The sequence below is a fragment of the Nycticebus coucang genome, chromosome X (assembly GCF_027406575.1).
Source record: "Nycticebus coucang isolate mNycCou1 chromosome X, mNycCou1.pri, whole genome shotgun sequence".
Lineage (NCBI taxonomy): Eukaryota > Metazoa > Chordata > Mammalia > Primates > Lorisidae > Nycticebus > Nycticebus coucang.
In genome coordinates this window covers 182,730,496-182,852,391 of record NC_069804.1, presented here as the reverse complement: position 1 = coordinate 182,852,391, position 121,896 = coordinate 182,730,496, and the positions used below count along the sequence as shown (strand labels likewise).

General features: G+C 42.9%; 2 protein-coding genes across 3 annotated transcripts; one reads left to right on the top strand and one right to left on the bottom strand.

Annotated features, from left to right (window-relative positions):
* Positions 1-19,754: 19,754 nt before the first annotated feature.
* GABRE (gamma-aminobutyric acid type A receptor subunit epsilon) lies at positions 19,755-39,290 on the top strand. 2 transcript variants are annotated; one of them, XM_053580186.1, is made up of 10 exons: positions 19,755-19,854; positions 24,374-24,555; positions 24,984-25,051; positions 30,102-30,322; positions 31,078-31,160; positions 32,460-32,597; positions 36,579-36,731; positions 36,865-37,064; positions 37,323-37,509; positions 38,295-39,290. In XM_053580186.1, exons 1-10 carry the CDS (start codon positions 19,799-19,801, stop codon positions 38,321-38,323), a joined length of 1,317 nt encoding a protein of 438 aa, XP_053436161.1. In that variant the 5' UTR covers positions 19,755-19,798; the 3' UTR covers positions 38,324-39,290. The 2 variants fall into 2 exon arrangements, with proteins under 2 accessions (XP_053436161.1, XP_053436160.1); XM_053580185.1 differs by having other exon boundaries at positions 37,323-39,290.
* Positions 39,291-83,930: 44,640 nt separating this feature from the next.
* On the bottom strand, positions 83,931-85,028 carry LOC128577107 (melanoma-associated antigen 8-like). The gene has a single exon (XM_053579122.1). The coding sequence runs from the start codon at positions 85,026-85,028 to the stop codon at positions 83,931-83,933; it is 1,098 nt and encodes a 365-aa protein (XP_053435097.1).
* Between the last annotated feature and the right edge of the window lie 36,868 nt (positions 85,029-121,896).

Here is a 121,896-nt window from a genome sequence, read left to right as displayed (position 1 = left end):
TTGCCTACAGCTGGGAGGATATTCAAGCTGCAGTATTAATCATTAAAAAAAAATAGTCTGATTGATTGCTAACCAAACCGTTTATCAGGTCACAGTCGTAGGTGAAACTAATTCAGAAACTATTCAGAACTATTCTGTTTCCCTCTCTGGAAATTTGTATCCCTGTTGCTGAGTCACCTGCATGATCTTTGTTACTATATGCCGTTAGAATGTTGTAGTTGGTGAGAGATTCCAGCCTTTGGACTTTGCTGAGCTCCTGCTGGGGGGTGGTCAAAGACAAACAAAAAAATGTACTCTGTCTTTCAAACACAGTGCCAGCTCACACTTCCCACATATGCAGGTTCAACGCAATGGGGCTGGGGCGGGGGCAGGGGAGACAGGGTGGTGAGAGGTACTTGGCATTGCGCTTTCATGGTTCTTTTGTAGAAGAGGGATGGATAGCAATTTGGGCTCAGAGGCTTAGTGGCATGCAGCCAAATCCAGTCTCATGTGTGCCCCTTAATACAGGTCTTGTTTACAGGTTGTTCATGGTCTTTGCTTAGCAACTCTTCTAAGCTTTCCAGGCAGCAAAAGGAAAATTCTCGTGCCAAATCCATAGACGTAAGTAATTTACATGAAGTGAGAATTTCTGTATGTGTCTGGGCTATGCCAGTAATTATACAGCAGGTAGTCAACATTAATTCTTATCCCAACTCAACCACTGATTTACTAGGTGACCTTGGGCAAGTTCCTTGCCCTCTCTGGGAATTAATGTCCCTATCACTACATCAATGAGTTTGGATTCTGAGCCCTTTATGTCAGCGGTGGAGTTCTAGAATTTCCCCCAGTGAGCTAGTAAGTCAGGAGAAGTCTGACCTGACCTTCAGAGGCAGTTTTCTAAAAATATCAAATAACCCTCATAAGTTGACCTCATTTCCCCCTGAGAAAACTATTTTCTTTTCTACCTCCTTAAACATTCTTGAAATAAAGCGTGGTTTTCTTGGAAAAATATAAAGTGACTGAAGAATTTGGAAATAGCCTTTACCCCTGGGCCTTCCTAGTACTGAAGAGTTCTTTCCATATGAGTGAATGAGTGTGCTCTCTCTATTTCAAAGCCTGAGCCAATCTCAACATAGACCGTGGAGAATACAAAGTCTTTAGCAACCTAGTGGGACTCTAGAGAGCCTGATGCCTTTTAAATAGCTTTGAGTTTTTCAGTGAGTGCCATAATCTCAGAGCCAGGCCTGAATCCTTCATTCATGCTGCTGGTCTCCCTCCCTGGGGTCCTCCTATAGGATGGACTTCTCTTGAAGGACAATTGACAATTATTGGAATGACAGGAAGTGCCACATGTAGGAACTTTCTTCTGAGTGCAGCCAGGTAGCAAGGTGGTAACTGTAAACCTTGGGGCAAATGGTGGCTTCTTCCTTGAGCTTGGCTGAGTGCAAGCTACCAAATTCCCTATTTTCAGTTGAAGAGGGAGTCCACAAAAATGAAGACACCCTACCACTTGTATTAGTTATGGCAAACCTAAGCTATTGAAAAGATAATAATAATAGAGGAGATTAACATATATAATTTGCATATGAATAATATATTAATATATTATATATAATATATATGTAGATGTCTCTTTCACGTGAATGCTCTAGCTCTGGATCATGAGGCCATTCTGGAACCCAGTTCCTTTCCCCACAAATCACTGTTACTCCATTCCTTCTATCCCTTAGGATATGTCATCTTCTACACAATTAAAACCAGTGACTAAACAAGAGGGTTTCAGCTAGCAAGGCTAGGAAAGAGAATGTCCACTCTATTAAGGCTCTGGCTGAACAGAAGCCCACATCACTTCTGTTCATAATTTATTGGCAAGAATGTAGTCATATGTTCACACCTAACTGCAGAAAGTGCTAGAAAATGTAGTCAACATGAGCATCTGTGCATTCTCTTATAATTCTATTATAATGGAATAAATGGGAAGTAGGTTTGGTAGGCAATTAACAATGTTTATTACAATTCACCTCTCTGTCCACCCTTCTTTGCACAGTCTTCACAATGAAATGACCCACAGCTGCCTTCAAGTACTGCAGATAACCATTCTCCGAAATCTCCAGGAGGCACAATATTAGAGAATACATCTTTTGTAGGGCCTGATTTAGAGCTTAAAGAATTAAGAAATTTGTCAGACCACAGTTGTGGTGTGTGTGTGTGTGTGGTAGTAATAGTAGCTCGGATAAGATAATTTACATATCATACATTCATCCACTTAAAGTTTACAATTCAATGTATTTTTAATCCTTCTTTTTTTTTTTGTGGTTTTTGGCCACCTCTGGCATATGGGACCAGTTTGAACCCGCCACCTCTGGCATATGGGACCAGCGCCCTACTCCTTGAGCCACAGGCGCCACCCCAATTCAATGTATTTTCGTATGTTCAAGAAATTGTGCAATCATCACCACAATCAATTTCAGAACACTTTTATCACCTCCAAAAGAACCTCTATAACCTTTAAATATCACCCACCCCCATCCCTCCATTCCCTCCAGTCCCTGGCAACCTCTATCTTCATTTTGTCTCTATAAATTTGCTTATTCTGTACATTTCATATCAATGGAATCATGCCATATGTGACATTTCATGACTGTTTTCTTCTGCTTAACATAATGTTGTCAAGGTTCATCTATGTGGCAGCAGAGATCAGCACCTCATTGCTCTTTATGGCTATGAAGTATCTATAGGGCTCCCTGCATGTATTTGTCCATTTGTCAGTTGGAAATTTGTGTGGTTGTGGTTTCTTTAGCCATAAATTTGTCTCAGAAATGTTTAAATATGTTCATGGATTGGAAAACTCAATTTTTTAATGATGCCAACTCTCCCAACTTAATTTATATATTAAACACAATTCCCAAACAAATATCCAGCAGGTTTGAGTGTGTGTGTAAATTGACAAGATTATTCTAACATTTATATGGTAATGTAAAGGTCTACAAATGTTCAACCAAGGCAAATTTGAAGATGAAAAAACTCAGAGGACTAAAACTACCAGGTAAATCTATAATAACTCAGACCACTGCAACAGAATAGAGAGAACAGAAAGAAACCCACAGAAATACTGTCATTCAATTTATAATAAAAGTGCCACTGCAATGCTAGATCAATTTGCTATCCATCTAGGAAAAAAAAGAGAATCAGCATCTATGTAACACTATACACATAAATCAATTCTAGAGGGATTATACAACTAAATGTAAGAGATAAAATGCTAAATCTCTCAGAACGCAATATAGGAACACATCTTCATAGCACTGAGATGTGAAAAAAATCTTTAAAAGGCTATAAGCTTATAGAATGGGAGAAGATATTTACAATATATTCAACAAAGGATCCTACACAGAATATATAAAGAACTCTTAAAAAACAATAAAAATGTAAAAAACCAAAGAGAAAAGGGACTTAACAACCAAAAAGATACACAAATGGCAAAAAAAATTGAAACCACAGTTCCACATCCACCCTAGTGACTAAAATGAAAAAGGCTGATTATAAGAAGCTTTGGTTAGTTTCAATTTAATAGTGAGTACACGTGGTATTTGTTTTTCCATTCTTGCAATACTTAAAGGTCATTAGAAATCATGAAGCGGGGGAAGGGGAAGGGTAAAAAACTTACCTATCAGGTACAATGAATACTATTCTGGTGATGTGCATGCTAAAAGCCCCAGCTTAAGCACTATATAAACTATCCATGTAACAAAATAATTTGTATCCCTTAATATTTTGAAATAAAAAATTTAAAAACAAAAATGAAGCATTGATGGGGATGGGGAGCAAAGGGAACTCTCATCCATTGCTGGCAGGAATGTGAATTGGTGCAGCCATTTTGGAAAACTGTCTGTATCTACTAAAGCTGACTATGTGTATACCCTTTGACCCAGAAATTCTAGTTCTTAGAGTATAACCAAAATAAATATATGCATGAATTAATATTGACAAGAATTTATATAGCAGATTTATTCATAATAACTCCCTACATTGGAAACATTTCACATGTTCAATAGAAATGGAATGAAATTTAAAAAATTTCATAAGTCAAGTGTGCTGGAAATGTAGTATAAGATGGAATATTATATGACAATAAGAAAAGAAGTAACTACTGATTTATGCAACAAGGAAGAACCTCAATAGATATTCTGGTTAGTAATAAAAACCAGACACAAGAGAATACAAACTTTACATATTCAACTTATATAAAAATCAAAACAGACAAACTATTCAATGTTGATAGACATTGCTGTAACATGGTTATTTGCTTGGAATGTGTAATTACTGGAAGGAAGCACATGTGTGCCCTGGAGAACTGCGTGAACTCCGATTTTTGAGATTGGTGTTGATTACAAGAATATGTTCATTGAACTACACTCTGAGGTGATGTTCACTTTTCTTTGTGTGTGTACACATCGTGCATGTGTGTGTTTCTTCAATAAAAGTTAATTTAAAAATGACACTTGTTAGTAATCCCAGAGGAGTGGGAGAGGAGTAAGTGGGGGTGTGACTGAATCTCAATTCACCATGAGTTGGTGATTGTTGAAGTTAGGCTAAAAAATGGGTACATGGGAGTTCATCATACTATTCTCTTCACTTTTTACCCAGATGAAAATTTCGGTAACAAATTTTTTTCAAGCACAAAATTTGGAAGGCTTTTGGTACATTTGTTCCAGGTCTGTTGAGGTTCTAGTCATAGATACAGCTCTTCCCTTTGCTTGGTTCATGATTCTCTGCACCATTTACTGGTGGTTCCCTGAGCTAAACTGAAACAGTAGGTTTAGGCATTAAGGCAGCCCTCACTCAAGTCTAATCTTTGCCACAGTCTCATCAATTTCCGATTGGCTGAACAGTTCTATTGGAACTTTGAGAATGACAGTCTTCTCTCTAGCCATTTACAATTACTTAAGTAGTGGCTTTTTCCTAACCTGAGGACCCCATGCATTTGGACTGTCTCTGTTCCCTTCTATCTCAGATTACAGGTGGGGAAAATTCTTGTCAGAGATTATCTGTTTGTGATGCTCTCCCAAAGCCATCAAGAGGCAGCCAATACCAACCTTCTGACTGTTTCCAATCACTACTGAGAGGTATGGTCTCAGTAGGCATTAGACTAAATTCAAAGTTCCTTAATGTGACAGTTCTTCCATGTTTTGTCATGACACGAAAAGAGTTACCAGCTTTCAAGCCTGTAATATCAATATCTTTATCCTCACCTCCTACTTTCTGGGATTGGGTTGCAATAGCACCCTACTTTGATTTACAATTGTATTTCAGTTCTGGTACAGGTAAGCTATTATAACAGAAATTCACCAGTATGATGACTGAGATAAGAAAGTGGTTTACACCTTTCTCACTTGGCATTCCTGATGTGAATGGTTGGCAAGTGGTGGTTCCTCCCCTTTGAAGTCATTTGGAAACCCAGGTTCCTTCCAAGTTGTTACTTGGAAATCCATTAGGACATTGACATCATCTACCTAATTAAATGTGGGTTGCCACCTTAAAAGGATTCCCACTGATGGGAAGAGAGAAGAGAACAAGGAGAGAACACACTGCGGTCTTAAGATCCCAGCCAGGAAGTGGCATGGATTACTTCTGTTTATGTTTTATCACCGATCAGGTAGTCGTATGGCAGCTTCTACCTGTAGGAGATTCCTGGAAATGTGGTCTAGCTGGGCACCCACGTGCCAGCTATTTTATTTTATCGAAGGAAAGGAAATTGGAAACAGACTAGGAGACAACATAAATATATTTTCCTCCAGTTCTGGAGATTAGATGTCCCAGATCAAGGTGTGGGCAGGGTTGGTTTCTCCTGATGACTTTCTCCTTGACTTGCGGATGGCTGTTTTCTCTCTGGGTCTTCATGTGGCTTCCATCTTTGTATGTCTGTGTCTTTATCTCCTCTTACAAGGACACCAGCTACAGTGGTTTAGAGCTCATTCCAATGACCTCATTTTAGCATGATTACTTTTGTAAAAGTACTGGGGGTGAGGACTTCAACATATGAATGGGACATGGTGACACAATTCAGTCCCTAACACCACTCGTCTGCTCTAAACTTCATTAGTCCGGGTGTGGCGGCTTGCACCTGTAATTCAAGCACTTTGAGAGGCCATGGTGAAAGGATGACTTGAGAGCAGACCTTGGAGTTTGCAGGGAGCCCTCTAGCCTGGGTGACAGAGTGAGACCCTGTCTCAAAAAAAAAAAAAAAATCTCTTTAATGGCTCCACATTTAATTTAGAGTGAAAACAAACATCTTTCCAATGGCTCTGAAGACATTTCAGCATCTGGTCCTTGTCACCCCTCTGATCTCATCTGTTCCCTTTGCCTGCTCTACTTAGCCACACTGGCCCCATTGCTATTTCTCTGACACAGAAGCATGCACTCACTCACCTCAGGGCCTGTGTATTTCTTTTCCTTTTCTCTAGAATGTTCTCTCCTCACATAGCCATGTGACTCATTTCCTTCATTGAATCTGAGCATCCTGTAAATAATGACCTACGTGATATCACTGCCACTTCATTTCTCTTCCTAGTATTTTTCATCTTCAAATATATCGTGTTGTGGATTTATTTTCGAAAGTGTCTCCTCCCACAAAATGAAAGCCTTGTGAAGTCAGGGACCTTTCCTGCTTTGCTTCTTTCTGCATCCCCAGGCTCTGGAAGAGTCCCTGACATGTGGGACATGTTCAGACAATATTTGCTGAAAGAATGAATAAGCTGTGCTTAATGAGAACACAACTGAGAGGGAAAGAGAGAGAGAGACAAAAAAAAGGGAAAGCTCTCAGAGCAACTGAAATCTTGGTCACGAGCTCAAGCTGCAGGGCACATGCACTTTTGCCACAGGGGGCCCCTCGGGATTTGACTCTGAACCCACAAACTAGTTTGCCTGAAACGCATGTATCTAAATTCCTATCTCATAGCAAATGAGAAACAGCAAGGAGAAGTGGACTCATGCAAGAAGCAGGCTCGCTGACGATCATGAGAAGTGGCAGTTGACAGACTGACAGTAAAGAAAGAGAAGAAACCGTGCAAAGGGAGAGCCATGACTCAAAAAGCACATCCATCTGCGGCCATTTCCTGTAGGAGTAAAGTGGCTACATCTAAGTAGCAACAGAGATAGCTACTGTGGTGGCAAAGAACAGGAATTGAAGTTCACAACAAGAACCCAGTCATTAGGAAGAGCTTATACATGTCTGATGTCCGGTCTGGGAGATGTGCTTCTTTCCTAATGTGGTTTAAATAACACTTTTCAAAAGTCCTGATGCTAAAAGTGGTGAACTTTATTTCTTTCAGTATTGTCTTGCAGAACCCTCACTCCTCACGCTGGAAAATGTGGGATGAGAAGTATGATGGTTCTCAGTGCATTTCTTTTCTTTTTTTAATTAATTTTTTTTATTAAGTCATTTATACATAGATCATAAATACATTTATGCCATTATGGGATTCAATGTGTTGATTATTCGTACAAATTGGAGTGCTTACATCCTACTAATCAACATAGCCTTCACCTCATTTACCCAATGACAGCATTAAGACATTTGTGTTCTACACCTGATAGATCCAACTCGTACTTGCAATGTGCTCCATAGATGTGGTCCCCCTACTAACCCTCCCTCTATCCACCCACCCCCCTCCCCTGCCCTCTCCTTCCCCTTTCTTTTGCTCTCCTCCTCCTTCTGAGGACCTGAAAAGGAGGCCTTTCCTTTCCCTGAGGGCAGGAATCAGTGCTTCCATTATCTTCCTGAGAATCCTTGACAGTTCACAAGTTGGCTGACACTCACCTTTTAGGTTTTCCTCACTGCCTGTCCAGGAGAACCGCCTAGATTACTGCCCTCCGGCCTACAAAGCCCTCCTTTCTAATGTGTCCTGTGAACTTTCACTAAGTTTTATTTGCCAATCAGGCAAACACAGCCATTCCTCCATGACCTACTAAGCAAGAAAGCAGGCCTGAGATGAATACATATGGCTGAATTCATACCTCCCTGTAGCACTCCCAGGCTATTAAAGTCCAGAGCCTGAAGGCCAGCCAGCGTCCCTCTGCACAGAGTACAAGACCCATGCAGGGAGTCCTGGAGTAGGTCCAGTGAGTGACCAATCAAGGATGCAGCCGGGGTTGAGAAGCACGAGGCACAATTTACAAAGCCACGGTCTAAAGTACATGCCAGGAGTGAGTGACTCCATTAGGAGTTCAGGGAGGAGGGGGCTGGAGTAGGAATGAGGGAGAGCAGGGAAAGGCAAAGATGCAGCATCGTTGGGGTCAGGAGCCTGGCACGGTCCGGGGACCAAGGGCAAATGGAATAGCAGTTGGGTCCCATCAATCAGAATTCTGCAGCCCACCTACAGGCAGCCCTCATGGACATCAGTGAAAGCCCCACCATTCTGTCTTCTGCCTAACCCTCTTCCTGTGCTCTTTAAGCTTTCTGAGGGACCTTAGCAATTTTCATGACTTCTACCATAAGCTGCTTCACTGTCTGAAGAGCAGTGGGGGAACATGTGGCATTCTGCGTTAGGGGATCTGTATTCTAGTCCCAGTGTGCTCACTTCCTGACTGTGTAATCTCAAGCACATATAATTTCTCTGAGACTCAGTTACCTCAGCTGGAAAGTGGGAAAAATGATGTGTGCCTGACAGAGCTGGGATAAGGGTTAAATAAAATCATGACGATGGAGATGCTTTGGAAAATACATAGTGCTTTGCAGTACTATTCCTGATATTCAGAGTCAGTCTCTGATCTAGATTTTCATCCCACGTCCCAGCCTGATGTATTCAATTGCCTCCTAGAAATTTCCATGTGCACTCAGAGCAAACACCTCCCAAAGCCCTACTTCTCTCCCATGGAGCCCATGCCAGTGAGGAGCTCAGTGGGCCCAGCCTGAAACCTGAAGGTCCTCACTGGCTAAACTGTCCCTCGTGGGCTCAACGACTGCCAGATTGAGAATAAGAACTGACAGCTTTCCATTCTTTCACTCCTTCCCCTCTTCTCTAACCTAGGCCAGAATCCATCTCCCCAAATCCAGACTTAACATCACAGCCCGATTAACCTTTCAAAGACACAACTGACCCACCTCCTCTCCTTTAATCTTTGAGGGGACCCTGTACACCTGGAGAAGCAACCTATTCCATCTCCACTTCCCACCCTCTCCCTCTACGTGTCTAATGTTCTCAGCACTCCTGAAGAGAAGCACGACCAGACCATGTCTTCTCTTTTCCAGCCCCTTTTCCATTTGGTACACTATAAACCTTATCATGGAATTGGATTCTATTTGGTGTTATGGGACAACGCCCCCCCACATTTGACATAAATGGCGCCCTGCAATTGCTTTCTGCAATTTCCAGTGATTTTTTTCAGCACGGCCTCACATGGAAAGCAGTCACTGACACTGGCCTACCTACAATCCTAAGGGAGCTCAGGCAGAGAACAGAGCTGTGAGTTTGTTGACAGATGACTTTAGGTCTACTTCTTATTCTAGTTCAAGTTCTGCCACTAAAGAAGAGACCCAAGTCCATTGTGATGTCTGTGAGGTCCTGAATGACATGTTCAGCTGCTGAATTAAGCAACCCAGCAGCCCACATACCTCTAGACTTCCTGTTATTAAATGATTTTTGTTGTCTGACTCAGTCTGAGTAAGAGTTTTCATTATTTGCAGATAAAAGCACTGTAAATGATCCAACACAATAGCTGACTTGAGAAATAACACAGCCCAAGTATGCAAGGGAACTATCATCTTTCCCACATTAAACAAACAAGCAAAAATAGAAAACAAGGGTCAGAAAGGGAAAGTGATTTTGCTAAGAACACACAGAAAATTCTGTGGCTAATTGTGTTGATTATAATAATACTAAAATCCCCAACTTCAGTGTAAAAGGTTTATTTATTTTTTTGGATAAATCATTAGAGTATTTTATTATTTTTTTGGATAAATCATCAGAGTATTTTATTATTGCACTTGATATAACCAAATTAGTCATTCTGAACCTTAAAACATCTTAAAAGGCTCACAAAAAAAAAAAAAAAAAAACTAAAAATTGCCATCACTTTTGTTTTTGATGAGGTTGGAGTGAAGTTAGAAAGGGTAATATTTCACTGAAAGAAGGTTTACATGTAGCAAAAACACTGTACCCCCTTAATATTTTAAAATTTAAAGAAAGGAAAAAGAAGCCTGGATTTAAATAATAATAAATAATACAAGAGAAAACTACGCTAACTCTTTGTATCCTAGATCATCAGGTAAGTAAGCTCTGCTTCCTTCTAATTTTGCTGTTAAGCTGATGTGCGCTGGGAAACCAAATTTCCATGGGATAATTAGACTGAGTGTGAACAGGCTCTGAGTGAAGTCCTGAGAACTTTCCCATGAAGAAGTGCCAGAGCCTGGCGGTGCCTGTGGTTCAGTGAGTAGGGCGCCGGCCCCATATACTAAGGGTGGTGGGTTCAAACCCGGCCCCAGCCAAACTGCAACAAAAAAGTAGCCGGGCATTGTGACAGGCGCCTGTAGTCCCAGCTACTCAGGAGGCTGAGGCAAGAAAATTGCCTAAGCCCAAGAGCTGGAGATTGCTGTGAGCTGTGACACCACAGCACTCTACCATGGGCAATAAAGTGAGATTCTGTCTCAAAAAAAAAAAAGAAAAGAAGTGGCAGAGCCTTCCTGTTTGAATTAGAGACATTCAGATAATTGTGATGTTTCTATATACGTAGCTAATCTTTAGACCATATAATATCAAAGGTATTAAGATAATGTGTCACCTACTTGTTTTTCTTGTGAAAATGAATACTTAATGTCAAAGGGTGAATATCCAAGCAGAGGGAGCTCAAACCTTGCCTGCCAAAGTGCACAGAGCACATGAGTGGCAGGGACAGGCTCTCTCATTTCACATTGAAATGTTTTCTCCTGCACAACTTAGAGTTGAAATGTGAGGACAATTGATTGGCTCCTCTATCTGTTCTCAGAAAATTCTTCACTTACTGTAACAAAAGACTTCTTAGCTGTAGAGCTTGTCTAAGTGACACAGGCTGCCCTGTGGAGGTCATGCACTCCCCATACCTGGTTCAAACCAAGTTTGATGGCTCACTTGTGAGGGATACTCTAAAGGGGCCTCCAATTTCAGGAAAAAGTTAGGGCTCACTTTATCAACTCCTTTATAGTTCAAACCCTGGTTCTTCTTAAAGCCCATCCTACTAGGCTCTTAGAGAAAGAAAGATATTCTCTGTTGTTCCTGTGAAAGGTGCTCATGGAAACAAAAGGTGTCAAACTAATCTCACCCACCATGGAGCCTTTTCTAGTTCACACAAGAACACCCGCCCTGATAATTCCTTCCGGAGCTGAGATCTAACTAGTGATGGTGCAGCAAGGAAGAGAGAACACCTGCTCTTTGTAAAGACCTTTCTGCACTGAAACTACAGCCTTCCATAGAGACATCACCTCCCAGTCTTTTGGAACAAATCCCTTTTGTAGGACAGACTGCTACCCACTGCAGATTTCATGGCAGAGCTTCCGTACAAGGAGCCTCTCAGAGCACTTGACCAACTCAACAGTGGGAGTGACCAACTCATCACTCCCAGTTGTAACAACTGATCAGCAGGAATTATGAACTCAACAATTAATTTTCCACAGCTTTGGGAGAAGCAATGTCTTCCAGTAAGTAGGCTACATTTGACCAGGACACGAGGGGAAAATTACTCCTGAGAATGTGAGCAAGAGAGTCCCTCTTTTCCTCTTTAATCTATGACAATGTGAGGACCTGTGGCTGGAGAAAGAGGGCAAGAAAAACACAACCTCTTCCATGGAGCCGCCTAGTTTCATATTTACTGGGAAACCTGTCTGCTCAGTCAGTGTTGAAATATCTCTTTGCTCTCTTGAGACCTTTTGGGAAAATGTTCCTTGGGATTGGGGTAAAGAAATACTGCTTTGCAAGGTTATTCAAGCTCCAGATCCCTGTCCCCTGAACTTCAGGATCAAGAAAATAGGCAAGCCAGTAAACCATGCAGACTGTTTGGTGCAAAGTCCTGCAGCTCCGGAGGATGAGTCATCTGCTTTTACCACCACTTGAAATAAACGATAATGGCTTGGCAGCCTCTCGTATATTAATAGCCTTGTCATTTTACCTTCCTCCCGCTCCCTGTCTTCCACACTGGAATAAGAGATGGCGAAGGGGTTTCGAAGCTGATTTTCCTGAGGTTCTGAGCTGTGCAGAGAACCCAAGAGGGACCCAAAATGTCCCCTGCAGTCAGGCCAGATTGTCAGTCTCCCCAGTCATCCTCCCGTAGATTCCTCACTACATTGCCGATGTTACCTTCTTCGTGGCATTCCATACTGGAAATCATCAGGTTTACCTTCTCCTCTGTGCATTACCTGTTTCACCACATGACAAATGCAAACTTCCTGAAGGCAGAGACTGGGTCTGGTTGGTCCCACATGCCCAGAACCCAGCACGGCACCTGTGAGAAAGGAGGGCGGATGGCAAAGCGTGAGAATACACAAAGGGGATGGACGGTAAGATCTGTTCTCATAACCAGGGACTTCCGGCCTTGGCTACAAACATGAGGGTCTCAGCCCCACCCCTGCTTAATCTCAGACTTCATCATTAAAGCCTCAGGGATGAAGAGGAACAAAGCCCTGGAGTCTGTCACTTAGCCATCAAACAGGAGAGATCTGTTGCGCGCTCTCTGAGGGAACCATTTCTGCTCATTCCTTTACTCCCCCCTGAGTGGTGAGACAGGGTATAGGAAATACAGAAATGACCTCTCTCCTTTCCCTGTGACATGTGGGACCCTTGCACTGCCACCTGCCTTCAAAAAGGGTGGTCATGTTCAATTTGAGGCGGGGGTGGGGGTGAGGTGGCATTTATGGACGCCCATTTGGCTACAGATCCAACTAGAGCGTCTGTTGCCTTCATTTGGAGATGTGTCCATCTGACTCCCGCATTTTATTTTTAAACTAGCCTGAACTTGAAGGGGAAGGGACAGGGATGCCGTCAATCATCTCCCTCAAACCACAGCAAGCCGGCCGACCACTGCCCCTCTGTGCTTCTGCAGCTTCGGCCCCAGCACTCCTCCATCCCTCCACATCTTCAAAACCTCCCTGTGCTGCGCTGCCGGGAGGAGCTGCCTGGAGGATGTGACTATTCTGCAGGCTGGGCAGCCGTGCACTCAATCATTAACCGGTCATTACCTTGCAATTAGGCCCCAGCACTCCAAGTCCCTCAGAGTCTGGAGGTAGGGTTGTCACCCTCCAAACCACTACTTCTCACTCAATGACAGCTCCGCCCTCCCCTGGAGCACAAAGGTTTCACTCTGCACTCAGGCACCCTGGGCAGGCACACATGCTGTTACTGTCCCCAACAACTGCCCGAGCCGCTGCAGTCCTCTCCCACAGCACTCGTTCTCCAAGGAGTTCTCCACACTTCTTGTGTCCAATTCCTAGTCTTTTTTGTGCCCACTTAAAGTAGTCTTCAGCCTCCCCACCCTTTCCCCCACCCTCACGGGTGTGCACACACACTACTTATACATTTCTCTTGGCAGAGACAGCGATGCCTTACACACTGGTAACCACAACGGTCAATTCTTAGTTTTATCCCTCTGGACCCCCCAGCAGCATGAGAGTTGGCCCCCACCCCCTTCCTACCTTGCAGAATGCCTCAGTTTCTCGATTGTCCTACATCACTGGTCATGTTTCTCGGTCTCTTGCCTGGGTTCCTTCGCTTCTACCCCGTCTCTGACAGCTGGAACCTCTCAGGGCTCCGTGCTTGTTTCTCTTCTCCAGCTGTGCTCATTCCTATGGTCATCTCTTCCAGTCCCAAAGGTTTAAACGCCATCTCTGTACTGATGATTATCAAATTTACTTCTCCCGCCTACACTGTTCTCCCACCCAAACTTCAGACTCATAAACAAACACACCTAAACTTGTGAGTCTAATAGACACCTCAATTCAACATGTCTAAAACTGAACTTCTGACCTGTCTATCAACAAAACAAAACAAACCTCGTTCGATCCATAGCCTTTCCCATCTCAGCTGGCAGCAGTTCTACCCTTCCAGAGTCATCTCTTACTTTTCCGTTTCTTTGACATTTTATATATAATCTGTAAGGAAATCTTATCTTCAAGGTATCACCAGAGTCTGAGCACTACTCACTATTTCTACTGCTACCATCTTGTTTCAAGCCATTATCATCTATTTTCTGGTTTGCTATGATTGCCACCTAATTAGCCTCTGTGTTTTTATCTTTGCCATTATCAATTTCTTCTAAAGTTCTAAAGGCAGTGATCCTTCAAGAAAAGGTCATTCAAATGATGCCACTCCCCTGCTCATAATGATGCCACTCCCCTGCTCATAACCCTCCCCCAGGCTCCCATTCTCAATCAGAGTAAACAGCCCCACCCCGATATCCTCTGACTTCATCTCCTCCTCCTTCCTCCTTCCCTATTCTGCTCCCGTGACAGTGGCCTTCCTGTTGTGCCTGGGACAGGGCAGGCATGCTGTGACTTCAGTAACTTTCATTTATTTTTCCTTCTTACTGGAATGCTTTCCCCCAGACATCACGTTCTCGGTGACGCTCTCCCTAAGCATCTTATTTGAAATTGTCATGCACCCCAGCACTGCCAATCTACTCACTCTACCTGCTTGGTTTTCTCCAAACCAAACTTTATAAATACTCTGTAATTCACCTATTCTATGTATATGTTTTTTATGGTCTGTCTCCTCCCTCTGGAAGGTATGCTTCATAAGGGGAAGGATTTTGATTTGCTTTTCTCGTTGCTATTATCTTTAGTACCTAGGCCAGTACCTGACACATAGTAATAAATGTTAGTTGAACGAATGAATGAGTCTGCCTATTTCTTCTCCTCTTCTTCTCTCCCTCCCTCCCTCCTTCTCTCCCCCAAGGAAGAGGTGTTCATGCCCCACTAGTAAGCCACTTCTCTCCACCGGACTCTGACCACACCGAGGACCTCACGAAGAGGGGAGGAAATTGCACAGACCATGTAAAGCATTTAGCATTAGTACTCAACCAAACTTACCTGCCATTGTCACTGTCACTGTTATTAGCTAATAATTCCATATTTCCTCCCCTCCATATTCTATAGTTTCACCCTTTCCATTCAACTGGCTTCTTCTTTTCAGCATATCATGTGCTTCTGTCTCATTCATCTTTAACACAAACGTCAAAGTGTTTCAAATATTTGCTTCACTCTAGCTGTCTCTATTCTCCTCCAGGTGAGGAATTGTCTACACTCGCTGATTTCACATCCTCCTCACCCAGTCACACCTCACAGCACACCCTTTCCAGACCTCATCATTCTCACCTGCTGACCAGAAGCATTCGCCACCATCCTTAGCTCCTGCTTGACTCTTTCCCTTCCTCTTCACGGCCCTGGGGACTCAGAGAAGAAACAGACACGGCCATCCCGTGAGGCCTCTCTCCATGTTTGCTCTCCCTGTTTTCCAGTCACTTCTCAAATACTCTGTGCACTGTCACATTCTGTGTCCTCTTGCCTCCCATCTCACACACCCCTAAACTCTGTGTGCTCCTGCCCCTGTCCCAGGCTTACCAATGACTTTTCTGTTGATTAAACCACTGGGTACCTTCCAGTCCTGGTCTTATTGTCACACGGGTAAAACCACCAGCCTACTAGAAATGCACTCTCTTCTGTTGGCTTCTGCGACACCCCTCTCAGGACTCTAGCTTCAGATGCCTTCTCTCTCCATGGGTGATGGCATCCAATTCAGTGGAATTCAAAACCACTGAGGGGCTAGGGACCCTCGGTCTCTATTGTCAGCCAGGCTTCTCTTTTCCCTGGTAGACTAGGCACCAGCAGCCTGGGGTGATCACTAGGTGGTCCAATTTTCTGAGGTCTGGAATCCTGTTTTGTCCACAGCATTTCAACCTCCCTGGGATATGAGTCCTTTGATCTTCAGTGTATGTCTGGGGCTAGGGTCTTGCTACTTCACCAGACACTTCAGAGATAGCAGGTGTGTTTGCACTGCTGTTATTCAGTTATTAGCTAATAACAGTGACAGTGACAATGGCAGGTAAGTTTGGTTGAGTACTAATGCTAAATGCTTTACATGGTCTGTGCAATAAAATTGCCACAAATGCCACGTGAGGTGAAAAGTGTTATAATTCTCATTTTACACATGAGTAATAACGCGGTCTCAGGGGTTTTAGGTAACTTGCTCATAGCCATTTAGCTAGTAGCTAGTGGAGGATCTGAAATTCAAATCCTGCCCTGTCTGCAGTGCAGCACAGAGGCAGTCACTACCCATTGCTGCCTCTGTTTTACTGTCCATCTCTCTGTTCTAAAGCCTGACTGTCCCCTACCATTTCAGCACCTGGTTTAGCCCCACAGACAGTTCTTTCTCCAGCTTGACTCCGCTGGTGTTTCTGGCATCTCTGTCTTGCTGTAAGCCCAGATACCTACGCTAAGAGTCTTGCAAGACTTGACATGCTTCCCTTGACCCAATAAGAAAAATATGCTGTACACACACTGCAGTTTGTGCATAGCTGGGGCAGGAACACACAGAATTTATGACAAGCAGATCTGATATTATCCCTAAACGACACAGATAGCAGGACACACGGTGGTTTGATGTTGGTTATTAAATACGATCATTCACAACTGACAAGGGGGTTGCTTACTGCTATTCTGATCAGTGGGTAGTTTGGTTTAGTTATGAAAATACAGCTCCTCTAACATTTTGTTTATATCCAGCTTGAATATCAAGTTGAAGAGAAGCATATCTGAAGTACAAACAGCTACAGAGAGGGGAGTTACCTAATGCAAGACTGGAAAGTGAAATGTAAAATGCAACGAACATGGCTGTAACTGAGAGCTCTTCCTCCTCCTCCTCCTGCCTTCCATATTTCTGTTCTGCCACCCTGGTCACTGGGAAGACCCTGTGAGCCTTCTCCAGCAACCCTGCCTTCTCTGCCTCTTCCCCAACTCCTTCTGTCAATTCCACCTCCCTGATGTTGTTGTTGCTCCCTCCTGTGGCTCCCCTTCTGGCCATCCCTGTGGCTCACCTCTTGTTCAGATCCACACTCCTTTCATGGGAGAAAATAGGCTCCAGCTCCCTTCCTACAAACATTTCTGCCTGCCCCCAGCAGCAAGATTTTCCTGAAGCACTGTTCTGACATGCCACGTCCCTCATTGCCCACAGGATAAAGTGCAGTCTCTTGGTCACCATTCAAGATTCAACACTAGCCTGTCCAGTCTCCCACCCAGCTTCAAATCCAACGATCTCTCTTTACACGAGTGCCTCTGGCAAACTCTTCCTTGTTCTCTGTCAAGTACTACACATTTCTGGTTTTAACACCCTGGCAGGCTTTCAGCTGGGACTGCTCAGCTGTGTACCTCTGCCACCTGTAAGCTCCTCGTCTTGCTGTGAGAGTCTCAGGACCACACAAACATCTTCCTGGGAAGTCTGGGCCCTCAGGACTTTCTACCTAGTATTAGTTATTTCCAAGACAAGTTCCCACTCCTCTCTTGAAAAACATATGTGAAGTCCAAGACTGTGTCCTTGCTTATATTCACTCATTACCAAGTCCAGGACTTGGTGCAGACAAGTACACGGCAAATACTTCGAGAAATACAAAACGGTAGTATGGAGTAGTTGCCACAAGTCCTTGAAGCTGTCCTATGGATGAGGTTCATAAGGGAGATGGCAAAGTCTGATTAATCTGAACCTGGAAGAGGAAGTTGCCTGGGATTCTCTGGTGAGGAAGCTTTAACCACTTGCTTCTTTTGGGTGCCCAGGATTCAGCCACTCTTTGAGCAATTGTAATTAATGCCTACTGGTCATTTGACCCAGGGGAATACAGGTAAATCAGACAAACCCTAAGCTCCAGTGTCAGTGGAGGAAGAGACATGCATATGGGACACTTCAAATCCAAGTCTGGCTACAGGAAGTACAGATCTGTGCTTGTCGCAACAGTATGGTGCTGGACTGAATGGCAGGTGGATGGACCACCCACTTCCTCTTCCTCATGGGATCAGGAAGGCTCTATGCTGGCCTGTTTCCTGCTCTGCAGCATGTCTTCCTAGGGGGAAGACCAGCTACATAATTTGCAGGGTCCAGGGGAAAAGAAAAATTCAGGGCCACTTGTTGAAAAATTATTAAGAATGTCAAGAGGATGACAGCAAAGCCTTACAGCATGGAGACCTTCTTTGTGTGTGTGTGTGTGTGGGGGGGGCTACTGTGCAATTGCATAGGTTACATGCCCATGATGCTGGCCCTGATAGGTGCCAGGGAGGTCTGAGTGTGTCTTGCAGTCTTTTTTCCCCTCTTGCACCAGAGTATGAAGGAAGTTCCAGGTTCCAGTGGGCCCAGTGGTACTATAACAGCTGCACATAGCCCAGTGACAAATATGTGTTGAGTGCACACTATATGACTGTGGGTCCACTTCTAATTTTCAGAGATACAGTAGAGAAACACACACACACATTTTTGTGTGTTTGTCACTGAACTTATTTCAGTGTATTTCAGCTGATTTCACTGTAAACAAACTCACAAAGAAATGCCGAAGAAAATCATCTGTTAGTGAACAGTGTTGTGAAGATGACAAAGCAGAGTGTTGTGTTTGGGGGTGGGGTGGTGGAGAGGAGCTGTCCTGCAAGCTGGGGTGCTCAAGGCCCTTTCCAGAACAACAGGTGAGGATGCTGGAGTATTTAGTATCAGCTTGTTATGCAAACCTCTGCAATTCCTTCCCTGTGCAAGTGAAGCTAGAAGGTCCAGGCAAGGAAGATGAAGCCCAAGTATGTCTGAGACTCTTGACTTGTCCATCCCGTCCCCGCCCCCAAGAATAAGGCATTGCCCCTCACCTCTCCGTGCCTTCTAACTTCTTGTGCTATCACCTGGAGCCAAGTCTGCAGGAAGATTTGGCCACTCTGTCTCAGAGAGGCGGCTTCCAAGGCCTCCTCCATTCCAGTTTGCCTCTCTCACATCCAGCGCCCCCACGCTGAAACAGTCACGTTGAGGCAGCGCCTGGGGTGGGGGTGGGGGCGAGTTCAGAGAAGGTCCCCGGAATGCCTCTGCCTGGTCCTCTGTTGCCGGGTGCTTCCCTGCCCCCCCCCCCGTACTGAGGAAACTGGCCTATGGGGTAGCTCAGATCAGAGCTTGCTGGAAAGACCCCCAAGTCTCTCTTCTTCCGTGTGCCAAGGAAGGTGCTGCATTATCCAGCTTCCTTCGCACGCAAAGAAATATGCTCTGAAGGCCAGGAGGGTATGGAGTGAGGGCGTGGAAAACCCCAGAGGTTGCTAGGGGAGGCCAGGAGAAGTGGGGGAGTGATGGAGTGCAACAGGTGGTGGGGAGGAAGCCAAGACTGGAGAGTATAGTTGGTGCTCACGGCGCTCAGGCGGGCTGGAGGAAGGGGGTCGTGGCGGAGGCAAAAGCCCACTCAGCCCGCGTCTTGGCCCGGCAGGGCTCAGCCTGCGGCCGCCCTCCCAACCACAGCCGCGGGCCTCTGGTTCCCCCGCCCGGGCCGGCGCAAGCCGGCTCGCCTCCGTCCTCCTCCCCAGCAGCCCCCCCCACTAGCTGTCTGGCAGCGCTGCAGTGGTGGCGGCAGGGGGCGGGGGGCCTTGGCGACCGGGCTCCGTCCCCTCCCCCGCTCTCGCCGCAGCGCCATCACGTCGTCGGAGATTTCCATCGGGGCTGGGGGCGGGCCCGGGGGGAGCGCGGGGCGGGGCGAGTGGGAGGAGTGAAAGTTGCGCCCAACAAAACCCTCTGCGCCCGCCGAGCGCCAGACAGTGTGCGCGGCCTCCGCACAGGTGGTCGCGCCACTCTCCACGGAAATGTTGTCCAAAGTTGGCGTGCCCCTCCTGGCAGTGCTCGTGGTCCTCCAGTTGAGGTGAGTCTCCCTCCGGTGGCCCAGGAGCCCTCCGCGCCCAGCTCCCTCCGCCCGGGAGCAGGGCCGGCTCCCAGGACCCCCGCAGCCCGCGTTCCTCGAGCCCCGCGCCCCGCGCTCCGCGCCCGCCTTGCCCCGGGGCCTCGCGCGGGCTAGCGGGGTCCCGCTTCCCTCGACGCGCGGCTAGCCTCCTTCCGGCTCCCTCCGGGACGGATGCCCCGGGCCCCTAGGATAGGAGTCCCAAAAGGAAAGCGGGATGCCTGTCCCCTCGCCACTCGCACCCCGGACTGCCGCTCTCCAAAGCACTGCGGCGGCCGGGCGAGCACCCCCACCTCTCAAGGAGTCTTGTGCAGGGATAGGGGAGCGGCCGGGCAGCCTCGCACTGCTGGGGACCTGGGGACTTTGGGAAGGAAGAGCGCGGGCCGGGGAGCTTAACTGTGCCGAAAATGTTTGCGTGTTGCCTCTCTCTTGCTCACATTTTTTTTTTAGAGTGACTACTGAGTACCAGGCACTGTGCCAGACAACTCTGACTTTACTTGCTTCCGTGCCGCCACTCCTCTTGGTGCCAGTCCCAGGCGCATGCTTTGGTTTAGTCTAAGGGTCCCAACCCCTGCTGTCCCCCGCTCCCTGCCGCCGCCAGCCCCTCTTCAACCCTCATCCCTGGACACCCTGCTTGTGAGCCAGGGGCCAGGAATGTTATTCTCTGTGGTCTGTGGTTTGGGTTTGGGTCGTAGATTTCAATCCACTCTTCCCTTTTCAGGTTTTCCTTGGACAGCCAGTTTCCCTTACACCCTCTCCTGGTCTTGGGACTTTGCTAAAAAGCTTGTCCTTGTATTGGTGGTTTTTTAGGGTGGGAAAGGACTGCTTCATTTTTTTGAGACGGTTCCTGCCGCATGTGAACTGTCACAAGTTCCTAAGCTTCCTGATCTGTCGAGCTTTCTCAAAGTCTCCATGACGCTGGGCTTTGTGTCTTGTTATGGGTTTTGGAAAGAGGGGGGATGGCTTCTTCCCCACCACGGATTGCATTAGTTCTTTTTGGGGAGGAGCTGTGTGAATCCCTGCTGGCTCACTGGTGCCCTAGGGTGGGGCTAACCTCAGCAGGGGCTTGGTTAATGTCTCAGAATGCGTGTTAGGAATTTCCAGTCATCCACATCCCTCCAGATGGGATTTGGACTAGTCCAGAAAACTGACATGGTGACTAGCAAGGGCGGGGGTGGGGGGCTGGGGGATGACAGCAGTGGGGGGGGATCAGAGAAGAAAACAGCAGGGAAGAGGGATGGTGGACATGGAAACTACCCTTCTAGCTAGGAGGGAGGACTGCAGTAACTGATGTTCAGACACTGTCAACGTAGCAACCTGTGGTGTCAGGAAGGAGCTGGGGAGGTGACAACTGAGTGTGCTGAGCCACACTGAGCCAAGAGACCTCTCTCTGGTCCAGGCTCAACCTCTGATCAGTTCAGTGACTTTGGGCACAGCCCTTCTTCTATCTGGGCCTCAGTTTCTCCATCTACAAAATGAAAAAGAGAGCTGATGATTTAGGAAAAAATCCAGCTTCCCTCCTCATGTTTCCTCCTCTCCTCCACTCTCCCCACCACCCTGCCAATTAGCTGGTGGGGAGGGGTAGTGCAAAGATTCAGTGTCATCCTGGACCTGCAAGCTGGAGGGACGTGGGTGCCTGAAAAGCCCCCATGAAAAATCCCACTAGTCGAATATATGAGTGTTTTGCAAGTTTTTTTCTTTCTAGCCCTGAAAGCAATCTTAATGGCTGGCTGGGGAAAGGTATGCATTGTCAGCAGCTCCTTAACCCCAGGGATCCCAGGATGAGGTTTTTTGTTTGTTTGGTTGGTTGGTCAGTTGGTTTTGTTTGTGTATTTAACTGACATGAACTGGTTTTAGGATTAAAGCCATCCTCTGATAACATTTTCATTGCAGACTTAATCTAGGGGCAGGAGGGCTTTGGTGGTCCCAGTGCTTTCAGGTTTGTTTGTCTCTGCTTTTAACCCTGGGGGTGATTCTTGTTGTTAAAGGGTTCAGACATCTGGGAGGGGCTGCTACAGGCTTTTGGGTGGTCCTGGGTGGCAATGACCAGCCTCCTACTGACTGCCAGTTCAGATTGTACCATATTCTCAGCCACGTCACTCAGTTTGCAGGGTCTCAGGCCTGTTTCCCTTCCTCCCTCCCAGAGCATCTGGCCCTTTTTAGAGGGCTGGGGGATTAGCCTCTACATATCCAGGAGACATGAAAAGCCTCAGGGAAAGAGGACATCTCCTGAATATGACATTTCAAAGTGGAAACTGCTTTGCTGAAGCCCAGTTCTTCCCTAGCCCACAATGGGAATTAGCCACTTCAGACATGAGAAATGGCATAGACCTGGCGCATCTGTATGCCAGTTAAGCAATTCTAAGAGCTTGAAATACTGCAGAGAAATTGCATTTTACTGCCCAAGTTGGCAACCCCTTGGTCTGCAGTACACAGGCCATGCCCACCTCTCCTGCCCTGTTTGCCCTTTATTTTTGGAAGTGAATTGCCTAATGGCTTTAAAATATCATTTTGGAAGTGCAATATACAAATGCAAAAGCACAAAAATCATGAGTGAATAGCTCAGTGGAACTTCACAAGTAACCATGCACATGGAACCAGCACCTAGACTGAGAAACAGTGTCATCAAGCACCCCGCCAGTGTGCGCGCGTGCGCGCGCGCACACACACACACACACCCCGCACACACACACACACACACACACACGCCTCCCCAAATGAAGCCACTCTTCTGGATTCCAACATCACAGATCAATTTGAGCTGATGGCTTTTTTAAAAGCTTTTAATTATAATTTTTTGAAGATATATGAAAGTAAATAGTACAGTAAGCCTCTACATACCCATCACCAGCATCAATATTTATGAGCTCCTGGTCGCTCTTTGTTTCCCACTTACATGGTTTGAAGTATATTTCAGACATCATCTCATTTCATATGTAATTATTTCACTTCATGTTTCTAGTCATTAAAGTCTTCAAAAGCATAAGAAAATATCATTATTACAACAAAAATTTAAGACTGATTTATTCATGCCTCAACTATTCAGTCAGTATTCAAATCTGCCCTATTGTGTCATAAATGTTTTTTTTCTGTTTTCTTTAACTGTTTATACTTTTTTGCCAATCCATATGATATATGATAGTATTTATTTAACTCATTTTTGCTTTTAGGACTCCTGTAAAATGCTGAATAACAGTGTGAAGGGTTGACATCTTTAATGTGTTACAGATTTTAGGTTGAAAGAGTCCATATTTTGCCCTTTTTATGCTAGACTGTTTTTTTTAATTTTGTTATTTTTAATTATTATGGATACATAATATATATATTTATCGTAATGATCAAATCAGGTTAATTGGGGTACCTGTCATCTCAAGCATTTATCATTTCTTTGTGTTAACAGCATTACAATTCCACTCTTCTTATCCTGATATATACAATAAACTACTGCTAACTATAGTTACCATATTGTGCTACCGAATACTAGACTTTGTTCTTTTTATCTAGCTGTGTTTTTGTTCCATGATGGTTAACAATGGCTGGGAAGGGTAGTGGGGAAGCAGGGATTAATTAAAAAGAGTCGGTTAATAGCTTGTATTTTAAAATCAAGATCTAAATAAAATCCAGATATTAGCAGATGGGGCATTTTTATTTTATAAAATACCTTTTATTGAATTGGAACATATATACAGAAAAGTGCTCAAATCATAATGGTACAGCTGATGAGTTGCCAGTAAATGATCATGGTGGTATAAAGAAAGTCAAATCAAGGACTAAATCATGAGCAGCCAAGGTAGCCAGCAGTATCCTGACTGCTAACACCATAGGTGAGTTTCATATACTGAATTTCATATACTGACTCCTAAAATATTTGCTTAATTTAATCACTCTTATTATTTTATCATTCTTCATGGCTATGGCTCTCAGGGTGAATTCCTCAATGTTCTTTAGCCTCCTTTCTGTACTCCCTACACCAATGCAATGAGCATTACAAAACCAACAAAACTGCAACATATCTCTGCGATTTTCTGGGAGCAGCCACTCTGGCATTTTCAAGCATTACCAGGCAGACCTGGAACTCAGCCTGCCCATTACTCCCAGGTGGTGCTGGTCTGGCTGACTAGAGGCCAAGGCCAGTAAAAGTGGCTAATGGGTCAGCACTCACACACAATGATTTCTTACTTCATTTTATGTTGAAAATCCTTTTAAAATCTAGGTCTCAGTTTTGTTGTTGATTTTTGTTTAAATTAAGAGTTATTACAAAAGAGGAATAGCATAGATATTCCCGGCAAAGCAGCAAGATTTAAAAGAAATTAATGAGTATAATCTGTTACTGTCTCATAATTTGCTGTTACGAAGTCCCAGCCGCTATTTAAGTAAGCTTTGCGTTGCAAACTTCTTTTGATTTCCTTCTGTCCCAAGCGGCACCAGCTGAGGCCCCTACAGAGTGGAGTGAAGAGCATCAATTTTCCTTTGTATGTTCCAGGGTTGAGGGACCTCAGATTCCATCAGATAAAGAAGCTTCTGGCCATGAGGATGTGGTCTATGGCCCTGAGCCTCAGCCTCGTAAAAGTGAGCTCCTTGAAGCTGGCAAACTGCCTGAAGCTTCTCGCATCCTGAACACTATCCTGAGTAACTATGACCACAAACTGCGCCCTGGCATTGGGGGTGAGTAGCAGAATAAAGTTTTTCCCCTGATGGAGGGTAGGGAGGTTGCAAATGGGCCTGGGGAGTAGGTGAGGGTGCCATGCACATGGACAGGAGCATCCATCTGCTGCTCAGATAAGAGATATTAACTCCAGTTTCAGCAATGCCATTGATCTTGGTCAAGACTTTTCCCTTCTCTCATCCTCAGTACTTCCAACTACAAACTGAGATGACAGGACTAGACAGTTGATCTTCTGGGTGTATGTCCGACTCTTACTGGTCTGTTAGTTGGATCTTGCCATGAAGGAACAAATAAAGAAGAAGGACTGGAAACTGAAACTGTGTGGTCCGACCCTCACGGGTCTCCCCTTTTCTCCCCTCAGATTATTCCTTCCCTTCCCATGCCCCTGTTTGTTGCTTACCCTCTGCTGCTTCCACTTCCTTTACAGAGAAGCCCACTGTGGTCACTGTTGAGATCTCTGTCAACAGCCTTGGTCCTCTGTCCATCATGGACATGGTGAGTACTAAGCTTTGATTACAGCATATTCTGGCCCAGGCCCTGGCTAATGGGGCCTTCCACATACTTGTACTTTCTGCTCTGTGTTGTAGTAATGACTTAAGAGTTTTGTTTGGTCCTTTTTTTTTTTTTTTTCCTTTTCTGGAATGAGGGATAGATTGTAACTACCACTGACTTACTTGAGAATGAGAGTGAAAAAGGTAAGTCCTTTGCTGCCTGAAGAGGATCTTCAGAATTGTGACTATATCTTGTAGTCTTCCATTCAAAATAAAAATAATAAAGCAACTTATACACCACAATGGAATGACTCTTTTCTTCTGATAATTATTTGTGTGGTCTTAAGTCTATAGGTACCAGCTCTTGCTCTAAGGCTGTTTCTCTAATTTTGCCCTAGTTTCTTCTCTGCTTTTCCACTGGTATCATCCTAGTGTCAGTGTGGTCTCCATTTAGTCTTCACCATCTCCTACCTTGAATATGCAGAGATCTCTGCCTACCCCCATCGACCTACTAAGCTGCCTCCCCAGTCATGTACCTCCTGTGAGCCTGCCCCTGCCTCCCCACACTGCATGCAATTCACCCCCACACTCTAGTACTCAAGGCCCTCCATGGCTATATTCCTTTTAAGCCTTTTAGAGTATAGGTCTTCCCACACCACCTTGTCCTCTGACCATTCAAGCTATTTCCTGTTGGGGATGCCATTGCTCCACTTTCCTACTTGTCAGCTACATTGTCCTTCAGAGTCTGTCTCTAAGGACATCTCATTTATGGCATCTTCTCCAATGTCCACAACTGTTAGTTGCTCCCTTCTTTTTCTCTCTTCACCTGTTCTTCCCTACCTCATTTCATTGCAATTATCTGTTCTGTGTCTGCCTTGCTCTCTCTATCCACTATGGGCTCCTTGATGTCCAGGACTCACTATGTGTTAGCTGAGCAAATGAATGATGAAAGATGCTCTGCAATAGTTAGTTGTGTCTAAAGAGCCCAACAATGAGGAAGATTGTGTCAGCCAACTTCCGTCACAGTCACACACTTGATTTGGCCCAGGGCAGACACACTTTTAGGATATACCTTGGTATTTAACAAGCACCATGTGATTGGGTGAGTTTAGAGCCTTATCTCTGAGATGGGCTTTGCAAATAGACACTCAAAGGTAAGTAAACCTTCATGGAAGACCAAGGTGTTTACATAGGCTGAGTCAAAGAGTGAGATTTCCCCCTCTGATGCTTTGTTGGACTACAGAGTTCTTGAGGCTTAGTGTACTTATGCATTGCTAGGTAAAGGATTACCTGCAAAACTTGGTGTCTTAAAAACAAGAAAGAATTATTATCTCACAGCTTGCATGGGTCAAGAAGCCAGATGTGGCTTAGCTGGATTCTGTTTCAGGGTCTTTCATTAAGCAGGAATCAAGGTGTCAGTTGAGAATAGAGTCTCATCTGAAGGCTCAACTGAGGGAGGATCTACTGCTAAATCAATCACATGATTGGCAAGAATTGTTTTCTCTCGGGCTATGATCTAGAGGCCTCCCTCCGTCCTTGCCAAGGGTACCTCTCCACAGAATAATTCAACACTGTGGCAGCTGGCTTCCCTCAGATTGAGCAAGAATGTGAGAAAAGGTGCTCTAGGTGGAAGCCACACACTTTTTGTAATCTAGTTTGAAGAGTGACATCCCACTGCTTCTGTGACATTAACCTTTATTAGAAGCAAGTCTAGCCCACAGTCAGGTAGAAAGGAATGCAGAAGGGTACAAACACCAGGAGTTGTAGATCACTGGGGCCATCTCAGAGTCTGCCTCCGGTACATGGCCGTGATGTTCTCCAGTTAGAGCAGGTGAACGCCTGCAACTCCTAGAATAGCTTGCTAGGAACTAACAAGGAGGATGGAACCACGAGGGCAGACAGATAACTTAGAGTTTTTGTCTATGTTTTAAAATTGGGGTGCTTTTTTGGCCTTTTTCCTTGATGTCAGATTTGCTTTTTGCTGCTATCAATGTGCTTACCCTAATAAGAATATAGTCTCCTTTTTGACGTATAATTTACCTTTTTAAAGTGAGTGTTAATTTAGCAATCAGTTTTGTTAAAATTGTTTATAAAAGTAAGAAACGGTAGGTTCTACATGAAAGCCAAAGGTAGGGGTCTTGTGGTCCCACCACTGTGGTTATTATTTTCTCTTAAGAGGAAATGGACCTTTCAGGTCATTGGTGGGGGGTGGAGAAGGGGACTTAGGACTGTTTTCTAGTTGGGCAGAGAACCTCCAGCAGCAATCTCTGCCCCTCCCTGTCAGTGTGCCCACAGCTGAATGTAGCGCTTAGTCCACAGTGACCTGGCTCCCAGAACCTTGCACACTTATTTTTTTCCTCCTTTGGATGGACTTTAAGACACTGCCAACCAGGTTAGGAAGTAGCAAGTCTAAATTCCAGCAAGCTCCTTCCTTCCTAACCTGTTACCTGCCACCCAATTGACAGTGGTTAAATTTCCTTTGGCTGAGTGGGGACAATATACACATTGACACATATTGACAAATGGAGCAAATGGCTGTAAGTTACTTTGCCCTGTTTTCTAGATGAGACAGCATGCTGTAAAACTAAACAGTAGTGGGAAATTTGTGACTACGATCTTGCTATTTTGTAGGGTATAATTTGGGGAAACCAATCTCTGTCATTTGCAAGAGGCCTTGTGGTAGCAGGCAGGCTACTGCTCCTAGCAGCTGAATGGCTGCTCTCCTCCTGCCGTACCTGTAATGCTGCCAGCGTTGGCCTCGCCTAACAAGCTGAGGATACAGTCTCATAACCCAGCAGTCACCAAACCTACATGGAACACAGAACTGGTTCTGAAAACAGCCAATAACTTTATGTTTTTTGGCCACTAAGGTGGTGCTTTAGCCTGGGCCAAGTGCCTTTTGAAAACCCCAAACCCTCACATGTGCTATGAAATTTCCCTGAGAAGTATCGGCATCTGCATGGTTCCAAGTAGTTGTTGGAAGCTGTGGGAGGTCCTTGTTCTTTGGTGCTTGGTGGGGAGGAGGCAAGACTTCAGACCATACTTGTCCCCTGGGATTCTTATGAAACCTAGGTGGGTGCCATTTGAGTCCCCATATTATGTTTGAGGCAACTGAGCCTTTAGCAAGGGTGTGTCCCAGTATTGGTCAAATAGGAGTTTCAGAGCCCTTCAGTCAATGAGATGTATAGAGCATAGCCCTTGAGCCCATGGCCTGGGGATTTGAAGCAGACACTGCTGCAGATCTCCTGGCTGCACTTTGGAGCACCCAGTCAGGGCTTCAGAGGCGATGGACAGCCTGGGAATGACTGCCCGGTGCAGCGTCAATAGTGGGCAACACTCTTTCTAGCTGCAGCAATTATCATAGGCAATTCTAATTAAGCTGATTCCCAAACTGAATTTCTCGAGATTTGAACAAGCTAAAAGATGTACATCCCAAAATCCTTTGTCAAAGGAAAAATTGAACGGGGAAAATTGAACCATTAGTTATCAGTTGATGTGTAGTGTACTCACCATGGGTATCTTGTCAAATAGAAATTAAATGCTCATTTGAAACACTTTATAACATCGAGCGTGGTCACAGCGTGGGTGTGGAGAGGAGGGCTTCCCACTGGCTGCCAGCTTGGGAATGAGAGAGGCTCTATCGGCCGCTTGGAAACATTTTGAAGGCCATTTGTGAACGCAGGTGGAGCGGAGCAGGGTGGGGTCAGAAGCTCCCTGTGAATGGTAGCCAGGCTCTGCCAGCTCTTTTCTGTCTGCTTCTTGGGCCCATTCCCAGGCACATTCTCAGTATTTCCTTCCCTGGCTGGCTGACAGCAATTTGGTAGCTCCTTCCACCACCTTTTGTCCTGGGCAGCTAAGGCAAGCAGGGATTTTCTTGATCTCTTCCCAGAGGGCTCTACTGGCCTCCAGGACTGTAGGTTTCCAGATGGTATCATTACTTGGTGCAGGATAACTCAGAGTAAAGATGTAGCTAAGATTCTGCAGGGAAAATTGATATCCAGAGGGATTGTTGGTGCAAGTGAAGGCCATCCCAGGGCAAAGCCATGGTCATGCTGAACAGCAGAGCCAGGATGCTGCCATTGACTGCTTTTGTGATTTTGGACAGCCTCCTTTCTGTAAGCCTCAGTTTCCCAACCTCTAGAATAAGGGAGGTTGAGCCAACCTTCACAGTTTTGTCCTGGCCTACTTCTGGTACTTGCTGTTCAAGCTGCTTGCAGTTCTCTTGCAGTCTGTTTGCTTTTCCTTTCAGTGCCAGTGGTGCAAATTTCTAGCTTCTTCCTATGAAATAGCATTCTTGATGTTTAACAGCTTATGAAATACACGGTATCTGGAGACCAAATACCATGGATATATCTATGCACATGCACACATACATTCAGAGGTTATGGCACTTGTTTGAAAGGAAAAACAAAACAAAGCCAAGAAATGATTCTCCTTGTTTAAAAAACATGAAACTCAATAGACATTTCTCTTGTGACTCCAAACACTTCATATGGAATTCTGGAGAATGAAGGATTGAGATTAATTAATATGTTGGATCCCCAAATAAAAGCAAAAATATGTGTGCTTATAGATTTTTAACATGATTTTGAGCTAGGGTGTTCGATTTACTATGGAAATGTGGAGGCTGGAGGGTATTGACCTGGCTGGAGTAGCACAGTACCTGGCATGGAACAATGAAGTGGTGAGCCTAACCCATGGAATGAAGCCACCACTGACTGTGTTTCCAGATTAAATGTGTTGTGCCAGACTGTTGTCTATTTGGGAATGCTGCTTTCTTTTGGGAACACCTGGACATACAAAAATCCTATAGCCAAGCTCATGCTGCTTTCCTCTGTACAAACCTGACTGGATTCCAAAGGGTGCATTCACTTGATAGTCCTGTCGCAGATTGGCATGCAGGGTCTTAGCCCACGGTCGAAGAAGGGTCTCAGTGCCAAACTGGGCATAAGGGCAGTATTTACAAGTTATTTCAAGTTCCCCATTTAACAAAGACAATGACAGGTAAACATGCAAGTTTATCCGAATGTGTGCTTTTCTATCCTTCATACTAGGAGTACACCATCGACATCATCTTCTACCAGACCTGGTATGATGAACGCCTCCGTTACAATGATACCTTCGAGACCCTCGTTCTGAATGGCAATATGGTGAGCCAGCTGTGGATCCCAGACACCTTTTTTCGGAATTCTAAGAAGACCCAAGAGCATGAGATCACCATGCCCAACCAGATGGTTCGCATCCATAAGGATGGCAAGGTGTTGTATACAATTAGGTATGTCACACCTCTGGTGTCTCACGTCCTGACACTCTCTCTCCCCTTCTGGGATTTTAGCCAAAGACTCATGGGCACAAGTAGCATCTGAATGATACTTCTCAGGGCCGGTCCTGCTTTCCTAGACTGTGAAAACTCCTCATGTGAAGATACAGACACTGAGGCCTCAAATTTTTTTTAAATAAATAAATATATGTATGTGCATTACTTAAAACTACACACTAAGTTTGTGGCAGAGCTGGGACTGGTACCCAATTTCTGGGCTCCCAGTTCAGGGATCCCCCAACTAGGATGTACCAGTATGACTGCACTGCCTGGACAGTTCCACCCAAAGCGGGTAGTGGATGTAAAGACACACTTCCATGGTGTTGGTGGTGTAATTGTCCAGACAGAGCAGCGACATAGTGGTTGGAAATGTACCTAAGACCAGGCTGGATACTTTGAATGCCTGGCGGGGAAGGCCGTGTGTTAGTGGTGATGTGTGGACAGGTGGAAAGTGGGAGTGTTGGCAGGTTCTGGACGTTGGGGTGGGCAGGAAACAAAAGCCGATCTAAGTTGGTCCGTGTACTTCTCTGATGGTAGAGCCCAGAGTAGCCAGATATTTCCAAGCTATTTTTCCTCTCTTTTTTTCTCTCCTTTGAGCTTTTTGTCTTAAATCTGTTGTTGCCATTCATTGGCAGTGGTCCCCAGGCCAAAATTGGGTGGATGCATAAGTGCTCAGGGCCAGCTTAATGAGGTTCCTTTCTCCCTTCCAGGATGACCATTGATGCTGGATGCTCCCTCCACATGCTCAGATTTCCAATGGACTCTCACTCTTGCCCTCTGTCTTTCTCTAGCTGTGAGTACCTTCCTAGGTTTCTGGGGCACCAGCAGCATGCTCGGGCCCTTCTTTTTCTCATCTTTACCCTTTACATTGTTCTGCCTCCCCTTTTCTCCGAAGATGCTGCCAAGGTTGGGCAGGGCTTCCAACCTCCACCTTCATCTCATTTCTTGCCAACAGTACTATGTTGCTCATCCTGGGCCTCATGTTGGCTTCCTGCCTCTGCCTCCACCACCTCAAGTGAGTCACTCACCTCTTCCATCCCAAACCTGTCTGCTCCTTTCCATCTCCACTGGCACTACCTTGCTTTAGACCTTTGTCATCTGCCATTGGGTCTTTTGCGACATCTTCACTTTGAAACTGAACATATCTAAACTACATTCATTGTCTCCTCTAAAAGTTTGACCCCCCAAAAAATGTGTTGTTTCTGTGTTCCCATGTGTCTTATTGAAGGGCACCATCACTCGCCCAGTTGTCCAGGCCAAGAATTTTGATGCTTCCCTCTCCCTCACCTCCTACATCTAATCAGTCAACACATCCTGTTGGTGTTTCCTCCCAAATCTCTATTGATGTCTGTGTCTGCTTTCTGACTGTGACAGCTTTGGCTCCTGTCTTTATTCATTTTATTATGCCTAGATTACTGCACTGGCCTCCTTGCCAACATGCTGTCCTCATAGAAGGACCAGAATGACCTAGCTGAAACATCATCTAGACCAGGTCACTTCCTAGTTTCAAATCCTTCCTTAATGCCCATGAGTCAATTCTAAATTCCTTAGAATGACCCTTGAGGCCATTCATGAACTGATCCCTGCCCCCTACTCCCGCCTCACTGAACTTTTGGCATTTCACCTTTCTGTGCTGCCTTCACCCCTAATCCAGCCTCATCCATATGGAGAATATTTACTTGACTTTCAAGACTTAATAGGAGCATCATCTGCTTTATGAAGTCTTTTCTCAGTGTGTCCCCAAGTGATCTTTCCATACTTTATTTCCTTACTGTTCCATGGGCAGATGTTTTTCAGAGCAACTCCAAAAGTCGCAATTGTTTACTCACTGTTGTACTCAATGAAGTGTGAATACTTGAGGACAGGGTTCATGCCATATCCACCTCTGTATTTCCATCCCAGGGCTCAATACTGAGCAATGCTCAGTAAATGCACTTATTCCATGGACTTCAACAATGAGGTAAGAGAAGTAAGGTCCCATAGCTCACCAAGCCAAAGCCAGGACTCCAAGGCATTGCTGACTCCATGCTTGCGGAGACCTCAGTTGAGCTTCCCAGTCTCATGTGATCCTCCTTCCCACCTTGCTTTGCAGTTTCCTATCCCGAGACTGAGATGATCTACAAGTGGGAAAATTTCAAGCTTGAGATCAATGAGAAGAACTCCTGGAAGCTCTTCCAATTTGATTTTAAAGGAGTGAGCAACAAAACTGAGATTATCTCAACTCCATCTGGTAAGTGTGCCATAGGAGCCAGGGCTAGGCAGAGGCCCCTGAGGGTCGTAGGAATGAGTGGAGGTGGCCATCCTTACAAATGCTGTGCAGTCATCCCATGGAAGTATTGTAGAACATGTCTCCTGTCTTATTAATGCTAAGCACTTACAACTGTTTGCAGAGGAAACTGAGACTTTGTAACTATGTCTCAGTCTCATCTGCAAAGAAGTAAGTGCTTTGCTAAGTCCCCTGGGAGGTTAGGTAAGTAGATAAAGTTTTGTTGCTGTTAGAATGTGCAACTAGCTTTGTCATGCAGACCCTTCAGTTTCAAGGTCTTTGTTACAACACTGAACTACTTGGATGACTTTTGGAATGGAGCTTGTGCCAATTCTCCATACCCAGAGCCAGTCCAAGCTGGTTGAATGGGAAGCAAAGTCTGTCCTAATGGGAGGTGGAGGCTAGAGTTCTGATGTCATCCAGGTGAAAGCTGGATGGTCTAGATGAAGTTATACTGGGTGCATCAATGTTTATCTTAAAGGGACAACTCTAAAAGGCACAGATTCCGGTAAAAGGCTTCATGGTGGATTCAGGGTAGCCTTGATGACCATTGGTTTTTTGACCTTGTCTCTAACAAAGATGAAAAGGGAGGGTCCTGGGTCTCTTAAACTTCATCTCCCAATAAGATGTGAGCATCTTTGCTTGTGTTCCTAGGTGATCTGAATGAGGAGCCAAGGGATATCCCTGAGGTAGCTCCCTCTTCACATGTACTGACCAAGTTCAGAGCAGTGGAAGCACTGCCCTCATCGTTTCCAGAATATGGATGGAGCCAGTCACACCCAACCAGCCATTTGCCCTGGGAGGCATCTTGCTTTGTTTCCCTGTGGATAGACAGAAAATCTGCTTTTGCTTCCAGTGTTGGGTAGATCACTGGGTGAGGGGACAGTTCATGGTTCTCTGGCTGGCACTTTGCTTGCACAGTCCCAGGCAGGGACAGAGGGCTGGGCTGCTTTACAAATGCTTTCCTTTTTCCTGGGAGCACCGGGTAAGCAGTTTTACTACCTTGACTTGGAGCCTTGCTCTTCTGCCAACTAACCATGGGCCTACCTCTTGGCTTTCTGTACTGCAGTTTTCCCCAGATAGGTAGGGACCCATCATCAAAAGTGGCAGAGGAGATAAGGCCCAGGGGCTTTCAAGTCACTAGTGGTTCCGTTTAGTAGATGGTTGTGCATTGTTTCAAAATGGTGCCCTAGTGACTACAAAGCCTCAGAGCCAGTATCATCACCAAAGCAATGACAATAGGTAAGCACCAGACCTGCTGGGGAGACAGGACAGTTCTTGGGGAGAAAGGAGGTGATCTTCCTTTTTCTTCTGTTTAAGACTAGTGGATCCTGAGTTATCTTTTCTTCAATGGCAAAGGTATCTTTGGGATTGATCTCGAACTCTTCTAGTCAGCCTCTGGGGCAGTTCTGTCCATCTGGAGCAGACTTAGGTACTCAGCTCCTGAGGCTTCAGGATGCAGTGGTAGCCTGCTGCTCTGACCATCTTGGCCCTTGAATGACAGAATTTCTACTCCAGGAGGTTCTAAGAGTCCAATCCTGACACAAGTGAGGGAATAATCATCCTTCACTAAAGGCTGCTATATCTCTCATGGCATCATAATGGTGGTCAAGAGTTCACTATCTGGCAAGAGGGTTTCTTTCTTCTCTAGACAGTTAAGTCCATTAGAAAAGTCTCCCTATCCATCTAAAATTGGAATCTCTGGAAGTTCCACCCACTGGACTTACTTCTTTTTCCATAGAACTATCCAGCTTATGTTAAGTCCAGTCACTGTCCCATGAGGCCCAGATTAAAGGGCCAATATGAGCATTGCAGCCATGGATCACATTCTGTTATAGTCTGCAGGCCCCTGGCCCTGGTTCCTTTTCCTTCCCTTGTTCTTGAAAGCTTTGGGTCCACTCATCCTCTAGTCCCAGTCCTGTGGAAACAGTCTTTTGGATTGTGTCCCTCTGACAGTGCAGCAACTGACCATGGTCTGCCAAAGAGTAAGGGCAGAAAGCATCTTTAGCCCTTTTTGGTTTTGCTTTGGCTTCTCAGTCCTAGGTATCTCTATTTTCTTACCCATGCTTAAGAAGAAAGTGTGGGTTAGCATCTTTCTTTTGGCCTTCAAGACAAATTTCCATCTCTTGTTCTTCTTTGGCCAGAATAAATGAAATTAAAAAAAAAATACAATAGAATGCTGAATATTCTTACAACAAGAATATATAAACTCAGCAATTTTATGGGGGTGCAGGGGAGGGATAGCTAATTAGAAGTATCTTAAATTGGTGGTGCCTATGGATTAAAGGAGTAGGGTGCCGGCCCCATATGCCAGAGGTGGCGGGTTCAAGCCCAGCCCCGGTCAAAAATACTCAAAAACAAAAAAAAAGTGTCTTAAATTATAGTCAAGATGGCAGGGCAAAAGAACTTCTGATACATACACTGTGGCCAGTAGGCAAGTGTGAGTGGTCCCTGCAGCAACTCTGGAGAAGTTGTCTCAAAGCTACTACTCTGGACACAGGTTTCCTACTGAGCCCAGGCAACTTCCTTGCCTTTTTTCCAGAAGAATCTGAGAAGTCTTGCTCCTTGAGTACCAGTGCTACCAAGGTGAGTAGGAAAGGCTCCTCTTCTCATTCAGCTATAGCTCACCCAAATCTGCTGGGCGGTGATCTACTTTCCAAATTAGGAGGACACATGGACAGGTTAGTGGTCCGGTCTGCTTTACAAAGCTGTTGCCCAGAAGCAGCAAGAGTTGCTGAGTGCCTGCTGGGTACAGGGTGTGCTGGGCTGGGATGGGCAGGGACTAAGCCACAAGTCCCACATGAGCCTTGCATTGAAAGGATTTAAAAGCCCACCCAATTCAAGGTCAAGTATTTCTGCAGCATCACTGAAGAGGGAATGTGAAGTTTAAACTCATTTAGGAACCAGGCTTGAAGTAACTACAAATTTGATGTGATGTTTAAAGCAAAAAGTGATGTTCTAGGCTCAAAGAAAAGCCCAAACTAGCCACGGCATCCTGATAACAAGCAGAACATGTAACTAGTGTCAGAGCAGAAGGCAGCATGAGGGTTTCAAAAGAAGATGCCAACTAGAGATGTAGGTTGTCTTCAGGTCTTGGAGAAGAAGCCTTTGCTGTCTAGGTGACCGTGAAGACCTCAATCTGCCCTGGGGATGTGTATTGTGCAGATACGACATCTAGAGGGCTGATTGAAATTTTCACTTTCGGCTAATTCTTCCCTTTTCCTGAAACACTCAATTTGGGTTAAGTCATAAACTAAGAACAGGGAATCTGGGAGCAGAGGGGATTAGAATAGGGTAAGGAGTGTGTGTGGATATAAGATATCAGTTGGAGCCAGATTGGGGTGAGCCTTTAGGGTCAGATTTCAGGGTGCAGACTTGAGTCTAAAGTTTGGGGGACAGGTGAGTACTTGCTTTTGGCCATCAGTGAAGTAGTGCTAAGATATGTTCCCAGCCTAGGGGTGTGTGGACAGCAGGCCAGAACTCTCCTTCTCAGCACAGCACAGGCGTCCCACGGCCGGTTTCCAGACAGTGCACCCTGTGAGGTCCAGCAGTGCTGGCACAGGTCATCTCGGTGGACGTGAAGGCCTCGGCCAACCATCTGGACATCAGCTCTGTGGGCCTGGTATTTGAGAGCTAACTGATTCTCTCACTTGCACCTGACTGTCTTACCACCCTGTAAAGACAGACATCGGGTGTGTGGGACTGAGAAGGAAACTATCAAGATTCTGCCCTTAGCTTAGCTTTCAGCGGGCCATGTGTCTTGCAGTGATTGTCCTTTCTGGGGCTCTGGTCCTATGTGTATTATCACAAAACAATGTGGCTGTGTCTGAGGGCAGTGGTAGGGAATCCCATAAGCTGAACAACAGGACCCTTAGTGTGTATGTCCTGCTTGGGGAAGACCTCACATCAGTGGTATGAGGAAATGGTGTCCTTCATGTCTTCCAGGCAACTTCATGGTCATGACCTTTTTCTTCAACGTGAGCAGGCGCTTTGGCTATGTTGCCGTTCAAAACTATGTCCCTTCTTCTGTGACCACGATGCTCTCCTGGGTTTCCTTTTGGATCAAGAAGGAGTCTGCTCCAGCTAGGACCTCCTTAGGTAAGGGGGTATCAATGGCATAAACATGGGCACATGGCTGATGAGTACAACGAATTGCCTTCTCCTAGAGTGCTTTGAGTGCTGCGATGTGTGGTCGGGAGCTGAGCCCACCACCACTCCTGTGCTCTTGCAGGGATCACCTCTGTTCTCACCATGACCACTCTGGGCACCTTTTCTCGTAAGAATTTCCCTCGTGTCTCCTACATCACGGCCTTGGATTTCTATATTGCCATGTGCTTCGTTTTCTGCTTCTGTGCTCTGATGGAGTTTGCTGTGCTCAACTTCCTGACCTACAACCGGACCAAAGCCCATGCGTCTCCGAAACTCCGCCACGTATGACCTGGGTGTGGGATTGGTGGCAAGGCTCTGGAGTTTGGCATATGGGTGGTCAGCTTGTTGAGTGATGGGGGAGGTGGTTTACCCGGGGTTGTGGGGGAAGTTGAAATCAACTTCCTGATGTGTTGGTAGGAGTTCTGGAGGGGGCTAAGAAATGATGTGCCAAGGACGGTTTCCAGAAAATCCTGAGGCAGCACTTAGTTTTTGGCTCATCTACCTTTGACTTTTCCACACTTCTTCCCTTGTCCATTTCAGCCTCGTATCGATAGCCGTGCCCATGCTCGTACTCGTGCGCGTGCCCGTGCCCGTGCCCGTGCTCGTGCCCGTGCCCGTGCCCGTGCCCGCCAGCAGCAGGAAGTTTTTGTGTGCAAGATTGTCACCTCTGAGGGAAGTGATGGAGAAGAGCGCCCGTCTTGCTCAGCTGAGCGGTCCCCTAGCCCAGGTAGCCCTGAGGGCCCCCGTAGCTTCTGTTCCAAGCTGCTTTGCTGTGCGTGGTGCAAGGGTCTTAAGAAGTACTTCTGCATGGTCCCCGATTGTGAGGGAAGCACCTGGCAGCAGGGCCGCCTCCGCATCCACGTCTACCGCCTGGATAACTACTCCCGAGTTCTTTTCCCAGTGTCCTTCTTCCTCTTCAATGTGCTCTACTGGCTTGTCTGCCTTAACCTGTAGGTGCCAGCTAGCACCCTTTGGGGCAGCCTCCCAGTTCCCCAGGAGGTCCCAAGCCCCTTGCCAAGGGAGTTGGGGGAGAGCAGCAGTAGCAGGAGCAAGTAGAGAGTCCTTCCTTCTGCGTTCCCCAAACGTGAGCCTGCAGAGGAGTTGTCTTTGCTGGCCCTCTCCCCCACCTGGTCCATTTCCTGATTAGCCTTGGCAGCCCACTGCAAGTAAGATGGCTACCTCTGTACTCTTCAGGGGCATCCACAATGCTCAGCACTAAAACTTGTAGACTCTCAGTGATCGGCTCCCTAAAACTGTGCCCAAGTACAAGAAGAAATGCTATCCCCCAACAGTACTGACAGCCACTGCCTTTTTCCAGATACCCATTATTGCCTTTGTGGTGCTCTGGGCCCAATTCTGGCCTTAGCCTCAAAGTGCACAGACCAAGTGCTTGCCTGTTCCTGACACCTACCTAAGGTGCTGGGTAGTAGTATAACGGGGGAGAGGAACCCCATTTGTAAGTCAGATTATTATATTATTGGTTTTCTCTCCCTGCCCCCCCTTCCTCTGCAGATAGACAGACACTGGCATTATCCCTTTAGGAGGAGGGGAGCTAGCAAGTGAGCCTATTGGGACAGTATCTCTCCTTCTGCTGCTGTGACACCTCCCTCTCCCCCTCTGCCTCCATCTTTCATCCGCACTGCCAACTCAATGCCCTGCATCCAGTGGGTATCTGTTTTCGTGTGTGATGATAGTAATTCCCCCTTGCTTTATATGCTACCTCCTTCCTCCTCCTTGACCCCTGTGACTTTTTCTGTAACTTCCCCAGTGACTTTCCCAGCCCTGACCCAGGTGCTAGGCCTTGGTGACTTCTTAGGGCCAAGATACTAAGGAAACAGTTTACAGCGGGTATTCCCCGCCATTGATTGGTGCCAATCTAAGGCACAGCATGGGAGCTTCCTTGGCCCTTGGACCCATGAGCCAGTCCACTCTTATCCCCGGGGCACTCTCACAATCACAATCAATCAATTGAATTCCCTTAAATTTGTATGGCACTTTAACTTTGGCTAAGCACTTTTGACAAATTATTTCTATTTGGAGCCTCATTATAGCCCTGTGACATCATCAGGGCAGGATTCTTATCCCCATTGTGCAGATGGGAACCCCAAGGCACAGATTTCTGTGGGACTGTGAATCTCATTGGAAGCTACCCAGGAGCCCACTGTCGTCTTCTAAAGACTACATGACAGGGCTGGGCAGCTCAGTTCACCATGATTCAATTCTGTCACCTCTGCTGATACCCCAGTGGTGGTGCCCAGAATGCAGCCTCTCTTCAGCACTGGCCTATTCAATTTCTGGGCCTGAGGTACTCAGACTGCCCCTAAGATCAAACTTCTCCTGGCTCTGGTAACCCAGTGAGATGAATTAGAACACGCCCCAATGCTTGTATATGCTGAATGAAATCTGTGTCTGTATTGTATTGGGGGGTGGTTAGGGTGGGGGTCCATCTGCTTTTTGTCACCATCATCTGAAAAGGGGAACTATACAAATAAATATATCAGCAAAGCATTCAAGGTGTGGCTGGTTTCTCCAGTGTTCAAGTTTGCTCTCACCTCAGGATTTAAATCTTAAATCCATGACTCAGGCCTTTGTCTGTTCTCCTCTCCCATCTGTAACTTCCAGACCTGCCAGTCATGAACCAGTTACCCTGTTGTCATTAGTAGGGAACAAAGAAAGGAGACTGACCCCCTTTCCAAATTCCCTGACTTGCTCCTGTGCCTCTGTTCCCTCCCACCATTCTAGCCCCCACCTTGTCAGAGCTAGAAGGTTGTAAGGGACCACTGGCCTCAGAACACTACCCCCCACCATGTAACGATGGAGATGCTGAGGCACAAGAAAACAAAGATATTTGTCTCTTGTCTCACAAGTAATCAGTAGTGGCATTGTACCAGGCCACAGAAATCCTGATGCCTTTGGCTTGGCCTTAAGCAAGCCTAGAAACCTTGGTTTATTCACATTTCAAAAGAAAAGTCTCTAAAGATGTATTAAGAAGTGTTGTCCCTGGCATCTTATGACACTTCCAACTCCAAAGGAACTCAGAATAATGAGAACCAAAGAGGAGATAAAAATGGCATCTGAACAGTCAAAAGTTTTGCTATGAAGTCCTTAGAATGAAGTTCACTTTCATCTAAGAAACTCACAGCAAAATACAAATAACAATTTTAGAACAAGGAACCTAGTTCCTGGCTTTTACTTACATTAAGAAGATGCAGGGACAGGGGGGTGGAAGGCAGTTTGGCCTCTGGGCAAAGTAGAAATGCTCATTTGTGAGCCCTCACTTAAATGGATTTCGAAATACAGAAATAGCACAAAACCCATCCCTTAATCACACTATACTAAAGCTACAAATACATAAAATTACTACCACTGGTAAATTTAAAAACCTTATGTAAAGAATTATAAAAAAATGAAGAAATTGAGAACACAATCGGGTGTGTAATATCTAAAAAATAAACTAATGAAGAAAACTCTACACATTAAAACTTTTGGATGCAGCCAACATTGCACTTAGAGAAGAATTCATAATTTAAGCAGTTCAATTACTAAACACGAGGAAGAAAAATTAGGCATTGAAACGTAGAAATTATAAAAAAGAAAAACACTATACTTTAGAAAAGTTTGGGGGAAAGAAGAATTTTTAAAATAAGTGGTATATATTTGATCCCATAATTCCATTACTAGGTATCTACCCAGAAGAACAAAAATCATTTTACCATAAAGACATTTGTACCAGAATGGTTATTGCAATTCACAATTGCCAAGTCGTGGAAGCAACCCAAATTCCCATCAACCCATGAATGAATTAACAAAGTGTGGCATATGTATACCATGGAGTTCTGTTCAGCCATAGGAAAAGATGGAGACTTTACATCTTTATGTTTACCTGGATGACGTTGAGAATTGGGGGGGTGGGTATCCAGTGTACTCAGTACTAACATGAAACCAATATATAAACAACTAACACACCTACACGAAAGATAAAATACAAATGTAGTCAAGCAAGGGGAGAGAAGACGAAGATGGGAGAGTGGGGGGGAGGGCTATTGGTGGGCTTCCACCTAATGTTCACAATGTGGGCGTGTTCAGCATGTCCCCTGGGTGAAGGGCTCAAGTTGAACTTTACCTTAGAAGTGAAAACAATGTAACCTAAACATTTGTCCCCTGGGTGAAGGGCTCAAGTTGAACTTTACCTTAGAAGTGAAAATAATGTAACCTAAACATTTGTTCCCTCATACTCATTTGAAATAATAATAAAAAATAAAATAAGCAATATAGAGAGAACCAGTTAAGCTTTTGAAAAATAATAGATGAAGCTGGGTTCCTACCTCTCTTCACATGCAAAATAAAGACGAATCAAAAATTTAAGAATTTTTTAAAAGGTAACCATAAAGGTAATATGGGTGAATATATTTACATTTCTGAGACACAAAAGGCCCTTCTCAACATGAAATAAAGCACCAGAAACTGTAAAGGAAAAGGTTGAAAAATGCTACCAAACTAAGAAATAATAACAAAAATAAAATCAAAAAATACACTGTCACAGGTCAGTTTTCTGGGAAGCAGTCACTGACTCCAAGAAGAGCATATAGGAAGTTGGTTGGGGAGCACTCTTAGATCTGCATCCTTGGGTGGAGTGCAGGGAGCAAGGTCCAGAGGAGGAGAAACTGGGCTTCCAGGCATTCACATAAAGGGACTCAGATGAACATGTGGGAGTTCTGGAGTCGGATGGTCCAGAATCTTACAAATGAGGGCAAAAAGGGCTTGCCCTTAGGCCCCATCACTGAATGTAAGCATGGACTTGGAAGGGTTATGAACTTGGGTATATCTGAGAGAGACTCAGCTGAGGGCTTTCAGCCTCCAACAATCTCAGCAGCTGGAGAAACTACAGCTGTGACCAAGGGGCAGTGGTGGAGAGAAGTCTTGGTGGGGTGGGCACCATAGCATCAGTATAGTTCAGCTCTCACCTTGCTTAGGCTCACTTGCTTCACAAATAAATTCCAGGGGAATTCTCCCATATTTATGTTAAACTTATTTTCCTGAGGAAGATTTACAAGAAGATGAATGAAACACTATGCCCCTTTCACCAGAGCTGGTCTGGGGCCTTAATTGATACTCACCATCTCCCTACTGTGCTACTCATCTTAGATGTTCTCAGCCTCAGCTATATCTCTGCTGATCTTGGTAGCTTACCTGCTGAACCGATTAAAACCTTCATTTTTGAAGGGTCTGAGTCTCTGGACACCTGGCCCATCTCAGATCATGGCCAGTGGACCTGTTTGTCATTTCCAAGGGATTACCTGAGTAGGTCACCTGGATTCCAAACTTATTCTTGCCTGCCCCAATTGTATAGTGGTGGCTTAATCTCCTCCTGATGATTGTCATGGATTACCCCATCAGGATGGTGACTTGTTTTCTTTTGGCTGGTGCCAAATGTGACCCAGCAGTAGCCTTGGATAAAATGTGATGGGACTCTTGCTTTCCACTGGTGAAGCCATTTACAATCTGGAAGCCAAGAACTTGAAACCCACAGGACCCAGAATTATGAGAAGGGAAGCACAAATCCCCCCAAGTGAGTCATCACGATTGATGAAAGAACAATTTCTACTTCTACTCCTTAGTTCCCAAACCTGTATATTCTACCACATATGGTTATTGATGTAGGGTACAAAATGCCTCCAGATGGCTGACCCCCAGCCTCTCAGATTATCCTCTCAAAACTGACAGTTAAAGTGTATCTTCACACCATTTCATCACTCTGTGTGGTGAGCAGTTTCTAGGTGGTGCAGTATGTGATAGAATCCTAGGTCAAGTGCCCAAAGTTACACTCTTTTGGCTGGAAAGTAGATCATTGGTTCCAACCCAACGTTGTATGAAATCCAATTTCAGTGCATCAAACAATGTACTCTTGAATAGTGGTGATGGCTGAAGACCTCCAGGAAAGGAAAAGCAAACCCATATCCAAACTTTATGGTGATGTTATTAAGACAAATCATCACCCTATTCAATGTTGAAGAAACTCAATGTAGTTAATTTGCCCAAAAGTAGCTTAATGGCTTCCTTCAATAACGGTGACACATTGGGGGCTCACCATTGGCTTCTTTTGCAGGCAAAGGAAATAGCTAAATGAGCCTTAGTAAGTAGGTAACCATGCTGTTGTGCCCACATATAACCTCCAATCCTGCCAGATTTGGCAAATAAAACAGAATTTCCAGTTAAATTTGAATTTCAGATAAATGATAAATTTTAGCATAACTGTGCTTTGGGTGAGGTCACGACATCCTTGGGCTACTCCTAGCCCAGGACTAAATATAGCAGGAATGCTAGAGTATGGACACATCTGCCAAATGCAGGATTCCTCCTACAAGCAACCTTTGAACCAGCGTTCCCCATAGCCGGGTTGCAATTTCATCACAGGCTTGAACTGACACAGTCGCTAGTATAAATAATACAAGAATGTATGCAGCAAGAGGGGGTTCTGAGACTGGATCACTTGCACGTAGCTGGCAAGGAACAACCCATCTTGAGTGTTACCTGGGGCACAGATAGTATTTGGCACATTGTGACAATCCAAAACCCAAAGATTTCACTGGTGGTTACCTGGGCAAACACCCCAGTGGAAGGAAACCCCATTGCTGATTCAGGCATTTGAAGGCTGCAGGAAAAACATCGTATACGAAGAGAATGGGGTTACTAGTTCTGACTAAAGTGTATTGATGCTCTACAGAGAGATGAGAAACTGAGGGTAGTTAGCAACAGTTAAAGTGTAAGTATGAGAGAGAACTTTTATCAAAGTTTATGAAGAGGGCTCTATCTCCTACAGACATAGATGAAAATCAAATGCAGAACTTAAGAGTTAGACTTGTAAATCTCCAAGGATGACTAAATGTACAACCAAGGTATGTCTATTAAACTAAAGTGAAGGAAGGTCCTTTAGGGGAAAATCCAGAACTCTGAAACACATAATGGGATCATCTGGATATGTGCCATCAAGGATTGAGGCTTTGTAGACATTCCTCTTTGTAGACAGCCCTCAAAGGCTGAAGAACAGGTTCACTTCTCCCTATTAAGAGTTAGCACTTTTTAGCTGGGTGTTGTGGTGGGCGCCTGTAGTTCCAGCTACTTGGGAGGCTGAGGCAAGAGGTTGCTGGGAGCTGTAACACCATGGCACTCCACCAAGGGCGACATAGTGAGACTCTGTCTCCAAAAAAAAAAAAAAAAGAGAGAGAGAGTTAGCACTTTTGCAGTACTAAGTGACCTAAGACCTTTTTGAAACCTTTCTCATCAAGGTAACAGGTGCTCGCTTCAGAAGCCACTCAACTTCCTTTCTGGCTGGTAAGCCATTAATTGGAATAAATTCAGGCATAATGCATTAGGGAAGTCATAGGTCTCATAAGGGAGAAAAGATGTTACATCCCGTATGTGCTACAGGAATTAACTTTCATGTACCAGGAGTCCGGGGAGTAGCACAGGGACTGGGTTTTGAGGATGCTTTATTAAGAAGGCTGGAATATAAAGACATGGATGAAAGTGATGATCAACACTAAGTGACATGGAAATGCCTGAGTTGCCTTTGCAGACAGGAAAGGATTCAAAGGCTGAGAAAATGAGCATGCTACGATGTATAGATTAGGCCGCCTATTACGGGAGGCCAAAAGAATCCCCTGGAAAGGATTATGTTCCAGAGAACTTGTAATTCCCCCAAGCCATGAGTAATGCACTGCCCGGAGAGGCACCAATATCACTATGAATCTCAGTAGTGGTTCTGCTCAGCAGGCCAGGGCTGACCACAGCAGAAATATTAACTAGGATGATATCTTGGTATGTTTGGGTTGCTATAACAAAAAAACATAAACTGGGTAGCTTATAAACAACAGAAATTTATTTCTCACAGTTACAGAGGCTGGGAAGTCCAAGACCAGGGCCCTGACAAATTCAGTGTTTGGGAAGGGCCCACTTTGGGTTTATAGATCTTTTCACCATGTCGTCACATGGCTAGAGGAGTGTGGGAGCTCTCTAGTGCCTTTTTTATTTGGACACTAATTCCACTCATGAGGACTCCAGCTTCATGACCTCATCACCTCCCGAAGGCCCCACCTCCCAAGAGCATCACATTCAGGGTTAGGATTTCAACGTAAGAATTCAGGAGAAACACAAGCCTTCATTCTATAACAGATGGCTAATAGCAGTGAGGATGATAGTGCCCTGCAGAAACTCAAACCAAGTAGCAGTGCTTAACCACCAGAAACCGGGGGCTGAAACCACATTCACTAGCAAAACTCAAGGGGTAGCCAAGTGAGCTTGACCCATAGGATGTTGTGGAGATGGTTAATACAACAGGTAAAAATAAATGAACAGTCAGCAAGGGTACTGCTTAAAATCTAAAATCAGAAGGCAAAAATGCAGGAACAGAAAGCTAAGGGTCATTTCACAGATAAGAAAGTCATAATCCTTTGCTTTCTTGCAGCTTAGCCAATTTTCAGAACTGTAGACTATTGACAGAACAAGTGTCTGGGTCTAAAGGAGGAAGTGCTGTGCAACACTATGGTGAATGTATAATGTGATTGTGTCCCCATTCCACACTCAGAGGGTTTTCCACTCATTTACTAAAGTGACTGTACACTTGGTAGGAAGTAGAATACCCAGACATTTCAAGACTATTGGACATAGGTGTAAATTAACATTGATGCTAGAAGACCAAAGCATCATTAGAATTCTCTATTAAAGTGGTGGGCTTATGGAGACCAAGAAATAAATCGAGTCCTTGCTAGAATACAGTTCTAGTGAGCCCACCAGGTCCACAGACCCATCCAATAGTCATCTTCCCAGTCCTTGAGTGAATAATTGGATGTAATATACTTGGAAGTTGGAGTAACCCCCACACCGAGTCCCTGATCTGTGTATCTGTTATAAAAGTGATCATAGTGGGAAAGGCTAAATGGAAATTTCTAAAATTGCTCTTCCTCAGTCAAGATAGTAAACAAAAAACAGTATCAGGAACCAGGTAAGGGAAATTAGTGTCACCCGTAAAGATCTTAAGGATGTTCCCATTATATGTCCATTTAATTCAATCTGGCCTGTGCAGAAACCAGATGGATTCTGGCTAATGACTATAGATTGCCACAGGCTTCAGGATCCCAGCTGCTGTGCCATGTTCTTGCTGGAATAGGTTCATAAAGCCTCAAGCACATGCTATACGGCAATTGATTTGGCAAATGTGTGTTTTTTCTATTCCAACTAGAATAGGGGGTCAAAAATAGTGGCTAGGTTGGGCAGCTCTTGTGGTTCAAAGGAGTAGCGTGCTGGCTCCATATACCAGAGGTGGCAGGTTCAAACCCAGCCCCGGCCAAAAACTGCAAAAACAAACAAACAACAACAACAACAAAAACAGTGCCTAGGATAAGATCTTTTATTTACAGGGGTTTTCCAAGGGCTGTATTAAATCTCATGCCCCTAGTTATAACATAGTCATAAAAGATCTAGGCTGTCAGGATATCATGAAGAATGTCACTTGGATCCATACACCAACACCATCATTCTGAATGGGCAAGGGGAAGAGGCAGCCAGCAGAATGGAAGCCTTGGTAAAATGTGTGCACTCCACAGGGTGAGAGACAGACTCCATGACGATTCAGAGATCTGCTACTTCACTGAAGTTTTTAGAGGCTCATTAATCATAGACTTACCAGGATGTACCCTCTGCAGTAAAAAAGTAATCATTTTTTCCCTACATTTTCTTCTAGAGTTCCTATGGTTTTTATCAATCTTGAATTAATTTTTGTGACTGATGAGAGATAAGGATCTTGTTTCATTCTTCTGCATGTAGCTGTCTAATTTCCCCAGCACAATTTAGTGAGTAGGGCTTTTATTCCCCTCAGTTTGTGTAGTGGTCTGCTTTGTCAAAGACCAGTTGGCTATAGGTAGATGGTTTATATCTGTGTTCTTTATTCTTTTGGTCTTTGTCTCTATTTTTGTATCAATACCACGCTGTTTTAGTTACTATAGCCTTGTATAATAGTGTACTTTGAGGTAAGGCAATGTGATGCCTCCAGTGAAATTATTTTATATTCAGGCTCTTTTCTGCTTCTGAATGAAGCATAGAATTATTTTTTCTAGATCTGTCAAGTATGATGTTGGTAATTTGATAGGGATTACCTTGAAACTGTAAATCACTTTGGGTAGGCCAGACATTTTAACACTGTTGAATCTACCAATCCATGAGCATGGTATGTTTTCCATTTGTTTGTGTCCTCTGAGATTTCTTTTCTCAGTTTACCCCTGTCAGAATGGCTATTACTAAAAATTCCAACAGCAATAGATGCTGGTGTGGATGCAGAGAGAAAGGAACACTTTTACACTGTTGGTGGGACTGAAAATTAGTACAACCTCTATGGAAAGCAGTATGGTGACACCTCAAATAACTAAAAGTAGACCTACCATTCTATCCAGTAATCCCACTCCTGGGTATCTGATGCAAAGGAAAATAAATTATTTCATCAATAAGACACCTGTACTTGTATATTTATTGCAGTACGATTCCCAATTGCAAAGATGTGGGATCACTTGCCCATGAGTGTATTAACAAAATGTGGTATACGTAAACCAGGGAATACTACTCATTTATAAAAAAAGATAAATTAATGCCTTTAGCAGTGATTTGGATGGAACTGGAGCTCATGGTCCTAAGTGACATATTTCAGGAATGAAAAAGCAAACACCACGTGTACTCGTTATTAAGTTGGAACTAAACAATGAGCACACATGTGACGTAGGGAGAAAAACTCAGTGGAAATCAAGCAGGGGGAGGGGGAAGAGGAGAAAAGAAAAAAAACTACCTAACGAGTATAATGAAGACTATTTGGGTGATGGATGCACTTATAGCTGTGACTCAAACATTGCAAAATCAATCCATGGAACCAAAAACATTTGTATCTGCTTAATATCACAAAGTAAAAATAAACAAATATGTGTTTGTGACTTAATAAAAACAATAAAGTAAAAATAATAAATGTTTAAAAAATTAAAAACTTAAAAAAAAAAAAGACAAATCACTGCATCTTGAATCTGTAATTACAAAGCAGGAAACAGTGTACCTAGCAGTACTCTGCTAGTACACGGTTCTTTGAGTTCTGGAAAAGGAATATGCCACCCACAGGATAACTGTTCTGGTCTATATATCGGGGACACAGAAGGGTGAGGGCCTTGAGGAACGCCAGGAGCAGGAAGGAATCTGCGGCAAGTCCAGGCCACAGTGCGAGCTGCTCATGAGCCGTCTCATCCAACAGATCCTATGGTGTCAGAGGTGTCAGTGGTGGGAAAGGAAGCAGTGTAGGGTGCAAGGCCAGCCCCTGTGGAAGAATCACCACCCAGGCCCCTGGGGTTATGGACTATGGCCATGCCACCTGCAGCAGAGAATTAGATGCTTTTGTAGAAACAGCTTCTTGTATGCTTCTGGGTCCTGATAGAAACAAGCTTGGCCATAGGGCACCAAGTGACTGTGTGTCTGAGAGCTAGTTACTGTCAGACCCCCTCCCAGTCATAAGAACATACTCAGTAGCATACTAGCAAATTGAGTCTGAGCAGCAGCAGACGGCAAGAGCGAGTGTGAAGCAGTAGCTCAGACCCTTAGTTACGTGCAGCTGTGCCGGCTCCCCTCCGTTGGCTCCCGCCAGTGGTTACTATGGAATCCCATGCAACGAGCTAAAGGGAAGGGAAAGGGCGAGGCTTGCTTTGCAGACAAGTCAGGTTCAATGGTGGGAGCAAGCTGAGGAAGACTGAGGCCTACATTACTGTCATACTGAGGGACGATGTGAGAGGGAAAATTTCCCCAAAGGGTGGAGCTGCAGGTAGTGTCCCTGGTCATTAACGTTGAATGGAGGAAGTGGCAGAGGGTGAGAAAAAATATATACATATATGCACACACATACACGTACAGAGTATGCCTATGTGAGTAGCATGTATGTACATGTATAAAATAGCATATATACAGTGTATATGTAATGAAACTATATAGTATAGATATAAAATGAATAGTGCGTGTATGCATGCACACGTACACACACAATTCATTGAATCGGTTCTGGGCTTGAAGAAAGGCTCACATGCAGAAAGAAGGCAAGGGATCATGACTTTTGATTGAGGTGGCCTTCATCCTCCTGATCATCCATGTCTGATGTGTTCTGGTTACACAGATGTAGCAACAGCATTGATATCCGCCACTAGGACATCTCTCTTCCAATCACTATCTCCATAGCTCTCTTCAAGTAAGAACCCTGGCTGCAACTTTGATTTTGCTGCTCATTCTGATAGTTGTGCCCACCTCGCTGATGACAGCTAAGCACCATCACCTCTCCTTTATTGCCATGGGATCCTATCATTGCTAATTGAGAGCACAATTCTGTAACAGCATATTTTAGTGGGGGAAGCTTGCATCCATTAACTAGTTGATGCAGTTGCCCCAATTGGCTGCCTTGCCCCAATTTAGGAAATGCTAAAGGGTCCCCTCAGCTGCAGTGCTGCCCATGGGAGTGGTTGAGGCCTTTGTAATGAATGCTTCACACCTCAGCTTCTCCTCTGGTTGATTCTGCTTCCTTCCTTCCCTACCCAAAGGTTGATCTGGAGAGTCCTCTCCACTACACTTCGTGCACGCAGGTCTGATCTCAGAGTCTGCTTCCTGAAGAACTCAACTAGCAAGTTAGGCCAGGAATGGTTAGAGAAAGCCACTCTGAAACAGGATTTTGAGTTGGATCACCTGACCTCATGCTCACTGACATGGGCCGAGATGGCACACCAGGGGAAGAGAATGGTGCCACAGGCCAAATTTCAGGTGTTTGAGAAATGCAGGGGAAATAATAAATATAAGAAAAACAGAATGGGTGAATAGTGTTGAAGGCAGTAAAAGCACTGGGAAAAGACAATCAAAGGCTGAGACTGAATAGTCACCCATTAGAGCAGTGGGTCGATTCATATGATTCATACAATTCATAACAGTAGCAAAATTACAGTTATGAAGTAGCAACGAAATAATTTTATGGTTGGGGGTCACCACAACATGAGGAACTGTATTAAAGGGTCATGGAATTGGGAAGGTTGAGACCCGTTGACTTAAGAGTATGAATGCCATTTTTATTAGTTTGAAAGGGTTGCCATTAGGAAGTATCATAGACTGGGGGCTTAAACAACAGACATTTCATTTTTTCACAGTTCTGGAGGCCACACGTCCAAAATCAAGACATCAGAAGGGTTGTTTCATCTCAGGCCTCTCTCCTTGGCTTGTTGATGGCCACCTTCTCCCTGTGTCTTCACATGGCTGTCCCTCTGTCTCTGTCTTCATCTCCTCTTCTTATTCACAATGGATTGAGGCTAACCCTAGTGACCTCATTTGGCTTAATCACCTCTTTAAAGGCCCTATCCCCAAATACAATCGCATTCTGAAGTGCTGGCGAATCTGGACAAACACAATTCAGCCCCTAACACCATCTAGGAGACTCCTATTATTTGCATAATAATCTATGTGGTGCACTCTTGCTCAGACCCACCTCTGAGCCACACAGGAAAACACTGAAGGGACGAGGAGAAACACTCATCTCTCCATTCAGACAACTCGTTCCTTGGGCCCCCCAGATTATTCAACTCCAGGGATGTAATAACTGCCCAGTATTGTGGGAGGCATTGGGGAGGAACACAATAAAAAATATGACACTGTAGCAGCCTTCGAGTTGTTCATTGTCTTGCAGGTTGCTAAGGTACAGGAAAGTCCCAGAAGACCAGAGTGGATGGAAAAAGTGTTGCAGTCACTCAGAACAGGGAGAATACAACTTCCAGGACCCATCCGGGCACTGAAGTTGAGGGCTCCAGGCCCCAAGAATAATATACTTAAAGAATGATACAATTTGACAGCGATACAGGCAATTTCATTGGCTAACATATGTGTCATCACAACTGGAGTCCCAGAAAAGCCCTTTCCTAGGCTGACTCTTTTTTTTTTATTGTTGGGGATTCATTGAGGGTACAATAAGCCAGTTACACTGATTGCAATTGTTAGGTAAAGTCCCTCTTGCAATCATGTCTTGCCCCCATAAAGTGTGACACACACTAAGGCCCCATCCCCCTCCCTCCATCCCTCTTTCTGCTTCCCCCCCCATAACCTTAATTGTCATTAATTGTCCTCATATCAAGATTGAGTACATAGGATTCATGCTTCTCCATTCTTGTGATGCTTTACTAAGAATAATGTCTTCCACTTCCATCCAGGTTAATACGAAGGATGTAAAGTCTCCATTTTTTTTAATGGCTGAATAGTATTCCATGGTATATATATACCACAGCTTGTTAATCCATTCCTGGGTTGGTGGGCATTTAGGCTGTTTCCACATTTTGGCGATTGTAAATTGAGCTGCAATAAACAGTCTAGTACAAGCGTCCTTATGATAAAAGGATTTTTTTCCTTCTGGGTAGATGTCCAGTAATGGGATTGCAGGATCGAATGGGAGGTCTAGGTTGAGTGCTTTGAGGTTTCTCCATACTTCCTACCAGAAAGGTTGTACTAGTTTGCAGTCCCACCAGCAGTGTAAAAAGTGTTCCCTTCTCTCCACATCCACGCCAGCATCTGCAGTTTTGAGATTTTGTGATGTGGGCCATTCTCACTGGGGTTAGATGATATCTCAGGGTTGTTTTGATTTGCATTTCTCTAATATACAGAGATGATGAACATTTTTTCATGTGTTTGTTAGCCATTCGTCTGTCGTCTTTAGAGAAAGTTCTATTCCTGTCTCTTGCCCATTGATATATGGGATTGTTGGCTTTTTTCATGTGGATTAATTTGAGTTCTCTATAGATCCTAGTTATCAAGCTTTTGTCTGATTGAAAATATGCAAATATCCTTTCCCATTGTGTAGGTTGTCTCTTTGCTTTGGTTATTGTCTCCTTAGCTGTACAGAAGCTTTTCAGTTTAATGAAGTCCCATTTGTGTATTTTTGGTGTTGTTGCAATTGCCATGGCAGTCTTCTTCATGAAGTCTTCCCCCAGGCCAATATCTTCCAGTGTTTTTCCTATGCTTTCTTTGAGGATTTTTATTGTTTCATGCCTTAAATTTAAGTCCTTTATCCATCTTGAATCAATTTTTGTGAGTGGGGAAAGGTGTGGGTCCAGTTTCAGTCTTTTACATGTAGACATCCAGTTCTCCCAACACCATTTATTGAATAGGGAGTCTTTCCCCCAAGGTAAGTTCTTGTTTGGTTTATCGAAGATTAGGTGGTTGTAAGATGTTAGTTTCATTTCTTGATGTTAAATTCGATTCCAAGTGTCTATGTCTCTGTTTTTGTGCCAGTACCATGCTGTCTTGACCACAATGGTTTTGTAGTACAGACTAAAAGGTTTTTCCAACGATTTGACAAACTTCAAAACTAAAAATATTTTCCATGTTCCCTTCAGTAGTTCCACCCTCCCAGTATCATGGTCACTTAGGACCAAATGCCATGGGAAGGGGGTGGCAGTGGCTGGTCCTTGGCATGAAGTGATGTGAAAAAAAACTTCTAAGACTCACTGCAAAAACTTCATCCTTCTTCTTATACTATGAATGGGCCATGACCAGACTCCTGGGTGCCTCATGCTACATTGCCCCAGTCCTCAATATTCATACCAAATAAATTCAAATGTATGTTCTTCTTCTTTCCCACATATGGCTTTTTATTAAAAACAGGGAATGGGATGCCGCGGGTGGTGGGTTCAAACACAGCCCTGGCCAGAAACTGCAAAAAAAAAAAAAAAACAGGGAATGGGGGAAATAACTGGGTCCAATGTCTAGATAGAAATAAGTTGAATTACCCAAGGTATCCTCACTTAGCTGCTGGGAAGGATAGTCAAGGACAGCTAGAATGCAGGTGGCTGGCCATGTATGAGAGAGAGAGAGAGAGAAGAAGAAAATATTTATTATGAAGGATTTGCTCATGTGATTGTGGAGGCTGAGCAGTTCATGATCTGCCATCTTTAAGCTGGAGGTCTAGGAAAACAAGAGGTGTATTTCCAGTCCAAGCTAAAAGCCTTAGAACCTGAGGGCCAATGGTTAAGTCCTGGCTTGAGTCCAAAGGCCCTAGAACCAAGAACACAGATATCTAAAGGCAGGAGAAGATGAATGTCTTAGCTTAGGCAGAGAGAGAGAATTTCCCTCTCTTCTGTCTTTTTGTTCTATTTAAGACCTCAACATATTGGTTGATGCCTGCCCACTTTAATAAGGGCAGTCTTATTTGGTCTACCTACACCAATGCTAATCTCTTCTAGAAATATCCCACAGACATGCCCAGAAATAATATTTAACCATCTGGGTGTCCCTTGGCATAGTCATGTTGACACATACAATTAAGTTAAGAAAGGACTTTGGCTATTCCTCTGAATGTGAGGGCTCTTGAATAGAGAAATTACCTAATCTGACTTAGATTTTATCAGGATCACCCAATATACAGTGTTAAAATTTGTCTGTGATATCAATTAGACAACTATTACACTAGTCTAGGTGAGAGTTCATGGTGTCTGGGACCAGGGTGAAGTAGACCAATAGCGAGAACATTGTTAATGTTGAGCCAGTGACATTTCTAGATAAATTGGTTAAGATTGCGCAGGTGAGGCTTTTCTTTCCCTTCACTAAATCACTGAAATTCTCCTCCTTTGCACAAAGAAGCACATCTGCAGTTGTGTATCACAAAGGGACTCCCAGGGGTCCTATATTTGATTTATACCCTTGAAAATGCAAGGGCTGAGAATGGATACTGAAACTCTGATGTTTGCTTTATCCTGCAGGACACATTCAATCTAGTTCAGCTTATTTATACACTCTTAGTTTGAGTTCAATAACCATGTGGCATGCTTAATTCTTTGAAAAATATAGTATTTTATTTCCTGGGCTCCAGTGAAGCCAATCGGGAAACAAATTAAAGGCAGACAAGAAGAAAAACCGTCAGACAGATAATTCCCAGGAGGACAAGTATAAACTCTTGGGGGAAATACAGCATAATGATTTCTCCAAGGTCAAATATACATGTTTCTACTGAAATACTTGAAATTTGGGGGAAACTTTCATAAAATTGACAGTAAGTGTGGTCTAAAGTACATGGTAGTCCTTTATAGCACTTTCCAAAATGTAGAATCAGTCCTGCCAGGACTCAGGCACTGTGGGAGTAACACAGTAGATGGTTTATTTGCCCCCAAAAAATGAACTTTGAAAAGTTTCAGGGATACCTCTAAAAATAAAGTGATGACCTCAAAATTAGAAACCCAGTCTTGGTGTGGATCTGCCCACAGATGCGTGTAAAATCTCTCTCCTATTTTAATAACTTCATAACTGCCAGTGGCTTCCACTATCCCATCCTCTTTGCCGCTTGTCAGGCCTCAGCTTATCTATTGTCCAGAATCGGGCTGCTGTGCTACCTTACTCGGGATCAATTACCCTTAGGTACCTGAGGGCTATTCATCTTAGCAGGAGGGAGAAGAGAGAGAAACAGTCTTAGTATGAGAGTGAATCTTAGCAGTCTTCATAGAGAGGCCCGGGCAGACTCCCTGCCAGCAGAAGTGAAAGTCAGAATGAGCGAGTCCATGGAAGAATGTGGCTTCCCCACTGACCTCTCCTGTGGCTACTTACAGACGTGATCCCGTGGCTGCTTGTACCACAGGCGTAGAGACTTCCAAGCACTGATGTTCTCATCTGGTGTTGAGAGCTCTCCAGTTAAGGAGAGCTGAATCCCTTCCCCATGCCCTTATCACCAAGGTGTTACATTACCAAGCTGTTATATCACAGGTGTTTCTCATAGTTACTGAGTGTTCTGAGCTTAACTCTTGCTTTCTCCTTCCCATGAGCTATATGGTCTGCTACACATAACAGCTGCCTGAAGTGCAATCAGGTGTTTCCCATGTTCGTAACTGACTCTGACAACAGGGAACATGAGCAGCCATCCTGTCAGGGGCAACGTGGGGTTAACTCCAAGACAGGAAACAATGGCTCTTTATGAGGAAAGTGATTATGTTCTATTTTTATACTTTGATTAGATCCCAATCTAATAGAAAGTAAGAAAAGAGGCCAACACTTTAGGTGGTGGTCAAATTAAGGGCAGGCTTTTGGTTAAAAGTTCATAGAAGAAAGACTATTCATGCATGTAAGTTTTAGCAAAGACTAGAAAAAGTGTACTGACCTTAGGACTCTGCAGAGTTTTGCTAATTAAAAAGTAGAGAGATCTTCCTGCATGACAGTATGAAGAACTCTGCTGATCTGTTCCCTGATGAAACCGGGAAAAACTGTATTTTAGAAAACAACCATTTAAAACCTCCAGAAAAGGCCCTAAAGATTAATAGCAAATGAAGAAACATCTATTCAAGAACATCTATAAATATTCTGTGGATTACAACCAAGTATTAGTTTTCTATAGCTACTTTAAGAAATTACCACAAACTTGGTGGCTTAAAACTTACAAAAAAATTATCCCAAAGTTCTGGAGGTTAGACATCTAAACTCTGTATCACTGGGCAAAAATCTAGCAGGTTGTGCTCCCTCCAGAGACTCTTAGAGGAGAATCTGTTCCTGGCCTTTTCTAGATTTTGTAGCAACCAGCTCTCCTTGACTTAGAGCCATATCATTCCAATATCTGTCTCTGTGGTCACTTTGCCTTCTCTTTTGTCTGTGCCGAATCTCTTTCTGCTTCTCTCTTATACAGACACTTGTGATTACTCTTAGGACCTACTTAGATAATCCAGGTTAATTTCTCCCATCTCAAGATCCTTAAATTCACAGGTTATAGTGATTAGGAAGTGGTTATCTGTGGGGGCGGCCATTATTCAGCCTACCATGTTTCAAAAGAGCAGTAATTAGATTGACAGCTGAATTCTCAACAGAAACTATAGAAGGCACAGTATAATTGTACGATGTATTCAAAAAAGAAGCATAGCTGCCAATTTAGAATTCTATACGCAGAGAAAATTATACTTCAAAAATAAAAGTGAAAAATATTCCACTCTGTGTGTGTGTGTGTGTGCATTTATCACATTTTCTTATCCAGTCATCTGTTGACGGACACTTGGGTTATTTCCACATCTTGGCTACTGTGAATGATGTTGCAATGAACATAGGAGTACAGGTATCTCTTTGAGACAGTGATTTCATTTGCTTTGGATATATTCTCACAAGTGGGATTGCTGGATGACATAGCAGTTCTATCTTTAATTTTTTGAGGAACCTCTATACCATTTTCCATAATAGCTGTACAAATTTACATTCCTACCAACAATGTACAGGAGTTCCATTTTATCCACATCCTCACCGACACTTGGTATCTATTGTTTGTTTTTATATATTGAAGAAAAAACCATGGTAACTAGGTAAGATGATGGATATGTTGGCTTGATTGTGGCAATCACTTCATAAGGTAGGTGCATATATAACAAAACATCACATTATATATCTAAATGTATAAAATGTTTGTTTGGCTTCCTGAGTCCATGCGTCTCAGCCATAGATGGGTAACAAGGAGCCCAGAGAGGGGCAGGAGTTCACTGAGGTTATGTCAGAGAGGGCAAGGCAGATTGGGGCTCCTCCCCATGGCTCTGCCCTCTGTGCCAGGACTCCCAAACCCACATGCTCAAGGATTGTAAAAGCAGAAAAATGAGGGTGCTGCCAGGCAGCTTTAACTCAGCTCCTGCCCACTGTCACCCAGGACCAACCATGCAGGCCCAAGGACAATATCACATCTGATGTGTCAAGAGAAGAAGAAATGTAGAATTTTTTTTTTCAAATTAATATGAGGGTATAATCAGGTTACATTGTTTGTGTTTGTTACATAAAATCCAGGTTATAGTTGAGCCCTTCACCCAGGTGGTGTGCCATATACCCTTATGCACCTTAGGTGAGAGCTTATTACACCTCTTCCTTCATCCCCTCTCCCCCTTTCCTCCTCCCCCATGCCCTCTGACTTGAATTAAATGGAGTTTATCTCTCTTATGTGTGTTATCTCTCTACTATTTTCATATTAGTATTGAGTACATTTGATACTTGCTTTTCTATTCTTGTGATACTTTACTAAGGAGAACGTTCTACAACTGTGTTCAGATTAATATAAAAAATGTAAAGTCTCCATAATTTTGGGGGGGCTGAATAGTATCCCATAGTGCACACATACCATAGTTTATCAATTCATTCATAGGTTGTTGGGCACTTGGGTTGATTCCACATCTTGGCAATTGTGAATTGAGCTGCAATAAACAATCTACTGTAAATGTTCTTATGATAATTTTTTTTTTTTTAATTCTGGGTATATACCTAGTAATGGGATTGTGGGATCAAATAGAAGGTTTACTTTTAGCTCTTTGACAATTCTCCATACTTCTTTCCATAGAAGCTGTATTGGTTTGCAATCTCACCAATAGGGTAAATTGTTCTCTTCTCTTCACATCTGCACCAGCATCAGTAGCTTGGGACTTTGCAAACTGGGCTATTCTCACTGGTGTTAGGTGGTATCTCAAGAAGGTTTTGATTTGCATTTCTCTGTTGATTAGGGAGGATGAGCATCTTTCATGTGTTTCTTGGCCATTCATCTATCTTCTTCAGGGAATATTCTGTTCATGTCTCTTGCCCACTTATAAATGGGATTGTTTGCTCTTATTGATTAGTTTGAGTTTTCTATTGATTCTAGTTATCAGCTCTTTGTCAGATTTATAGCATGCAAATTTCTTCACCCATTCTCAAGGCTATCTGTATGCTTTAGCTATTGTACCCTTACTGTGCAGGTTTTGAGCTTGATTATGCACCATTTACTTATTTTTCTTGTTGCTGCAATTGCTAAGGGGATTTTCTTCATAAAATCTTTTCTCAGGCCTATATTATCAAGAGTTTTTCCCACACTTTATCCTGGAGTTTTTATTGTTTTAGGTCTTAAATTTAAATCTTTTATCCAGTGTGAGTCAATTTTTGTCAGTGGTGAGAGGTGCAGGTCTAGTTTCAGTCTTCTACATGTGGCTAAGCAGTTCTCTCAGCACCGTTTATTAAATAGGGATTCTTCTCTCCAGTGCATGCTTTTGTGTGTTTTATCAAAGATCAGATGGTGGTATGCAGCTGAGCTCATCTCTAGGTTCTCTATTCTATTCAATAGATCTATGTCTCATTTTTTGTGCCAGTACCATTCTTTTTGGATCACTGTAGACTTGTAGTATGACCTGAAGTCTGGTAATGTGATGCCTCCAGATTTGTTTTTATTAGAATTGGATTGGCTATTCAGGTATTTTTTTTTTCTTCTGGCTCCATATGAAACAAAGTACTATTTTCTCAAGTTCTTCAAAGTATGATGTTGGTGCTTTAATGGGAATTGTATGGACTTCTGGCCTCCAGAACTATGAGAGAGTAAAATTTTGTTCTTTTAAGCTACTCAGTTTATGGTAATGTGTTACAACAGCCCTGGGAAACTAATATGCTGAATAAAGAATAAAAAAATGGAAAGGGAGTCTCAGCACCTGTAGCTCAAGTGGCTAAGGCGCCAGTCACATATTCCAGAGCTGATGGATTGAATCCAGCCTGGGCCTGCCAACAAAAATGACAACTACAACAACAACAAAAAATAGCCTGTCATTGTGGTGGGTGCCTGTAGTCCCAGCTACATGAGAGGCTGAGGCAAGAGAATTGCTTAAGCCCAGGGGTTGGAGGTTGCTGTGAGTTGTGATGCCATGGAAACAACAAAAAAATTGAAATGGAAAAATTTGTCAATTATACTTAAAAAAATAGAATAAAGGTAAAATAGACATTTTTATACAAAAAACTGAGATAATTCAATATCATCAGAACTCCCCTAAACAATACTAAAAGATGTTCCACCAGCAGAAGGGAAATGATCACAATTGGAACCTTGAAAACTCAGGGAGTGACAAAGAGTAAAAGAGTAAATATTACTATATATTTACTCTTATATTTAGTATATATACTATATACTCTATATAGCTAAAGCTATAGAGTAATAAACAGTAAAAGAGTAAATATTAAATACATGGGTAAACTTGTGGTTGTGGATAAAGCCATGCTGAGAAGCAGATTTATAGCATTTAATGTTTAGATTAAGAAAGAAGAAAGATCTCAGTTCAATAATTTAAGTTTCCACCTTAACAGGAAAAAAATCCAAAGCAAGAAGAAGAAAGGAAATACAAGATCATAATATCAATCAATGATTAAAATCAGAAAACAAATAGAGAAAACCAAGTAAACCAAAAGCTATTTCTCTGAAAAGATGAAAGGTATAAAAGTCTGGTTAGACAAAGCAAGAAAAAAGACACGAATAACTAAGACCAGAAATGAAACAAAGGATATCACGACAACCCTGGAGACACTGAGTATAAAAAGAAAATGTTATGTACATAAATTCAAGAACTTAGATGAAATTAAACAATTCTTTAAAATCAGAAACTCACTCTAGATAGAATGGATAACCTGAATAGTAGTGTACCTATTAGAGAAATTAGAGGGATCCTTTAAAAATTTCTGAAAAGTATATATCTAGATATAGAAGGTTTCACTGGTGACTTCTCCCAAACTTTAAAAAAAAAAATCACCAATTCTACATAATCTCTTCCAGAAAATACAATAGGAGGAAAATTTTCCTAATTCATTTTATAAAGTTAGCATTACCCTTAAGCTAAAATCAACATAAAATAACACACATCATAATCAAATGAAATTTATCTAGGGAATGTAAATCTGGTTGGTATTTCATAATTGATCCATGTAATAAATGATATTAACAGACTTGTTCTGTAATAATTTCAACTGAAGCCAAAAAGTATTTGACAATAACATATGACATACATTTATGATTAAAACTGTCATAGAAAGAAAAATAAAAAGTAACTTAACCTGATAAAGGCCATCTACAAAAAACCCACTGCTAATATCAAAATTTACAGTGGAAGACCATGTGCCTTTCTCCTAAGTTGAGGAACAAGGTAAAAGATGTCTATTCTCATAATTCCTATTCAATAGTATAGTGGAATTATTACTAATGGAATAAAGCAAAGAATATAAATGAAAGGCGTACAGATTAGGAGGGAATAACATTGTTTCTAGTCTCAAAGACATAATTACTGGTGTAAAAAAAAACGAACTTAAGGCCACTTCAAAAAATTCCTAAAAGTAATGAGTGAGTTTAGCAAGATATCAAGATCGATGCAAGGTCAATACACAAACATAAATCATATCTCCATATAACAACAATAAACACTGGAAACTAAAAATTACCTCTTTTAATAGCTCCAATCAATAAAATACTTGTGTATAAACCTAGCAAAACAATATCTGTGTGCTGAAAAGTACAAAATTCTATGAAAAAATAAAAGACCACAATACATAAAGTTACATACTGTGTTTATGAATTGAAAGATTCAACATATTTAAGTAGTCAATTCTGACCAAAATGATTTATAAATTCAAAGCAATATCAATCAAAATCTTGGCAGAATATTTTATAAATACAGGCAAGTTCATTTAAAAAGTTTCTCAAAAAGCAAAGGAACTAAAAGAACTCCAATAATTTTTTAAGTAAAACAAAATTAGAGGAAAAATACTACTCGATTTTTAAGATTACCACAAAGCTATAGTCATCAAGATGATGTCAGATTGGCTAAGGGATCAATAGAACCAAATAGAGTCCAGAAATAGACGCACACAAATACAGCCTATGTAGTTTTTACAAAGAACTAAGACAATTCAATTGATAAATATTAGCCTTTTAATAAGTCACATTGAAATAAGTAGACATCCATAAGTTAAGAATTGAACTTACACCTAAGCCTCGTACTGTATTCAAATATTAACTCAAAATGCATGTATTATCTAATTATTAAATGAAAACTATAAAACTTTTAAAAGAATACTTGGAGTCAAATTTTCATGACCTAGAATTAGGCAAATCTTCATGACACCAAAACATGATTTAAAAAAGAAAAGAAAAGCGATATTAGACTTCTTGAAAATGAAATAACATTTGCTTTGAGAGAGAAACAAAGTCAACTAAAAAAACTGGAGCAAAATATTTGCAAATCATATATCCAAGAAAAAAAATATATATAAACTCTCAAAATTCCAATATTAGAAAAGAAACAATTTTTAAAATGCCAAAAGATATCAATAGAGAGTTCACCAAAGCAGACAAGTGGATGGCAAATAACCACATGGAAAATTGTTCTACATCATTAGATTAATTCAAATTAAACTATGATGATGTACTACAACACACATTTTAGAAATAATCAAATTAAAATATTTTTTAAAAAAGTTAAAAATATCATTATTAAATGTTAGCTACCATTAAGAACAGTTTGAATCCTTATATGTTATTGGTGGGAATGTAGAATTGTATAGCCAGTGTGGAACATGAGTCAGTAAATTCTCATAAATATATACTTACCACGTGATTCAGAAATGCCACTTCTAGGAAGAGGACAAACTATGTTCACACAAGAGTCTATGCATCAATGTTTATAGAAAATCTATTCATATTTACCTAAATCTGGAAACAACCCAAATATCCTTCCATAGGTGATGGATAAATAAACAGTGGTATATCCATAAAATGGTTTACTACTGAATAATAAGAAGGCATGAACTACTGATAAACATAAAACTTGAATAAACCTCATACACAATTTTCTGAATGAAAGAAACCAGTCTCAATAAGTTAAATTCTCTATTCTTACATTTATATGACTTTCTTGAAAAGGCAAAACTATAGCCATAGAGAATAGATGAGCAGTTACTAAGATTGTGTGTGAAGGGAGGGTATAACTATATATGAATAATACACCAAATTTCTTTGGGGAGAGGGTGATGAGACAGTTCAATGTTCTACTTATGGTTGTGGTTACATAAATCTATACATGGGCTAAAGCCCTAGAACTATACATCAGAAGAGAAAAAGAGATTTATCATTTCACAATTTTTTAAAAAAATCAAGTTAATAATTTTAAAATAAAATAATTTTGTCCACTTTATCAAAAATCAGTTGGTTGTAGCTATATGCTTGTATTTCTGGATTCTCTATTCTGTTCCATTGATTTTTTTTTTTTTTTTTTTTTTGTCTACCTTTATGCCAGAACCATGCCATTTAGGTTACTATAGCCTTATAGTATAATTTGAAATCAGGATATGACACCTCCAGATTTGCTCCTTTTTGTTAGGATTGCTTTGGCTATTGGGTCTCTTTTTTATTTCATATGAAATTTAGGGTTTTTTTTTTAGTTCTGGGAAAAATGATGTTGACGTTTTAATGGGAATTGCATTGCATCTGTAGATCACTTTGAACAGTATGGACAATTAAACAATATTGATTCTTCTAATCCATGAATATGGGATGTTTTTTCCATCTGTTTCTTTCATCTATGATTTTTTTCAGTGGTGCTTCGTAGCTCTCCTTGTAGAGATCTTTCACCTTGGTTAAGTATATTCCTAGGTAATTTATTTTCTTTGCAAATACTGAAAATGGTATTGAGTTCTGGATTTGACTCTTAGCTTGACTGTCATTAGTATATAGAAATACTACTGATTTGCATACCTTAATTTTATAAACTGAGACTTTACTAAATTTATTTTTCCATTCTGGGAGTTTTGTAGAAAGGCCTTTAGAATTTTTTTTTTTTAATTTAGAAAGCTTTATTAAAAATATTAATAGCAGAAATATTTGATTTAATTAGAAGGAAAATTATTGTCAGCAAATAGGAACATTACATAATAATAAAAGAATCAACCCCCCACGAAGACATAACAATCCCAGTGTGCACATTAAAAGCACAGCCTCTTGATACATGAAGCAAAAACTGATAGGACTAACAAGAGAAGCAATCAAGTCTGCATTACATTTGGAAACTTTAACATTCATCTCTACATAAATGATCAAATAAACAGAGCATCTGTAAGTATTAGGAACCCTACTGACACTATTAATTAACTTGATCTACTCAGCATTTATGGAACACTACATACAATACCAGGATATATATTATGTTCAAGTGCACATGGAATATTCACAAAAATGGGTTATAAAACAGCTCTTACAGAATTTAAATCAGGAGGGTATCCGAGCTGAGAGATGAGATAGATAACTGCTCATCTTCCCCGCTGACACAAGCTTCGACTCCAAAGAAACTATTTTCAGAGGCGGAGACAAGATGGCTGACTGAAGCCAGCTTTCCACAGAGGCTCACGTCCTGAAGGAGAGTTAAAAGACAGAAATTTAGCAAGTAACCTGGTGGATTAGAGCTGCACCAAGAGAGAAGGTTGAAGAACGCACATCAAACCCTCTGTGATGAGCTGCTACCCCAAGGATAAAAATAAAAGGTACAAAATACATCACCAAGTGGACGGGAGTCCCTTCCCCCATGAGAATGGCTCGGAGTGCCCCACAAACAAACAAGCAGAATTCAAAGGTCCTCCCACCACAGTCCACGGGAGAGACCCTCTAAAAACTGGACTTACCTCCCCTACTAGGGTGCCACGACGTTCTTCTGCCAGGTATAAAACTGTACAAAACCGTATATATTCTCTACATGCAGTTCTGAGCCCCCAGCACTCCTCTCTGCTCTCACACTGAGATCTGGAGGCCTGTTCCCCAGGAGTCCATATTCTTGTGTGATTTCTCGAAGGGTGTGGACAGGGCCTGGACAGCAGCTGCTCAGTGCTGATTCTGCGGCATGGGAATGAGGAGAGGATGGTCAGCTGAGAGGGAATCACACCAGAGCGGCAGTGCCCCGAGGCGCAGAGCAGCAGCCATTTTTGGCAACAAAAGGGCTCACACCCAGATATTCTGAAGCCACAACACCTGTCTCCCTGGGCAACCAGAGGAGGCCAGGCATCTTCTCTGATGGCAGCCACTGTGGAACAGATCTGGGACTGAAACACAGGCCCCGTGAGTAAAGGGTTTGTCTGAGGCAGTACCAGCTTGGGTGGAGCGCGGGAACTAGAAAATGCAAGCGCAAAGCCGGGAAATTCCCAGGGTGGGGCTGGCACAGAGGACCACTTTACAGCCTAAGACACACCCGGCCCTCAGGGGATCATCAGCCTATAGACAAAGGAAGGCAGGAGACTAGAGCTGACAGCTAACTGTGCTGTGAATACAAACCTGCAGGAGTAAAGACAGGGCCTGAGGCACAGGTTCTGGGAACTCAAAAAAGCTTCTCTTCTGCAGGGTGAATTTAGCAGGGACAGAAATAAATTCCCACAAAGTTGTTCTGTTCTGTCAGTGACATCAATCAGGGGTGGGGCTGGAACTGAGTGAACACCCCCCAGCCTTCATCAAGCGCCCGAGGTTGTCAGGGCTCACCTCTCCCTGTAGGATAGAGACAGAGAGCAGTGGCCTGGCTGAGCAGATATTGATTTCCTTGTGATTCAGGCAAGTGCAAACCACTGGAGTATCTGTTCACTGGAGGTAACTGGGTCACAGCCCTACAGGGCTATCAGTGACTGGGTGTGATAGAGGTGCAAGATGGGGAAGGAGGCATCAACCTTCCCAGACTAATCTATTTGCTGGGTGGGTCCTTCTGAGTTCACAGAGCAGTGGAGCAAGTCACATTTGAGTTGTCAACAGACCCCAGAGATCCAGTTGACAGAGACCTTTTAAGCTCTCCCATCTAAGGCAGGTGCTGACTGAGACAATTGATTTGGACCTTTTTAACATAGCCAATCACCCAGGGACTATTCAAGTGGTGCCCTGGGTGTGTGGTTGTAGGAAGGTTTGATTTTCCATTTCCAATTGTTGCCTGTTGGGGGCAGGGTGACTTATTGCTGGTATTTCTCCACAGCTGAGACTTCAACCCAGAGTAACTGTTTCACTAGGATCGGGCAGAGACCAACTGAAAACAAGACAGAACCACTTGGCTCCACCACACCAAACAGGTCCCCAGTTTCTTAGGCCGTAGCACTATATGGGTCCTTGACAAAGCTCCAGGGGAAAGGTCAAGCGGTGTAAAATAATCATGGGGCAGAATCAGCGTAAAAACTCTGGTAACATGAATAACCAGAATAGATAACACCCCCCCACCCAAGAAAAGATATGTCAGAGATAACAGAAGATCCCATTCATAAACAGCTGGCTGAGATGTCAGAAATCAAATTCAGAATTTGGATTGCAAACAAGATTAATAGAATGGAGGAATATTTGGAATTAGAAATTCGAGGAGAAATTCAAAACTTGTCTCAAGAATTTAACAAATTTAAAGACAAAACCACCAAAGACTTTGATGCACTGAAGCAAGAATTTGCAGCCCTCAAAGATCTGAAAAATACAGTAGAATCCCTCAGTAACAGAGTGGAGCAAGCAGAAGAAAGGATTTCTGACATCAAAGACAAAGCTTTTGAATGTTCCCAAACTCTCAAAGAGGAAGAGAAATGGAGAGCAAAAACAGATCATTATCTCAGAGAGCTCTGGGATAATTGGAACAAGGCTAATATCCGCCTCATTGGAATCCCTGAAAGTGATGAAGTGGCCTCACAAGGCACAGAGGCCCTTTTCCATGAAATTATGAAAGAGAATTTTCCAGACATGCCAAGAGATTCTGAAATTCAGATAGCAGACAGTTACAGAACCCCAGCATGACTCAATCCCAATAAGACATCCCCCAGGCATATCACAATTAACTTCACTAAAATTAATATGAAGGAGAAAATTCTGAAAGCAGCCAGACGTAAGAAATCTATTACCTACAAAGAGAAGAATATTAGAATGACTGCAGATCTCTTTGTTGAAACATTTCAAGCCAGTTGATCTCCTAAAACAAAATAACCTTCAACCCCGGATCCTGTATCCAGCTAAACTGTGTTTCATTTATGATGGAGAAATTAAATACTTTAATGACATTCATATGTTGAAGAAATTTGCCATAACCAAACCAGCTCTTCAGGATATTCTCAGACCTAGCCTCCATAATGACCACCCCAATCCTCTACCATAAAAGTAAACCCACTCAGAAACTTTTGATCAAACTCCAATTTCCACAGTGGTGAAAGGTTAAAAAATGACCACTGGACTTTCGAAAAACTCGACACCCAAAATTTTACCAGAGTTATCAATATTCTCCATTAATGTGAACGGCTTAAACTGTCCTCTAAAGAGGCACAGGTTAGCTGACTGGATACAAAAACTCAGGCCAGATATTTGCTGCATACAAGGGTCACACCTTCCCTTAAAAGATAAATATAAACTCAGGGTGAAAGGATAGTCATCCATATTTCAGGCAAATGGTAATCAGAAAAAAGTAGGTGTTGCAATTGTATTTGCAGACACAATGCCTTTAAACCAACAAAAGTAAGGAAGGATAAAAATGGTCACTTCATATTTGTTAAGGGTAATAATCAATATGATGAGATTTCAATTATGAATATTTATGCACCCAACCAGAATGTGCCTCAATTTATAAGAGAAACTCAAACAGACATGGCAACTTAATTTCCTCCAGCTCCGTAACAGTCAGAGACTTCAACACTCCTTTGGCAGTGTTGGATAGATCCTCCAATAAAAAGCGGAGCAAAGTAATTTTAGATTTAAACGTAACCATCCAACATTTGGATTTAGCAGACATCTATAGAACATTTCATCCCAACAAAACTGAATACACATACTTCTCATCAGCTCACGGAACATACTCCAAAATCGATCACATCTTAGGTCACAAGTGTAACCTCAGTAAATTTAAAGGAATAGAAATTATTCCTTGCATCATCTCGGACCACCATGGAATAAAAGTTGAACTCAGTAACAACAGGAATCCGTATACTCATACAAAAACATGGAAGTTAAATAACCTTATGTTGAATGATAGCTGGGTCAAAGATGAAATTAAGAAGGAAATTGCCAAATTTCTGGAACAAAATGACAATGGAGACACAAATTATCAGAAACTCTGGGATACCGCAAAGGCAGTCCTAAGAGAGAAATTTATAGCACTGCAAGCCTTCCTCAAGAGAACGGAAAGAGAGGAAGTTAACAACTTAATGGGACATCTCAAGCAACTGGAAAAAAAGAACATTCCAACCCCAAACCCAGTAGAAGAAAAGAAATAACCAAAATTAGAGCAGAATTAAATGAAATTGAAAAGAAAAGAATTATACAACAGATCAACAAATCAAAAAGTTGTTTTTTTGAAAAGGTCAATAAAATAGATAAACCTCTTGTTAACCTAGTCAGAAAAAAAGAGTAAAATCTCTAATTTTGTCAATAAGAAACGACAAAGACAAAATAACAACAGACTCCTCAGAAATTCAAAAAATCCTTAATGAATATTACAAGAAATTTTATTCTCAGAAATATGAAAATCTGAAGGAAATTGACCAATACTTGGAAGCATGTCACCTTCCCAGACTTAGCCAGAATCAAGTGGAAATTTTGAACAGGCCCATATCAAGTTCTGAAATAGCATCAGCATACGAAATCTCCATTAAAAATAAAAGCCTGGGACCAGATGGCTTCATGTCAGAATTCTACCCAACCTTTAAAGAGGAACTAGTACCTGTATTACTCAACCTGTTCCAAAATATAGAAAAAGAAGGAAGACTACCCAACATGTTCTATGAAGCAAACATCACCCTGATCCCAAACCAGGAAAAGACCCAACAAGAAAAGAAAAATATAGACCAATAACACGAATGAATATAGATGCAAAAATGTTCAACAAGGGCGGCGCCTGTGGCTCAGTGGGTAGGGCGCCGGTCCCATATGCCGGAGGTGGCGGGTTCAAACCCAGCCCCGGCCAAAAAAAAATGTTCAACAAGATCCTAACAAACAGAATCCAGTAACACATCAAACAAATTATACGTCATGACCAAGTTGGTTTTAACCTAGGGTCTCAAGTCTGGTTCAATATATGTAAATCTATAAGTATAATTCAGCACATAAACAAATTAAAAAACAAAGACCATATGATTCTCTCAATTGACACAGAAAAAGCTTTTGATAATATCCAGCATCCCTTCATGATCAGAACACTTAAGAAAATTGGTATAGAAGGGACATTTCTGAAACTGATAAAGTCCATCCATAGCAAACTCACAGCCAATATCGTATTGAAATCATTTTCACTCAGATCAGGAACCAGAAAAGGCTGCCCATTGTCTCCACTGCTCTTTAACATTGTAATGGAAGTTTTAGCCATAACAATTAGGGATGAAAAGGCAATCAAGGGTATCCATATAGGGTCAGAGGAGATCAAACTTTCACTCTTCGCAGATGAGATGATTGTATATCTAGAAAAAACCTGGGATTCTACTACAAAACTCTTGGAAGTGATCAAGGAATACAGCAGCGTCTTAAGTTACAAAATCAACATTCATAAATTGGTAGCCTTTATATATACCAACAGTAGTCAAGGTGAAAAAACAGTCAAGGACTCTATTCCATTCACAGTAGTGCCAAAGAAGATGAAATATTTGGAAGTTTATCTAACAAAGGACGTGAAAGATCTCTATAAAGAGAACTATGAAACTCTAAGAAAAGAAATAGCTGAAAATGTTAACAAATGGAAAAACATACCATGCTCATGGCTGGGAAGAATCAACATTGTTAAAATGTCCATACTACCCAAAGCAATATACAATTTTAATGCAATCCCTATTAAAGCTCCACTGTCATACTTTAAAGATCTTGAAAAAAATAATACTTCGTTTTATATGGAATCAGCAAAAACCTCGAATAGCCAAGACATTACTCAGAAATAAAAACAAAGCAGGAGGAATCACGCTACCTGACCTCAGACTATACTATAAATCGATAGTGATCAAAACAGCATGGTACTGGCACAAAAACAGAGAAGTAGATGTCTGGAACAGAATAGAGAACCAAGAGATGAGTCCAGCTACTTACCATTATTTGATCTTTGACAAGCCAATTAAAAACATTCAGTGGGGAAATGATCCCCTATTTAACAAATGGTGCTGGGTGAACTGGCTGGCAACCTGCAGAAGACTGAAACTGGACCCACACCTTTCACCATTAACTAAGATAGACTCTCACTGGATGAAAGATTTAAACTTAAGACATGAAACTATAAAAATACTAGAAGAGAGTGCAGGGAAAACCCCTTGAAGAAATCTGTCTGAGCGAGTATTTCATGAGGAGGACCCCCCAGGCAATTGAAGCAGCATCAAAAATACACTACCGGGACCTGATCAAACTAAAAATCTTCTGCACAGCCAAGAACACAGTAAATAAAGCAAGCAGACAGCCCTCAGAATGGGAGAAGTTATTTGCAGGTTATGTCTCCAACAAAGGTTTAATAACCAGAATCCACAGAGAACGCAAACGTATAAGCAAGAAAAGAACAAGTGATCCCATCGCAGGCTGGGCAAGGGACTTGAAGAGAAACTTCTCTGAAGAAGACAGGTGCATTGCCTACATACACATGAAAAAATGCTCATCATCTTTATTCATCAGAGAAATGCAAATCAAAACTACCTTGAGATACCATCTAACTTCAGTAAGATTACCCCAAATCACAAATTCCTAAGACCGGAGATATTGGCATGGATGTGGATAAAAGGGAACACTTCTACACTGCTGCTGGGAATGCAAATTAATACATTCCTTTTGGAAAGATGTTTGGAGAATACTTAGAGATCTAAAAATCGATCTGCTATTCAATCCTATCAGTCCTCTACTAGGTATATACCCAGAAGACCAAAAATCACATCATAGCAAAGAATTTTGTACCAGAATGTTTATTGCAGCCCTATTCATAATTGCTAAGTCATGGAAAAAGCCCAAGTGCCCATCGATCCACGAATGGATAAATAAATTGTGGTACATGTACACCATGGAATATTATGCAGCCTTAAAGAAAGATGGAGACTTTACCTCTTTCATGTTTACATGGATGGAGCTGGAACATATTCTTCTTAGTAAAGTATCTCAAGAATGGAAGAAAAAGTATCCAATGTACTCAGCCCTACTATGAATCTAATTTATGACTTTCATATGAAAGCTATAACCCAATTATAACATAAGAATTTGGGGAATGGGGGGGGAGGATGGGCAAAGGGAGGGTGATTGGTGGGATTACGCCTGCGGTGAGTCTTGCAAGGGTACATGTGAAACTTAGTAAATGTAGAATATAAATGTCTTAGCGCAATAACTAAGAAAATGCCAGGAAGGCTATGTTAACTAGTGTGATGAAAATGTGTCAAACTGTTTATAAAACCAGTGTATGATGCCCCATGATCTCATTAATGTACACAGCTATGATTTAATAAAGTTTACTAGAAAAAAAAGAATTTAAATCAGGCTAGGTGTGGTGGCTCACACTTGTAATCCTAGCACTCTGGGAGGCTGAGGCAGGTAGATTGCTTGAGCTTAGGAGCTTGAGACCAGCCTAAACAAAAGCAAGACCCCAGCTCTAAAAATAGTTGGGTATTGTGGCAGGCACCTGTAGCCCCAGCTATTCGGTAGGCTGAGGCAAGAGGATTGCTTGAGCCCAAGAGTTTGAGGTTGCTGTGAGCTATGACATCATGGCATTCTACCAAGGGCAACAAAGTGAGACTCTTTCTCAAGAGAAAAAAATGGGGGGGAATAATTGAAATCATACAAAGTATATGCTATGGTTTGAATGTGTTCCCCAAAAGCATGTATAGGAAACTTCGTCCCCAATGTGAAAACGTTGACAGGTGGAGCCTACTGAGAAACATTTAGGTCATGAGGGCTAGAGCTTTAGCCTCATGAATGGATTAATGCTTGTGATGAAAGGGCTTGAGGGTGCAAGCTTGATCCCTTGGACTCTCTCACCCTCTTTTAGTCCTGCTACCATGGCATAATGCAGCAAGAAGGCCCTCACTCAATGTGGGCTCCTCGATCTTGGATTTCCCAGCCTCCAGAACTCTGAGCCAATATATTTGTGTTTGTTATAAATTACCCTGTCTGTGGCATTCTGGTATGGCAGCACAAAATACATGAGGACAATATGTTTTCTAACTTCAATGGAATTAAAGAAAAGAATATAATAAAAGAGATATCTGTGAAGTCTCCAAATATTTGTAAATAATACACATTTTTGCTAACCCATATTTTGAAAGAAATTATTCAGGGAAATTAGAAAATATTTTCAACTTAGAAGAAAATATAATATATCAGAATTTTTGCAATTCAACCAAAAACACGGATAAAGTGAAATTTATGTCACTATGGGCTTATATTAGAAAGTAGCCCACATAACAAAATCCCAAAACTACAGATGTTGGCGTGGACATGGAGAAAAGAAACACTGCTGCACTGTTGGTGGGAGTGCAAGCTAACATGTTCCTTTTGGAAAGAAGTTTGGAGAACACTCAGGGATCTAAATGTAGAGCTTCCATTTGATCCTGCAATTCCTCTAGTAGGCCTATATCCAAAAGACGGAGGGAGGGGGGTGGAGCCTTGGTGTGTGTCACACTTTCTGGGGGCAAGACATGATTGCAAGAGGGACTTTACCTAACAATTGCAATCAGTGTAACGTGGCTTATTGTACCCTCAATGAATCCCCAACAATAAGGAAAAAAAAATCACTATTCGTTGCAGCTCAATTCATAATTGCCAAGTCATGGAAGAAGCCCAAGTGCCCATCAACCCATGAATGGATTAATAAATTGTGATACAGGTATACCATCAGAGTAGCGTGCTGTTTCCTTATACCGAGGGTGGCAGGTTTGAACCCAGCCCCGGCCAAACTGCAACAAAAAAAATAGCCAGGTGTTGTGGCGGGCACCTGTAGTCCCAGCTACTCGGGAGGCTGAGGCAAGAGAATCGCCTAAGCCCAAGCAAGAGCTAGAGGTTGCCGTGATCTGTGATGCCACAGCACTCTACCGAGGGCAACAAAGTGAGACTCTGTCTCTAAAACATAAATAAATAAATAAAGATGGAGATTTTTACCTCTTTTATGTTTACATGGATGGAGCTGGAACATATTCTTCTTAGTAAAGTATCTCAAGAATGGAAGAAAAAGTATCCAATGTACTCAGTACTTTCATGAAACCAATTTATAATCACTCACACTTTCATAGGAAAGATAAACCACAACTATAGCCCAGGATGCAGGAGGGAAAAGGAGGGGGATGGGAGGGGAGGGAGGAGGTTCGATGGAGGGAGGGTAAATGGTGGGACCTCACCTATGGAGCATATTGCAAGGCTACATGTCAAATCTACTAAGTAGATGTCTTAACACAATAGTTAAGTAAATGAGGTGAAACCATATATTAACTAATTTGATCTAAGCATTCCAAATTGTACATAAAATCAGCACATTGTACCCTATAAATGCATTAATGTATTCATGATCTATGTGTATATGACTTAATTAAAAAAAAAAGGATTCAAAGCAATAATCTAAGCTTCCCCCTTCAGAAATTATAAAAAGAAGGGTAAAACAAATATAAGGCAAGAAGAAGTATGGGAATAATATAGATAAGAAATTAACAAAATTAAAATTAGTGAAACAATGAATACCAATGTAACAAAAAACTGTTTGCATTTTTTTTCTCCTGAATCAGCCCAAGAAACTTTAAAACAGGGTGTTGATAAGCAACGGCTTTGGACACAGCTGTAAGTATAGGAAACAATATGTAAACAGCAAAGGATATATGATACAGTCTTGAGAAAGGGCAAAAATGACCAAACTCGTAATAAAACCACAAAATTAATAAATACTTTATGATCTACTAGTAATGCTAAATTGTTTAAAAAATGTGGAATAGCCCACAAATCATTTGAATATACAGCAAATGCACATAAAGAAAACAAGGTAAGAACATGGAAAATAAGAAACACTTTTTATCTTGCAAGGGGAAAATGCTGGGAAAATGCTGGCTGAATACAAAATGGTGTTGGCAAGAGCAAGGTATTGGTAATAATAATAGTGTTTACTAAATTCATTTTATCTTTTTCTTTGGAGAATGTGAACCCATATTTAAATGGAGAAAAATAAAAATACCATAAAATTATCTCATTGCAAAGAAATAAATTATGAGCATATAATTTATAGCTAAAAATCTATAGAAACAAATTTGGATCAAAATAATTTATTAAACCTCAGGGACTTATAAGTTTTAGAAAAAAAGGCTATGGAACAAGAATGAAGAAATTTCTTTCAGGAGGAAAAGGGATGTGTAGTTCTTCTAAAAAGGAAAAACAGGAATAAACAATATCTTGGTGACTTGGTTAGGACATAGTGGGAATGAAAACATTCAAGTGAAGGAATTGTGATTGCAGAAACATTCCCACAACAGAAGAAATATCAACAAAATCCATGAATTACAGTTCTTTTACATGGTATTGATCTTGTGAAAGACAACAGTGTTGAAACTGTGAACATGTATAATCATCTAGAAAGGAAAAAGCTGATCATTTTATAAAAACCGTTCACTCTTCTTAGGAATATCAAGCAGTGATTAAATTTCAGTCTATTTTTAGACATTACTTAGAATTAAGGACAGTAATGACTGAAGCACTTTTATTAAAAAACATATTTGCTTATTATGAACTCAGAAAAGAGACAAATAATATTCATAATAACAAATATAATCATAAATAATTTCTTCTGCCAAGATTGCCTACACAGAGTCTTTTATATAAATATCTGATCCAATTATGTCATGTAGAATATGGCTTAAATATAAACATAATTTTCCTTTAAAAATGTAAGTTAATACTTTTTTCTAGAGAAAGGGCTTTAAAAACTAGGTATATTCTTCTCTGTAGCACTGTATTTGAAATTGTGAAAGAAGCAGGGGGATGGACTGTATGTAACATACTAATTGTATTCCAAAGTATCTGTTTCTTTCTGGTTCCACAAAAACTAAGCATAGCAGAGGCTTAATAGAGTTAAGCAAGAGGCTGATCAAAATTGGAAATAAACCATCCAAAAAGTACATGTTTATTTTTGGTATCTAGAGCACATTTTAAAATATTTATATTAATTTATAAGTATTAATATAATTCATATGTGGCTCAGAAGTGTTGGAAAAATACTGAAAGCATAAATAAGAAAAGAAATCCTTTGTGTTTTCCACTAACAAGAGAAAAATATTGTTGCCATTTTTCTGTATATTCTCCCAATTTTAAGTATGTCTATATGAACACAATGTAGCTGGCCATAGTCTTCAATCCCGGTTTTAATTTGAATAAGGTTGACATGTTGAGATTGTTGTCATGCATAGATCAGTTTTAAATTTGAACTATAGAACTGCTTCTGGCTGAGATGAAGTATTAAGAACCAAATTTATACATGTACTTGAAACAACTAAAAAAAGCCAGGCAAAACATATGAAACATCATTTTTCAGTTTATTGGACATCAGGAGACAGAAGGAAGTGATTTATGATTGGCGGGAAACCAAGGAGGCCAGCCGTTCATTTGCCCCCAGCATATTGCCTGAAGACAGAGTGCAGATGGCAATGCACAAAGCAGAAGCCTGATTGTACCCTTGAGCTGGGGACATGGAGCCGGGAGTTCAGAAAGACCAGAGTGACTAGAGCTGTCAGTACAGAATGCTGAAGAGGAGAAAGGTACACAGAGAGATCTCCTGAGCTCACTGAAAGCTGGGAATAGTCCCCATGCCCACCAAGAAAAGTGCAAATGCTCACAATTCACAGGGCATTGGTTAAAATACTCAGAAGGATTTTGTCTTAGTGGTGAAGAAATACTGACCATAGTCCAAACACTCCTCCAATCTCACATAACAAAGCTTAAAGCAAGATTCAAAGGGGTCATAATATTTCCAATTACCTTAACTATGCCTCAAAACAAAGCTGAACAATATTGATTAACAGACAAATGAAAATATCCAGCACTCATCAGGTAAAATTCACTAATGTTTGATATCTAATCAAAATTACCAGCCATTCAAAGAAGCAGGATAGTAGGATGAATAATAGAAAGAATAATCAATTGATAACACTGACATACAAATAAGACAGATGATACATAGTAGATAAGGAAAAGAAAACAATTATTAAAACTGAATTCCATATGTTCAAGAAATGAGAGGAAAGATTAAACATACAAAATAGAGACATGAGACATAAAAACAAAGATTCCAAATGATCTTTGATATATGAAAACTATAATGTCTGAGTTGAAAAATATAACAGTGCGGATTAATGGCAGAGTAGACACAAAGATTAGAAAAAAAAGTTGAAAATAATAAGTAACCCTTAGTAAGCTGTGAGGCAATTTCAAGTGGCACAATATAGATGCATTTGGAGACTCCTGAAAAAGAGGGACTATGGAAGATAAAAAATATTTGAAGAAATAATGAGAATTAGCCAAATTTTATGAAAACTATAAATCTATAGATCCAAGAAGCTAAAAGAATCTCAAGAGCAGGAAACATGAAGAAAACTATACAGCACTTAAAAATGATGAAATTGCTTAAATCCAGTGATAAAGGGAAAATCTTCAAAGTAAAGAAAAAAATGCTACTTTCCCTCCGTAGAAGTAAAGATGAAGACGGCAGCATATTTCTTGTGAAAAGCAACGAAAGCCAGAAAAGGGAGGAACAATATCTTTAAAACACTGAAAGGAAAAGAAAATTGTCGACCTAGAATTCTCTACTCAGTGAAAATACATTGCAAAACTCTCTCCCCTCCTCTCTCGCCCTCTCCCCTCCTCTCTCTCCTTTCTTTCTCCCCTCCTCCCCCTCTTCCGCCCCCTTCTTTTCTCTCCTCCTTGGTGCTGCTCTGCAGCATCCCTCCCTCACCAATAAAAACCTTTCATACAAATATATAGAGAGAGATATAGATATAGACAGATAGATAGCAAAACAAAGGTAAAATATTTTCTGGAATGAATCACCAACAGATGTACCCCACTAAAAACATTAAAGGAATTCCTCCAGGCAGACAGAAAATGATGCCAGCTAGAAATCTGGATCTGCATGAAGGCATAAAGAGCACCAGATATTGCAACTATATGGGTAGGTATGAAGATGATTTTCTTATTAGGTAAGTGTCTTGAGATAATTGACTGTTCAAAATAAAAATAAGCACAATGTGTAGTGGAATAAATAACATAAGTAGCTGACAGGCTAAGAGGGGAGAAGTGCAAGTTCCCTGTTGATTTTTATGTGTCTGACTCTTCTGAGTTCCAAGGGGTATGGCCAGGTGTCTCCTCTTTGTGCCCAAGGCCCTAGCACAGTGAACGAGTAAGCCTATGTATATCAGGCATTCAAGTAGTGCTTGTCATTTGACATGTGAACATACATGACTGGAGGGGATGCTGTGAACTCTACACTCAAATTACTCTTCTCTGTTAAATAAGGAACTCATATAGGAGTCACTCCATCTTGCGCTGCTAAAGGTAAGTAAGCTACACATCTTAATAGATTGCATTAGTTTCCTTGTCACTGTGACAAACTACCACAAATACCATAGCACAAAACAATACAAATTTATTCTCTTACAATTCTGGAGGCCAGAAGTCCAAATGAGTCCTACAGCACTAAAATCAGCATGATTGGTTCCTTCCAGCTTCTAAGGCTGCCAGCACTCCTGGGCTTGTGACATCATCACTCCAATCTTTCCATTCGAGGGTCACCTTTTTCTCCTCTGTCTTTCAAATCGCTATTCTCTTTTCTAAGGACCCTGTGAATACATTTAGGCGGCTCACTTGCATGATTTATAATAGTCTCCATATCTCACTATCCTTAATCATATCTGCAAGTCCCTTTTGTCAGATAAGGTCACATTAACAAGTTCCAGGGATAAGGAAGTGAGTCTATTTGGTAGGTCATTGTTTAGACTCCAACATAGATTTTGATTAAGATTAGGTCATCTCACAGTCAAGGAGATTGTGTACCATGTCAGGGAGCACTATAACATGTCCCAAGTATATGTCCAAAATAAGGAAGCTCAAGTTGAAAGACAGGGAGAGGGCCTACAATGCTATTCACATTACTCAGTGAGGACAGGCTGTCAGGTAAAGGCAGGTGGAGCTTTCCCACAGGACAATTTCAAACAGGTCTAGACCTAGAAAGATGGATGGATACAGAGTGAGGCTGGAGTATTGGAGAGAGGATGGCCAGTCCTGTGCTGAGAATGGAAGATACACGAGCAGGTAGGATGACAGATTGTGTCTATGTGTGTTTAGGTCAAGGTTAGGGCAACAAGGAGTTGGAAGAACAAGAAATGGCACAGTAAGGTCTGCTGGGGATGCAGACATTGGGGACCATGATTTCTTGGCAGTTCTAGACAGCCAGGAGGCAAAGTTGGGATTCGGTGCCTTGGGCAGAATGGCGTCACACCGTGAGGTGCCCATGCAGGAGAATGATGGGCCCATGTCTGAGGAAGGGTCTTCTAGTGCAGAGCTTTCCCAGTCGTGCTCAGAGGGAACCCCAGAGTTCTGTGGTGGGGCGTCAGGGCCCACTGCCTCAAACAGGCAGAAAGGGTACTGGGCGGGCAAGACCTGGGGGTTACAGTCTTCACTTCAACAGACTGCTCTGCCCTCCTCATGTTCAGGGACTGGCTTTCTCTGGAAGGCTGCAGTTGGAATAAGAGCTTCCATGTCTAAGACGTGGCAACCATCATACAGTAGGTAGACAGGAGACGCATCATGGAGTCCCAGCTTCCAGGTACCTGGGTCTAGGGTTGCCTACAGCACCTTGCCGGGTTTGGCATAGGCAATTTTAGTTATTGCAGGGATTCCAGTCTCATAAAACTAGGTGAGAGGAGATAAATGTCTTAATGTGAGTGAATGTACACTATGTTGTGGTCAAGGATGCCAACACAAGAGTACTAGAAGTAGCCTGAGATAGTACACGTGAAACTGAAAGAAACGTGATCTTTATACATGATATGAGCCACAAGACACAGTCATAGGCACAGGCATCCACATATACACATTAGGAAATACAGGATAAATTTCTCTGAGTGGTAAATTTCTGGTTGAGTACATTCTATCCTTAAAGTCTTCCCTGGATTTATTAAACTTTATGTCATTTCGTTTCCAGCTGTGTTTGCAGGATTGGAGCAGGTATCCTGAAGCACGTGGGCCATATCTTCACAACACGCAGTTTAACTAAACCTGCAGCCTCTCATGACCCTTATTGATGCAGCCAAAACTCAGGTCCAGCCAGGCCCCCCGTCCAGATAGACAGGCCCATTTCCCTACCACTCCCTGGACACCTCCACCTGGACGGGCCACAGCACCTCCCGCTCTGCATCGTCCGCACTGACCTCATCTTCCACACTCTTCCTCGTCCAGTCACCACCAAGTCGTCCTCCTGCCCCTACTCTCAGCTGTGCGGAGCAGCTTCTATCTACAGCAATCACAGAAGTCAGATCATTAAAGATTTCCCCCCATGATTTCACAGACCCCAACTTCCTAAAACTCTCACCTGTGTCTCCACCTCACCATCCTTCCCCGTCAGACTGAATTGACTAACTTGTCATTTCTTATGTTTTGTCAGCTTGGTTGTTTTCCTCATTAGATGTTCAACAAGTGTTTGCTGGAATGAATGAATGAATGAATGAATCAATGAAAGGATCAAAGTGCTAGAGGGACCCACTGGCTGTTCAAAGTGGGAAGCCTGCCCCCCACCTGGGCCTTCTGCCTTCCAGGAAGAAACCCAATGTGCCACAACTGCTCAACTGACTTCACAGAAACTGTCCGTGGAAACTGTCCCTGAGAGTGTCATTGTGGACATGTCCTCCCCAGGCCCAAACACCATCTGGAAAGTGTGGGAGCTTATGATAGGGGGTGCCTGATGGGGTCCCTACATCCCCAATGGTTTGAAATGGAAGGGAGCGACCTCTCTGGGGTTTCCACCCACCCTGCAGATGTCCACACCTCAGGCTAACCCTCTAGCCCCGACAGTACCTGGTGGCAACATAGGCTGGCTGTCATAGCCGCAGGACACCTGCTCCCTTGGGTGCCAAGAACTCAGAAACCACAGGAGGCAGTCTGGGGCGGTCTGACCCACCATGTGGGTCACTTTTCAAGACATCCACACCCAGCCCCCCATCTGCAGAGTCTGGGGCAATCAGCCCCAGAGCATCCTTCCCCCCATCTCCCCTCCATGCAGCCACACTGCTGTCTTCCGTCACTATCAGTCACCTACCCACCCACTCACAGTGGGGCTTGAGGGGCCTCAGGATACACAGGGGATGAAACCGTGCCTCCCCCAGGCATCAAGACAGTTTCCAGCCTGGGTCCCTGGCAAGGATGCACTGGACCCATGGAGGGGTCAAGGGACTTCAGGGGACTCACCCAGAATGATGCAGGGAGCAGCTATGCTCCTCCCGACAGAGCTGGGGGTCCTAAGAGGGCTGCAGTGTCTGCATCCACCCAACAGTCCCGCCCCCTCAGATGGCACTGCAGCTTCCAGGTGGGGACGATGGTCCTCAGATTTCCCAAGCCTATTCATGTGCCTCCTCCTGTCCTCCCTCCTCCCTCCTTCTCTCCCTCGGGTCCTCCCCACTGGGCTGATCCCTGGAGGCAGAGCTCTGAGTGCCAGCCTGCCTGGGGCTCTGTGGCCGTGGCTTTGTACATGGTCTCTCTCACGGACTCTGGACACTGCTCTCCCCTGGATCCCCCCAGCACCCCTCACTCACTGAGGTGTCCTGTCTGCTCTCCTTCCCTGCTCCTGCTCAGTCTGATGAACTCTTTCCTTCTCAAAAGGGAAAGGTATGTTGACATTTCAGAGGTTTTAATCATTTATGACTTTATGAGAATGTGAATTGGTATAGCATTTTTGGAATAAAGTTTTAGAAATATTTACACTCTTTTCATTTGAACGCAGTGTCCACATTAATGTCTTCCTTATAAGAAAACGTTCATGTTTGCCTAAGAGTTTATATTTCAGTGGTTCTCAACCTGTGGGTCACAACCCATTTGGGGGTCGAATGACCCTTTTGCAGGGGTCACCTAAATACATCCTGCATATCAGATATTTACATTAAGATTCATAAAAGTATCAAAATTACAGTTATGAAGTAGCAACAAAAATAATTTTATTTGGGGGGGTCACCACAACATGAGGAACTGTATTAAAGGGTCTCAGCATTAGGAAGGTTGAGAATCACTGTCATATTTAAAGATGTTGATTCACTTGATTGACCATACAGCTAATGAGAAACAATGTATGTGTCCTACGAAGAAATACTTTAGTTAATTATGGTGCATATGTACCTACTGTAGAGTCCTAGAAAATACTTTCAAAAGTGAGGAAGATCCATCTTGCACTGTCATGGAAAGATGCTGTGTCCACTTTATGAAGTGACATAGGCTACTGGCAGATAAGCATGTACATCACTATTCATGTATATTAAATGAATACAATATGCTTATATAGTGTATCTGTCAATGAACATTCTAGAGTCAGCATTAAAGTAAGACACATTGGATTATTACTTGTGATATCTCATGAGGGAGCTTAACTATATAAAGGGGGAAAACTGTGAATTATCTGTATTTTAGAACTTTTTGCAGTAAGAATATGTATAGTAATTTAATTAAGATTACTTTTTAATTAAAGTATGTCTATAGACCCAACAATAGAAATAGTTCGAATAGCAGTTAAAATTACTGTTAACTGGTGCAACAAAGGCTGCATCTTCCTTGTGATACCCCATCTCTCTCTCTCTCTTCTTTCTTTTTTTTAGACAGAATCTCACTCTATCACCCTGGGTAGAGTGCTGTGGCATCATCATAGCTCACTGCAACCTCAAACTCCTGGGCTCAGGTGATCCTCTTGCGTCAGCCTACCTAGCTGGGATTACATATGCCCATCACAATGCCCAGCTGGTTTTAGAGATGGGGCCTAGCTTTGCTCAGGCTGGTCTTGAACTCCTGAGCTCAAGCAATTCAGCCATCTTGGCCTCTCAGAGAGCTAGGATCACAGGGGTGAGCCTCCGTGCCCTCCTGATCCCCCATCTGTCATGGAGTTGCCTTGTTTGCTGTGAAAGGAGGGTGAAAGCATGGAAACATGAGCTGACCCTCCAGTGCCTGGACAGGACAAACAAGACTTCTGCTCATGGTTCAACTTGACCCTTCCTCACTGCAAGTGGACTGTAGTGCTCCCATGAGTCCAGGAAGGAGAGGAAGGCAAGGTGTGGGGGAGTACTATAGTCTCTCCCACAAACCGTTGCATAGTAGGCGCTCAGCAAAAATCAAGAGTTCTAACTTATGACACAACCTTTCTCATTTCTAGGAAAGGTTCTGAAAAGGCCAAATTTCCCTTAAAGTTCTCCAAATTTTCAAACATCTACTGTGTGACAGGTGCTTTCAAATACAAGATAATGTCTAATTTTCAAGTGACTGTACATTTTAACAGGAAGGGTTCACTTTCTTCACTCAACTGCATTGTCCTGCACTTCCCTCTGTAATAACATCTCTAATCTTAGGAGGCTGAGAATTTTCTCCTTCCCTTGAATGTCGGGGCAAAATCTTAACCTTTGAGTCTCTGCTAGCCTCCACATGACTGCATGTGCCTGAACACCCGTACAGGAGTGCTTGAAAACCAGTCTTTTCCTGTGGGCAGAAGCCAGACAGGAGGCAGTAGATGGCCAATTGTTCTTTTTTCATCAGAGATGACCCAAGGAATCACTTTCACCTCTTGGGGACCTTGAGACATTTAGAAATTCAGCCTCAGTACATGTTGGTTTCATAGACATTTCTAAAGTCTCTCCTCAACTAACACTCATGAGGGAGGCTTTGAGTTTTAACTATTCATCTGTGTGTGTTCCTAGGTGAGTTCCAAGTAAGACACCCTGTTAAATCTGATTTCTATGTCATGGTGGTTTCAAACCCCTCTAACTTCAGGGTTGTATTCCCAAAACATATTCCAAATCAGACTCTACTCACAGCCCATTTGGAAAGCAGTGTGTGGGTGATAACCAGATAGGTAACCAGGTATCTAAAAGGAATTATCCTCACGTGAATTTTCATGTCAAAAGGGTTGTCGAGGTCATAGGGGTTTCAGAATGAGAGATGGGACAGCCAGAGGGCTTCTCCAGGGAGAAGGAATGAGGAGGAGGGCAGGTGACTCTGGGCTGTTCCATAGGGACCAGCAAATCACCATTCAGCAGGGGCAGGTTCCAGAGTCAGAAGGGACGCAGGGGAGCACCAGGGTAAGCACATTGCAATGTGGGAAAGTGTTGGGACTAGAAAGAGATGCCCACACCTGTGCAGAGTTGCTCTCCAGGAACAAACCACAGAAAACCCCAATGGCATTTGATTCTTTCTGTCATCTCCTTCCAATCTGCCTTTAGTACCTTGCCCTCCGGGGGCCTTCTTTGTGTCCCCCCAGAGCTGTGAGGCAATGCTGAGAGGAGAAATGAAATGGATCCAAAAGGTTGGCCTTCTGCTGGCCAGCAGGAGCAGGATTGTCGGGGTTCCGGGCTCCTGAGGATTCAGGCCAGGCGTCTAGTCCTAGCCCCAGCACATATTAGCCATATGATCTTTGAACATAACCAAGCCCTGTGAACATGAGAGTTCTTTACCTGTGACATGAGTTTGATAAACCCTGTCCCATAGGACCCTTGGAATGTGCAAAATGCATGAAAAACCACCTGTGTCCTGGTTCTATAATGATTGGCAGTTATTTCTAGTATTATTTCCTTCCAAACCCTACCACCTTCTCCTCTGAAAAATGTATTTTTCTTTCTCAGATCTGACAATAGGCAATGCAAGAGGACACAAGATATCAAATCAGTCAAAAATGTTGTTTTGTAAATACAAGTCAGTGAAGTTTCACTCCAAGAGAATCTTTTATTTAGTCTGAGTGCAGGGGAGTCCTCCCCAGATGGATGCAGGTCTGACTGAATCCTGGAATTTGAGTCCAGAACAAAGTCCTCCCCTCCTACCCAGCTGCTTTTCCTCCCAACCCATGATTTTCACTCATTTCACTCCCACTCAAAATCTAGCCCTTGCTAAGGGTCTTCTAAATGACACTAAAGGGAACCTCATTAAAATATCCTAAAGGAGTCTGCTCTGGCTTTCCCAGGCCAGGAAAGAGTGTCAGTTGAGGCTTCAGGACACCACTTCAAAGAAATCTCACTATGTTTGCATAGAAATCCCCACAGGCAATGGGGATAGTGGCTGAGTTCAACCACAATAGGACACCAGGGCAGGCCACCTTCTCACCTGCCCCAGGCAGACATTTCCCAGCTTTTAGCCACTATGCAGATGGAACTGCTTAGGACAGTTTTCTTTTTATTTATTTATTTATTCTTTTATTAAATCATAGCTGTGTGCATTAGTATGATCATGGGGCACTATACACTTGGTTCATAGACCGTTTCCATTCAAAGCTTCGATTTCAGCCCTAAATCATGAGTTACACCCTCTGAAAGTCTGGGGCTGCCACTGCCCAACTTCCTTGCGACTAACTCCCACAGAAGGAAACTCCAGTTTCCCCAAGTCCCCAAATCTCCCCGGCTTAGCACATTCACTGTTAACTGCTCCTCCTGGAGACCCATCCCCTCACCCTCTTTTCCTTACGCTCTAGGTCTCAGAAGGCAACTCACCACCTTCATTATGTGACTGCAGCTCCTAGACTCTGCCATCCTGTGGGTCTGCTTAGACTAGTCTCTCTACGACTAAGTCTTCCACAGAGCAGGTGCTCAGTGAATGTTTGGGGAACGAATTCACCAGTGAATAAATATTTCATTTATTATAATTTAATTCTGACACGAATAAACTTACAAGACACAGGTACATATTTTTTAATTTTACAGAACAACATACTAAAAACATACAGTAAGAATGAACTATCTTTTAGTTTTTTCTCTTTTTCTTGACACCATTTATTTTACTCCTGACTTGTTTCACATTTCCAAGGAAGCTTCTATTTCAGTATTATGCTATCTTGTCCCAGATCACAAAATAAAATGGAAGATTTCCCAATTTGTATTATATAACAGCAAAACATTTAAACTGAATAAGCAGCAATATATTTGTGAGCAATGTCATTTGTAAATCTAGAACTTGAAGTTAATTAAGCCTTCTATTAAAAGAAACATTTCAAAAATACCATAAAGAAAAAAATCCTAAGTCATCCATATTGAACACTAACACAACAATGTCATACACTCAGGACGTTATACATAAAGATATTATACCCTAAGTCCCACCCTGCCTCTCCGCGATTTAGAATGGTGATTATTTTCTTCCAAGACAGAGTGAGGAATCTTCCTCAAACTTCACTTGGGATAGAACCTTTTGGATGTGGCCTTGGAGCGTACACCGGGCCAGGCACCCCAACTGGGTCTGACTTCAACTTTTGCTTGGCGTCTTGCTTCCTCATCTTTCAAAGCCTCTTCATACCACACAGGAAAGGCACTGGGGACAGTATCATTGACCTTGGCCACAAACTCCAGGATTTTCATCTTGCTGGTTTCAGCAAGGGCCCTCGGACCCCACAGGAACTCATAGCGGACAGGATCACTGAAGGGCACCTGCCTGTACACCAGGTAACCTTCCTGCACCCAGTCGTGGGTGATGAGCTTCCGGGGCTCCCCATAGATGAAGTGCTCCTGCCCAGCCTGCACCCCCATCACACCCAGGACTTCCCAGATGACCTCCTCTGCAGCACAGTTGCCCTCCAAGAAGATCACACCCAGGACATTTATCAGGAGGCCGGTCTTGGGCAGGCTCTGGCAATCATACAGCATCCCATCATAGGTAAGGCCCATGGCAATGACAAGGACATAGGAGTGACCATCAGGGTCCTCTTCCTTCACATCAATGCCAAAGACTAGCTTCATGCACTCAGAGGCTTCCCTGAAGATCTCAGAGAAGTGATCTTTGTACTCTTTGATGACATCATTCAGCATTTCTTCCTTTGTTATCAGCTCTTTTGTGCGATACTTAAGGAGCAGGAAACGAACCAAATCAGCAACCTTGTCATCTATGCCATCTCTATTAAAGAACCTGACAACTGGATGGGTCTTCAAGGTGCTTGGACCTGCCTCTTCATGCCTGCTGGAGCCCTGATCTGATTTGACTGATGAACTAGCTTTGACGGAAGTGGGCAAGGAAAAGGATCTCTGAGGACCCTTGATAGAACTCAGCATCCCAGCAGCAAAAACCTCCCTCGTGGTGTCCAGGATCAGAGAATAAGAGGAGAAGGAAGACAAGGAGGAGGGGAAACTGGAGGAAGAGGAAGAGGAAGAGGCAGCCGCCGCCCCCTCCTGAGCCCTGGGACCCTGTGCACCCACCAGGCCCTGTGCCTCTCCTTGGGCCTGAAGGCCTTCCTCAAGTGAGCGACAAGGAACCTTGGTATAGTTGTGGTGATGCATGATGGCTCTGGTCAGGAACAGCAAGCAAGACTATCACAGCCAGGTGCTGGGGATACACAAGCCTGGGGAGAGAGGGAGCATGTCAGTGGTTTTAGGTGGTGCTCAGGGGCTTCCCAGGGCTCCTGAACTCCTGGTCAACCTGTTCCCTGAGCACCTGAAAGAAGAAGTGGGATGGCTCCTAACAGTGTGTGAGTGGGGCTGGGCACTGTGGGGTCCTGGGGAGGGCAGGGCCCTTGGTACACATTCAGGGCTGGTACCTGACCTTGACTCTGGGCACTGCCTGGGCCTCCTCCTCTGTGACCCGAGGACAATGCCTCAGACCAAGGTTTCACTGTGTGTCCCTGGAGCCCACGTAAGAGGAAGTGAGGGGCCCTCTAGGAGCAGATAAACCTATAGCCCCAGGTTCCCCAGCACTTCCAGGAGGGTGGGCCAGTCTCTGTAGGGTCCCCAATGTTCTGGGGTGGATGGTCCCCTCTGTGACCACTCAGAGCCCTCACCTTTCTCCTGTGGGCCCTATACCCCACCCCTCTGCTGGCCTGACAAACTCTCAGAACAAGGATTCACATCCCTAAGATGAAGCAGAAGGTTGTGTGTGGGGCCCACATTTGGTGACAGCTACCCAGAGCATCCCAGGAAGGATGCCAAGAGGTGAACAAATTCAGTGGAGTCTATCTGTCCTGGACATGGAAATGGGGGGCTGTCACATGCAGGCACCATGCTTCAAATCCTCCCATGGCTGACAGAAGAGCAAGGGAAAGATGGGGTCCAGTGTATCCCCTCAGTCTTCCCTCAGGATCCTTACCTTGATACCTGTAGTCCGGGAGTGCTCTCTCTGCTGACCTAAGTCTGCTTCTCCGTGCTGAAGCCTTCCCTCTCTCAGATCCCTAAAGTGGAATTTAGGAAACGTCACATCTGTCCAACCTCCACCCTGTCTTGGGTCTCCAGGGACTGACAGCAGGGGCACGGGATGCTGGGTAAGGAGCCTCTGATTTGGATTCCAGGGTCCTCTCTGTACCCCCTCAGGGACTTCACTTTAACCCAGACAGGTCCCCTGTGCAGACCTGAGCCTGGCCCCTTGGAATCAAGGCCCCACCTCCTTCAGACTTCATCCCCCTGACAAATGTTAGAAATGGCCCTCCTGGCACATCAAGGTATCCTTGCCTGGGCCAATAGCTGTGGGAGAGTATCTAGGGCACCCTCTATGCACTCTGAGCTTCCTCATGGCTACTAGTAAAAAGACCAAAGACTCCTCCCTCTTTTGTATTGGGTCCAGTCCCCTCCCACCAAAGCCCTTACTTTCTGAGACTCAGAAGTGGAAATGAGTTGGGGACAGAGCAGGCCTGCCTGAGGTCTCCAAGGACTGAAAGTAGATGATGGGCTCAAGATCTCTTTGGTTCTTTGGTGGGAAGTCCTTTCAATTCCCCCTCAAGGCCCTCACCTTGGTGCCTGGTGAAGCTTGGACCCCCACAAGCAATGGCCTTGAGTCACCCCACATCTCACCAGGCTCTGACTCCGTTAGTCCCCTGAGGAAGAAGTTGGGGGAGGGGAGTCGGGAGGGATAGTGGACAAAGACAGACTATGGGGCTGCTATGGGGATGTATCCAGGCCTCTCCTTTCTTACAGCCCTGGCCTCAATGGCCCTGAGTCACCCTGGATCCCAGCAAGCTCTGACTCCCACAGTCCCCTGAGGAAGAAGTTAGGGGGAGGGGAGAAAGGAAGGGTAGTAGACAAGGACAGGCTGTGGGGTTGCTAGCAGGATGTAGTGGGGCCTATCACTACTCCCTTAGGACATGGGAGAGGGGCTCAGCCTCACACGGGTAGCCCAGGGCCCACAGCAAGGCAAGAGCTGGATTATTGGGGTCCCTCTACCTGGGGTAGAGGTCTTCCTACTCCTCCCTCAGCATCTCACCTTCACTCTTAACAGAGCTGGGCCCTCTCCCCTCCACCAATCTGAACCCAGAACTCTGAACAAGGCCCTCACCTGTCAGTCAGCCCCCATACACGTGTGGAAGTCCGTGGAAGTCACATTTGGTCCACACACACACCCCCCCCCACATACAGGGCTTTCCAGGACTGGCAGAAGGGGTGGAACAGGATGGGGGCAGACGTCAGACACAAGGATGGACTGTGGAGCCACTGTGGGATATAGCGGGGCCTCTCACTCTCCCTTTATAGCCCCTCCCTCTGTGGCACTGAGTGGCCGCCAGTCTCGGCAGGCTCTGACTCCCGCAGTCCCCTGAGGAAGAAGATGGGGGGAGGGGCCCAGCCTCGAACGTGGCTCCCGGGGGGCCCAGGGCCCACAGCGGGGTGAGAACTGAGTGATTGGGGCCCCTCTACCTGGGGTAGGGGCCTCCTCGGTCCTCTCTCAGGGTCTCGCCTTCTCTCCTGATGGAACCAGGCCCTCTCCCCGCCGTGATGTGAAACGCGGAGCTCTGAACAAGGCCCTCACGCCTCTGTCAGACCTCCATGCGGAAGTCGGTAGACGTCACATCCGGCACCGACTCCCACATACGGGGCTTCCCAGGGCGGACGGAGGGGGGAAAAGGATGGGGGGCATGGGGGAAGGGTCAAAGACCAGGATGGACTGTGGGGCAGCTATGGGGATGTTGTGGGGCCTCTCAATCCTCCCTTAGGAATGGGCCCTCTATGGCCCTGAGTGGCCCCGGGTCTCAGCAGGCTCTGACTCCCACAGTCCCCTGAGGAAAACTTGGGGGAGGGGCCCGGCCTCACACGTGGGTCCCGGGGGGCCAGGGGCCCACAGCAGGGTCAGAACCGGGTTATTGGGGTCCTCTACCTGGGGTGGGGGCCTCCTCAGTCCTCCCTCAGCGTCTCACCTTCACCCCTGACAGAGCTGGGCCCTCCGCCGATCTGAAGCCCGGACCTCCGAACTAGGCCCTGGCTTCTCTCAGCCCCCCACGCGGAAATAAGTCGGTATCACATCCGGCCCCATCCCCCACATACGGGGCTTTCCTGGAGTGACAGAAGGGGTGGAACAGGCTACGGGGGTGGGGGGAGGCAGGGACAAGGAGGGACTGTGGAGCCCCCTGTCAGGATGTAGCAGGAGCTTCTAACTCCTCCCTTAGGGCCCGCCTTCTATGGGCCTGAGACACCATGGATCTCAGTCATGGACAAGGCTCTGACTCCCAGAGTCCCCTGAAAAAAGGGTTGGGGGAGGGGCTCAGCCTCACACATGTGCCCCAGGTGGCCCAGGGACCAGAGCAGGGACAAAGACGGGATGGGGGATCCTACTGGGATTTTGCAGAGCCTCAACCCTCCCTCTCTGGCCCTGAGTCACCCTGGGTCTCACCAGGCTCTGACTGCCCCAGTCCCCTGAGGAAAAGCTTGGAGGAAGGCCTCAGCCTCACAATGTACCCTGTGGTGGCCCAGGGCCCACAGCAGGGCAAGGGCCTCCTCAGTCCTCCCTCAGCATCTCACCTTCACCCCTGACACATCTTGGCCCTTGACCCTCCACGGATGCCACGTCTGGATGTCAGAACAAGGCCCTTGCTTCTGTCAGGCCCCAGAGGTGGAAGCCGGTGGACGTCACATCCAGCCTCCTATACCTGGGGTTTCCCAGGGCTACCAGCAGGGGACCCTCAATCGTCACTCTTAAGGGCCCTCACCTTGGCTCCAGGCTCTTTGATTTAGTGCATGGAGGGAGGCGCCCTGTCCCTGCCACCCCTGAGCATTTGCTCCCCTGTAGCCCTTGCCGAGAATGGCTGCAGGTCTCAGGCTGGATGCCGGGTCGGGGCTGTGGTGCCCGGGATTGTAGCGGCCTGCGGGACAAGACGCCACCTTCCTATGAGCTCTTCCCCAGTCACGCGCAGACCTTGAGCCTTCTGCTCTAAAAAATTCGGAGTTTAACTGGAGGAAATATGTTTTACACATCTTCTAAGTGAATACGTATGTAGCAACATATTTTTTCTGTGATAAAATACTCTTAGTATGCATAATTCACGCTGATATTTTTCTATTCCATATATTGTATTGGAACAATTTTTTGGAAAGGCCAGTCCTTACCCACTAAGGTGGTTCCCCGTGGTTATTAAGCAGGACCCTGGAGCCACAGCACCTCAAATCAACTCCGTTTTCTGGCTGTTGCAATACTACCCCAGGCTTACTGTCAATGGTTGTGCAAGGTGCCTCCTCAGCTTGTGCAATGAAGCGGGCGGTGGTGTGGCGCACAACTTTAAAACTTTCCTTCGACCTGTCCTGTCATCTGCCTTCTGGGCAAGCTACAGAGCTCCCCAACCCTGGGGCTCCCCACACTCCAAGAGCACAGACCAGTTCAACACAGTCTTCAGTTTTCCCCAGGGCTTCTCATGCTGTATTGTTTAGATTTTGTTGCTGATATTTCATTTTCTCTTCTATATTTTTCCAGGGTTGATTTGGGGAGCAGAAGACAACAGCCTGCATCTGATTGTTATTTTTGCAGCTACAGGTAAGACACTAAATTGTAAATAATTTAAAGAGAATTGACGTTTTTGCAATGTTGTTTGTTCCCCATCAAAGAATATGTCGTACTGCTCTATTTATTTCAAATTCCTTTTAACTGAATCTATCAGGATACTTTTATAGTTGCCTCTATAAAGAACTTATACATTTTTCTTAGGCTTCTTTTTAGATAGCTCTTAAATTTTGTTGTTATTGTGGATGATACATGGTCTATTAACTGTTCTAGCTAATTACTGCTTTTGTGTGACAAAACTTTTGATTTTGCTATGGTAATATATTCTACAGCTGGTTCTGAACTCTCATTCACTTAGTGTTTTACATGTCTATTTTTTGAATTGTAAGGATAGGTAATGATATTGTTACTGAATGTTATATTTTTCCAATATTCATACCTCTGACTTTGTGTCTCAGTGCTGTTTTGAAATGTAGAGATGAGAGCATACATCTACATTTTGTTCCTGCTTTACTGATTATATGTACACCATGGAATACTGTGCAGCCTTAAAGCAAAATGGAGACTTTACCTCCTTCATGTTTACAGGGAAGGAGCTGGAACATATTCTTCTTAGTAAAGTATCTCAGGAATGGAAGAAAAAGTATCCAATGTACTCAGCCTTATTATGAAACTAATTTAGGGTTTTCACATGAAGACTATAACCCAGTTACAACCTAAGGATATGGGGAAAGGGGAGAGGGAGGGGAGGGAGGGGGGAGGTGGGTGGAGGGAGGGCGACTGGTGGGATTACACCTGCAGTGCATCTTACAAGGGTACATGTGAAACTTAGTAAATGTAGAATATAAATGTCTTAACACAATAACTAAGAAAATGCCAGGAAGGCTATGTTAACCAGTGTGATGAAAATGTGTCAAACTGTTTATAAAACCAGTGTATGGTGCCCCATGATCACGTTGATGTACACAGCTAGGATTTAATATTAATAAAAAAAGAAATGATTATTCTTCTAACATTTTGCAATTTGAATGTTTGCTGTTGATTTTAGGAAATGGAAGTTCTCCTTCAACATTGGTTAACTAAATGTTTTTACCAGAGCTCACGTAGAATTTATTTCAAAAGCTTTTTCTGTACTCATGGACATGACAGTGATTTTTCTTCTTCATTTTGTATGTAAACAATTATAATTGAACTTCTTTCCCCCTAATGTTAAGTCATATTTTCATTCCTTGGACAAAGCCTATTTGTTTATTTAATTCCCTATGTTAGAATGCTACTAATTTATATAGTATAACTGCCACTGCGTGACACAGCTTGCCTCAAGTGTTCTTTTCAATGGGGGGTGGGGGTGGTCCTCATCTAGTTTTTGAACCTAGAAGAGATAGTCTGGGAGAATGAGTTGAACAATTGCCCATCTTTTTATATGTTTTGCCAAAGTTGAGTTAAGATGGTGATTGATTTTCTGTGACCATTTGGTAGAATCGGCCTCCCAAAGTGTTGTGTGCTGAAACATTTGAAGGTGGCTTGCTCTTGGAATACTGCGCACTTTCAGTTCATATGATTTAATTAGAGTTTTTCTTTTTGGACTAATTGGTCATTTATTTAATTTCTAAAAAGTAGTCAGTTTCACTCAGGATTTCCTTTGTAATGGCACAATATTTATAATTTTTATTACAGAAAGCCTCAAACATACACAATAATAGAAAGAATGGTATAATGAACCCAGTATACTTGGTACTCAGCATCAATAACCTTAAATGCATGTCAAATTTGTTTGCAGATAGACTCCCCTTACCTGCATCACAATCACTAGAATAATGTGGAGCAAATCCAAGACATCATATTATTTCTTCTTTAAATATTTCAATATGCATTTTTAAAAGATAAGGACATTTTTGGGGTGGCGCCTGTGGCTCAAAGGAGTAGGGCACCAGCCCCATATATGGGAGGTGGCAGGTTCAAACCCGGCCCCGGCCAAAAACTGCAAAAAAAAAAAAAAGGACATTTTTATGAAACATAACCCAAATATGATCGTTTTTAAAAAATTAAATAAATGATAATCAAATGTTCTACTATTTCCCACAATTATCTGAAAGACTTCTACTTTTTAAAAAACTTTGTGTAAGTATCCAAATATAATAAGTGATACTTTTGTTATGCTTTTTAAGTCTTTTTTAATTAGTAGGGTCCCTCCACATGACCTCTTTTTTCCTTGAAATTGTTTTGTTCTTGTTGAAGAAACAAAACACTTTTCTTCGTTTTTTCCAGTTTCCCATAGTCTGTATTTGCTGAATGCAACACTGCAGTGTCCTTTAACTTAATCTTCTGCTCTTAATTTTGAGGGCTATCTCATGCTCCAGACTCTCCATATATATGCCCTGTCCCAGTCCTAAAATCAGCCATGTCTCACAAGAGGTCAAGTTTCTTTTATTGGGAAGTAGTTCTAGAAATCTATATCTGGGTGCTAGGTGTGCACTGCCTCTGGGTAGTTGTTAGTTATAGGCCTCCTTTGCTGACAGAACAATGAAATGCTTTTGTGTGTATAGAACATGTATGTATATATGTCTATTAAATTTATATATGTAAACAACTATTTCTGTATTCAATTAAACATAACAGTATGCTCAGAGTACAGTGTTTATGTGTTGTTCCTTTGGCCTTTAGTTTGACAGATTTCACTCATTTCCATCATTACTTAAATAAGTAGCTTCTTTCCCTACCTATTTTTCTGGGGTTGTTTCATACAATTATATTACAGCTGGGATATTTGTGTGTGTGTGTGTGACAGTCTGCATTCTATCTTGGGATTCTCTGACCTCTTAAACTGTTAAATCTGCATACTCTTTGTGCTGTAAAGTACTATGAATTTTCACAAAAGCACAGTGCCCTTTTCTTAGCCCATTTGGGCTAATGCAACAATACTACAGACTGGGTGTCTCACAAACAACATAATTTTATCTCTTGTAGTTCTGGAGACTGAGAAGTCCAAGGTCAAGTTGCTGGCAAATTCTATATCTGGGTAGATTGGTAGATAGTTGTCTTTTCCCTGTGTCTTCGTTGGAAGAATGTATAAGGGATCTCTGTGGGGTCTCTTTTAAAAAGTCACTAATCCCATTTCTGAGGGCTCTGCTCTGATGATCCCAAATGCCCCATAACCTAAAACTGTCACTGTGGGGTTAGGATTTCAACATATAAATTTTGTGGAACATAAACGTTCAGACCAAAAGCAACCATGTGTCTACCAATACAGAGTTATTCACAGGAGTTTTCTTGTGCTAATAAGCCTCCTGTGCTCATCTTATAACCCCCTTGGAAACCAGTGATATGTATTTTGTCTTTATAGTTTTGCCTTTTCCAGAGTGTAATATAAATGGAATCATACACTATCTGGTGTTTTCAGACGGGCTTCTTTCACTAAACAATATGCATTTCAGACTCATCCATGTCTTTGTGTCGCTTATAACTTAATTCCTTTTTATTGGTGAATAATATTTCATTGTATGGCTGTTCCATAGATTGTTTATTGATTCGCTTAATGAAGTCTATCGTGGTTGCTCCTGTTTTTGTTGATTATGATGTAAGATGTTACATACATTCACATGCCGGTTTTTATGTAGATATAGATTTTCAAAACAGTTGGGTAAATGCTTAGGGGTATGATTGATTTTACAATAAGACTATGTTCAGTTTTTTGAGAAAATGACAAACTGTCTTCCAAAATGACAGTACCATTTTGCATTTCCATCAGCAATGAATGAGAGTTTCTATTTCTCCACATCTTCACCAGCAGTTGGTATTGTAAGTTTTGCTGAATTTTAGATATTGGAATAGGGGTGTACTGGTATCTCATTTTAGTATGCAATTTTTTTTTTTTTTGAGACAGAGTTTCACTTTGTCACCCTTGGTAGAGTGCTGTGGTGTCATGGCTGACAGCAACCTCAAACTCTGGGGCTCAAGTGATTCTCTTGCCTCAGCCTCCTGAGTAGCTGGGACTACAGGCTCCTGCCACAATATCTGGCTATTTTTAGAGATGAGATCTCATTCTGGCTCAGGCTGGTCTTGAACCTGTGAGCTCAGGCAATCCATCCCCCTTGGCCTCCCAAGGGCTAGGATTACAGGCGTGAGCCACTGCGCCCGGCATAGTATGCAATTCTTTAATAACAAAAGATGGTTAGTGCTTTCATTGTGTTCATTTTCCATCTGTATGTATTCTTTGGTAAAATGTTTATTTCAGCTCTTTTGCCTACTTTTTTGTTGGATTATTTTCTATTGTTGAAATTTAAGAGGTAAATCTTTTATCACCTATGTGTACTGAAGATGTTTTCTCTTACTCTGTGGCTTTTGTTTTCATTCTCTTATCAGTATCTTTTGAAGACTATAGCATACGATTTTTATTTCAATGAAGTCTAGTTCTGTTAATATTTTTTTCATGGATCATACTTTTGATGTTAATTGAAAAATTTGTCATCAAACTAAAAAATATGTAAATTTTCTCTTATGTTTTCCTATAGAAGTTTTATAATTGTTGTATTAAATCGATAATGTATTTTGAATTTTTTGTGAAGTCTGTAAGAGTTTGTCTAGGTTATTATTCTTATTACTATTATTATTTGCATATGTAGGTCCAATTGTTTACCCACCATTTGTTGGAAAGACTATATTTCACCATATTGTTTTGGTTGTAAATATCCTGACTGTATGTCCACTGGTCTGTTTCTGGGATTTAGTCTGTTTCTTTAATCTATGTGTCTATTCTTTGCCAATGCTTATGTACTCTACCAAATTCATATTTCAGAGTCCTAACCCCCACTATAGTTGTGTTTGGAAATGGGACATCTAAGGAAGTAATTAAGGTTAAATAAGTCATAAGGGTGGGGCATTGATCTGATGGGATTAGTGTCTTATAAGAAGAAACACAAGAGAGCGCTGGAGCTTGCGTGTGTGGTGCGTGTGTGGTGCGTGTGTGGTGTGTGTGAGGTGTGTGTGTGGTGTGTGTGTGCTCTTCTGCATGCTCTTTCTCCTTCTTTTCCCTCTCTCCTTGTCTCCTTCCTCAGACTTCAAAACTGTGAAAAAATAAAATGTATTTTATTTCAGTCACCCAGTCAATGACATTCAATTATGGCAGCCCTCGCTGACTAAGACATAACCCAAGGTAGCAAAATCTTTCTTCTGTTTTCTCTTAGAAAAAAAATTAATTTTGACATTTATGCCTGTGGTTCATTTTGAGTGATATTTTTAAGTGGTTTAAGGAATGTGTGATGGTTAGTTTTATGTTTCGACTCAACTAGTGTATAATATTCAGTTATGCGGTCGAACACTAGTCTAGATGTTGCTCTGAAAGTATTTCGTAGATGCGGTTGGGGATTGGAACCACAGCTTGGATTTCAGAGGTTGGGCTTCTGCCTCTGTGCAGGGGCAAGGAGGGCTTTGTTGAGTAATGGTGAGCTCAGAGTCTATTTCTCTCTTTTCTTCACGCCTCTGAGGTTTTATTTTTAGCACTTCTTCACTTAGCCTACCAAATGCCATCTCAGAAGACCATGACTGCTTCTGAGCCATCCTGTTGGTCCCAGCATCACCCAGCACACTGCTTGGCACAGAAGAGGGGCAGTCTTCCGTTTATGTTGCTTGGCACTACTAATGGTGGCAGCGGGGCTTACAGGCTCTCAAATGAAGGCTTTGTAATTTCTCTCAGTGCCAGCCTCAGAACAAGGCCAGTGGTGGGGGGAAGGAAACGTGGGAGAAGACAGAGCTGGGTTTATCCAACATCACTGGAGTAGAAAACCTAGGACCTTCCTCCACGGAATACTCTTCTATGTTCCTACACATCACTTTCCTCTACTTTATTCCTATCTATCACTGGCTGATCCCTCTCAGTTTCCTCTGTCCACCCACGAAGTGTGAGTGCTCCTCAGGAATGTGCCCCAGACCCTCCCAAACTCTCCTCTGTCATCGTACACTCCCTAGATAATATCATTCATTCCCTCTCTCCAGCCCAATCTCTCTCCTGAACTTTAGAGCTGAGAATATGGTTGTCTTCCAGGTCTCTGGCCCTGGAGGCCTAACAGGCATCTCAATAAGACTCAAACCAGTCTCATCTCCTGTATTTCCATACAAGAGTGCTGCAATTAATCCAGCAGTCATCAGAATGGGAAATCAATGTTCACCACTCATGTTTATTTTAGTTCTAAGTAACTTCTGATTCCATACTCTCTTCTCCATCCCCTCTGCCACCATCTTGATATAGGCCCTTGAGCTGGTCCATTTGCCTTCAAAGCTATTCCTCACTCTTCATCTGCTCTACTTGGTTTCTCAGGTTGCATTTCTTAAGCTCTTGTACCTCGTGGAGGGAAACTGGACAGTAAGAGAAAGAAGGAAGCAAAGGTATGCATTTTGTTCCTCTGTCTCTTCTGTGACTTCATTTTCCAACAACACATACTCCATGATTCCATTTTCTACCAGATGACCCTGTCCAAGGACTTCAGAAACACTGGTTCCATTATTTGTTCCTTCAGCCTAGGGGTGGTAAAGTTTCTTGCTGTTGCTTATCTCTGGGTTGACTCATATAATTTGGTTTCTCAGTAATTGTCTCTTACATTAACTAGTTTCCTGCATTGAATTTAGCCTCTTATAAAAAATTGGAAGGGGTTCTGTTTCTCTGGTTTGACTCCAAATAATACAGTCTTTATCACTTCTAGTCTAGTTAATTATAACAGCTTTTCAGTAACTCATCCAGATTCTAGTCCTATTCCTCTCCAATTTGCTCCTAACATTGTGGACAGAGTAATATGTCTTAGGATAACTTTTCCTGAAACTCTTTAATAGCCCCCCATGGCCCACAGGATGGAGGACTCACCTTGGTTTGCAGTCTGATGGTGGGCTGTTGTTTACCAGATGAGGAGTAGGTAGCAAGCTAAGTATGTCTCTTAGCTACTAGCTCCATTTTAGATTCCCTTTTTATGGAAAGCAAAGTGAACTCTCAAAAACAGCGTTGGTGAATATTAAAGATTTCAAGACCCTCTGACAGATCAACCGATTAGAATCTCCCAATTCATCTATTTGCTACAAATTCTAAAGATTCTTGTCCCAAGAACAGCCAACCATAATGTGCCTGTAAAATAAGCTGAGGAGATTATTTTGTCTTGTTTTTATACTTACCATTGCTCTAAATTTAAATTCAGAAAAATGTAACAAGCACTTGCAACACAACTGGATTTTTTAGAAGATCCAGGCATTAGGGCTAAGGGAAAATTAAAATTAGGGTGAAAAAGAATGGAGCTAGGGGAAAATTTGGACATATAGCGTATGCCATGGGATCTTGAATTTTTGGTTTAAGTTGGGACTTTTCAGCAACCATGTTAGGAGAAAACTTTCCATGATGTGATCCTTAGAATTCAAAAGATGAAAACCAACCATTTGCTCACAGAAGCAAAATTATTTCCCATGATATATGAGAAAGAAATTGCTTCTGAGGGTCTTCATGAAGAGGACAAGAGGGACCATAGTGAGCAATCGCCTCAACAATATGTTTGCAGTAAGTGTTTTAAGGGAGGCTTCTTTTGAAATTGGAAAAGATTTTCCTGGATTCATGGCTTATGCATATATGCTGGCAGATGGAGAGGGAGTCTGGAGTTATATTTTTGTATCTTTTTTCCCCGAGACTCCAGCACTGTCAGACCTATTAAACTTATGATGACCTGGAACCCATATGCCTTTGTCTCTTGGTTGGCTGATATGCCAGATAAGTGTCATTCAGGTGCTTACTCATCCATCTAACACCCAACTACGGAGAACATCCTGGGCTCTGGTAATATATACAATGGCGAGGGGGACAGACGTAGCTTCTGCCACCATGAAATTGAAAATGTAGTCTGGGCAGAGCGATGACAAAATCAAGTCAACAAACAAAGTGAATAAAACAATTTTAGCCAATTATAATGGCTTGTCAGAAATAAAGCAGCGTAATGGAATAATGTTTGGAAAGGGGTGGAGGTGACAGCTAATTTGTATTAAGATGGTTAGGGAAGACCTTTGTCAGGAGTTAATAGTTAACCTCAGATTTGAATGATGGGAAGAAAGAGGCCATACAAAGTTATTGGGAGAAAGTGATTTTTAAAAAAGAAACAATAAGTGCAAAGGACTTGAAGCTGACAGCACCTTATTCAAAGACCAGGAAGAATGTCAATCTGTCTGGAATGGAGTAAGCAAGAAGGAGAGTGGTAAGAGACATAACTGGGGAGGTAGTCAGGAGCCAAGACTATGGGTTTTATTCTGCCTGATTATCCTTAAAAGTTACCTCTGCTGTGTAGAGAATGGATTGAAAGTGGAAAATAATGGCAACAGGAAGACAGTGAGTTAGGAGGCTGTCACAGTGGTTGGGAGAGGAAGAAAAGAGGTGACGAAAGGTTAGAGATAGGGGATAAAGAAGAGAGAGGTCAGGAATAACACCTAAATATTGGCTTGAACAACTGGTTCGGTGAAATGAGGAGGACTTTGGGAACAATAGGTTAGAGAAAAGGAGAATCTGGTATTCTTCTTTGCACGATAAACTAATGATGTAACACCCACATCAAACTTGTTTTAACAATAAAGGTATTGTAATGTTTCATGGACCTCAAAGAAACATTCCAGAGCACAGAAGATTTTCGGCATGGTTTAATCAGAGCTGTGCCCAATTTATCTTAATCATTCAGCACTGCCTTTCTGTAGCTGTCAATTTGACTTGCTTCATGCTAGCAAAACTGCTACAGTACTTGCAGGTCTCGTATCCACACACCACATCTGTAAAGCAAGAAAGAATATCTACGGTAGAAAACCCTCAGGCAAGAAAAAATCCTGAAGTCCACTTCAGTTGGACTAGCCCGGATTACATGTCTGCCTTAGAAACAATCACTTTGACTTTGAGAACGCAATGTGTGTTAATTTAGGTCATACACTCCTCGTCTAGAGTTTAGGGGTGGGTGGAATGGAATTAGGTTTTCCAGAAGCATATAGATCTCCTAAGAAAATCATTGAAGGTAAGGAAGCTTTTGGGAGGCAAGAGGTGGAAACTAGATTCTAAAAAGACAATCAACAGGTGTCCATTGCAGATATGTGTGATGTGAGATTCCAGTTAGACATCAAAGAGGAAATATTGATGAGGCAGTTGGATGAGTGAATGTGAATATGTCTGAGGACTTGTAGGTTTCTAGATGGTATTTGAGGCCACTGTAATGGATTAGACATTTAAGTGGATAGACTCTTCATGGAATTATAAGAACAAGGAGAAAAAATAAGGAGGCTTGAGGACTGAAGCCTGGGTTACACCAATATTTAGAGGTCAGGATAACAACCAGAACATTGTAGTGTTGTAGAAGTTAAGAGAAGAAATGTTTCAGGATGAAGAGAGCACCTTTGGGGGTTGAGGTGCTCTCCCAGAGAGAGGTCAAGCCAAGTGAGATAGAAATGTGACTTGGATTAGGCAACCTGTTGATCATTTGTGATCTTCACATGAGCTATTTTACAGCAATTGTGGGATATAACCTTAATTATTAATGGCTAAAGAGAGATACTAAAAGAGAGATGCGGAACTAGATACAGTAAGAGGCAGTAACTCTTTTCATTAGGTTTGCCATGGAAGAGAGCATAAATGAGATGCCTGAGCCCCTGAGAAGGTGAGGTCCATGAGGGTGGAATCTTTGCCTTTATTTTGTCCAGCACTTTGAACTCTGTCTGGTGTGAAGCGATGGTTTAATTAATATTTTTTCTTTTCTTCTCTTTGCAGTTTTTGGCCAGGGTTGGGCTTGAACCCTCCACCTCCAGCACACGGGGCCAGTGCGCCACTCCTTTGAGCCACAGGCACCGCCCCCAATTAATTTTTTTTAATCTTTGCATCTGTGTATTTATTTATTTTTTTGAATTTTTGGGGTACAATGTGCTGATTTAATATACAATTTGGAATGCTTACATCAAATTGGTTAACATAGCCTTCATCTCAATTATTGTGTTAAGACATTTATACTTTACTCTTAATAGATTTGACATCTACCCTTGCAATATAATGAATAAATAGTGATGCTGGAGATGAGAGGGTGGCCCAGAGACATATTGTGTACAAAAGTATCTGGTCTTTCAGTGTTCCTAGGAAAAGAATCATAAGGTGTCAAGAACTCACATGAAGATAGAAGGGACCTCCAAGGAATCACGTATCCAATGTCAAGGTAAAGGTAACTCTGACAGCAGTTCATTTCTCTCATCTCTCCTGGAAATGTAATGCCAATTCTTATAGCGTTAGCATGAGGCTAAGTCAGTTTTTATAATGTTAGCATGGGGTGAGGTGAGAGGAAGGAGACTGTGAAATGTTATGATACAGAGGAAGCGTCTCCTTCCTCATGTGGGCTATTTACAGAATTTCACTGTTGGCTATAGGCTGGAGACATTGCCTGAGCTCCCATGATGTCTAGCCAAACAATGTGAAACCAATAAAATGCCCAACAAATCTGAGTTAGAGTTTTGTTAGTCTACTATTAAGTTAGGCACAGACCTCAGTGCCATTGATACTAAAAGGAGTATTTTAGGATGAATAACTCATACCTCTACAGGCTGCTTCTCTCAGGGTGCAGTTGTTGTAATAGTAAGGGAAGAAATGATGAAAGCTCTGGTTAAGATTATGGCAGTGGAGATGAAAAGCTAGGGACAGAATTGAGAACTATTAATCAACGGGAAATTGGCAGGATGCGATAACTAGTTGGATACCTCCCAGAATCATGGCATGGGTGACTGTGAAGATGATATAATGAAGCACTAAAATAGGAAACACAGGGAAGGAGTTAATTAGCATGGGGTGGGACAAGAGGAAGATGACAAATTTATTTTCGACTTGCTACATTTGAGATGCCTGTGTAATGTCCAATTAGAGATGTCAAGAGGATAATTTGTTATCCCTTTGAGAGCTATGAGCTGTAGATAAAAATTTTTGTGGGAAGGGGTGCCTTGAGCTCAGAGGTGCTGGTTGAAACCACGGTGGTGGAGAAGAAAGTCCAGAGAATAAGTTATGGACTTGAGAAAGGAACCCTGGGGTGTCTAATATTGGACATAGGATTCAGGAAATGCAACCCCACAGAGAGTGAGAAGAGAGTTTGTCTAAGAAGTACTATTGCAAAGATGGAGTGGCCAGTCAATAGGATTAAGTGATACCAAAATGTCAAGTAAGAAGAAAACTGAGACTTGACAAGGGATTTAGCAATCTGGAAGTCATTGGTGACTTTCATGAGAGTAGTTTCTGTGAAGTGTTGAGCAGAGGCCAGAGTAGCAGAAAAGACTGATAAATAAATGGGAGGTTGGTAAGTGATAGAAATAATGAGCACACATCTCTCTTTCCAGGAGTTTGGCAGTGGAAAGAGCAGAGACAAGACACAGTGGTGGTGACTAGAAGGTAGTAACCTAAGTGTATACATATGTCCAAACTCACCAAATTGTGTCCATAAATTATTTGCAGGTTTTTATGTACAAATTACATCTCAATGAAGCTCAATAAAAGCAAAACAATAAGTCATAGGTTTATAGGTTTAAAAAGGGAATCATGAGAATCTTTTTTCCTTTAGATTATAGCAACTCTAATGTGTTTTTGAATTTGGAGAAGACATTAGAGAACAGGAGCATGAAGGGGCAGGAGAGAGAGAAGAGGAGTGATGAGGAGACAGGAGAAGGATTAAGGACGTAGGGATATGAGTGTGGAAGAAGTGCTTACCTTTGAACAGAAGGGGAGACATCGCTAAGCTGGAGGTAAGATGGTCAGAGAAGACGTTCATAAATCGAAAGGATAGCAGAGTTGGGAAGTTAAGAAATGTAATTTCTGATGGCCTCAATTTTGTCAAGGAAGTAAGCAAAAGTTGTTTTCTATAGGCAAAAAGGATGACAATTGAATAGGAGGCTTGAGGAAAGCAGAAAGCATTTATATAGTGATTGATCAATGTAAACATTCCAAAAGTCTTGCTGGCCAGTTTCTTTCCAGTCATACAAGACTTTTTGAACATGCCTCTACCTCACAACCTGTGTATCCTTATTTGCTGGAGGAAAACTGGGGGCGAAGGTTGCTATGGCTATGGAAAAGGATTCCCTGGCAGCAATGATTGCTCAACTGAGGACAAACTCTGATTTATTATGAGGCTAATCATGGTTGTGTGATTTCTCCCACATGGGCTCAGAACTGAGTCTAAAAGCAGAGAAGTTGGATTGTGGATTATTACTCCATTCAGGGTCAGGATTTTGTTGAGTGGGTGCAGGGGCCAGAGATGAACGCAACAGAATCGAGACTACTGGGCCCAGTGTTGTTCCACTGCTCCACCATGTATGGGGCCCTGGCTTGGGAGGGAAGGAAGAGAGATTTGGAGGGAGGAGGCTGCTAGACTGGGATTAAAGATATGCGCCCGGGGGCTGGAGGCCAGTGTGAGGTTGAGGAGAAGTAGTGAAAGCAAGTAGTAGTTGGCACATAGTTAGGGGATGTGTGATCTGAGCTCTGCTGGTGGTAGCTTAGCTGGAGGTTCAACATGTAAGCTTTTGGATAATGCTCCACCTCTGCCCATGGGCATCGGGCTTGGCTCAGGTAAAATTTGGCAGCAGGGAGTGGGTGAGTGGACTTGGAAAATTCCAACTCTTTTTGAGATGGGGGAAGGGGTGATAATTCTTGGGAGCCTGGAGAATTAGATGGAAAGGCTATTTTCAAGTGAAATAGGCATCACAAACGACTAATTAGAAAGAATGGGTTTTTATCTCCTGGACCAAATTTGTGATGCACGTGATTTGGAGTGTAGTGACTTTCTCATTTATTTTGAAAGGGATGGGACCATTATGGGGCTTCTTATATGTTCAATGGCATTAATTGGGCTAAAATTGTTTCTATTGTCTAAAACAATATATATATATGTATATATATATAATGAAATGGAAATTAGCCAAATTGACAGAAACCTGAGGGTTTAGTGGAAATGATTTGTATTATAAATGACTGGGAGGAAGGCTGGAACAAAGAAGGTCAAATGCAAGGTTCTGGGACATGCTGACTTGGTGATGTAGCAAGCCAGCTTGAGTTACGGGCTGGCCAACTTTAATCAAGAAGCCAGCTCTGAGGGAGCCTGCCTTCACACTGTGGAATCTCACAGCCACAACACTCCCTGCTTGGTTCTGATGACACAGGTGTATCTGGAGGAATCTGGGGACCATGGGGAATTAGTCAGCCAGTTGCTCTCTTAGGCTTCTCTGAACAGTCCTAGCATTCCATTTATTTAGGAGCATTTGAACTTGTTCTGACCTTTAACTTTTCTATGAGACAGACAGAAGATCATGAGTGCACTGTTTTGTTTTTTACTCTCCTATCAACTCTCACAGTACTTCTGACATTTTAATAATCATAGAAACACCTGAGGATCTTGTTCTGACTCGGTCAATATGAGGCAGGGTCTGACACGCTGCTAGGTTCCTGGTCTGGGAGCTGCACTTTGAGTAGCAAGGCTGTCAACCAAGGCTTTCCCCAAGTGAACATACCCTCGGTTACCACCCTGTCACCCTGTCAGTGAGCATTTACTGAAAATCTCCCATGCACCAATGACTGTGCTAGGCACTGGGCCGGGGCTTTGGGAAGACAGAAGAGGGGATACCTGAAGGAGGGAGACGTGGTTCCTGCCCACAAAGGAACAGGCAATGATATTGCACATGGGTATAATGAGAGATGGATGGAGGTTTGGGGGCACACATCAAAGGGACTAAATATGCTAGGGTTTTCTGGAAGGATTCACAGTGGAGGTGACATTGAGATGGGTCTTGAAACCTGAGTTGGAGTGTACCAGGTAAAGGGATGGAGAGCCATTCTCAGCAAAGGGAAAAGCCTGTTAAAAGGCTGAGAAATACGCTCCATGTTTTGGGTAACAGCAAGAAGTCCAGCGTCACCAGATTCCCAGGTGAACAGTGGTGAAGAGAGGCTACAAAGGAAGCTCAGCAGCTGAGTTGTAAGTGAGAGAAAGGATCACCAAGGCCTGTCTACACTGCTAAGAAATTCGTTAGGAAACTTCTCTGTATGTTTACACGTTCCAGCTAGACAAAAGCTCGGGCAGGCAGGTTAAACAGGCAGATATCTCAGAGTAACAGTAACTTCCTATAGATTCCAACCTCCACAAATGCTCTTTCCTTCTGGACTGGGTTCGGCCTCCCTTGGAAGGAAAGGGCTGATGGTCTAGGGGGAAGAGCCTGCAAAAGGGCAAAATCTTTTGACAACTATCACTGGAACCAAATTAATGTGCTAATTAATACAAACCAGACTTATTTGTGCATCAAAGCTGGCACCCAGGCTCCAGGTTGCTGTTTGGGTCTAATTTATTGTGAGAATCCATGTGTTTACATAAGGAAAATAAAATGACTGTTTTTCTTTAGAGATTGTATATAATTGAGGCTTTAAGCAATTTATAAAGCTCCCATTTCCCACTATCTGCCCCCATAGCACAGCCAGATTCCCACTGTACAATAAAGGTACTCAAAGCTGCTAGGCTGCTCTAGAAAGCAGGGAGAGGGAGAGAAGAAAGAAGAGAAAAAAACAGAAAAAAAGAAATTTTAAAAAGACATTAAAAAACAAAGCATATAAGTACCTATCACCACAGGCAAAGCTAGAACTGTGCAGAAATTCTTACACTCAATTTATGGTTTATATAATATCCAGACCATTATTTTTAATTGCATATGAGAAAGGTGGCATAATCTTTTCCTAGTTTAGGGCCTTTTAAGCTCATAATGAGGCCCTGTTGTAGTGAATTCTGCCTCCTGGAGCGTGGTATGAGGTGAGCATGAGAAGGTGAGCTGGCCTGAGTGACCATAGCCACCAGCTCTTATTTGGCAACTGGCATTTGGTTTCACCCGCACAATAAAATTACCCACCAGAATGAAAAAGATTCTGCCCTTAATCCTTACTCACAAACTAATTTTATTGAATTTAGTTGCATTTGGTCATATACCTTTGTTCCCCCCTGGCTGCATTGGGCTAAATAACTGACTTGATTAAGTCTTCCATTATCGACCAATTTCTTTGGGCATAATGAAGCCATCCTACATGAACAGAAGTAAGCGGCTGTGTGATGAGCTGCCTGCCGCTTCCAACCTCTCACCCTAAATGACTGTGAGGATGCTGGATAGCACTTCCTGGATTCATCACTGGGTTTGGGTGACTCACACAGAGTGGCCTGTGGACTTTGGCTACTAACCTCTGTGCCTCTTGGGGAATGGCTAGAGCTTGCAGGAGAAGGGGGGAAAGAAGGGAGCTTAGTGGAGCCTGACTGCAAACTTTTCTGTACAGCATGAGAAACCAGGGAGGCAGACCTCCTGGCAAACATCAGAAGTGTGAATCAGGGCTGCTGCTTTATACCGTGTACCTGGGTTAGTCTAATACACGGCAAGTAGCCTTACTTCCTTAGGCCTCACATTAGTGAAGTGGAGATACACACAGTACTAACCCAACAACTACCCCCCAGGGGAAAAAGAAGGGTCCAGTCAGTTGCTTCTTCATTCACTTAACAAATATGTATTGAGTAACTCCCCTGGGCCGGGCCCTATGGAGGACCTTGAATTATAGTAGAGAAAAGAACAGACCTCAAGCTGGGATTCCTGTTAGGGGGGACAATTAGCAAGTACATTTTGTGATCAGAGGTCTCCCTAGGGAGGTGGCATCGAAGTTGAGTCCTAAGTGATGAAATAGAGCCAGCCCTGCAACTGTGGGGGGACAGCATGAACAAATACTGGGGAAAACTTTGGCTTCCTAGAAGAGCAGAGAGAAGGCCTGAGGACTTCAGCAGAGTGACCCAGGGGAAGCTTGGTGACAAGTGGGACTGTAGAGCCAGGGTCCCTGCAAGACCATGGACCCTAGGTGGATTTTATTTGACATGTGATGGGAAACCACTGGATGATTTTCAACATGGGAGAAAGATGGATTTGTTTAACTATTAAAAGATCCTTTTGGTTGCTGTGGGGACAATGGATTGGAAAAGCTGGAAGTGGACATGGGGTAGCTGTCACAGTAGCCCAAACATAGGATATTGTTCCCTGTTGTTGAATGAACTCGTTGGGTCATGTCTTTTTATTACACTTGATCTTAGCCAAAAGGCCGAGAAGCGATAGGTCATGTCTTTTTATTAAAACTGTTCATTTTATTTAGCTGATTTTCCATCCTCCTGCCTCACTGCCTCACTCTCCCATTTTCCCTCACCTCATTTGTCACCCAGTTCGGCCTGTGAGCCCGAATTCCCTCCCTTGGCAGAGGAAATAGAGGGGTAAAAGTGACCCAAGAAAGGAATGGACGGACAGATGGATGGATGGCTAGATGGGATGGTTATGATGGCCCATATCATCCTTCTATATCCCCAGTGCCAAGAAGAGATCCTGACACAAGATAGGTTCTCAAACGTTGATTGAAGGAATGAACTGATAAGTTAGTTTATCTTCAGAGTGAGCAATCTTGCAGCCTGCTGATTTAGTGGTGAAAGGCTCATAAACTTTGGGTTACAGAGAATTGCAAAGCAAAGACTTGGGAATAATCTTTAGATGGGGGGCCCAGTTGAGGAAAATAGATTTTCTGTCTATTTAGTAAGAACCGACTCACAGGAAATCTTTCAACATGATTTTAGAAAGCTATTTTGCATGGACACTGAACATGTTTCTTGATATGTGATGATATAACATGCATGAAGGATTTGAGTTATTTATAAGTAAATTCTTAATATACAAAGAGCTCAGCAACCCTCTTACCGAGTTCTTTCCGTCACAGTACATTTTACCACCTTCCCCCCAGTTCCTCAAGTCAGAAACTTGACAGTTATTCTCTCTTGCCCTTACTTACTACATCTAACACATCTCTAAATCCTATCAATTATACCCCTTAATCATCTCTCTGTTCCACCCACTTCTCACCATGCCATCCGCACCATTCCCTCCCAGGCCACCATTATCTCTTGCCTAGACTTCTCTGTATGCCTTCTAATTGGTCTCCCTGCCTCCACTCTCGTACCTGAACAATCCATTCTCCACATACCAAAGTGATCTTTTGAAAGAACAAATTAGATCATTTCTCTCCTATACTTGAAGCCCTCCAATGGCTACATCTTCAGCTTCATCTCGCACCTGTCTCTGCTCCTACTCTATTCTCCTACCATACTGAACTTCTTTCAAATTCTTTTTCCAAAATCTGGGGTTTCACATACTCGGTTCATTCTGTCTAATGTGTGATTGCTTCTTCATACATTTTATACTGCTCAGGAGGGGCTATCGATTTTGGAATAGATGGGCCAAAGGAGTGAGACAGGCAGACTCTCAGCCTCTACCCCAATTAGTAGCCAAGCATCCAATAATAGCAATTCTCGCCCTGGAGTTGGATGCAAAGAGAACGGGAGGAAAAAGATAGTCAGGCAATGAAAGATGGTTGTTTTGGTCCATTGAAGGGCATCTGGTCTCTTCTCATCTAGTCTTACTTTTCCTGTGTCTCTAGCATGGGAGCAGAACCTCTGCCTGAAGCAAAATAGTAACTTGTGTCAATGCAAGTTACAGCCATAGGTAAGGGGACAGCCTTTCCCAGGGTGACTTATTCTTGACCAACTGATTGAGTCTTAGCACTGGAAACTACAGACCTGGGTTGAAGGCATTCTGAAAAACACAAACACAGAACACATTCTCTATGATTTCAAAGGCCATGGTAGGGCAGGAGCCACTCCTGATAACATAGTTTATGAGCAATGCACACTCCCCAAGTCTCCCTGGTAATGCAGTTGCCTTGGAAACACAATGATGTGAGGAATGACACATATGGCTAACGGTTGCTGCTTATCCCTATTAAATGAAAAGCTTCGCTCATCAGGATTTTGAAAATTCAGGTCCCTTTTAATCTTGATCCCACTGCCTGGCACATTCTATTCTTATGCCAAAAGCCAGCAGCAGCCCTGTGTCCTTCCCTAACTGATGTAGAGACTTTTTCTGGTCTCAAATTTTGCTACTGTCTAATTGGCTATTAACTTTTGACCCTAGGCTGTTCTTTACAGAATACCAGGAGACCAGCAAATTAAAGGTATAGAGCACGTGAACTTTCTCTTGTTGGTCCCAACCAAAAGCAAACTGAGTTAAGAGCCAGTGGTATCTGCAGAAGGCCCTTCTTTTCTCACAAATCTCGCTCCCTGACTCAGAAACATACCCAGGGATGGGTTAAGGAGGGGAGCTTCTCTCTCCTTTCTGTAGCTTCTACCTGCCCCCTGTAATCTCATTCCCAGGGCCAAGAGGTGTGCCTCGTGACCTGGCTTTGACCCTGAGACACCCTTTCACTATCCTTTCATAATCTAATCCACCCCAATGCAGGAGCCCTCCTTATTGCGTCATCCTGAATAGCCTTTATGTGAGCAACTGCTTCTGCTGAAGTTTACCAGGCCCAGAACCTTGGATACTGCTGGAAGCTGAGTCCAGAAGAAATATTTTAAAAATCATGGAATGAGGGCCGCCGCGCCTGTGGCTCAAAGGAGTAGGGCGCCAGCTCCATATACTGGAGGTGGTGGGTTCAAACCCAGCCCCGGCCAAAAACTGCAAAAAAAAAAAAAGGAAAAGAAAAGAAAAAAAAGAAAAATCATGGAAAGAAAGCCTGAAAGCAGGAAAGGGCAAGGATGGGGGAGCAGGCCTTGGCTATTGGGTGATGAGATAGTAAGCTCATTAAAGAGTATTATCCTCTGACTACCTGATACACCTGTTCTGTACCTTGCTTGAACATTTGTGCTGCTTCCTCTAACACCTTTTCATCACAGTAGTAACCACAGGTGTCCAGTGAAGGTGCACAGTTTCTGGAACTAGAGCTCTAGGAGTCAATATGCCAGACTTGGCTGTACGACTTCGGGCACATTGCTTAACTCCTCTGAGACTCCAGTTTCTGCCTGTGTAAAATGGAGATCATAGTAGCACCATTCCTTACAGGTTTGTAAGGATTAAATGAGATAATGCATGTAAAGCACTTAGAATACAGCGTGACTCTTACTGTACAATAAATGTCAACTACTGCAACTTTGCTGTTGTTTTATTAAAACAGATGTTGAAAAGAAAACTCCAACCTGACCTGCAGATATATCTGCCCAAGAATGTCTGAGTCTTTAGCCTATGAGTTCTCTGCCTCTCTTCTTGGCTCTTTCCATGCCTCTAACCTTTTCATATATTACTGCCTTGACTTGGGCCAGAATTCTTAAAGCATGGATAATAAGAGTTAAAGGGGCTTCACAACATGCACGCAGGGAAAGGGGTTGGTCTGAGCTTAATCACACAGCAAGCTGGTGGCAGAGCAGAGCCTAGGATCCTGTTTGGTTGGGGGGGGGGGTCATATGACAGTAATTGATGCACTCCAGAAACATTTTCTCTGTTCCCTAGATCCTGCAGTGACCCTTTTACTCCTCCACAGAAGCCCAGGCTGCTTCTAATCCCAGCTCAATACTCCAGCCCCCTCAAACATTGTCACTCTTGTGCCAAGTAGAAAAAAAAGGAACTGCATGCAAAAGAATTTCAAACATGAGATCAAATTTCACTAGGAAAGAAGAAAGGTTTCATACAAAAGTGTCTTTGATATGCGGGCATGTGTTATGTCACACAGGCTATGAGATGTTTGCCTGGATCTCAGCCATTGCCACCAACATACTTTCTGCCTTTCTACTGTTTTCTCCACTTCATCTTTCTTTCCAACAGTCTACAATACCTTTTAACCAAGGCATAGTAACGCACTAAACTTTCTAGATCATTCACCATTTTTGTTAACCCCTCGTTTGAGCCCAGTTGTACCTGATATTAGCAATCTTCATTGTATCTTCATTTTATAAATAGCTTACATCCTTTCATGTGTTAGTTATCACTTTACTTCTTCTCTGTCTCTTTCCAGAAGGTTACCTTTTATAACTTGTCTTGTTGTCTTACTGGTTTCAGTGCTCTTACCAGTTTGGGCCCTCGTACTCAAGTCAATGTGGTAAATAATTATTTTTCCATGGATATCTACTGTGAACTGCACAGGCCAGGATATTCCAGATTATACTGCAGTGATAAACAACGTCCCACAATATTAACAGCTTATTTTAAACAAAGATGTATTTCTCACTCACACTACATGTTCACTGCTCGAATGCTAGCATCCTGAATCTTACCACATGTCCTAAGTGCAGAAAGCCAGAAATAGCTGGTGAATAGCACTAATGACGACCGCGAGTGCTCACTATGTGCCAAACCTGGTGTCAGGGACTGGGAATACGTAAGTAAACAGGATGGATCAGCCCCCACCCTCGCAGAGCTCCCCCCTGCAGCATGCATGGGGAGATGAGAGAGGGGAGATGAGAGCCATGGGGGGAAGTACAGGATGCTACTGGCTGTGTCACAGTGGTGCAGGGGAGATGCGTGGTCTGGGAAGGGAAAAGGAGCACCCCCCTCCATAGATGCTGAGGAACCGACGTTTACAGTGGGGCTAGAAGGGGGACCTGGCTTTCTCTGGATGTGGAGTGATCTCAATCTGCTCCTGCCTGCTGGGCTTTGGTTCCCAGCTGGAAGATCAAGCTGAGGGGATGTGACTTTTCACTCTTCACTCAAGGGGTTAAGCTCTACGGCTGAGACTTCACTCATATCCAGCTGCTCTGGGGTGGGGGGCACTTGGCACACATGTCACAACCAAGTTACAGTGTGAACCAAAAGACAGAAGACTTGAATCCACTCATGAGTTCTGTGACCTCGGGCAAATCACTTAACGTGGAATTTCATCCATAAAATAGAGATAATAGATTGTCCCACCGACCAGTCCGCTATCTTCATGGCTACCTTCATAGTCTTTGCACAGAGACAGTCACCTTCAGGGGCAGGTGGCTGCCATAAGGAAAATGCCTGCAAACATCTATGCCAGAACTTCTGCCCTCCCTCACCCCCTACCTCTCACCCCCACCTGGGGGCTTGTTTTTGGTTGTTATGATGCCTAAGGAAACATGATTAGCATTGGGGGGAAGGGCTAAATACCCTGTTGTGTAAAGGATAGTCCCATATGACAAAGAAGCCTTTTACTCGAATGCCAAAAGGGCCCTGTCTGGGAAAACCATGTACTTCACTTGACATCCGCATGCCACTGGCTGTGGGAGCAGAACTCCAGCAATCCTGTTAAGGACACCTCCCAACACCTCCAGGAAAAGCTTCGGCCTGCAGGATTCAGTATCTTGTGAGGGTCCTGTATCTGCTTCACAGATGGCATCTTGTTGCTGCATCCTTTGGGGGACAAATGCTGTGTCTTTACATGGCAGAAGGGACAGAAGGGGCAAACTCACACCCTTATGCCCTTTTATAAGGGCAGAGCCTTATGGCCTAATCACTTATTAAAGGCCCCATCTCTTAATACTGTTGCATTGGGGGTTAAGTTTCAACATAATTTTGGAGGGGACACAAGCATTCAAAGTGTAGCAACATATAAGTATATACGATTATGTAGTATTTGTCTTCCTGTGTCTGGTTTATTTCCCTTAGCATAATGTCTTCTTGGTTCACCTATGTTAACACAGATGGCAGGATTTCCTTCTTTCATAAGGCTGAATGCCACTCCACTCATCTGTTGCTGGATGCTTCCACTGACTACATATCTTAATTATTGTGAATAGTGATGCAGTGAACATGGGGTGCAGATATCTTTTCAACATACTGCTTTCATTTCTTTGGGAAATAAACCCAGTAGTGGGATTGCTGGATCATATGGTACTTCTATTTTTAATTTTTTGAGGAACCATCATACTGTTTTCCATAGTGGATATACTAACTCACACACTCCCCAGCAGAGTTTAGGGTTTCCTTTGCTTTCCATCTCGAGGAAGCTACTTTTAATCCGGCATTCAAGAGAGGCCTGTGTAGGGAGGGGCTGTTTGAACAGAACTCCCAGAAAGTGAGGGAGTGAGTCATGCCGATCTATGTCTGCAGGCAGAATGTTCCAGGCAGATGAACTGCAGCTGTGAGGTCCTTGTGCAGGGTGAGATGGAGGGCCAGCCAAGAGGCTGGGGTGCCATGAGTGCAGTGTGTCAGGCGGGGTGTAGGAGGAAAGAGGAAGTCAGCAAGACTACAAGGTAGCATGGAGGGTCTTTTGGCCCACCATGAAGATTTGGCTGGTCACTCCAAATAAGATGGGGTCTGGGGTAGAACTTTAAGCAGAGATATAACTTGTGTTTTGTAAAAATCACTTTAGCTTCTGTGTGGAGACAAGATCCTAGGGATTCAGACGAGGAGCAGGCGTTCCAGGTGCAACACCCTCTGAGCAGTGCTGCCCAAAGGACACGGTCAACTTTTCAGCCTGCTTTGGTCACGTGAGCAGCTGAGGAGGCTGGGAGAAGGTGCTATCAGTAGAGAGAGATGCCTTTATGTGTTTTTTTCTGATACTCTTCTCTTTCTCCACATTTTTTTATTTGCCTGGGAGTGAAACAGGAGGGAAAATAACACCTTTCCTTACCAGGAAAGTCTTAAACAGGAGTCCCAAGAATGTGGAGCTAGGCCGCAGAGAGGCCACCTGATACGGGGGAGGCTGCAGCTCTGCCTTCTACTCTACCTTGCCACACCTTGCCGTCAAACATCCAGGACAAGTTCCTGCCCCTCTGAAGACACAATTTCTCATCTCTGTCCTGGTTGTGGGACTGGGTGTCACAGAGAGAGCCTGCAGCCAGTATGAGCTTTGTACTTGACAGAACAGTGTCCCTATGTCATGTCCCTACTGCCACTGGACGTTGACTTCCCTATTCCTTTCCCCGCAGACTTTGTATGCCTGCTTGGGATTGGGATGCTGCTCTCAGGCAAGCAAAGTAATCTTAGGAGCTGGGTACTAATAAATAGGACTGAGGACATCCCAGAGGCTAAGAAACCAGGTTTTCTAGGAACTCCTCAAACAGAAAAAACCTAGTTGGAGACGAAAGATATTTGAAGGTCATTAACAAGACCTAAAAGACTGGTTAATAATAATAGAAGTGGATATTTATTGACTGCTTACTATGTCTCAGACACTGTGTTAGCTCATAAGCCAGAGCCCTATACCAAAACTAATACATGAAATGAAATGTAGGAGAAATACCCGGAAGAGCAAACAGAGAAGGTTAAATGAAATTGACTGTCCACGAACCATACCCTACCCATCGACACTAATTAGTTCTACAATCATTTCCATGGAGTTACTCTGAGCTAGGCATCTTATGCTCTGAGCTCAGATGTGCTGACCAGGCAAAGTGGAGGTAAATCGTTCATGTTGTGTTTTCGACGGTGCTTGCTCTCTTTCACAGCCTGTCTGAGCCAGTGTTCCGGCATTGAGCCAGCCATAGTCTCTCATCAAGGTCTCTGTCACCACCTCTCTAAAATTCTCTGCCCCCCCCCAAATTTAGGAGAAGTACTTACAAAAGGCACTCAGCAAGGCATTGCCAAAGTCACAGATGTCCTGCCATTGCTCCCCACTGCCATCCCAGCTCTCCAGTTTTGCTCAGGGTCTGGGAGCGAGGGATCATGCTTTAGTTTCTCCTGCACATTTAGCCCTGTGCTTGTGCTACTTGGAGGATTCCTCAGAAGTGACACAAATCCTGAGGATTGGATTAACTAGAAGGGACCAACAGGAAGGTGGCAAGGCAAAATCCATCAGGCTGCAGATGGGAGACTTTGGAGAAAGAACAGCTGTCAGTGAAAGTTTCTGAGACAAAAGAACCACAGCAAAGAAAAAAATAACACATGATGATTTCAGATGTTGTAAAGAATAGAGTAAACTGGTTGGAAATAGATTTTCTGCTGAGTGCCAGTGGTATTAATGACGTAGAACATCAGACTATTCAAATCATCTATGCTCAAAGCCAGACCCTGGCAATGCCTCCCATTAGGAAGGGGTAACTTTGAGCAGCCTTCTAGGAGGAAATATCCTACATGCTGAGGCCAGGGGCCCTGATTCCTTGTAACATCATTCTTAACAAGGTACTGCCTAGGCTTCTTTCTCTGTCCCCATTCACTATAGGTTCAGGTCTAGTGAGGAAAAAGCCTGGCTTCTTGAACTTGACCTTGTGGCCCCATTGATAGTGAACTAGCCCCAGCAGGATAGGTATAATAGAAGACTCAACTCGGATATAGATATATGATAGATAAATAGATAGATAGACAATAAGATATTGGACTACACCATTATGGAGGATGAGAAGTCCCATGATCTTCATCTGTAAGCTGAAAGTCAGGAAAGCTGGTGGTATAGCTCAAAGGCCTGAGAGCTGGAGACCTGGTGGTGTAGAATCCAGTATGGATCTGAAGTTCTACAAATTAGGAGCACTGAGGGCAAGAGAAAATGGATATCCAACATCAAGGTCAGGCAGAGAGAAAATTTAACCTTCCTCCACTTTCATACTGTTCCGGCCTTAAAAAGATTAGAATATGCCCACATACTTTGGGGGAAGCCCTTCTGCTTTACTTAATCCACATCAAATGTTAATATCTCCTGGAAATAACCTCAAAGGCATATTCAAAAAGAAAAAAAATGTTTAACCAGGTATCTGGGCATCTTGAGGCCCAGTCATTTTGACACATAAAATTAATTATCATAAGCATCAAGTCTGGAATCTGAAGTGGGGTCAAACCAGATCTTATCTCTGACTGGATATGTGGCTTCTGACCAGTCCCAGCTTCTTAGCCAAGCTTTAGTGTCCTTATTGGTACAATTGGGAGGAAGATGAGGTCACATCTAAGGGCCTTCCATTCTGAATATGGGATGCTGGGGTGCCAGGAGTTAGGGGCTTCCTATCCTCTTTGCCTGACTTACCACTCCCACATTCCCACTCTAAAAGGCTCTTGGGAACTGGCCTCTATGTCTTCTGCAGAAAATTTCCCCTTTGCGGGTCCCCATCAACACATCAACATCTCTACAAGGGTCTAAGAGAAAGTATTTAATGCCAGAAGATGTTTCATCTTTTCATTACCAAGTCCTTGTAATTGCCCCTAACATCCTCTAAAAACTACTCAAACCCTCCCATTACTTTTTGGTGTTTTGCCAGTAAGAAAAGGAGCAGAAGGGGTGTTCTTTTATTCTGTAGGCTGTTTAACTGAAGTTATTCCCTAGCAGAGCCAAAATCAGGACTAGGGTCAAGATGAGAGACCCATAGAGCTTGATATTTGGCAAAGCTTTTAGAATGAGGTGTGCCCATCTTAGTGGTAATGTACTCATTCTGCCCCTCTGGGTAAAAAGGAGCCAAAGCCCGACCTGAGCGCAGCACTGGTAGGACAACGGAGCAGGCCAGAATAGAAAGAATCTGAAGATTTCACCTGGGCCCCTTCCCTCTTGGAAAGGACCACATGGTCCATTGCCTGCTGTATGACTGGCTTCCCAAAATACTCCTGCACTTCAATGCGGTGAAACCTGCTGCCATCAGCCCTCTCTACTGCTTCTCCAGGACTCTTCATTTCAAGGATGGTACTTTTATCTTGCTGGAAGATTCTGGGAGGTGTCTTGTGAACTGTCTTCCTCTCCCCCTTTGACAGAAGACAAATCTTTTCTGTTGTATCTTCATAATATATCTTGGGTCTTACCTTTCTTCTCTAACCCCCCCACTTCCAGTACTTTAGACTCCGCTCAATTCTTGCTGAAACTGTGCTATCATCTTCAAATAGAACTCTCTATTTTCTCTCCATACTATCTATTTTCTAGACTGACTTTTTTAAAACATAGATCTTTGTGAATATCATGTCTTTGCGCTTCAAATATCTTCCTTGGCTCTGGGTCAGATACTAAATAGCACACTTGACAATGTGCCTACAGGGTCTCTGACGTATTATTCTTGACTGTCACATCTCCCCCTTCCCACCTTTACACGCTCTTCATGCCCCTGAGCAGACTCTTTATCACTTCTTTCTCTTGCTCACACAAGAGAAACCTGTAATGCCTTGAGTCTAATATTTACCTGTCTAAACTATCACTTCTCAAAAGACTCAGGTCAAATGATACCTCCTCCAGGACACCTTGTTGGATTGCAGTACCTTTGGTTATTTGGCTATCATAGTAACTTGTAGCTCAAAGAAGAACTTATTCCTAATTTACGTATAGAATGCTTAGCTGACCATAGGTCTAACTGCAACTCTAAACTGTGAGTATCAAAGGGGCAATGACCAGGTATGACCTATAGCAATGACTCTGCAAGTATCTGTAGCATTTTACCTAACCAAAATCCTTCAGACTAGAACCAAGACTATGTCCTTTTTATCTAAGGTGATTCAATTTGGGATTAGCTCCTGGGATATTAAACTAACAAGTACGCAGGTGGAAGCCTGGGGGGCCACATAAATGTGCACAGCAGTTGACCAAATCTCTTCGCCATCAGTCTATTTACACAGACAGTTAGACCCTGCTTACTGATGAAGCACAGTGTGGGCAGAGAATTACTCATCAATCCAAGACATAGCCAGGATTCTTCCAGACCAGAACACTGTGTTTGGCAGGGGTACATAAATCTTCAATTTCCGGATCTTTAATGACTCGGCCTGAGTAATAACCTAGACCTGCCTCATAGCTGCCTGCAGTGAGGGCCCAAAAGTCCCAAGGTTTATGTCTGGGATGCAACTTGTCCTCAACATTGAACTTAAATCCCCAAAGCTGCAGACAGGAACCTGATGAACAGTCTGAGCCTTGAGATTCTGAGAGAGAGAGAGAGAGAGAATTGTTGAGCTGAAGGCCCAACTAAATAAGGCAGAGAATCTGGGTGGGTTTCTGGGCAGCTTGTTGCCTCTTAGAGAACCTGTGGTGGTAGCATAAAGGTGGAACAGCTCAGATTGCTATGTCAGGGGGCCACAGCAACCACAACTAGATGTCAGCTTCCTGCTGCATGTTTCAGATTATCTCTTGGTCTCTAAAGAGCTGCAGTATCTTTTACTGTTTACAGTCATCTGGGTGAATTAAGGGACAGAAAGCAAAATAAGCCATAAAATACATATTTCTAGTCCCAGAGACCTGATCTCTCTTTCCCATTACTAGGAAAATCCAAAAGATTATGAGACTTGGGTCCTGTCCCCAGCAACTATGGAGAGATGGCCAATGGATGAACCACAGAGAGGACAATGAGGTCACCAAATGTGTGTTTATTCAGAAATATTAATAAATCTGTTCTATTGGATGGTGCATAGTATCTTCTAATTTAACATGCTCAAATTCAAATTCATCTTCTCCTTCCCAATCTGTTCTTTAGTCTCCTTCATGTCCAAGAATGACAACATTTACTCAGTTATTAAGGCCAATAACTTAAGATCTTTATGATTCTTCACTCATCATTGTACCTCTCAACTATGCCATCATTTAATTGCAGGTCTACCTTCTAAATATCTTTACAATGTATCAGCTTTTCCCTTACTCCACTATTACTGCTTTAGTCTAAGCCAACATTAGCTGTGGCCTAAACTACAATAGCTATCTAATTTGGCTTACTGCCTCTACTCTTACCCTCTAGAATCTACTTTCTGTTCAGCAGCCAGCATGCATTCTTTCCCATCTCACACACTCCAAGGGTTCTCTAGGGCCCTCAACTCCCAATTTATGACCATGATCTACAAAACAGTCTTATACAGGTTGCCTAAAAAATAGGTAAAGATTAAATTTATACCCTAAAGGTTTAGAAGTTTAGTCTCAGACAGCAAGAGTAACGGAAAGAGAAAAGGAAGGTGAGAAAGATTGGAAAGCAAATATCAGGTGGCAGATTGTGGAACTGACTACAGTCTCAAAGGAAACTTAAACAACTGCTCCATCATATTAGGCATCTATGGGCAGGTGGAACGGAACTACCTTACCTCAGAATAGTCCGTCCTATCTCTTGTTACTTATTGTTGAAAATCAACTCAGAAGCTGTTAACTTGCCTGCATGCCCAGCTTGTGTTATGTCACACACCCCTTAGGTATCCATTATGGGAATGAGATCTCATGCTCTTCAAAGCAGTTCCTCTGAGTCTAGAAGTGGTAGGAGGGCCCAGAGCATCTACTGTCTTCAGTGGGGTTAAGCCAGAGTAGCACAGCACTGGCCACTTCTACCACAGTGGACTCAATGGAGGATATAATGGAAACTAATCCTCATCTCAGGGGAGAGGGAGGAGGAATGAGTTACTGATAGTGCTAGATGATAAGGCAATAGCAGCAAAAGATGGGGTTTTTCACTGAGAAAATGGCTTCATGTCCGGAAGACAAAGAGGGACTGAACAAAAATGGAATGGCACATAAACTTGAATCCAAATCAAAGTGTTTGATTGGAGCAGCTTCTTCTGGCAACATGGTTACATGCTCCTTGCTTTTTATACTTCAGTCTCACTGAACTTCTGTAATCCTCTAGAAGTACACTACTCATATTGCTAAGCAGCCATTTACGTGTTAATTTAATTTTAAATGAATTATTAATATTTTTTCAAATGGAGACTTCCACTTCTGGCCAAGATGAAGTAATAGGAACTACATTTGTTTTATTGTCTGAGGAAAAAAAAATAAGAACAATAGCTTTCAAGGCACTGGACATCAGTCAACAAAGGACATCAATTGTGGAGAAAAGGGAAACAGATGGAAATCACTATAATTGTTTTAGCTTACTGCCTTGAAAAAGTTTTCAAGATGTGATACAAGGAGAGAAAACCCAGGAAGAGCCTGACAGTATTCCTGAGTCAAGGACATGGACATGAGAGTCTTTGGCACCTAGAGTTCATACTGAAGAATATTAATGAGTGGAAAGACATGGAGAAATATTTGTAGACATCTGTAGAGGGTCCCCATTAAGTATTTGACAGAGTACTGATCAACATACACATGTCAGAAAACTACCTGATGCTAGGATAAGAATGACCTAAAATGATGAGAGTGAAGAACATAGTGCTCAGACAGCCTAAAATAGTGCTGCTCCACCAATCAGTCTAGGAAAGTTCATAATTCACCAGGCATTAAGAAGAGTACATTTGCTTCAAAAGTGGAAAACTATTAGCCCTAGACTGAGTAATGCCCCACTCCCACCTAATAAATCTTAAAAGTAAGACCAAAATAATCAAACTATTTCTAATTAACTATATCCCAGAACAAAGTTCAACAATGTTTATAGGAACACGAAAATATTTAGCACCTGACAAAGTAAAATAAAAATTTCTGCTTCCAAACAAATATTAGCCAGCATGCAATAAACAAGGAGGAAAATCTTCACAACAATAAAAATGGAAAGCAATCAGTTGAAACTAATCCAGAGCTGACACAGATGTCACAATTAGCAAACAAGGACATTAAAACAATGATTATATTTGTGTTCCATATAGTAAAAAGTTAATAAGAAATGAGAAAGATATAAAAAGATACAAATCAAACTTCTAGATATGAAATCCCAAAAAATGAGGTTAACTAAATATATTGGATATTGCGGAAAAAATAAAAGTTAACTGGAAGATATAGCGACAGAAACTATCCAAGGTGGAAATCTGAGAGTAAAGCCAATGTTTCAGAGATTTCTGAATAACTAAAGGTAGATCTACTTTCAATCCAGCAGTCTCACTCCTGGGCATTTATTCAAAGGAAAAGAAGTCATTTTATCAAATACACACCTGTACTTGAATGTTTATTGCATCATAATTCACAATTGCCTACATGTAGAATCAACCCAAGTGACCATCAGTTCATGAGTGGATAAAGAAAATGTATTAGATGTACACCACAGAGTACTATTTAGCCATAAGAAGGATGAATTAATGTCCTTTGCAGCAATTTGGATAGAACTGGAGACCATTACCCTAAGTGAAGTATCCCAAGAATAGAAAAACAAATAGCACATGTGGGATTTAATAAATTGGAACTAAGCAATGGGCATACATGTACATAGAGGGAGGTAAAAGTCATTGGAAATCAAGGAGTGGGGCGGGAGAGTGGCACAAAAATGGTATACAATGAACACTATTTGAGTAGGCACACTTGTAGCCCTGACTCAGGCATTAAAGAAACTATCTATGTAATAAAAACATTTGTACCTTAACTGTTTTTCTTCAGCTTGTATATTGTTGGTATATATAAAAGCTACTGATTTATTGATTTTTTAACCTGAGATGCTGCTGTAGTCCTTGATCACTTCTAAGAGTTTTGTAGTAGAATCCCTGGTGTTTTCCAGATATACAATCATATCATCTGCGAAGAGTGAAAGTTTGATCTCTTCTGACCCTATATAGATACCCTTGATCACCTTTTCTTCACTAATTGCAATGGCTAAAACTTCCATCACAATGTTAAAGAGCAGTGGAGACAATGGGCAGCCTTATCTAGTTCCTGATCTGAGTGGAAATGATTTCAGTTTAACTCCATTCAATACAATATTGGCTGTGGGTATGCTGTAGATGGCCTCTATCAGTTTAAGAAATGTCCCTTCTATACCAATTTTCTTAAGTGTTCTGATCACAAAGGGATGCTGGATATTATCAAAAGCTTTTTATGTATCAATTCAAACAATCATATGGTCCTTACTTTTTAGTTTGTTTATGTGCTGAATTATACTTATGGATTTACGTTTATTAAACCAGCCTTGAGGCCCTGGGATAAAACCGACTTGGTCATGATGTATAATTTGTTAGATATGTTGCTGGATTCTGTTTGTTAGGATCTTGTTGAATATTTTTGCATCTATATTCATTAGTGATATTGGTCTATAATTTTCTTTTCTTGTTGGGTCTTTTCCTGGTTTGGGGATCAGGGTGATGTTTGCTTCATAGAACGTGTTAGGTAGTCTTCCTTCTTTTTCTACATTTTGGAACAAGTTGAGTAATACAGGTACTAGTGCCTCTTTAAAGGTTTGGTAGTATTCTAACGTGAAGCCATCTGGTCCTGGGCTTTTCTTTTTAGGGAGCTCTTGTATGGTTGATACTATTTCAGAACTTGATATTGGCCTGTTCAACATTTCCACTTGATTCTGACTAAGTCTTGGAAGGTGACGTGCTTCCAAGTATTGGTCAATTTCCTTCCGATTTTCATATTTCTAAGAATAAAGTTTCACTGGCTGGCAACCTGTAGAAGACAGAAACTGGACCCACACCTTTCACCATTAACTAAGATAGACTCTCACTGGATTAAAAATTTAAACTTAAGACATGAAACTATAAAAATACTAGAAGAGAGTGCAGGGAAAACCCTTGAAGAAATCCGCCTGGGCGAGTATTTTATGAAGAGGACCCCCCGGGCAATTGAAGCAGCTTCAAAAATACACTACTGGGACCTGATCATACTAAAAAGCTTCTGCACAGCCAAGAACACAGTAAGTAAAGCAAGCAGACAGCCCTCAGAATGGGAGAAGATATTTGCAGGTTATGTCTCCAACAAAGGTTTAATAACCAGAATCCACAGAGAGCTCAAACGTATAAGCAAGAGAAGAACAAGTGATCCCATCGCAGGCTGGGCAAGGGACTTGAAGAGAAACTTCTCTGAAGAAGACAGGTGCACGGCCTACAGACATATGAAAAAATGCTCATCATCCTTAATCATCAGAGAAATGCAAATCAAAACTCCCTTGAGATACCACCTAACTCCAGTAAGATTAGCCCATATCAGAAAATCCCAAGACCAGAGATGTTAGCGTGGATGTGGAGAAAAGGGAACACTTCTACACTGCTGGTGGGAATACAAATTAATACATTCCTTTTGGAAAGATGTTTGGAGAACACTTAGAGATCTAAAAATAGACCTGCCATTCAATCCTATAATTCCTCTACTAGGTATATACCCAGAAGACCAAAAATCACATTACAACAAAGATATTTGCACCAGAATGTTTATTGCAGCCCAGTTCACAATTGCTAAGTCATGGAAAAAGCCCAAGTGCCCATTGATCCACGAATGGATTAATAAACTGTGGTATATGTACACCATAGAATATTATGCAGCCTTAAAGAAAGATGGAGACTTTACCTCGTTCATGTTTACATGGATGGAGCTGGAACATATTCTTCTTAGTAAAGTATCTCAAGAATGGAAGAAAAAGTATCCAATGTATTCAGCCCTAATATGAAACTAATTTTTGGCTTTCATATGAAAGCTATAACCCAGTTATAACCTAAGAATTTGGGGAATGGGGAGAAGGAGAGGAGGGAGGGGGGAGTATGGGCGGATAGAGGGTGATAGGTGGGATTACACCTGCGGTGCATCTTACAAGGGTACATGTGAAACTTAGTAAATGTAGAATATAATTGTCTTAACACAATAACTAAGAAAATGCCAGGAAGGCCATATTGACCAGTGTGATGAAAATGTGTCAAACTGTTTATAAAACCAATATATGGTGCCCCATGATCGCATTAATGTACACAGCTATGATTTAAAATTAATAAAAAAAAGAAAGAAAATGGAACAAAAAAAATAAAAAACATTTGTACCCCCTTCATATTTTGAATTTTTTTTTTTTGAAGTAATTAATAACATTGTTTATTAACATTAGATAATAATAACAT

What these genes read in the sequence shown, in the direction of transcription:
- LOC128577107 (XM_053579122.1), bottom strand. Translation starts at nt 85,028, where the DNA reads ATGCATCACCACAACTATACCAAGGTTCCTTGTCGCTCACTTGAGGAA.
- GABRE (XM_053580185.1), top strand. Translation starts at nt 19,799, where the DNA reads ATGTTGTCCAAAGTTGGCGTGCCCCTCCTGGCAGTGCTCGTGGTCCTC. An exon ending in CTCGTGGTCCTCCAGTTGAG is followed by an intron (nt 19,855 to 24,373) that starts GTGAGTCTCCCT and finishes TGTATGTTCCAG; the next exon opens with GGTTGAGGGACCTCAGATTC. An exon ending in GATTATCTCAACTCCATCTG is followed by an intron (nt 32,598 to 36,578) that starts GTAAGTGTGCCA and finishes CATGTCTTCCAG; the next exon opens with GCAACTTCATGGTCATGACC.